This window comes from Camelus bactrianus, chromosome 34, assembly GCF_048773025.1.
Source record: "Camelus bactrianus isolate YW-2024 breed Bactrian camel chromosome 34, ASM4877302v1, whole genome shotgun sequence".
Classification (NCBI taxonomy): domain Eukaryota; kingdom Metazoa; phylum Chordata; class Mammalia; order Artiodactyla; family Camelidae; genus Camelus; species Camelus bactrianus.
In genome coordinates this window covers 19401664-19545842 of record NC_133572.1, presented here as the reverse complement: position 1 = coordinate 19545842, position 144179 = coordinate 19401664, and the positions used below count along the sequence as shown (strand labels likewise).

The 144179-nt window shown below is 39.3% G+C and overlaps 2 protein-coding genes, 1 long non-coding RNA gene and 2 other non-coding genes across 18 annotated transcripts; 2 read left to right on the top strand and 3 right to left on the bottom strand.

The window, feature by feature from the left end:
• The first annotated feature begins 23886 nt into the window (after window positions 1–23886).
• On the top strand, window positions 23887–62460 carry CAPRIN2 (caprin family member 2). 14 transcript variants are annotated; one of them, XM_074357634.1, is made up of 19 exons: window positions 23887–24099; window positions 25189–25454; window positions 27450–27512; window positions 35551–35637; window positions 37977–38215; window positions 39411–39493; window positions 41542–41709; window positions 42734–42777; window positions 43687–44364; window positions 46950–47072; window positions 48303–48384; window positions 49465–49520; window positions 52283–52387; window positions 53699–53845; window positions 55945–56113; window positions 57460–57642; window positions 58378–58478; window positions 60364–60427; window positions 61492–61702. In XM_074357634.1, exons 2-19 carry the CDS (start codon window positions 25203–25205, stop codon window positions 61560–61562), a joined length of 2715 nt encoding a protein of 904 aa, XP_074213735.1. In that variant the 5' UTR covers window positions 23887–24099; window positions 25189–25202; the 3' UTR covers window positions 61563–61702. The 14 variants fall into 14 exon arrangements, with proteins under 14 accessions (XP_074213735.1, XP_074213736.1, XP_074213729.1 ...); XM_074357628.1 differs by having other exon boundaries at window positions 23890–24099; window positions 57520–57642; window positions 61536–62460; XM_074357627.1 differs by having other exon boundaries at window positions 23890–24099; window positions 61536–62460.
• An 829-nt stretch (window positions 62461–63289) lies between these two features.
• Window positions 63290–73796, bottom strand: LOC123616610 (uncharacterized). The gene is made up of 3 exons (XR_006724617.2): window positions 73130–73796; window positions 66410–66541; window positions 63290–64272 (listed from the first exon to the last, which is right to left on the bottom strand). It is a non-coding gene; the product is annotated as an uncharacterized LOC123616610 (long non-coding RNA).
• On the top strand, window positions 72594–132497 carry IPO8 (importin 8). Its single transcript, XM_074357636.1, has 25 exons — window positions 72594–72913; window positions 78426–78507; window positions 81516–81672; window positions 84288–84446; window positions 85431–85587; window positions 90127–90216; window positions 91711–91805; window positions 92232–92316; window positions 94019–94153; window positions 95832–95931; window positions 98064–98140; window positions 98433–98549; window positions 99001–99090; window positions 100383–100548; window positions 101478–101638; window positions 102442–102567; window positions 105931–105997; window positions 109125–109250; window positions 109933–110030; window positions 112461–112556; window positions 119851–120071; window positions 122061–122266; window positions 127403–127606; window positions 129216–129332; window positions 130500–132497. The coding sequence occupies exons 1-25, from the start codon at window positions 72830–72832 to the stop codon at window positions 130595–130597; spliced, it is 3114 nt and encodes a 1037-aa protein (XP_074213737.1). The 5' UTR covers window positions 72594–72829; the 3' UTR covers window positions 130598–132497.
• On the bottom strand, window positions 74954–75026 carry TRNAA-UGC (transfer RNA alanine (anticodon UGC)). Its single transcript has one exon. It is a non-coding gene; the product is annotated as a tRNA-Ala (tRNA).
• A 7653-nt stretch (window positions 132498–140150) lies between the features above and the next one.
• TRNAA-GGC (transfer RNA alanine (anticodon GGC)) lies at window positions 140151–140222 on the bottom strand. The gene has a single exon. It is a non-coding gene; the product is annotated as a tRNA-Ala (tRNA).
• Window positions 140223–144179: the final 3957 nt, after the last annotated feature.

Genomic DNA, 144179 nt, shown 5'->3' with positions numbered 1-144179 from the left:
GTGGTGAAAGGAGCAATCTTGATTTCTAACAAGACATTTTGGACATTTTCCTGCCTCATCTCCCCCTGGGGCTCAAGCTAAACACCTACAAGCCATCTTCTGTTTTCACCATCCAATTGTTCAGTAAATTCCATTGGTCCTGTTAGAGCAGGCAGAGAACTAGACATGAGCAGAGAAAGGGGGACACAGATCAAATGGCAGGAATTGGGCAGAAAGGAGGAGCACAAGCCAAATGCAGGCAAACATACAACATGGAAGCACCAGGGGTCTCTGGGAAGAGAAGGAAAAGCAGGAATCTTTGGGCTGATAAGGGGCCACACCTTTTGGCCTGGAGACCAACAAAGAAAGGTCAGAAAAGGCGGAATTTCCAGTGTCCAAATGTAAGCTTTTGCTCATTATGCCCTCATTTCTAAAAAATTAGCCTTGCAGGTCAGAAGTCCCCATCATGCACGGACGCCATGACACCTCCGATCCAGACTAAATAAGGACAAAAATCCCTCCTCCTTTTGGGAAGGTGGAGTTGGGATGATAATCAGGAAATATGACCCCACGCCCTTCCCTCCCCAGTGAATATTCCGCCCTTTCATTTCTACACCCTGTGTAACCAACTTGCCGAAGAAACTCCGGGCAGCCGCCCACCTGAGCCTGCCCGCTCTCCCCTTGAGAGTGTACTGTCCATCCTTTAATAAATTTTCACTTTACTTTTTTAACCTCTAAGTCTTGTCTCTGAACTCTTTCTGGGACGGGACAAGAACCTGGAACACCAGTTGCATCCACCGGCAACAGTGCTGCCTCCAAAATACTTTCCTGTCATCCGCTTTTCTTCATCATCAGTGCTTCCACCACGTGGTCTAAAGTTTTATATCCCTCACCTGGAATATCAAGAGCATTTCCCTAATTTGTCTTTCTGCTTCACTCTTGTCTTCTTATGATCATTATTCCACCCAACAGCCACAAGGTGTAACTGTGACTAAGATTGGCACAAATGTGGTGAGGGTGCTGGAGCTCTGCTTCATGTCCTCTATTTGCTTCTCATCACACTTGAAATAACAGCTCAAGCTCCTCCAGTGACCTAGGTGATCTGGCCCCTTGCTTTCCTCTCTAATTCTGTTTCGTTATTCTGTATTGTTCTCTCCCTTGCTGGTAGCTCTAACCACACAGGTTTTCAACTCCCCCCTCCCTTGTTTTAAAATAACCCAAGCATATTTTTGCCTAGAGACCTTTAACTTTCTTTCTTTCCTTTTTTTTTTTTAACATTTTTTATTGATTTATAATCATTTTACAATGTTGTGTCAAATTCCAGTGTAGAGCACAATTTTTCAGTTATACATGAACATGTATATATTCATTGTCACATTTTTTTCTCTGTGAGCTACCACAAGATCTTGTATATATTTCCCTGTGCTGTACAGTATAATCTTGTTTATCTGTTCTACAATTTTGAAATCCCCGTCTATCTCTTCCCATCCCCCACCCCCTTGGCAACCACAAGTTTATATTCTATGTCTGTGAGTCTATTTCTGTTTTGTATTTATGCTTTTTTTTGGTTTTTTTTTTTAGATTCCACATATGAGCGATTTCATATGGTATTTTTTCTTTCTCTTTCTGGCTTACTTCACTTAGAATGACATTCTCCAGGAGCATCCATGTTGCTGCAAATGGCATTATGTTGTCGGTTTTTATGGCTGAGTAGTATTCCATTGTATAAATATACCACATCTTCTTTACCCAGTCACCTGTTGATGGACATTTAGGCTGTTTCCATGTCTCGGCTATTGTAAATAATGCTGCTATGAACATTGGGGTGCAGGTGTCATTTTGAAGTAGGGTCCCTTCTGGATATATGCCCAGGAGCGGGATTCCTGGGTCATATGGTAAGTGTATTCCTAGTCTTTTGAGGAATCTCCATACTGTTTTCCACAGTGGCTGCACCAAACTGCACTCCCACCAGCAGTGAAGGAGTGTTCCCTTTTCTCCACAGCCTCTCCAGCATTTGAGACCTTTAACTTTCTATTCCTGAAATACTCGTACTCAGATATTCATGTAGCTAGTTTATTTAGGGGAGGAGGAGTTGAGAAAAAAGAAGAATTAAGGATGATTTTTTTTTTGGTAGGCTTTTGGTTTGACTGAAGTGAATGGATGGTAGTCCCCTTTACTGAGGTATATATACTGGGTAGGGAGGGATAAAAATTTTGAAATATCTATTATTTGCTTATGTTTATAGAGTGCTTGAGTACTGTATTAGTTATCTGTTGCTGTGTAACAAATTATCCCCAAACATAGGGCTTCAAGCAATATTTATTTTCTCGCAGTATCTAGGGGGAGAGGACTCTGTGTCTTCTGATTCTGGGACTCACACAGCTCCAGGTGTCTCAGGACTCAGCCAGGAAGGGTCCTCTTCCCAGGGCTCCCCAGATGGTTCCTGGAAGAGTTCATTTTCTGGCAGGTGGTTGGACTGAATCTTTATTGCCTCGCAGACTCTTAGCCAGAGGCCTCCCTCAGTTCCTTGATGCCAGGCCTCTCCACAGAGCATTTCACAGTGTGGGAGCCGGTTTCATCAGAGAAAGTGCCAGAAAAGAGCACACTAGCAAGACAGACGTCAATCTTTGTAACCTAATCGCAGAAGTGATAGTCCATCATTTTGGCCATATTCTGTTTGTTTCTAGAAGCAAGTCATTAGATCCAGGCCACTTGAGGGGAAGGAATTACCACAAGGGTTGAATACCAAGAGTTGGGGACCATTGGGAGCTATGCGAGAAGCTGCCTACCACAGGCACGTAGGCACCATTGTAAATGCTTTACACATCCCAGTTCATCTAGTCCTTACAACACACCTGAAGCTAGACATGTGATGACTGTCTCCATTTCACAGATGAAGTGCCAAGTAGTCAAGTAACTTGCCGAGGCCACACAGCTGAAATCAGTGGGGTACAGGAGATTGACCCTAGGCTGTCTGGCTTCAGCACCTGTGTTCTCTTTTTTTAATGCTGCTTTTTAAAAAATTGAGATATAATTGACATGTAAAATCACTAGTTTCAGGTGCACAATATAATGATTCAATGTATGTATACACTGCGGAGTGATCTCCACAAGTCTAGCATCCATCATTACATCATCACATAGTTACAGATTTTTTTTTTTCTTGTGGTAAGAATTTTTAAGATCTTTTAGTAACTTTCAAATATACAATACAACGTTGTTAACTATAGTTGCCATGCTGTATATTACATCCCCAGGACTTCTTTATTTTATAACTGGAAGAATGTACCTTTTGACCATCTTCACCCATTTCACCCCCTACTCCTACTCCCCTATTCTGGCAAAAACAAACAAACAAACTCTTGTGTTTTTTTCTTTTATTTTGTTTTTTAGATTCCACCTATAAGTGAAATTTATCTTTCTCTATCTGACTTATTTCACTTAGCACAGTGTCCTCAAGGTCTATCCGTGTTGTCACAAATGGCAGAATTTCTTCCTTTCTTTTCCACATTAAAAGCTCTTTCTTTCTTTTTTATGGCTGAATAATATTCCATTGTATATACATACCACACCAGTGTCTGTATTCTTAACTATTTGGCTATACTGCCTGAAATAGAGGTGTCAAGTAAGAGCTGGCTCCTGGACCTGTTGGGAGAGGGCTGGTTTGGCAAAAGAGATTCAGATGAAATTGACTAATTTGAGGATAAGAAACATAGTTGATTCCCAGTGTGAATGAAAAAAACTGCAGACCATATCAGTAAACAAGGAATGCTGAAACCATGAAGTCATCACTGCCGCCTCCCCCCAGTGAAGACAAGCCCGCAGCCCAGCCTCTGCAGCCACTCACAATGGTGCAACCCTGAGGGACTCAGAATAAGAAAGGACAGGACACTGGCCCTAGGTAGCTAGGTGCTTGTCAAAGGAATAAATTCAATGAGCCCAAATGTTTGCTTCCTCCTATACACAGAAAAGTGCTAAATTCTTTAACTTGAGATGTCTGATTTTCTTTAGATAATGAGTAATCTTTTATTGTTCCTACTACCTGGTCTGTGTTGTAAAGCTCCTTTATATCCTGGCTCCTCCCCTACCTCTTTGGAGCAGTTCCTCAGAGCGATCTGAGGGGCTGTCATCCCGGCTCGAGTTCTCCCACCAAATAAAGCATAACTCTCAACTTTTAGGCTGCGCATTTATTTCAGTCGACACCAGTTTGTTTTTCTATAGTACCCAGACTCCTCCAGTGCCAAAGAGATGAGACAAAATACTTAAAGCTTTTCTCTGTATTTTTTTCTTCCTTTCTCTCTCAGTCCCTTCCTTCCTCCCTTCCTCCCTTCCACAAATACCCAGTCACTGCCAACTATGTGCTGAGGAAAATATTAGATCCTGCAGAATGTATTTTTAGCTTTCTAGATACAAAAGATGTATCACTTTGAGAAGTTTTTGAATAACCTGTAGTCCCTGAAGTCATCTACTTAACTGCCATGTATTTCAACTTGAACTGTCTTCCTATAAAAGGTACCACTATTAAGTGTGACGGTACTAGAAAGTAAGCAATTTGTAAGGCATGTGCACAAATTCTAACCTGGCTTACTCCTTTGGCTTCCTCTATTAATCTAAGCCATTCCTTAATTTAACATATGATGCTGAAAATAATTTTACAATATTTCCAATTAAGTTAATTTTCACATTGCTTTTATGTTCTTTGTCATCACATGTAGAATGATAAAATTCTGTTTTGCATATTATTAATGAATACGGAGCGTGTTTTTCCATTTGGGTCACTAATAGCTCCCTATTATCTAATTTCAGAAATGAGTTCAATACTTAATCTACAAATTATTCAGCAACCAGCTTCTCCCAATGAACCACAATTCAGTTAAGTTCCTAAGCCACGTGTTTCTACATTTGTATCAATCTGTAACAAGCCACAGCTCCATGGTCTACTTCAGCTAAGTAGGTTGGACAAAATTTAGAAGTTGATTAGCAAGAAATTTGACCCAGAACAAAGACAGGCCCTCATATAAATGAAGAAAAGATGAAATTACACAGTTTAGACCCACATTATTCAATCCCTAATTTATGGTTGGAGAAGATCATTTTGAAAAAATATATGTATTTTTTTAAATTGAAGTATGGTCAGTTACCATATGTCAATTTCCAGTGTAGAGCATACTGTTTCAGTCATATATATATTTATATATACATATTATTCATTTTCATATTCTTTTTCATTATAGGTTACTACAGGATATTGAATATAGTTCCCTGGCTATACAGAAGACACTTTTAAAATCTACTTTATATATAGTAGTTAGTATTTGCAAATGTTGAACTCCCAACTTATCCCTTCCCACCCGCTTCTCTCCCGCCCACCCCCACTCCCCGTAACCATAAGTTTCTTCACTATGTCTGTTAGTCTGTTTCTGTTTTGTAGACGAGTTCATTAGCGCGTTCTTTTTTCTTTTTCAGAGTCCGCATTTGAGTGATATCGTACGGTATTTTTGGAGAGGATCATTGAAGTGGCAACCCTGCTTCTTATTTATAAAAGACTTTCAGATAATGGGAACAATAGTTGTTCTTTTTTTTTTTTACTTTCTGCTGAATGTTTAGGTGATTACCAAGAAAAATCTGTTGTAAACAGCAGCCTATAGAGAGTATCAGGAGAGTAGTGCTGCCTGGGAGAATCTAACCAACTTCATTTTGAACAGGGTATGAGCTACGAAGTTGATTACACTGCTAGGAGATTCTGATAAAAGACAACTATTTCCAGGGGATAAATCTGAGAGACGCTCACAATAGCTCCATTTGAGCATTAAAAAAAAGTTGTCCTGTTGTTGCCATGGAAACATTCTGATGATTTGGAGGGCTGTGTGGGAGCTTTCTTGTCTATTAGAATTGTCAGAACTTCCTATACAAAAGTGCTCATTTTTATGTGACTAAAAGGTCAATTCAGATATTCTCCAAAGATACCGTCATCATGAATCAAATAAAATTAGCATACTAAAGGATTCACGTGTAATAGCTGAACGTGCTCTCTGGGTTGAAATCAGTCCATCAGACTGAGTTTATTAAACACTAAGAAGCTTAGCATAAGTCTGGGTACCCTGGGGCTGCGGAACACCACACCCGCTGAACCCCGAGACCTACTGGGGAGCTTTGTCAAATAAACAAATTGGCCCGCGGTCCCAATTCTGAAGAGTCTCATTGGCAGGTTCTGGCACAAGCCTCCCGGGAATCTATTTTTATTTTTATTTTTAACCTCCCAGGTGATTCTAGCAATTAGTCAGAACTAGGAACTGTGCCTGCCGTGGTTGCCAAAGTCTGATCCCCGGACCTACAGCACCGGCATTGCCTGGGAACTACCCAGCTCTCTGAGAAATCGTGGACTCTGGAGATAACAGTCTTGGTTTAACAAGCCCTCCAGGTGATTCTGATGCCTGATAAACTGAGAGGATCTGGGCCTTTTCTCCAGACTAAGATCGATGCCCAAGTTCTTTCTTTGCTGCCGAACTAAGGGACTAGGACTTACCTTCTCTCCTTGGGTCCATGCCCACCACTCTGCCCCCTCTTCACCCTTAGCCCACCTGAAGGGGCACAGAGGGAAACGTGCTTCCTGACCCCACTTCCCTGCTGCTTGGGTAGGGGATAGGCAGAGAGAGGCCCCTTTATTTCCAAGGAAAACAGGAGGAGGATAACAAATAGTAAGCAATACAAGGAAATGGCAGATGTCCTGGGATTTAAAAAAAGCCTTTCTGTCCTGGTCCAGGGCCTTTTACCCTCCGTTTTTATTCCTGAATACGAAGGTCACACTCTCCTTATCTTCTCACTTCACTTTTAGCAAAGCCACATGACTCTTCACAGGAAGGCAAGGTCTAAAAAGAAAATAAAGCCAAGCAATAGACGGCCCCTTTCAGCATGAAAGTTTTCTCTTTACTTTTAATGGAAATCACTGGAAAACAAGTTTTGTTCAGTACGTTCTGGATTTTTCTAGATCACCTACTGTAGTTAGAATGAACATGAATGATCATATCCTACAACAAACTTTTAGGGGACCAAGAGACAGAAGCCAATCAAAGGTATTTCTATTTCCCCCTTTATTCTCTAATTATCTTAAACATTGCTAGAGATTCCTCAAAAAGATATACATAGAATTACCTTATGACACAGCTATTCCCTGTCTAAGTGCGTACTCAAGAGAAATGAAAATATATGTACACACAGAAACTTTCATACAAATGCTAATGGCTGCATTATTCATAATAGCCAAAAGGTGGAAACAACCCAAATGCTTATCAGTGAATACATGCATACACAAATTGTGGTATTTACATACAATGAAATATAATTCAGTCATAAAAAGTGAGGACTTACTGATACATGGTACAACCTAGATAAACCTTGAAAACAGTATGGTAACAAAGAAGCTAGACACAAAAGGTCCCATACTGAACGATGCCTTTAATATGACTGGCTTCTGTCTCTTGGTTCCCTAAGATTTTGGTGCCCTGAAACGTTTTTCTCATTGTCCATTATAAAGAGTTAAAACTAGGTCTAAGATGAAGAGGATTAATGTTACTTTCAAACGATGCACCAAGGTTTGAAGGAGATATATTTAAAAATATGTATTAGGCAAGTAATAAAATTATAGATGAAAAACATTAAGAGATAAAGAAAAACATTTCATAATGATACAGGGAATATTTATCCAAGAAGGTATGATAGTTACGATGTTATGTGGAGCCAACCACAGATCGTCAATATACACAAATCCAAAGCAGGTGAGACCACAAGGGGAACAGACAAATCCACAGTCATAGAACAAGATTGTAAACTTCCTCCTCCCTCTTAGAGACACACATCATATTTGCGGAAAATTATTTTTTTGAGAATTCAATAAATAGAATAACAGGCTTCATCTGGTGGAGATATGGAAGAATCTGAGCCAAATACACTTTTTTCTTATAGGTAGTTCCTAAGCAATTGTTGGACACATTCTTGCAGCTGAAGCAGGTGGCTCAGCTAGTGTTACAGGAGTTGCTGGCCAGTGGGGCCACAGTGCTGGGCTTACTTCTAACTCCATCCACGTGCTGAATGACCGCTAAGGCCCTTGACCTCAGATTCCTCAGATTCCTTAGTAAAATTCACAGTTCTACTGAATTCAATTAATTAAGCAAGTACGCGCTGAGTATGCTTTGTATACATTGAGACTGAGCCAGTGCTGGGGGTAAAATGTTGACCCAGACGTCGTCTCTACCTTCACGGAGCTCAGTTTAATGGCACCGACAGACAGGGAGGGGGGGCTCTCTGCAGGGTCAAGTCCAGGTGCTTTGGAGCCCTCCTAGAAGAGCCTAGAAGACATTGTGGGCTAAGTGATGCCTCAGCTGAGACTTAAGCCTGATTGTGAGTGAGTCAGACAAAAAGGGAGGAGGGGAAAGCCTTCAGGCCAAGGGTCCAAAGTGGGCAAAGTCCCCTAAGTGAGGCGAGCTTAGCCAGTGCAGGGAACGGTTGTTCAGCATGGCTGGAGGACTGCATTCCAGTGAAAGAAAAAAGAGCAGTGAAAGTGCAGAGCGGCCCCCTCTGAAGGGCCCTGTGAGTTTTCTCATGAATTTGGGGCCTTATGCTAAGAGCAGTGGGGCCCTATTGGAAGATTTTAAATAAAGGATGGGGCAAGAGTGAAGACAAGAGAAGTGCGCTCACGGACATAGAAAACAAACTATGGTTACCAGAGGGGAAAGGAGGGGATAGGTTAGGAGTTTTGAGATTAATAGATACACATCACTATATATAAAATAGATAAAGGACAAGCCCTTACTGTATAGCACAGGGAACTATATTCACTTTCTTGTAATGAGCTGTAACAGAAAAGAGTCTGAAAAAAAAAGTATATGTATGTGTAACTGAATTGCTTTGCTGTACACTTGAAATTAACATTGCAAATCAGCTACACTTCAATAAAAAAAAGAATTAAAAAATAGGTAAATAAATATACACACAGACACACACACACACACAAGAATGAAGTTAAGAAGACCGGTCTGAGAGTGTTGCCATAAACTAGGTGAGAGGTGGGAGTGGGAAGGGATAAATTGGGAGTTCAAGATTTGCAAATATTAACTATTACATATAAAAATAGATAAAAAGCAAATTTCTCCTGTATAGCACAGGAACCTATATTCAATATCTTGTAGTAACCTATAATGAACAAGAATATGAAAATGAATATATGTATGTATATATGTGACTGAAACATTATGCTGTACACCAGAAATTGACACATTGTAATGGACTATATTTCAACTAAAAAAAACCAAAAAAACAGGTGAGAGGTGATGATGATGTAAGCTAATGTTGTGTGAGGAGGGAAGTAAAAAAAATGAATGGAATTGAATGATATTAAAGAGACAGGTTTTGGGGCTTTACTCTGTGTGTGTGTGTGTGTGTGTGTGTGTGTGTGTGTGTGTGTGTTAGGGGTGGAGACAATTGATCAAGAGTTGTCAGGGATGACTGGCAGGCTTCCTATCCCTGAGAAAGAAAATTACCCAGAAGAGCAGTGTTGAGTGTGTGCAGAAGTCAAGGTCGAGCATGTTGGGTCTGCAGGTCCTTGTGGCAGCTGTTTAACAGGCATTTGGATTTATGGGTTTGGAGTCAGGTGAGAGGTTTGAGTTTACAAAGCTTCAGGAATCATCCCCCCCAAAATAGTGATTGAGCCCATGGGTTTGGGTACTGTCCTATGTCCTTCCCTTCCGCATCTCAAAGCCTGTCAAAGGACAGAGGAAGAGGGAGTCCCATTTTCCCAAAATTAACCTATACATTCTTCGCCAGACTTCCTTCATTGGTGCCTAAGGTGGCAGGAGTGGCTTTTGAGAAGCATGTTCACATTTGCAGGCAAACCAATACCCACGATCTGGGGCTTCAGAGCCCTCACCGGGCACGTAAGGGGCACAGCTTCTCCCAACGCCTGTGCAGACTTCTTCACTGGAGGTCATGTCAGCAGTTTCTAAAACCAACAAGTCTTCTGAAACCTGTTCATTGTTAGAAGGGCACATAGCCAGGTGCCAAGCTACATCCCTGGAGGAGGGCCATGCCTGTGCCTGAGCGGTAGTGGGTGAGGCTGGGAGCCTGGAGTGAAGATGCAGGGCTGTCAGGGTTGGGAGGCGCTGGATGCAGGGGGCCCAGGGCTCTGGTTGCCTCCCAGGCGAAGGGCGAGGACCTGCGGCTCCCACATGGGCAGAGCAGGAAGGGATGTCTAGAAGGTCTGGGAAAAGGCGTCAGAAGGGCTGTGGGGGCAGAAGTGATGGCAGGAGCGATGTCTCCCGCTCTCTGCAGCAACAGAGCCTGGTGCTGGATTTCTTTTGGGGATGCCAGGTGCTTGTGCTGGTAATTGTCATCCCCTGTCTGCTGCTCAAAGCCCGCAGCCCTGATTTTCATTCTTGGAAGAAACTCCTGCTGCATCTTGTCAGGGATCCCAGAGGCAAGTGAATTCTGATTCTCAGAAGAGTTCAGTTCCAAAGTGCCCATGCTCTCCCAGTGGCAAGTGTCCATGCTCTCCCAGTGGCAAGTGTCCCTTGCAGAATCTTTAACCCTACAATAAACAATGTCCCCTATATCTGAATCAGTTTTGCTACTGTAAATGTGATCTCTGTTGAGGGAGGATTCTCCCGAGGGTGAAGAAAACATAATTGTAAATACAGAGTAGTAAAACAAAACAAAACAAAACAAAACAAAACAAAACAAAACAAAACAAAACAAAACAAAACCCCATGCATTAGCTGGTCCTAGCCATTGCTCAGGCTCCACACAGTTAACTGTACTGAATCAAAGGTGGCAGGAAACACACTTGCTCCTGGATGTAGATACTTACATCCCTTAAATCTCAGCGACCCTCAAACTCGCACTGATGAATGAATGTTGAATGAAGTTTTTACCTGCCTTAGCCTTGCCCAGGGATCACTAGGGCAAGCAGCATGGCATGTTCCCTTCTCCCGTGTGCTAGGCATGGTGGTGGTCGCTGAGATCTGCTGAAGGAAAAGACTACCATTCAATATCTAAACAAAAAGCCAAACTTAATGCTTCCTGCAGCAGTCTCTTCTAGCAAAGCAAAGAGCTAATTTTACACAGGGCATGGGAAACGCGGAGCTGAGGGATTGGTGGAGCTTCAGTGGGAGGAGTGGGTTGATGCTGGCCGTGAAAGCCTGGTTGTTTAGATGAGAATGGTGTGGACTGGCTGCCTTTCAAAAACACCGGGCTGTTTCTGGCTGACTTTCAGGAGTGTGTTCACTTAGGCAAGTTGCCATTGACTCATTAAACCAGTTTACAGCTGGTCCTGGTGGTTACTTGTTGCCATAGTTACAGGACATTTATTCTTTTTCTAGGAGTGTGGGAAATTTTCATTTTCAGGTCTCTGCCTTGAAAAAAATCGTAACCTACATGGAAGTTAGACATGCAGCAGGCTATTCACAGAGGCATCAGAACAGAGAGGTTCGAGGATTCTTGCTCAACCCGGAAGACTGGGTACTTGCATTTACCTCTGCTCCTTCCTGAATCTCCAGCCAGGTGATATTTAAGGAATTAAAAAAGACATAAAGCAAACTACATTTCCACCAATAGTGTAGGATAGGAGGGTTCCCTTTTTCCACACCCTCTCTAGCATTTATCGTTTGTGGACTTTTGAATGAAGAGTGTAGTTTGCTGCAGCCATTATGGAAAACAGTATGGAGATTCCCCAAAAAACTAAAAATAGACTTATCCTATGAACCAGCAATCAGACTCCTGGGCGTACATCTTGAGGGGACTCTAATTTGAAAAGATACGTGCACCCCAGTGTTCATAGCAACACTATATATAATAACCAAGACATGGAAGCAACCTAAATGTCCATCAACAGATGACTGGATAGAGAAGTTGTGTATTTTTGTTTATACAATGGAATACTACTCAGCCATAAAAAAGAATAAAATAATGACATTTGTAGCAACATGGATGGACCTGGGGATTGTCATTCTAAGTGAAGTAAGCCAGAAAGAGAAAGAAAAATATCATATGATATCACTCATACGTGGAATCTAAAAAAAGGAAAAAAGAAGACACTAATGAACTCATCTACAAAACAGAAACAGACTAGCAGACATAGTAAACAATTTCCCCAGGGGAGAAAAGAGGTAGGAAGGGATAAATTTGGGTGTTCAACATTTGCAGACACTACTATATATAAAAACAGATAAAAAACAAATTTCTTCTGTATGGCACAGGGAACTATATTCAATATCTGGCAGCAACCTATCATGAAAAAGAATATGAAAACGTATATACACACACACACACACACACACACACACATGTCTGGGACATTGTACACCAGAAATCAACACATTGTAACTGACTATACTTCAATTTTAAAAAGGCATAAACCTTCGAGGAAGAAGAAAACAGGAGGGGAGACAATAATGGAGTGTAAAAGAATGGCTGAGAGATGTCAATCCAATTTTGGAAGCCAAAAAGCAGATGGGAAATAGCTAACGGATCTAACAGACTAGGGAAAGTGAGCCATACTGCCTAAAGAGAGAGAAGCCAAGAAGGAAAACCCTTCCTTAGAAGCCTGGAACATCTCAGGAGCTGTGGTGCCAATCATTGAGGAAGGTGAGGGGTAGGGCTGAAAACAGAAAAATGGGTTGAAATTCTGATAGATGAAGCAATTTGGCTCTTATACCCCTTTTCATACCCCAGGAAGCCAAGCAACCTGCCCCAACAGAAAACTGAAGGGCACCCCATTCTCAGGCATAGCGGGAAGGCTGGTGACACCCTACAATGTCTCCTGTGAGCTCTGAACCATGCAATTTTGTTTGGCCTTAATCTGGGCTCCCGGGTGCAGAAGAGGGAGTTAATCAGGCAGCTGATTTCAGCACATTATCACCACTAGTCCATGCAAGGCCCTTCCCTTGTTTTCCTTATTCCCTCTTAAACTCATTTCCTGCTTGCATCTGCTTCCCTTCCTCTAGGAAAGAGTCCTAATCCATTTAATGTAGTTCTGTCTGTTGTATTGTTTTCACAAAATATGTATTTTTATATGCACGTATATTTTTGTTTCTGAAAATGCACATCTTACGCATCTCAGTCTTGGGTGCTATGCTTTCAGTCCAGCCCTGGTTCAATGTGTACCTCTGATCTGCTGCATTTTACAAACCAACTCTCCCAGTGATGGACACCCAGATGATCTCCCGCACACCGCAACACATATATTGAACATCTTTGCCTGTGCCCCTTTATGGAGCTGACATCATTTTAGCACTGGATGGAGCTTAAATATTGCCCAAGGCTCATTTAATGGTAAGTATTTATGGAATGCTGCCAGGCACCGTTTTAGGTTCTAGGGGTACAAGATAGACAATGTCCTTGATCTCAAACAGCTCACATTCTAGGGTAAGGAAACTGAAAAAACCAATTTTTACTAGTAGTAAAAAGCTTTTTGCAGAAAACTAAAACAGTATGGTGCACTAATGGCAGGGTGGCTAGTTAGATGAGCTAGATAAAAGTGACCACTAGAAGGGGGTGAGTATAGCTCAAGTGGTAGAGCGCATGCTTAGCATGCAGGAGGTCCTGGGTTCAATTCCCAGTGCCTCCTCGAAATATAAATAATAATTACTTGCCTCCCCCAAAAGATAAAAATTAAAAAAAACAAAACTAAAAGAATAAACACTAGAGTTAAGGCCTGAATGACAAGATAAAGTCAACATGGGTTAATGGGTTAAGAGTCTTCTAGGCAGAGCATGGCCAGTGTAAGGGTCCTTAAGGGGGAATAACCTTGACATATGGGGCCAGCACCAAGAGGGCAGTCAAGGAGTTGGTGAGGGCTGGGCTCTCATCTGAGGGTCCTCTGCAGATTTACTTCCAAGCTCATGAAGTTGTTGGCAGGACTCTGCCCCTTGCAGGCTGTCAGACCGAGGGCTCCATCTCTTGCTGGCTGTCAATCTTGGAGGCTGCCCTCAGCTCCTGGCCGCGTGGGCTTTCCTAGTGGCTGCTTGCTTCATCAAAGCCACCGTGAGGGAGACAGTCTCCCAGCAAGACAGGTCACAATCTTACGTAACATTATTAGGGATGTGACATCCCATCACCTTTGCTGTATTTTGTTAAGTAAAAACACATTCAGATCCCACACACTCAGGGGGAGAGGAATGCACAAGGCGTGAACAGCAGGAGACTGTGGTCACGGGGGCCACCTGAGAGTCTGCCAGCCACTAAGATAAGGGAGATTTTGAGGGGTGCTTAATATCATGAGGTCCATTATAAGTAAGGATCTTTTTCTAAGTGAAGTAGAAAGCTATTAAGAGTTTTGAACAGGAGATTATATCAGATTTAAAATTCTTAAAGATTCCTCTGCTTCAGTGTCTAGGATAAACTGTATGGGGCCAGGAGGAAAACCAGAAATTTAGAGCAGGCTGTTGCTATATCCTAGATGGGAAATGATTGTCTGGCTAAGATGCTAGAACATATGGAAAGAAGTGGAAAGAACTGAGATACACTTTGGAGGCGGAGTTGACAGCACCTGCTGATGATTTATAATACGGATATCGACAGACCGGCTAAGTCAGTTCGCCCAAGCTCACGAACTCCACCACTGGAAGAGCCAGAATCCGCACTCTGCCGGAGTGGTTCCTACGCCGGTTCTCGTTCTGCTGTGCCGTTACGTATGCCGTGATGTACACAGCACTCACCCTCTCTGCTGCCTCCCTTTTCCCACCCTTTGCTTCTCACCTCCAAATTTTGCTTTTGACAGACTGCTTTAAAGAAGGGGCGGTGGCGCTGCATCTCTGAAAGACGTTTTTGGCATTTGTAACGTTAGTGTCGCACGTGCAGGGCGAGCAAGAACAGTGGGCTCAGAGCGGAGGATACATCTACTCCAGCGCTGCAAGAGGTCCTGTCTGTTCTTCGATGTGGCAACTCCTGTGATGCCCCCTTTCCAGACAGCCTGAGCAACGCAAAGTACGGGAAAGCAGACCGTGCTGTCTTCCTGATTTGCACTCTGCTGAGATGTTCGTTAAGATGTCTCTTCTGAACGCTTTACGTGGGGCCCTACTTCCCTCCCGCACGCTGTCCTCAGGGTCAAGAACTCTCATGGGATGTGTGCTTCTCGTCTTCCAGAGCAGACAACGCCGTAAGAGTGAAAACTGTTTCACAGGAATGACTGCCAGTGATTGAGTCTTTATGACACGCCAGGCGACGTGCTAAGTGGTTTACAGCTATTCATTCATTTCATCATCAAAACAGCCCTGTGAATTATTATCCCATTTTAAAGGTAATAAATCTAAAATTTTTAAAAACTGACTGACACTTAGCTCGTGATCTTATCTACCTGTGCCTGCATATAAATCTCTTTCCTGGAAAAAAAAATGCATCAATGGAGAAACATTTAAGTAAAGTTCATTTTAGTCTTTTTTCCCCCTATGTTGTTTAACTTGTTATTTTTAGGCATTTTGGAAAAAAAGCTATTAGGAAGGCTTTAAAAATCTACATCCTTTTTTTCTATGTCTTATTAAAATCAACATGCTATTTCCCTTTCGTCTCCACGGCCTAAAATCATTTCATTGCCAACCTACAGGAAAGGAACATGCATTCTCTCCGGATTCCTCCTGAGATTAAGGTAAATATTCTTATTTTTCAAACAGGTAATTTACTGAATTTATTCTGGCACAGACATCTGCTTTAAATGTTTAATTAAAGCTGCGCGGTTTCAAAGAGGTTATTTTCCAAGAGACTGAAAAATACCAACATTGTGATGAGTGTGAAACATGCAGGGGCACACGGACCAAATCTCAAGCAGCAGCTCGAGCGTCTTTGGGGAGGAAGAGCTCGCTCACCCCACTTTTACCTGATTTTAACTCTAAACAAAAAGAACCCCAGGAAAGTACTTCAAACTGGACAACCAGGAGGGGCACTGGAGAGGGAAGCATGGATGTGTTGTGCCCAGAGCTTGTGCTGCATGTGGGGCAGGGCATCCTCTTTGCTCCATGGCTGTCACTGCCCTGTCGGGGGTGGGGTCTGCTCCCCACCTGTTGGAGTAGAAGCCCTGAGGTTTGGGTTCAGTCAGTTTCTGTGGCCCTGGAGTGTGTGTGCCCTTCCCCAAAGGCGGTGACTGCTGACGCACGTGGGGCACGTATGGTCACATCAAACCTATGCGCTGCCCCCGCAGGTGTCTATAGTTACTCCCAGAAGCAGCCCAAGGTCGATTCCGTCTCCCTTGTGATTGTCCCAGATCTAGGGATAGGCTGTGGTGTGGAATGGGCTGGGGCTGGGGGCTGGGGTGCTGTGGCTGCAAGAATCGAGGTGGCTTTGTTACCCCCCTGGCACCTGGGGTGCCTCTGTGGCCGACCTGTCCACCCCAGATCCGGCTCCAAGCTGTGGTGTGGTCTGGGTGGGGCTGGCATGCTCCCACCAGGAAATGAACCACCTTGTACGCCTGCCCGGGGCCTGTCCACATGAGACTCAGCATCCAGCCGCTGTGTGTTCTGGACCCCGCCACACTGACAACGTGCTCCCCTCGACCACATTCCAGGCCCTCTGGGCTGTATCTGCAAAGCTACATTGAGTCCTCTCCCAGGGCCCGTCTGCCCTGGATCCGGCGCTTGGCCACTGCATGTTCCTGTGGGCACTGCCCAGGGCATGTGCTTACAGCGTCTGCCTGGTTTCACCCGCTGCCCCTGTGTGTCCGCCGACAGTGGTCTCCACGGTTTAGCCTAGATCACACCCCAGGCTCCCTGGTCGGTCTGTGAGCGGCTGGACTGCATCTCTGCCCTGATCTCGTGCCAGGCTGTGGTGCTGCGCAAGCAGAGCTGGGGCTTTCGCCCCTTCAGGCTGGGAAGTGCGGCGAGGCAGCAGCCGCCAGCCCAAGCCTCTCTTTGCCCTGGCTGTTAGCAAGCCAGCACCTCGCACACGCCTTGCAAGTAGACTCCATGCTCCTCCAGCCCCTCTGTCTGTCCCCGTGGATCACCCAGCAGGCAAAGGGGCTCCCCAGGGCGAGGGTCTGCCCCAGTGGACCTTGTTTTCTTTCCAGATTCTTCCTAGGGGTGCCAGTCCTGCTCTGACGCCTCCCCCACCCCACCCCAATCCTACCTTTTTACATGGAATCTTTTTTGCAGGTTTGGTTGTACAAGAAATCTTCTGCCAGTTTCCAGTTGGTTTTCTATGAGAGTTGTTCCACATGCAGATGCATTTTTGATGTACTTGCGTAGGAAGGTCAGCTCCACATCCTCCTACTCCACCATATTGGTCTCCCTCCCTCTAGTGGTTTATCAAAATCATGGACCAGATGCTCCAAGGATTTTACCACCCTCATGGCCCCGTGGCTCCGAAAACCTTTGGCTTCCTGACTGCAGCAGGCTCAGGAGATTCCATGACCTTGTGTAGCCAATCCTTTCTTCTTCCACAGTCTGACCTTCTTTCTTGTTTATCCTCCATGTCGTCAAATCTCTTTCTTCTTATAAGGACATCAGTCATAGGAATTAGGGCTCACCCTCACCCAGTATGACCTCATTGTCACTGGATTACATCTGAGGAAACCTACTTCTAAATAAGGTTACATTCACAGGTACTGAGGGTTAGGACTTCAGCGTATCTTTTTGGTGGACACAAATCAACCCACAACACCCAAGCAACTCACCCCACTTAAAGTGTACAATTCAGTGGCTTTTCATATAATCACAGAATTGTGCCACCATCAACAATATTTCATCCCCACAAAGAAACCTTGTATAAATTAGCAGTCAGTCTCCATCTCCCCCCAAAACTTCCCACAAGCTCCAGGCAACCACTAATCTACTCTCCATCTGTAGACATCTGTCTATTCTGGACATTTCATATAAATAGAAAAATACAGTGGGTGGCCTTTCATGTCTGGCTCTTTTCTTGTAGCATAATGTTTTCAAGGTTCATCCATGCTTGTAAGTATCAGTACCTTTGCATGTATCAGTACCTCAATCTTTTTTATGGTTGAATAGTATTCCTTTGTATGGATACACCTCATTTTATTTATCCAGGCATCAGCTGATGGACTGTGGGGAGCTGCCTCAAAGACTGAGGGTCGAGCACTCAGGGGTTAACAACCCTGTTTGCAAGACACAGCCCTGGGAAAGTTGCTCTGCAAGGATTCCCTGTCCCGCCACCCCACCTTAAAGATTGTAGATTAACAGGTGTTTGTCCTGGAAGAGGATCTGGACTTTGTTCCTTGCCCAAGGAAGACAAGATAAGGAAAGCTTGACATCTTAACTTTATGACTACAATAAGTATGTCCAAAACAGCATTGTAAAAGATCTTGAGGCACACTATGTAATCCTCCTTGGTATGCAATGTTTTTTCTCCTTAAGCATTATAAAAAGGATTGCTGAATAAACCACGGCGGCGGTGTCTGGTCTTTGCCTCGGCAGGATGCAAGACCCGTCCCTCTCGATCCCATTCTTTGTGTGTGTGTCTGTTCTTTTTTCCTAGTTGTGGTGACCGCGTCTTCGGACCTGTTCGTTTTGCCGGCTGGCTCCGGCAATGGACATTTGGGTTATTTCTACTTTTTGGCTATTTGGATAATGCTGCTGTGAAAATCTGTGTCCAAATTTTTGTGTGGAGATATGTCTTTATTTCTCTTGAGTATATGCCTTGGGGTATATACTTAGACTTGCTGGGTCATATGGAAACTGTGTTTAACTGTCTGAGGAATTGCCAGACTGTTCTCCAAAGAGGCTACATCATTTTACGTTTTCACCAGCAGAGCGGGAGAGTTCCAACCAACTTCTCCACGTCCTCAGCACCATATGTTATTACCTGTCTTCTTGATTATAGCCATTCTAGTGGGTGTGAAATGGTGATGACTGTTTTGATTTGCTTTTACTAGTGATGTTGACCATCTTTTCATATACTTATTGGCTATCTGTATATCTTCTTTGGAGAAATGACTAATCAGATTCTTTACCCATTTTTAAATTGGTTTATGTATCTTTTTATTATTTTGTCATAGAGTTCTTAGTATATTCTTATATAAAAATGTGTAACACTGTATGTACGTAATACTTATTAATGATGATACAAGTACCTTATCAGATATGTGATTTGCGAATATTTTCTCCAGTTCTGTGGCGTGTCTTTTCATTTTCTTGATGGTGTCCTTCGAAGCACAAAAAGTTTTCAGTTTTGATGAAGTCCAATTTATTTATTTATATTTTTTGCTATGCTCTTGGTGTCACATCTAAGAAACAGAACTCTTTTAAGATATATTTCTTCTTAAAAATAAGTAAATAATTTATGTGATAAATTCTGAGGTAACAATATGATGGCGGATAAGAAGTAGTTTTTTTTTTTTTAAGGGGGGAGGTCATTAGGTTTATTACTTATTCTTAGAGGAGGTACTGGGGATTGAACCCAGGACCTCATGCATGCTAGGCATGCGCTCTACCACTTGAGCTATATTCTCCAAAGAAGTAGTTTTCAAATGACAAAATAACTTGTATTATTTTAGGCTTTCTTTCAGGGTAAACTTTTCATGTCTCTTTTAGGATTCCTATCCTTTTTGGGGGGAAGAATTACACAGATTATTGTTTATTTAAATGTTTACTATTATATATTATTTTTGTGGTTCCTATTTGGACAATTAACATTTCTGTTAAATAATGAAGTGTGTGATACTTTAAGTAAAGTGTTATTTGTTGTTTTTCTAACTTCTAATTTTCTCATGGAAAGATAAAAAGAAGATAATTGAAACATGAAATTCTAGCTCCTAAAGCAAACTCAGAGTTAAAATTTATTTTAATAAAAAGATGTGTACCATATTTCAAGTGAAATGGCAGAACTATCAAATATGTTAAGTACATTCCAATTTTTGTGAAGAGATTACCATATAGATATTTGCTTGGAAATAAGTCTGGAAGGATGCAAGCAAAAAATTAGTAGAGGTAGTCTTCAAATTTGGGGGAAAATTTTTGGTCTCCTTTGCTATCTAAAATACACATATGCTACAAAAATAAAGAGAAAAATATCTTCTGGCCTTTTCCATGCATATTTAAAATTAGATATTTTAAAAACTCTTAACTGTACTAAATAACGTCTTATGTTATGATCCTGTCTTTTTTTTAACTTCATATAATATCACCTCATTAGGTATTATTTTAAAAGATTACTTGTACTAACTGAATCATGATTCATGGGTTAGAGTCTCCTTACTTAGCTATTTCCTTAGATTGAAGGCGTAGGTTTCTGTTTACAATTTTTCATCACTTCAGAAAAGCTATGATTAGCATTTTTATAAATAATTGTCAGCATCTCTGATTATTTCCATAAAGGAGGTTCCTAAAATGAGGGCTATTGGGTCCAAGATATGATTGTCTTAGGATGTCTTATTCAATAAATTCATTTGGAGATACAGTAACACTGAATTGCTTATTCTTGTTGCTTTCAATTCTGTCAGTGTAATTAACTATTTCTACACTCCCTCATTCTCTATGGGAGCAGCAAGGAAAAGGGCTAGAGCAGCTTAGAATGCACTCCGCACAAATGGGCAGGAGACCTAGATTCTTTAGGTCCTCAGAAAACTCCCCAAAGTCCAGAAGTTTACTTACCTTATCTTTAAAATAAAAGTACGGTTTTCACAGCCCTAAAATTCTCCAGTTCCCCTCAGGCTACCAGGAGAAATGCTGGGCTTCACACTGTCACAAAAGCAGCAAATGAGGATACTGCAGAGGAGGAAGTTTTCTTGGCCCGTTATCCAGAGATAACACTTTTTCATAAATGAAATAAAGTCTTTAACAACACCGTTAAGCAGATATTATCTCTCTTAGAGCTGATGGAACTGAAGACCAGAGAATTTAGATAACTTGCTGAAGACCACTGAACTAGTAAGGGGCAGAATTAAGAATCACATCCAGGTGTGTGTGGCTGGCTGCCAAGTCTATGCTGTTGACACTTTACAGTTATTTCCAGGTTGGACAGAAAGAGTATTTTTATGGGTTTGATATCATTAACCACACACACACACACATGCACAAGTTCTGTGGTGAGCATTTCTCCCCTAAGAACTTCTATTTCAAAGGGACCTACTGGTGAAGCACTCTTAATGTATTCATTCTAATACCAGAAAAACAATTTAAACAAAACCACTGGGCAAGTGGTACTATAATTTTGTGAAAAAAATAAGCCTTCAAAAATATTAACCTTAGAAACGATAGGAATTCTCTCAAATGCTTCAAATAATTATGGCAACTTTCTTATTTTTTTTTTTTTTCCTACCTGAAGTCTATCCTGGTCAGTCCTTCACTTATATAAGTCTCTCTCCTTAAGTATTTGAAAAGACTTCCAATGACTCTGAAAATACGTGAACATGCAATATTTTAAAACAACTTTATTATGTGAACTGTTCCCTAGGCATCTTTATCTTTTTTAGCTTTCTAGATATTTTAGGGGTCCTTTATTCTTGTGTGTGTGTGTGTGTGTGTGTCTGCATGTGTGCGTGTGCGCAACACTGCACAAAGCCTTATAGAACCACTGAGAAGCAGTTTTTGATTACCCATAACAAAATATCCAAGAGAACTTTTTAGATCTCTACTCATATGCTACCAGCTTCCTATCCTTTGGTGAATTATTCTTTCTTATTTCAACAAATGAAGCTGCGTAAACTGACTACAGCATAACCATCCCTGCAGGAAGCATGCATTTGCCTGGTAATGCATATTTAAATACTTTCATATTTTTCAAAGAATGTAGAGTTCTGCTATTTTTACAGAAATCAAATGATCCATTATAAGTCTCCAGTATTTTTCTTTTGAGTTGGTTGTTTTTGCTGTTTATTCCTGCACCTTGTACTGAATTCACACTCAGCTCCAGGAGCGCAGGGGCTGTATTTGTGTCACTCACACTGTGTCCCTGTCACCCAACACATATCTGGTGCCTGAGAAATATGTCTCCTCCCAGCTCTGCTGAGGTGTAACTGACACACCAGTGCGTATTTGCTGAATGAATGAATGTATTCTTCCCCCATTGATTAGAAACAACTTTTCATCAAAGTTTGAATACAGTAATACATACACAAGTTGCTAAGCTTAGAGGTGGCCCTTCACAAATACTACCTCACTGTCAGCAAGGTTAAAAAGGTGCCAAACATCGGGAGTAGGGGAGGGGAAAACAAAACCTCTGACAAATAAAAAATTGACGGGGGGTGTGCTTTCAAAATAATTTGGATTCATTGGCTTTAAAGATGTTTTCTAGCAGGAAAGCTCTTTTTTCTGAATCACCTTTTTCATTTTTTTCGGAAGACATCAATGCAAACATTATCTATAAGGCACAATCTCCTACAAATGTTATGCTGTATTTATGCAAGCTGTACCTTACCGGACTTGAAATTTAATAATTTTTGCTTTTGCATTCTTGATTCATTTTTTTTTGAATCCACGTTGGGAAATAAAACCATATGGATTTATTCAGAATTATTCCATTTATTGGAATATTCAGGATCTATGGTCAGATCTATCTGACCCAAGAGATAGTTCATCCTTGAAAGGTTAAAAAGGCAAACATTTCATGATTAATGTGACTGAAATACAATTCTTAGGTTCAGTATTAGTTCAGGCTACAGATATAACCCGTGTTGTAACTTTGTGCCTATTTAATGATCCAAAACTTGCGTCCTTCACACTTTCTTTTCTTTATTTTTACTAAGTCCACTGTTTTTTTGCTTCCTCAACTGGAAATCATAGGCTTCCTCCCCTCATGTTCAGCAGTTTCTGTTTTTCCTCTGGTTATAAACAATGAAACGAATGAACAATCTAATATTTGACCCTCAAGGTCACATATGGGATTCAGAGATTCAAAGCTAAAATGCAACATAAGCTGCATTAGGTTACCAAGGACTGAAAAGAACACAATTAATAACTGGCAAAATACTGTATCAAGAAGTGTTAAAAATCATGATAATTTTTGTGTGGGGTCCGCCAACACTTTTTAAATTGGACTTTTGTTTCCTTGATTATACTTCTGATTTCCCCCCGTTCTTCTCCCGCTAGACTAAATAATTTTTATCAGAGCCCCAGGGACAGGGACCTAAAACAATTCTATTTGGTGTAATACCCGGACACATGTTGGAGGTGAGGTATTCCTGTCCCCCCCCCCCCCCTTTATTTCCTCTTATTCTTTTGGTATGAGAAACACCATCCTTTCCTTCAGGAACACTGACGTATTTCCAGCCTTTTCACTTAATTTGATGCATCTTTATCAAGATTCTCACCAGTTTTTTGTTTTTTGTTTTTCTGAGTGCCAACGAACTAATCTGTTTCAAAGCAACAAATGACAGCCTAATTAAAGAAAATCATATTATTGAAGGTTGCGGAGTCACCCACTCCGTTTTCATGGCAATGCTGGTTTGGAGCTGAGTCTTTTCTGAGGAAACGGTGATTTTCCCCGTCCTACCGTGAGGGATGGAATCTAGGGGGCAAAGGCACCCCTGCATTTTAAGAGTGCCCACCTAAACCACCGGAGGCTCAAGCTCAGTTTAATTGGCAAGGCCACAAAAGGGCGCGCTGCGCTTTTCGACTGATGCAAATCACCTGTTCAAGGTCGCACGCCCGATCCTTACTGGATGCAATCAGCGCGGTCGGGCAGGACTGCGGGGTCTGCGGTCGGCCGCCTCCCCGCGCCTCGGGCGGCCCACCTGGCGTCCCGCAATCTGCGCAACCGCGGGGGGAACGCGCCCTCTGGCGACCGATCCACCGCCGCAGCTGGGCTGGGCGCACACGCGGCCCGGGCGGAGGCCGGCTGCAGCCCGGCCCGGACACCGGAAGGAGGCGGCGGCGGCGGCGGCGGCGGCGGCGGAGGCAGCGGCCGAGGCTGCGCGCGCGGGGGGAGGCGGGGGGAGGCGGGGCGCGCATATATAAGCCCCGCGCGGCGCGGAGGGCGGGCCTGGGCGAGAGCGGCTGAGTCGGCGGAGCGCCCGGCGCCGCAGACGCCGCCCGCGGGGACAGGGAGGGGAGCGGGAGGAGGCGGCGGGGGGAGGAGACGCGAGTGCGGGGTGGCGCCGGTCCACCTCCGCAGCACTCCTGGCTCCCGCCGGCTTTCGAAGGCGGGCCCGGGCTGCGGCAGCGGCAGCGGCCTCGGCGGCCTGCGGAGGTGAAGCCGGGCTGCGGCGGCCTGGGTCGGCGCGGCGGGGGTCGGCGGGGGTGGGCGGCTCGGCCTCTCGGGGCGGCGCCCTGGGGGGGCAGGCGGCCCGTGCGTTTTCCTGCGGGTCAGCCTCCCAGAGGCACCTGCAGAAGTGGCCCCGGCCCTGTGCACGGGCGTCCGGAGGGCTGCGGGGAGGCCGGGGGTCGCTGCCCTCGGGGCGCAGGGCAGAGACGCCTCCGGCGCGGGCCCTGCGGGGACTCGGGGTCGGCGCCGGCCGCGTGGGGCCTGTGGTGCCCTTGCTTTGCGGATGCTCCTCAAGGGGAGAGGGAGGGTACCTCCTCTGTGATGCGCGGGGGTGATGCGGTGCCGAGGGCCGCTGGCCGGGGCCTGTAAGGCCTGCCGGGATGAGCCCTTAAACCGGTTGGGTGTGAGTGGTTACAGGTTAGTCTGAACAGAACGGAACACCAACTCGGGGCGCTCGCAGCCCGAGCGGGTACCTGGATGCAAATGTCCCGTAGTGACGGACTTGCCTGGTAGGCCGCAGGGCAGTCACGGGGCAGTCAGATTTCTTGTTCAAGAAGTTACTCTTGACTTAGTGAACGAGAGCTCTACACGAGTTGTGTGTGTGCGGAATTTTCTTTTAAATGTCTGCTAGTGACTGGGGTTAGGGCTGGTGGTGGGGGATGATGTGAAGAGGTTCGAATGGCTGCCTTAAGGTCCCGGCGTGGAAAGCTGCTTTTTCTGTGTGTCATCACTTGACCGTAGAAATTATCCACCATCTCTCATGGGAAGAGAGGAGCGCAGAAGCCATTGCCTAATTAGCAGTTCTTCCTCCCTGTGTGGGAAATTGAATTTCTGGAAACATCCCCCATGTTGTAGGTTTTGCCTGCGTGAAGGCGCCAGTGCTTGGCACTAATTGCCTTCAAGGGAGTGAAATGGAAGCGCGGTGCTCCGTTGGGCTTTGAGCTCACTTCAGTGGAACAGAATTTTGAGGACGTGGTTTTAGACGTTTCAGTGAATTTAGTGCCTCTGGGCCTAGTTTACTTGTATACTGAACTTTTTTTGTTTGTTTGTTTCTTTTTCCCCTCTCTCCTTCAGCCTCATCTGTTTCAATGGTGCAACTCTCTCCATCTCCTTTTGGTTACCAGTCACCTTCAGGCCGTTCAGAGGAGGGAAAAGAGGGGACTATGAAGTCGGCCAGGCCCCAGGTGAACCACAGCCACCATGGGGAAAGCCAGAGGGCCTTGAGCCCCTTGCAGCCTGCTCTCAGTTCCGCCACCTCTCCTTCCCAAGCATATGAGACGTACATTGATAATGGACTCATATGCCTTAAACACAAAATTAGAAACATCGAGAAAAAGAAGGTAACTTTTTTTTTATTCCCTCCCAGCCGTGTATTTGCACCATCTTCAGTAAGGGTCAAGGAACTGACATTTTGCTTCCATTAGGGCTCAGGTATTCCTTCCTAAAGATTTAAGTAACCTTGAGATTTAGCTGGCTGGAAACAAGACACGTAGGTTAAATCTTGAATGTATTAAACACTTCCTGTTTGATTTGCCAGAATAACGGAATAATATTCTTCCTAGTAAAATTGTTATGCATGCTGCTGTTGAAATAGTGGAAGAGCTAGCTCCTTATCTCGGATTAACTCCTTGAGTGTAGTATTCACGTTTCTTTCCGTAGATGAGCAGCAGCCTGATTTTTAGAGCGTTTTCCTTGTGACTTTCTGCAGCGCTCGATGTTGCAGTCGGGCTGCTGCAGTGCTGAGAAGCTTTAGCAACGAAGAGCCAGCAAATGTTTCAGCTCCCGTTTTTGTGTTGCTAAGTGATCACTGAAGACTGATAGGTGAAAGCATCGTAGAAAGCCTTGTAAAGAAACTCAGGGTTATAATCAGCCTAACGTTACGGTCAATGCTGATGTAAAGATCCACATCACTCCTCATTTCCTGAGTCATGGAGCCTGTGAAAAAGTACGGCACGTTGTTTTGTTGTGTCATTCTCTTTTGCTTGTAGTATTGTGGTGAGTTACTCCCCATCTGGACCTAGGAACTCTTACCTACTGTTATGCCAAAACCTAGTTAAAGCTTAGAAAAGTTGCTTTTAATTATGGAGGAAGGTCAAGAGACTTTTAAGAGTCTGGTTGACTCTGTTTCTTTTCCTTCATGCGTTCCCCACCCCACCCCCCACCTCCCCCGAACACACACTAGGAAGGTGGTGAATCAGGGCCAGCTGCTAGTAGCTTCTCTGTAACCCTAGCTTTCACCAGTTAGCTGTCTTTTGAATGCATGCCGTTGATCACAAGTGTGATAAGGTGAGTGTGCCTGGGTCAGCACGAATTCCCTGCCACTGTGGGAAACTAGTCAAAGCAGGATGTATTCAAAGCAGCATCTATTGAGGGAGACTCATGAGTGGCTTCCCCCAGGTGGAGGAACTACACGTATGTGTATTACTCTTTAGCTTCACTGTAGTATTTCTTTAATTTTGAATACCAGTCTGGTCAGTCCTCATACTTTTGTTGCAAGCTTCTGGGAAAGCATTTTAAAGCTGTAAAGCCAATATGGAAGGAGCCTTAGCATGGCTTTTAGAATACCCATAGAGGGTCATGTCATTATTATGGGGACAGTAAATGCAGTTTATTTGTCATTTGTTTACTTAAATATAAAATTTTATATGAAAAATAGTTTTAAGTTGAGACTACTGTAATTCTAGAGAAGAAGTCTTGTATGTTTCTGTACTTCAGTTGGGAAGTCTCCTATGGGACAAATGCCTACATATTTCAACAGGTAACGGGAGGTTTAAGTTTAAGTGGGAGGTTAGAGCAGGACATCTCAGCCTCAATGCTATTGACATTTAGGGCTGGATAACTCGGGAAGCTGTGGGAAGCTGTCCTCTGCACTGTGGGATGATCAGCATCCCTGGCCTCCACCCACAAGATGCCAGTCTACTCTGTCCCTCCCCCCCACCCCCCAAGTTGTGATAACCAAAAATATCTCCAGACATCGCCATGTATCCTTGGGGGACAAAATTGCCCCTGATTGAGCACCACTGGGTTAAGGGCATATGATTGATTAGTTAAATCCCTGTGTGTTAAATAGTCTAATTATAAATAGAGGCCATTAAGAGAAAAGGGTTTTATTACTGCCTAGCTTTTATCATTCCAGACCAGTGTTGATTATGTGTAATATTTTTTTACCTGGCTGGAATGCATGTCCCGTTGCTGCCTGCCTTTAGCAAAATGGTATTCTTACAGATTGATACTTTGCTTCAAGAACTTTGTTTTCTTAAGAAATGGCCTGGTATTGAGTTTATTTTTTCAGAATTTTGTATCAGACTTACTAGATACCAGTTTGTCTTCTGTAGCTCAAACTGGAAGATTACAAGGATCGCCTGAAAAATGGAGAGCATCTGAATCCAGACCAGCTGGTAAGTGGTTTCTGATCCTTGGTCAGACCTGCTGGTTTTCTTCTCTTACTAAAACTCTAGATGAATTAGGTGAGACCAAAGTTTTGATAGGCTGAAAAAGAAGAGTGAAAAGCACCTAGATTTTTCCAAAGACTTCGTCTTCACTGATTAGCTCGTATAGCTTTGACTGCTTCTTTTGCTCTGGTGGATGGTACGGATGGGGCTGTGTTTTGTTAAATAAGAGTGAAAATGTAGACTATCACTGAGAGTCAAGATGGGTGTAAGTTAAACTTCGGCTAGAATGGACTGAAGAAGAAGAGCAGTGAATACGCTAGCGTTCTTCTGCTTGCTGGTGCATTCTAAACCCAACACCTCTCCGCTCTAAAACGTGAAAGATTATTTATTACAGCTTGCCTTGGTTTGCTCTAGTTGCTTCCTCTTAATAATGCCTTTGATGACTCCCTGCTTTTCTCTCCAGGATTGCCATGTTCCTTCTCAGGAAGCATGTTTATCTGATAGACATCTGGCCTTTAAAAAAAAAAAAAATTTCACTATGAATATTTTACTGTTTATGACATTTACAAATACTGTTTACCTTGCTTGCCCTTGCCAAAACCTGCAAATTTTATCTAATGTGGTGGAGAGTTTTTGCCACATGGAAATTAAAAAAAAAAAAGGTTGTGTTGATATTTGCCTTTTTGACCTGATCAGATCTCCTGTCTAAGAGGGGACAAAATTAATCTAAAAGTTATTTGTTCTAGCTGTAGGTCTGTTGTCTTTTATCTTTTTGAACGAAGAGTTTTGGTTGTGTATCATAGCTACTGGCGTTCAAGGACTTTTCCCTTGCCATATTAGCTCTTCACTGACCTAGAATTTTTGTGATGCAGTAAATTACAGTTCTGCTGAGGCACAGATTTGAATTGTCTGAGCTCCCAGAATGATGTGCTCAGAGAGCTGGGTGAGAGGACTTGGCTGGACATCCAGCATTTCAACATGGCTTTGTTTTTATGTAGTCATGATATGTTAAATAACTTTTTTTTTTTTTGAGGGGGGAGGTAATTAGGTTAATTTAATTTTATTTATTTATTAGAGGTACTGGGCATTGAACCCAGGATCTTGTGCGTACTAAGCATGTGCTCTACCAGTTGAGCTATACCCTCCTCCCATGTTAAATAACTTCTAAAGTGATGAAACTTCTGTTTGTGTAAGTATCCTTGGAGGAAGTGTTCTGTTGTAGTAGTGTTTATGATTTTGGGGAAATAGAGCGGATGGGAGTGGGGAGGTGGGTGGTTCTCATGGCAGCTCTCTAAGACATGTCAGGGGCATGCTGTATTTCAGAGCTCCAGTCAATCTCAATATTTCATTCCTGCCTTTGTAACTGCATGTTGCTTCTGTGGTACCGTAATGTTGTCTCTGTGGTATTAACTTCAATTTCTTGAGTAATATCCTGATGACTGCCAAATTTATCTTGCCAATAGATCAATTGTCTGAACTCTAGATCCTTAGGTCCAGTTGCCTTTGACATCTTCTGATTTCACCCTGCCCCCCAAAACCTGTTCTTCCTTTAATCTTCATTGTGTTAGTTAACAGCTTGATGAACTAGAAGGTGGAGTTGCCCAAAACCTTGGAGAATTATTTTACCCTTATACCTCATATCTAGCCCGTCATCAAGTCTGGTTCTACCTTCGAAGTAAATTCAGAAACTGAGCACTTCCCGTAAATTCTGCTTCTGTCTTCCTGGTCCAAGCCACACCATCTTTCACCTGCGTTATTGCAATGGCTTCTTCACAGGTTTTTCTATTTCCGCTTTTGTCTCCGAATCTGTTCTCAACATAGTAGCCTCAGTAACCCTATTCAGATACAAGTCAGATAATCAATCCTCCGCTCAAAAGTCCGCATTGGTTCCCATCATGGTGGCAGAATGTCCTTACTGTGGCCTATAAGGCCCTGCAAAATATGCTCCCAGTTCCTTTTGCATCTTTATTGCGTTCCATCTGCTTGTCCCACTCGCTAGCTTCATTCCAGCAACACTGGCCCTCTTGCTGGTCCTCAGACATCTCAGGCTCATTTCTACCTCTGGGCTTTTGCACGTGCTGTTCCTTCTGCCTGGGGTGCTTTTTTCCCAGATGTCTATTCTCGGTTCCCAATCTCCTTCAGCTTTTTATTTGAAGCTCATCTCAGTAAGATGTGTCCTGACAGTACCATCCCTCTATTTCCCCATGCACTCTCCTTAGCTCCTTTCCTTGCTTTAATTCCATTAATAGAAGCACTTCTCTGACATACAGTAAGGGTTGGTTTGTCTTTCCTTCCCTTACAATGTAAGTTCCATTAAAGTAGAGATTATGACTGTTCACTGCTGCTTTCCTAGTCATTAGAGTAGCTTATAGTGTATGGCAAGCATTTAAATATTTATCACATATAAATTTACTGAAAGTAAAATGATTGAAGATTAGGTTTTTGGTTGTGATTAATTATATGGTTAGTGGTACTTTTGGGAAATAACATCTCCTCATACAAAGCAATGTATGCTTAAGCTAGAAATTCAGAAAATGCAGATAAGTCAGAAGGAAAAAAAAAAAAGCAAACCTGTAATCTGACCCCACAGAGAAATGTTGTTAGTATAGTGTTTAATTGAAAAGCTCTAAGTTGAGTTTTTTTAATTAGAAATAATTCACATAGTTTAGAAATTAGGAAATATTAAAAATAGGGTTTTTTTCACTTTTTTTCCTCTGTTTAGTTCTCATCTTACAGAGGAATCTAGTAGAATCATCATTTTGTATCTATCTATATAAGACAGTTTGTCTTTATAAGCAAATAAGTTTGTCTATATAAGCAAATGCTTTTCTCCCTGCCTCCTCTGTCTCCATTTCTGTACAACTTAGTTTAATATGGATACTTTTGGGGCCTTTATTTTTGCTCCTTCCTTTTTTTTTTAAGTACTTTTTTAGGGGCCGTTTTAGGTTCACAGTAAAATTGAGCAGAAAATAGAATTCCTATATCCTCCCCGGCCCCACACATGCTCAGCCTTCTCTGTCACCATTCCTTACCAGACTGGTACGTTTGTTGCAATTGAACCCGCATTGACACATCATCATCACTGAAAGGCCATGGTTTACTTTAGGCTTCAGCTCTGTGGCTTTTGACAAGTATATGCTGGCATGTATCCACTATTATGGTAACATACAGAATAGTTTCACTGCCCTAAAAATCCTCTGTGCTCCACCTGTCCATCCTTTTTTAAATATGGTGTTGGTGTTTCCATAATACTCGAAAGTTTGGTTGAAATGTTCTCTGAAACTGTCTGAGCCTGGTTCTTTTTTTGGGTGGGAGAACATTTTGGAAATGTTCTCTTATTTTTTTCTTTGGAAATTGACTTGTTTAGATTTTTTTCTTCTCTTTTTGGAGTCAACTTTTCAAAACTTTTCCTTGAAAATCACTTACATTTCTCCAGTTTTAAAAAATGGTTTGCAAAGTTTGGAGCAAAGTAATGATAAAAGTCTGTTTCTGTTTATTTCTAATTTTGTGTGGTTTTATCTCCTCAGTTTACTCTGAAGTTAGCTATGGTTTTTGTTTTTTTCTTTAAGCCAGCTTTTGGATTTAATTTTTTCTCTTATTCCTTTTATCCTTCTGCTTTCCTTCTGTTTATTTGCTTCATTTTCTGACTTTAAATTGAGTGCTTATTTCATTTGTTTCTTCCCCCCGCCCCCACCGATTTGTATTTAAGGCTGTAAATGTTCCTTCAAGCACTGCTTTAGCTGTATGCTAGAGGTTCGAGTTGATACTGTTTTCAGTATTGTTGGCTGGAAATTTTGTAATTTAGTTTGTATTTCTTTTTTAACTAAACAGATACTTGTAATACTATAAACGAAACTGTCTATGATCTGCATAGCTACTGTAACCTCTTACTGGTAACTCTTCTGTAACCCGTCAAGACTAAGCTACAGACTTCTAAGATTTCACTAAGCTTGCTAACATAAACCTAGGTTTCTCCTTTAAAATAGTAAGAAAAATGTCTTAATGAAGCCCATTTGTAACTTTAGTATCTGTTTTGATTCAGATCTGGATTTGAAATGGAGAAGCGAGATGCGAGTGCTTGAGCAGAAGGCAAGGGTACTTGATGCTTTCAGCTCCACTGAAATTTTTATTGTTAAAGAATTAGGATTTGGTACTTAATCCCTTGTTGCTAAACTCCAACACTGTGCTCTATTTAATGTATAACCGTAAATGCATTAAATGATATGAAATCCTTCCTCCTTTGTCATCGCACTGCAATTGGCCTAGTCAAGGCCAGCCACCTAAATGTTACATCAGCTTCCTAATTAATTAATCTCCTTGTCTTGTGACCTTCCTTTCCAGTTTATCAGTCTTACTCCCTCTAGTGTCATGTTCTTGAAGCAGAATTCTCAGTGTATGATTCTATCAGAAAGTTTTAAATACTGTTCAGGATCTTTAGCATAGTTGAGGCTGAGATCATGTTCTGAACTCACTCAACAGAAATATATATTAAGTACCTGCTCTGGGAGATGCTCAATGCTAGGGTTGAAATACCTAAGGGATAGGTGTGATCTTTGCCCTCATGAATCCTTCCTTGAGAAAGAAGTGCTTTACTTAAGGCCTGAAAAATGAGAAGGACTTGACCCGTAAGAGTGGGAAGGAGGAAGAAGAGTAGGCTAGGCAGATGCTAGCGTGTGTAAAGAGAGAGGAAAAAAAAGAATATTTTTACAAAGAGCGTTCCTAAGAAACTGGAAGGAAAGCCAGCGTGGGAGGAGTCATTGAAGCTGGAAGGAGAAAGGCACATTATGCAGACCTTTGTATGCCTTCTAAAGGCTTTGTGCTTTTCTCCTTAGGGCAAAGGAAGCAGTTGTTTTAAGCAGAGAATAACTACAGATTCTAATTTTAAAACCTCAGCCTTGCACTGTGAGGAATGGTTTGAAGATGGTAAGCGTGGCTGTCGTCTAGGTCAGAGCTTATGGAAACTGGTACCAAGGTAGTGGTGTTGGGTTTGAGTAAAGTAGCTGGATTTGAGAGGTAAAATCAACATAGCTTGGTAGCTGTGTCGGAGTAGAGAGAAGAGCCAAGAGTGGTTTTCCAGGTTTCTGGCTTGAACAGTTGGATGGATGGTGGGACCATTTATTGGGCTCGGAAGCACTGGGAGAAAAGAATGTTTTGGGAGGATGGGATAAAGAGCTCAGTTTTGGACCATTGATTTTAATGTGCTTGTGAAACATTAAGGGGCGATGTCTAATAAGTGTTTAAGGTAAGAGTCTGGAGCATAGAGAAGTTTAGTCTACAGATAATTCACCTGTATGGTTGCTAATTGAAGCTATGAGAAAAAATGAGAGTATCTTGGGTGAGAGTATAGAAAGAATGAAGAGTTAGGATTTGGTGCTTGTGTATAGTGAATTACTGTGTCTGTGATATGTGTGGTTAATTACTGTGTCTGTGATATGTATAGTGACTTTAAAGCCAGGCATCATTCTGAGTGATTTATAAATATGAAATTATTTAAATTGTACAACATCTCTGTGATGTAGGTCCTATTTTTCATAAGTGCATAAAACTGAGGTGAGGAAAGTTAGTGGAAAACTGCTGATAAATAAGCAGCTGGAAAAAAAGGAGAAAGATGAAAGTTTATTGTTATTAAAAAACAAAACAAAACAAAACAAAACAAGAGATGTTTGTAGAGCAGGAGGATGCCTTTATGTTGAGGTCTTCTGATAAGTTAACCAGAAAGAGAGCTTTAAAAGATCCGTAGGCTTAAAGGATGGAATTCACAGCACTGACCTTCCCCAGGACGGTTCTGGTGGAATGGTGGAAACAGTCCAGGCTGATGAGGGCTGAAAAGGAAATGGAGACTGTAGGGACATTTTTGAAATTTGTCTGAGACTGGAAGGAGGTGGTTGCCAGAAAGGCACTTTTTTATTTTTCTTATTTAGATTGAGGGAAGACTTGAACTCATTAAGTGCTGACTTAAGCATCAGCAGAGGGAGAAGCTCAAGACTTTAAGGAGGGAATCATAGATAAAGATTTCCTGTGAAGGCAGAATTGAATAGGGCCCAGGCACAGGTGGAAGGGTATCTACTGTGTAAGGAAATGGAGACAGAAAGGATGGATCCACATTTGGTGATGGGAAGTTGAGGTAGTTCCCATTTGATGTTGCTCTTCTGGAGGCAAAGTTAAAACCATTTGGGAGTAGATGTGAAGGGGTATTCCTTTCTAGTTTTACATCCCTCTGAGGACTGGATACTATGGTTATGTTATCTGTGCATTCTTGGTTCTGTAGTTGGAAAGCCTCTCTTACCTTTTTTATTACAAAATACATAGTGCAAATAAAATACTGCATGTAAGTTACAATGTGTAATAAACCAAGAATCAGAATCCACTACTCGGATAGTATGTACCAACACCATTGAAGCTGCTTGCCAAAACTTTCTGTCCTGTAACCTGACCCTAAACTTTTTTTCCCTCATGCCCTTCCATTTGTTTTAATAGAACTTATTTGTTGTCCTTAAATCTGTTAGGGTTGCATTTTTGAACCTTATAATAAATGTTATCACACTGTATATTTTACAGTTCACCTTTTTCACTCATTATGCTTAGGAGTTTTACGTTGATGCAAGTAGCTGTAATTCATTTGCTTTTCTCTACTCAGTAGTAGTCTGTAAATAGATGGATGTTGGCGTTGCTTGCTATCTTTTGGTATTCTGCTTTGATCAGTCTTACGTGTTACCAAGATGCAGGTGCAAGATTTTTTCAGGGTATATCCCTATCATCAGGCTGTAGGGTGTACCCATAGTTAACTTCATAGGTAAAAATGCCAAACTGTTTTCCAAAATTACTGTACAAATTTATGCAAATACAGATAGTACACAGGAGCTCCTATTGCTCTATATCTTTATAAAGACTTAGTATTATCAGACTATTTAAAAAACAGCTTTATTGAGGTATCATAAACATACCATAATATTAACCAATTTTAAGTGTGCAATTCAATAATTATAGAAAATTTGTAGAGTTATGCAATTATCACAACAATACAGTTTTAGAACATTTTCACAACCCCTTCGAGTGCCCTTCTGTGCCCTTATTTGCTTCCTATCTCTAGAAATTTGTCTTTTCTGGATACTTCGTATGAAGTGAAGTCTTGTTTCTTTGACTTAACCATTATGTTTTTGAGGTTCATCCATGTTATAGCATGTATCAGTAATTCATTTCTTTTTTTTGCTAACTGGAATTCCTTTGTATGGTTATAACAACACATTTTGTTTATCCATTACCAGTTGCTGGATATTTGTATTGTGTTTATTTTGGGCTATAGAATGCATAATGCTGCTGTATAAATTTGCCTGCAAGTCTTTATGTGGGTGTATGTTTTCATTTCTTTCGGATAGATACCAAGAAGTGGAATATTGTACTATTTTAATTATGGAGGCTTTATAATATGTCTTTATCTGGTTGGACAAGTACCCCACATTTCTGTTTCGTATTGTCCCTTTGTTCTTCCGTATAGATTTGACTTAAGGTCCCATAAAATTCCTACCCCTTCTCTAATTACCAACTTGGTTCATGTGTAAAATATCAAAAATTTTTTTTACCCCTTTACATTTACAATATTCCTGTTAAAATACTTAGTTCATTTGTCTGTTATGGATAATTGTTTACAAGTCTTTTCTACCATAGTAAAAATTTCGAGTTTGCTTTGATCGAGTGGTCCTCACTGTGTGACTTGTGTAATGTATTTGTGTGTTTTGTGCATGAATATTGACAGAGGAGTCCTGCTGGTTCAGTGTTCTTAAAACCCACAGGCGTCTCTGACCTTAGACTACACAGATGGGGACTCAGCTTTATTATTATTGTTCAAATTTCTAGTATTAAATTGAATTTTTAAATTTAACTTTGTATAACTTCTACTAAATATCTTTCTTCTTACTTTTTTGAGTTTGTATAGTAAATGGCTAGTTCCTAAAGTCTTAAATGTCTTCTGATTTTGAGGAACTTACTTTGGCATATTTGTACTTAGAAGGTCCCAGAATTGGTGTTTTCTTGCCCTGTTTGGTAGGAAGCAGTTGAGAAATATGAAGAAGTGCTGCATAACTTAGAATTCGCCAAGGAGCTTCAGAAAACCTTTTCTGGACTGAGCCAAGATGTGAGTATGTGTTCTTTGCTTTTCCTAAAACCAATTTAACCACTTACATTGAAGAAAACATCGGTGTCTGACAATGGTGTTGGGTTATCATTCGTCTAATTCCTGCTGACACTTACTGGGGGAGATGGGGGTGAGGACAGCTGCTGAAGAACTAGGATGTCCAGGTTCCTAGAGTCTAAGCACAAATGTTACGTGAACATGAGACATTGTGAATCAAGTGTGAGTTAGCCAATTGTATTATTTCCCTGTGGAATTACAGAAATCATTGAGAAAGGGGATAAGAACTATTTTGACAGATACACTTATTAAAGATACTTCAGAATATAGGCTTGAAAATTTATATAATACAGGCTTGTGAGTTTAGCATCATTTAACATATTAAGAAACATAGACTTGGTCGACTCTTCTTAAGAGCATGGCAATTATTATTACCAGGAAAATTTATGACTCATGTTAAATTTAAATAGAGTCACGTCTGTTCTCACTGCTTGTTAGGTTTCTGTGTTGGCAGTTCGAACTTTTCTCTCCCATACATTTAATCAGTAATTAATATGAAGTCATAAGGCTTCATTAATGAAGCATTCTTCATTGTGTCAGAATCTTAGACAGATAGTCCTTTAAAGATCATATGTTAAGAACTGAGGAAATTTTTTGGTCAGCTCATTTCCAGGGTGGGGAGCATAACTCATGAGACACTTTCTTCTTGTAGAGTGAATTAAATTCTCTTCTCCATTTCTCTGGCGAAGGAAGGAAGGGAGGGAGGGAGGGAGGGAGGGAGGGAGGGAGGAAGGAAGGAAGGAAGGAGGAAGGAAGGAAGGAACCCCCCCCCCCAAACATCATTCTTTGGCTGAAAACATCTTCCGTCTTGATCCTTGTAACATAGTTCTGAGTTGCTCTCTTCTGAATGTCTGACTTAACTAACTTTTAAAAGACAGTGTGAAATCTGAAGTAGCCTGGTGTAGAGACACTACCTAATGTTTTCTGAATAACTTCTATTAATGCAAGTCTGAGATGATCCTAGCATTTTTTGTTATCCATGGCACACTGTAACTCATGTTCACTTATTCATCACTTAATTTTAATACTTTCTGTTAATTCCACAGTTATTAAATATTTCTAGGCTATTTTAGATATAATAATTCTAAGTCATTTTTTTTCTTACGTGCTTGATCTATTCCCTCCTTCCCCCCTATTGTATTAAGTTTATTTAGTTTTGGTCCATTGGTCCATTAAGCTGCTTTCATATCCTGTAGAAAGAAATTAATAATACCACAGTGAATCTTTGTCCTGAGGTTTCCCTGCATCTTAGTTGATCATGGTTTACGAACATCTTTTTTGTAGAGTTTTAAATATTTTTGCTATATCAGAGTACTTTACCTCATCTATAGGATGAGGAAAAGTCTTCTTTTAGTGTTTTTTTTTTTTTTTTTTTTTTTTGTGGTTGTTGTTCTCTTAATCTTCATACCTTGGAAAATATCCAATACGATGGAAACATTATAAACAGAAAGACACCTATGAGGATTGAAGACCTTTTAGGTTACTTAGTGGAAATAGGTGGTACTTTTTACTACTGAAGCTTTATAAATAAGAAGCCACTTGTGGGGTCCGTGCGTTGCATCAGACTTTAAGGTGTTACGGTTGTGAGCTTTAGAGTAGACTCAGGGCTGCTCAGTCTGCACACATACATTTATTTGAGGGAAAACTTACATTCCACTAATTTTTGCATATGCATTTTGTCGCTAACTATTGGAAGATACAGCTCCAAACTCCTATGAATTTTAATTTTGCTTTTAAAAAAAAAATGTTGTAGCTGTTTTCTTGGCATTGCATTTGTATGGCTTTTTATTTCTGTTTGGTTTTAAATTTCTTATGCTTTAGCCAGTCTGGTTGGTTGAAAATTAACCATTTTAGTTTAAATATTTTTCCCCTAGAACATGAGATTAAAAAAAACAAAACCCAAAAACTAAACTTAAGCATTTTCTTAAAATATTTAGCCTCAAAAGGCTTGATACACCTAATATGGGAAAGTAAAACGTTGGGGTTAAATGGGCATTAATGATAGGTCCTTTGCTTCTCATCATGGTGGCAGTAGAGGTCCTAGATTCAGCCTGGAGCTCAGGGTCAGATATTTGGACTGGGACAAAGCAGCTCATCGCTCAGTGACTTTAGCTGAAAAAGCCAGCGAGAGTTAAATGACATTGTCAGCTTCATGGTCAGTGGTAAATATTTGAGATTTGTCATCTAATCTCAGCTCTTTGGGATTAGACTTTTGTAGATGGTGGATTGCTAACCTGGGGTTGTGGAGCGTTGTCAGCCTTAATTAACATTTGTTTTAACAGCTACTTAAAGCGCAGAAGAAGGCCCAGAGAAGGGAGCACATGCTGAAACTCGAGGCTGAGAAGAAAAAGCTTCGCACTGTGCTTCAAGTTCAGTACGTGTTACAGAACTTGACACAGGAGCACGTGCAGAAAGACTTCAGAGGGGGCTTGAATGGTGCAGTGTATTTGCCTTTAAAAGAACTTGACTACCTCATTAAATTTTCAAAACTGACCTGTCCTGAGAGAAATGAAAGTCTGAGGTAAGTTAACAATGTATTTATTTTAGTCATTTAAGAAAATATTAATTTAATTCAACACTGGAAACGTTGGCCCGCCCAGACTCTGACAAGGTTGATAGACTCTCTGGAAGAAAAATGAATTTGAATGCCCTCATTAACCTTCTTTATTGTAACGCTGATTTTAAAAAATAATGTCTGACCATCAAGTTTTTAACCTTATATAGCTATTACCCCTAATACTAGTTATGTGTATTCTTGAAAAAATTTTCCTGTAACTATCTCAGGCCATCGCATTACCTGAGTCTTTGCCTCTCTACTACTGCTGTGCTTAAGCGGAGGTAAATAAAATTCAGCTTGGCTCGTATCATTAAACTAAAGTGAGAATTACTTGGTGTTCTTATGCTGTGAATAAATCCTGAGAAGCAAATCTGATAATTCAGAATATAAAACCAGCAAATTGAGGCAACCGAATCTTTTCTCCTATAGCTACTCCTGTGCTTTTTCCCCGTAGATGGAGCAAGTCAGCTAACGAGCAGGTCTCTGTGCTTCTGGATTGTTAGGTACACAGGCTGTTTCAGTATTGAGTCTGTTAGCCAAGCAGAGTTAGACTTCCCCCGGTACTAGAAATCAGCCTGTACCTGGAAGAAGCCTGGTACAACCCCTAGTTACCTGCATACAGCCACGTGTATGTATGTTCCCATTCTGATGGTCCATCATCATTCCCTATGTGGTTGCTTCCTTTTCCTGCTTCACTTTGGTGGATCCAGGGAGTGTAGCTTACTTAAATATGTGAAATGTAAGTGAAACGTAATTTGAAACATGAGCTGCTCTCTTGAAAGTCAAAGGCAGCTCTTAATATTTCCATCCCACTGTTCTTCCATCTAGGATAAGGAATGATACCACACTGGCAGCTTTAAACTCTCTGTGGTCTATTCCTTAATAGCTGTATTTGGTAACAAAACAAAACAAAACAAAACAAAACAGAACTTTATTTTAGTTGTTTTAAGGAAAAATGCTTACATCTGAAATCCACAAATGGGCATTGAGTCGTATTTTATAAAACTTCAATTTTTCATTTCCAAAGAGTAGAAACACAGAATGAACGTTGACTGTCTTAACTGTTGATGGATTGTATTGTGTAAGTTGTGCTGCTCCATATAAATACATATATGTGCCTCTAAAGCCGCTTTGTTCTGCTGCTGCTTTTCCTTGTCAGTGTTGAAGACCAGATGGAGCAGTCATCCTTGTACTTTTGGGACCTTTTGGAAGGTAGTGAGAAAGCAGTGGTAGGAACGACATGTGAGTCTCCTCTACTCTGGACTTATGCAGTAAATACTAAACTTTATGTCTAGGAGTTTAGTATGGTGTCAAGGGCGGAAACTGTGTCGGTCCATCAGAACTTACATGTCTGACAGTACTGTTTCCATCGGGAGAATGATGTCTTTGTTTAGTTCTGTTAAAAGCAGCTACTCTATAATTACGCTCACTAAAATGGAACCTAGGGAGAGTTTTCAAGTGGCAAGTCACTCTGATTTGGGAACAAGGGACTAGGACTTGACCGTTTTGGGGTTCAGTTCTTTATTCTGCTTGGTAGCACCTGTTCTGTTTAAGCATCTGAAATCCGCACATTGTTAATCTCAAGACTTATCTGCCAGATCTGCTTGAGAAAATAAGAACGGTTTGGCTACACAGCGTATCAAAACATTGCTGTCTATTGGTCTGGAAATGATCTGGAGAGAAAGAGTCCTTTTGGCTTCCTGAATAGGCTTTGGCCAAATGACCAAGTACAAATGGCTGGACTCGAAGTACATAGCTTTGTCTACTAGTTCAGGATAATGAAAGCTCACTGGAAGCTGGTAAACGTTTTTGTTACTACTGGTTGCTTCCTTTTTAAAAATATTTAAGTATGTATAACTATCTCAAAATTTCTAAGTCCTTTCAAGTTTAAATCACAGAAATGTATTTCTTGGCTAGAATACAAAGTGATACAAATACTTTGGAAACTAGTTTGTCAGTTTCTTATAAAATTAAGTGCACGCTTACCGTACAACCAAGCAGTTACCCATCTAGTACCTGAGAGAATTGAAAACGTATGTTCACAGAAGTACTTGTACGTGAATATTCAGATCTGCTTATTCGTAATAGGCCCAGATTAAACACAGCCCAGGTGTCCATCAGCTGATAATTGATAAACAAAATGTGATATATCCATAGAGTGGAATCTACTCAGCAATAAAAAAGGAATGAACCATCGATACTGCCGCAGCATAGGTGAACCTCAAAATAATTGTACTGAGCGAAGGAAGCCAGACAAAAAATGAGTACATATTGTATGATTCCATTTCTGTGAAATTCTAGGAAAGACATAAGTAGAATGATACAGCAGGTCAGTGGTTGCCAGGGAGTGGGTTGGGGGAGGAGATTGATTACAAAAGGGGCACAGGGGAACTTTTTTGAGTTGATGGAAACGTTCTATCTCATGGCTATGGTGGAAGTAACATGACTATACTTATGCTAAAACTGTACACTTTAAATAGGAATTTTATTGTTTGTAAGTTATACTTTAAAGTTGATTAAAAAAAAAAGATAATCTATGTCATAGTATTCCTATGAAGTAAATAATAGACCCAAATCAAGCATGAGAACTCTGCTTAATTTGGGAATTACGTTTCTAGTGGCTATTAAAAAATGAAATAGACTTTAGACCTGTTTATGGTGCAGCAACTTTAACATCATTTTAAGATTTTTCTTGATCATCAACTGGTGATGTGCTGGGAGTGAGAGTAAAATCTTAAACATGGAATTTTGTATTTTAAAAATTCTTTAGAGCTTGTCCAAGATAGAGTTTTCTAAAGATTACGTTTGAGGAACTGAGCTGTTTTACTTCTCTAAAGCCTTAATTCCTTGGGGAAGATAGAGTAGAAGTAGGAAGTAGGAAGTAGGAAGATAGAGTTGTTAGTTGTCGTGTCTTAGGGGCAGGTGGGAGAAGTGACTTCTCCCAGCTTAGGGAACAGATGCGTGTTCTTTGTAACATACTAGAGTCTTTGATTGGAGTCTCTGATTTTTAGTCACTTTTCAAGTGGTGGAAATGGAGGCCCAGAGAAACTTAAGTGACTTGCTGAGTTTTGGGATTCTGATCTTTAAAATTTATATTGATTCAGTATGACACAAAGATGGACTGCATATTTACTTTTCATGGTACGATCAGTTCTTTGAATCCTCCCAATGTAGAATATTGTAATGACATACCACAACTAGGATACAATTATGTTAGGATTTCTATTCCAAATGATTTTTTATGAACTGTGAGTTAATGTGATAACTAAGTCTTAATCACTCTTTCTTAGACAAACACATGAAAGATCTGCTGTCTAAATTGCTGAACTCAGGCTATTTTGAAAGTATCCCAGTTCCAAAAAATGCTAAGGAAAAAGAGGTATCATTGGAGGAAGAAATGCTAATAAAATCAGAGAAGAAAAAACAACTGTTGAAGACTGAATCTGTTAAAGAGTCAGGTTTGTTGTGATCTCTGAAATTCTTTATATAATTGTATCTTTAACACTTAACCATAATGAGTCAAATCACTGTAAGATGATTGCTTTATTTTAAGTTTATTTTTTACATGCATGGAAGTCTTTACTCGCCTCAGGATAAGCCTTAAGTTTTGGAAACATCTCTAGGGTTTATTACTGTGATTTGCAGAGTGAACCTTCATAGAAACATTAGGTTATACTTTGTCACAACAGAGTATGCTGTTAAAATGAGGCATTTACGGAATTTGAATGATTTTGCTAAACTCTTAGGATAAATTCCATTTAAAGCTGTTGTTTAAAATACAAGTTATGGTAGAGTCCAATGTTGTAGTAGAACAAGAATGTAAATAAGCTAAGGTTAACATCGATTTAGGAAAAAATTGCCAAAAATCAATAGAGGAAATATATTTTTCAAAATTCCACTTTTCTTGGGGAAGAAATACTTTGCATAAATGGCACTTTTGCTGTTGATGGTTGAGACTGGATTTATTTAAGAAATACCACTTCTGAGGAGGTAGTCCAGGCAGTGTTCTGGTGGCTACCAGCAAGATTTCACTGTTTCTCATGTTCATTTTGTCTCAGTTCTTAATGCCAAGTCCACTCCCCTACCTCCCTCCCAGCCTTCTGGGCGGCCTTTAAGGGCTCTATTTCAAGCTGATTTTTTTTGTTTTTTTGTTTTTTTTTTTAACCCTGTGGCACCAGAGCTGTAACTCCCACCTGAAAGAAGCTGTGTTTGTGGGTAACAGGAGATAATCCTGTTTTCAGCCAGGAATCAGTTTTTACTGGAACTTGACTTTAGAAAATTCTTACGTAAGGAGAGCCTCAGAGCACATGCTTTTGACCACCATGCAGCAGTGAGAATTACCCTTGATGTGAATGTACCTAATTGCACTGTGCTTTTTCCATTACTCTTCTGAAGTGTGTTGCTAGAATGAATTAGTGTCATCTGTCTCAAAGCTTATAGTTTACCTACTAGTATTTATTTAATATTCTTTGATCTTCCCAGAGTCCCTTATGGAACTTGCACAGCCAGAGATACAACCACAAGAGGTAAGGCACCAAAAGGGAATTTTCAGTTGATTTGGTTTTTGAGACTTCTGGATAATGTGGTTCAGAGCCGAGGCTGGGCTCCTCAAGCTGGGATCCTGGCTCTGCAGCCTGTTAGCCTAGTGACTTTGGGCAGGATGTTTAGCCCAGCTGTGCCTGTTATCCTCATCCATAAAATGGGGATAATAATAATGCCTTTTGAGGATTAAAGGAGTTAACTTAGATTCCAAATTACTTACAGTTTGGCCTGGCGCGCCACAGCTATTCAAGCGTTAGCTGCTGCTGCCGCCCTTGGCCCGTGGGTTGCAATTTAAAGATGGGTGAGATTCAGCTCTTTCCAGAATTTACCCACTTTGGTAATAGTAGAGGGTATTTGTGCGCTCTCTGAGGTGATGTTGGAATTCATGGAGGCTGAAAAGAATGGAAGAAGCTAAATCAGTGTGGTTGGTATATAGTGGAGATAAAGAAAAGGCTGGTAATTCAGGAAACATTAAGGCCTAAGGTTAAAGAGTGTAAGTTTGTGTAGTTAAACTGTCCTCTGCCTTAGCATCTAAGGGAGTCCGGTGGGTAGAGGGGTCCTAAGGCTGGCAGAGGAGGAATAACCTTGGTAAAAGAGCCTGAATCAAGCAAAGGCGGTGCCATGATGGGCATTTCTCACCAGTCTCTGGGGAGTCAGATATAGATCGCTGCTTTTGAATTATCAAAGTTTGTATTTCTGTTAATTGAGGAAAAAGGGATAGATGCAAAAGTAGGCCACTCTTTCTGAGTAGGATAAGGGCAGACGTTTCCTGTTGGCGTGGTGGCTCAGGCCAGTGGACGCAGGAATTCTGACAGAATTCAGGATTCCCCTCAAGGTCTTCTACAAACTTTGTGACTTGAGCACATCCCCCCTCCCCCCCCCCTTTGGTCTAGTTTCTTAACAGACGCTACATGACAGAAGTAGATTATTCAAGCAAACAAGATGAAGAGCAACCTTGGGAAGCAGATTATGCTAGAAAACCAAATCTCCCCAAATGCTGGGATATGCTTACTGAACCAGATGGTCAGGAGAAGAAGCAGGAATCCTTCAAGTCCTGGGAGGCTTCTGTTAAGCACCCTGAGGTATCAAAGCCTGCAGGCTCCTTAGAACAGAGGAAACAGGAGATCCCAAAACTCAGGTCCGCTCTGCAGGAAGAGCAGAGGAAGCAGGACGTCTCGAAAGCCAAGCCGACCCCTAGCCAGTGGAAGCAAGAAGCGCCTAAACCCAAGGCTGGATATAGTCAGGAGGAATCAAAGAAGCAGGAGACATCAAAGCCCTGGCCCGTTCAGCTGCAGAAAGATCAGGATCCAAAGAAGCAAACTCCGAAGTCTTGGGCGCCTTCTGTGCAGAGTGAACAGAATGTCACCAAGTCATGGACCACTCCCGTGTGTGAAGACCAGGATGCAAGACAGCCAGAGACTCCAAAATCCTGGGAAAACAATGCTGAGAGTCAGAAACACCCTTTACCACCACAGTCACAGATTTCTCCAAAGTCCTGGGGGGTAGCTACCGCAAGCCTCATACCAAATGACCAGCTGCTGCCTGGGAAGTTTAATACAGAACCCAAAGATGTGAGTTGATTTCTATCAGTCTGTTACTGTTGAATGTGCATTAGTTGTGGTAATGATACCTTTTTAGTTCTCTTTAAAAAAAAAAAAAATCAATAAAACCCATGTTAATTAACGTATAAAGTATTTCACTTAACTCTTTAATGCATAATTTGTTTTCTCTAGAAAATTGGAAGCAGACCCAGTCTGCCTTTTGAGCCTAACCTGAGATGAAATTTCCGCAGTTAGAAAATACTATTTCACTGCCAAAGTTTTAATGACATAATAATGGCATCAAAATAGTGGATAGTTCAGACAAGACCGTAACGTGAACAAGTGGGAAATGTAAATGCATGTGACAAGATGGGAGACTTGTTACGCCATTATATTTCACATGGGTGACTTTTTCTGACAGAAGTTACATTTTTCTGTATTTTCTTCCTTCTCTTTTACTCATCCGTGGTCACTCAAGTTAGCCTGTCCTCTTAGAAGAAGGTACAAATGGTCAGGAGAAAAAACAGGAATTTTTTTTTTTGAGTTATAGTCAGTTTACAATGTTGTGTCAATTTCCTGTGTAGAGCACAATTTTTCAGTCATAAATGAACGTATGTATATTCATTTTCGCATCCTTTTTCACCAGGAGCAACCATAAGATCTTGTATACATTTCCCTGTGCTATACAGTATAATCTTGTTTATCTATTGGAATCTTTTAAGTCCTGTTTCAGAAGAAGCAGTAGTTGGGAAGGATCTGAATTAGTTCTCTGCTTCTATTTCAAAAGAAGAATTTTCTGGGGAAGAAAACTATAGTTATTAAATGTTCTGTGATTAGATTTTGGAGTATGAGATTTAGTTTGAATATAAGGCCTCACTCTGTTGATGATAAATAACCTATGTCAGGAAGATAAGAAGGCTTATAATGAAGACTCCTTGGATACAATGCTAATGTTGTCCTTTATTCAAGTGTAAGTTATTTAGCACTATTTCAGCACAAACTTGTTACCACCTTGTTTCCTAAGAAATGTGAACTTGCCTCCCAGTGTTCTCCATTTCTATCTTCATCTAAATGTTTATTTAAACATTAAAAAATACCAGCAAACAATGATCTTTGTTTCTACACATTATTTACATAAATATTATTTAAGTAGATAGCTATTTAAGGTTATCACATAAACAAAAAATCTCCTTTTATTCTCCTTTTTTTCCTCTTTTCTTCAAGTGATAATATAATTTTAGCTTGTTCCTGACCCTGCAGAAGACTGATAGCCTCATTTCATCAACCAGATATCACATGACAGTAATTGTAATATGACAACTATTTTCAGAAACTTATATTCAAAAGCCCAATTGAATCCTTCAATAAAGCTATTTAAAAAACCCCCAATTTAAAATTCCACTAGGTAGAGCAATGCCAAGCCATTACTTTACCAGAATATTGGTACCATGCTATTTGTTGAATAGTGTTTCAAATCAAGGGTGTTCATTTGCAAAGATCAAAACTCATTTAATTTGCTTTATGGCACAGACATCAGTATGTTGAAGTTGCAGGGTCTCTCAGTGGCTGAGAGGACCCTTCTCTGTGTAAGGCAGTCTTTGTGTATCTGCATTGCAATCTCCGCTGTCTAGAACATGACTAAGTACAGTCAAGGGCAAAATGGACTTCAAAGCCAAAAGACAGATAACGTGAAATGAATCACCGAAGCTTGTACTTTTCCCCTACAAGAGCCTTTCATATCGTCACTTAGGGCCTTTGATGACACTGTGGACCAGGTTAGCTGTGTGACTTGCAGTGAATTAAGTGGAGAAGAGGAGCTTGTAGGGCCAGGCTTGCTGATATCTGTAAGAAATAACTATAAACTCGGTGGGGAGGGTATAGCTCTGGTGGTGGAGCGTGTGCTTAGCATGCAGGAGGTCCTGGGTTCAATCCCCAGTACCTCCATTAAAATAAATGAATAAATAAATAAATAAATCCAATTACCTCCCCCCTCAGGAAAAAAAAAGAACTTCGAACTCTAGGTCTAATTGAGGATGTGCAGCAGGCTCAAGAAACTTAGCAAGAGGGCTCACTCACCACCTTATAAACCTCAGTAGCTCCCCCCAAAGTATACTTTACAACAAAATATGATGGCATAGTTCCTCAATTGTAGGACATATATGTGTATATTTTTACATCTTAATGTTTCTGAAAGCAGATGCATCTTAAAAATGGGATGTATGTTTGATTGGCAGTAGTGATTTTTTTCCCTGGAAGAAAATAAATCACTGATGTGTCTTACAGTCAGTGGCATCTTAGAGAGGACATGTGGTAACTGATGCCATCATGAGAGAACTTCCCATCAAGGAAGTTCTGCTGTTCTGGGTCTTCCCTTTAAAAAAGATGTTTTAGAAAGATTTCCCGTTAGAGTTGGTCTGAAAGGGGGGAAAGTGTTTAAAGTTTGCTTAAATTACTTAGAAAACACATTTATCTGGAAATTCTTTACCTGAGATAAATCTACAAATGACCATTGTTGTGTGCTTTGATTTATTACGATGCAGTGATGAGCTAAGTTTCCTGAATCAGGCTGTTGGATTTGAATTTTCACGCTTGCACATTATGGGTTTATCTTGTAGGTGCCTAAGCCCATGCATCAGCCTGTAGGTTCTTCCTCTGCCCTTCCCAAGGATCCAGTACTGAGGAAAGAAAAACTGCAGGATCTGATGACCCAGATTCAAGGAACTTGTAACTTTATGCAAGTATGAGTCATTCTTAAATGATCTTAAATGATGTTCACGGGGCTGCTAGCTTCTGATCTGAAGCACTGTGCTGAAGTCGTTGATAAGAGCATAAAATCTGGTGTCCAGAATGAGTGTGAATCCTGGCGCTGCCACTTCCCAGCTCTGAGAATTTAGGCCAGTTACTTAGCTCTCTACCTCAGTTATTTTTTTTTTTTTTGAACAGTGAGGATAATAGTTCCTATTCCTATTTGTTGTGAGTAATAAAATGAATTAAACGTGTAAGAAGCCGAAAGTGCACAAATGGTATTACTGCTGTATGTAGATAATCAGTAGTTTCCACTCCGATTGTCAGACCCTACCCTGTGCTTGGCGTTAGTGTTCTGGTCGGTGCCCTTGTGTCTAGACAATCATAGGACATTCATGGCCTTTAAGGAGTTTATGTTTCAATTGTGTAAGATTGTAAACTTGTGTTAAGTCAGTAGTTAAATGCGAAATTGTCACACAGACTCTTACAGAATTTCAGAGTAGTATCATATTACTGAGGGATGACGTAGGGAAATTAAAGATTTTTGTGTAGTGAAAAGATCCTGAATTGTAGACTTAGACCTGTGTCTAAATCCTCCTCTACTATTTACCAGTTGTATCATCTGTGGCAAGTCAATTAGTCTCCAACCTTCTACGTACTTTGTAAAATGAGGGAGTTGCTTGCTGCTTCAGATTATTTGAAGATAAATAAAAGACCTAAATAAAGTGATCACCACAGGTGTGTAGACTGAGTACTCAAAATGTCAGGAACATTTCTGGGAGGATCAAGGTAGGCAGGTGGGAGGAGAGAATGGCTTCTTGTCGTGAAAGTGTTAAACAGTATGAGCTCAGTGGTTGAGATAAAATTATTAGACCCTCTCTTTGTTTGGGAATAATAAAAATGAGGGTTCAGTCTACACTAGGATTAATGTTTGTGTTTAAGACCTCAGTCTGGAGTTTTCTTTTCCCAACTTGGCCTGAGAATTACTATTACAGTTTAAACACTTGACAGAGTCTTAAGGTTTGACGGTTGCTTTAGATTTTATTTTTAACTCTTAATTTCTTCTCCCTTAAAGACTAAGTTATTAACATCTTGAGATAGTTGTTAGCTAGATTCCTATTGCCGGTAAGCAAGGGGCAACATCATGAATAATTTAATAGTAATAGCTTTGCCAGCACACAGTAATCTTTGTTTCTATTCCTTATTTAAAATCTTGTCTTTAGGAATCTATTCTGGATTTTGACAAACCTTCAAGTGCAATTCCATCGTCACAGCCGCCTTCAGCTACCCCAGGTAGCCCAGTAGGTATGTCGTCCTTCTTAAGACTTGGAACAAACAGCTGTAGGTCTAACAATTATTTCTTTTACAAGCAATTTTACTCTAAGTATCTTAAGGGTTAAATTATGTCTGTGTTTTAATTCTAAACGTGTCCATATGTTATCAGCATTATGTATGGGTAAATTACCATTATTAGGATGTTAGCATACTTAACTGACCTGTTTGCATTTTAGAGAAAATCTCCAGATTGGTGAATGGAAAAGCACAGTAGCTACTTTTTTTTTTTTTTCCTTCTTCTTGGAGTGAATTCTGTCTAGAACTTGTCTGACTCCTTTTGACTCTGTAAATCTAGTGCTGAGGTTTTTGGATCCTATGTATGAGTAAAATGACCTCAGTGGTATTTAGTGCACTGATTAACACAGTAACTAATGATGGAGATTTGAATCTAGTCTGATCCTTCAAACTTTAAGCTTTTTGCTCTATGCTGCTTTATCTCAGGGGAGGAAAGATGTAATCAAAGCCATAGTTGAGCTGTAGTGAACAGTATACACCAACTGGAAGACTGGTACAGTAATTCCTGGGTGAGGTAAGGAGAAGGAAGAGAGAGCAGTTAACAAAAGTGATAGATGCTAATAAGAAGAGACCAAACTGAAACTGTGTAATTGAAAAGTCTGTTAATATACATGATCAAAGAGGAAAAAAAAAAAAAACTGAAGAGATGCATGACCTCTGCTAAGGTTTATTTTGAAACTTGTAACTTAAAGTGTATCAGCTAATTATTACTCATGATAGCTCAGATTTTGTCTTCCAGATTACCCGATCATCAGTTATTTTTTTAAAGCCATAGTTCTCTACTTCTGGAAGCCTTGAAATGCTGCTTTCGCCCATTTAACCTTAAACGTCATTGTGTGTCACGGATGAAACTAGTACCCTGTCCTTCTGTAATCTGTCTTCTTAGAGTTCTAGTGGAAAGTTCATGATGGACTTGAGACCTAGTCTTCCCAGGTTGTGCTATGTTTTATAAAGTATAAACTTTAGTTTCTGCCCAGTTGATATGCATAAACTTTTCTCCCTCAGTAGTTCACTTGTTGACTTCACTCTCTGCAGCATCTACAGAACAAAATCTATCCAATCAAAGTGATTTTCTTCAAGAGCCATTACAGGTAACTTCCCCAGACTAATCTTTCGTTTACTCTTTTTGCTATTCAGGGAAGAAACGCTTTGTCAAGAATGATCAGACTCGCTGGTGCTAACACACCTAACTAAACTACTGAAAATGGTCTAGGGGTATCTGATTGTTTAAAATTAAGTACAACTGGTCATCAAAAGAGTCCCAAATGACCACGGGGAATTTAGAGAAGTTAACGGATTTTGATAAGGAAAGAGCAAATCTGAAGAATTCAGGCTTTGTCTGGGAATCTTACTTGCTATTGTGCTAAGTCACTCCGTATATTGGCATAGTAAAGGGTCTAAAGAAAGAAACTAATTTTGCTTAACTCATGGTTAGCTGGTCCTAGATGCACACATACAATTAGCTAACATTCTGATGAACTAATTTTCACAGAACACACTTAAGAGGTATAAAGGTCATTGATACAAAGATCATCTCTAAATGCCACATTGCATCTCCATCAACAGGAGGTTCAGGGTTTGCTAGTTTTCTGGTCATTACCTTAAAAGAAAAAATTTCTCAGGATTCCCCTGAAAACCTTATGGCAGTTTTCTAGATGTCAGCTGCTTTGACAGGATGTTAAATATTTTGACCAGGTGTTTCAACAGTTGTTGCCTTCCCTTCCAAAACTTCTGAGTAAATACCATTTGTTTACAGTGGTTTATATTTAGTTTGATAAGCATGTGGCTCAGTTTTCAAAACGTGTTCGTTGAACAGGGTCCCTCACCTTCCTCGCTGCTTTGACTGAGGAGTTCCATTTTGTGTGTTCCAGCTGTGAGGTTCCACATGAGGCTTTCAGTTGACAAGTTAAAATTTTTTTGATAAACCACTAATCTAGTTTGGTAGTTCTCGGGGGCAGGCCTATGGAATGGCTGCATCAGAATCACTTGGGCACTTGAATAAAAGTACCTACAACTGACCCTTGAACAACACAGGCTGGAACTGCTCTGGTCCACTTACATGTGGATTTTTTCCCACTAAATATAGCCAGTACTACACGATCTGAGGTCGGTTTAATCTGAAGTTGTGGAGCTGTGGGTACGGAGGGCCGACTGAGGGACCTGAGCATCTGTGCATTTTGGTGTCCATGCCGGGTCCTGGGCCAGTCCCCTGCGGATACTGAGGACAACTCTGTTGTTAGGTATCACCTGAGACCTGCTGGATCAGAATTTCCAGGGGTGTTGTTTAGTCCTCTGCACTTTTAATCTGCTCCCCGGGTGGATCTGCACATCCATTTTTCAGAACCCCTGGCCTCCAACATGTTTACTCACCAACACTTAGAACAAACTCTAGCTGATTTACTTAAAGAGCAAAAATTTGGAAGCAAGAACTGCCATAATTAATGGAAAGAATGCTTATTTTTTTATGATGACCTTTTAACTAAAATTCAAGTCTCTTAAGGCTTAACTGTCAAGTGGCCTAGGTTGCCTTAACTTCATGTCTGTGAGTCTTTCTGTGGTGACAGAGTTAGTCACGTCCCCACAGCAGCTGGTCCACTTATGTGGGGCAGTTGTCTCGTTGTAATGAGAAGGCCAGAGGAAAGGCCTACTTTTAGAAACACTCCAGTTTTATAATAGTTCTAATAATTTGGTCAGATCTAAATTTTACCTTTTTTTTTTTTTTTTAGGTGTATAAAATATTCTAAAGGATCTCAAATTTTTTTTCATGAGACCTTTTAAAAGTTTGTCCCCATCTCCTTCCCAAGAAGTGGCATATCATGATGGACACTTCTGGAAGGTCCCTGAAACATAACTGCTCTGCTGTTTGGTCACCATTAATTAGTTTCCAGTTTATCCATTTTATTACTTGGGCTTCTGAGAACCGCAGTGCAGCATTTAGATAAAAGGAGTGGATTCATTGACACTTCAGACCTTGCGACTGCTCGCATTTTATGGCTCTCTTACTGAATCCCTGTTGTACCATAGAGTTCCTTCCTGGCTACTCTGAGTTTTTTTTATTGGTTACAGTTGTTACAGCTTTAGTTCCTACTGTGCTTTCTCCCAGTTTTTATTTTATACATACTATTAGCTTTAATTTTTTTCAGAGGTTCTCTTTTTGGCAGGGGAGGTAATTAGGTTATTCATTCATTTATTTAATGGCGGTACTGGGATTGAACCCAGAACCTCGTGCATGCTAAGCACATGCTCTGCCACTGAGCTACATCCTCCCCGCCTAGCTCTAAGTTTTTGTTAGAATGTTGGTGCCGTTGTGATTGATGTAGAGCTTAGCTTTTCTGCTTCTGCCTACATCTTTAAGACACTGAGGGCACTTAGAGTAAAAGCATAGCTGTCATGGTCCCTGGCAGACCTGTGCCTAGAGCGTTCATGTGCCCTGGGCTCCTCTCCCATTGAACTGCTGACGAGAGCCTGATGGAAAGTCTAGCCCCAGGTTTCCAGGGCCAAGCATCTTGGTAAGTGAGAATGAGATTAGATGTGTAGCTCTGGAGATCAGACCTGGAAAGGCGAAGTCGCTGACTGCTTGGGTTTGAATCTCAGCTCTACCACTAAATTTTAGTGTCATTGTGGGTAAATTACTTAATTTTCTTTGCCTCTGCCTGGTTATCAATGAAATGGGAATAGTTGTACCTACTGCACAGGGTCATTGTTAGGATTAAACATATGAATATGTGTGAAGTGTTTAGCATAGCGTTTGATACTAGTGGTCAGGAGTAACATACTAGGAAGCCCAGGGCCCAAGAGATACAAAGTGAACCAGATGTGCCTTTTACAATGTTTTATATCTTCCTGTGTCTAGGCTGCTTCTTCTCCAGTTACTTGTAGCTCAAATGCTTGCTTGGTTACTACCGATCAGGCTTCTTCGGGATCTGAAACAGAGTTTATGACCTCAGAGGCTCCTGAGGTAATAAGAGACCAATTGTCCTAATTTCTTTTCTGCTTGATGAATGGCAGCTTCGGCGTTTCTTGTGAATTACAGGCATGATCGGTTTACTGATTTAATGCTGATACTTGACTAATGTGTTGCTTTCTATAGCTCTTGTAGTCCTGGAACTTACACAGGTAACTCCATTGTGACTTTGCCATGTAAATAAGACTCAGTAGTGAATGGCTTTTTCAGATACACTCAATATGTCTAAATTGCTAATGGCAAAAAAGATGAAAACTTCTAGGTAGGATTAAGTATCTCACTATATTTATACCAAAGGACTCCTTAGGAGAAAAGTCTTTTCATCTTATAACTGAAGATTCGATAACTTGATAGTGTTTATATTAGCACTGACTCAGTTGGAATGAGTTATGTTCTCTTTTGGCTAATTCTGCCAAAAGAATTTTGACAGTATTATGTTTCTATTTCTGGTTCTAAAGTGGTAGTTATTGCTGAGTTTGAGCAAATCCTTGAGATAGATATAGCATGATGGGGTGCTTTTTTTGGATTAATTTAGCAACTCTTATTTTTTATTACTATTTTTTGGGATAACTATGATACAAGAATATGTATCCATTGTACAGTATAAGAAAATAAAGATAAGCATTTCGCTTTTCTGATGTTGACTTGGTCCAAATGGAAATTACTTGGCTCCATATTTTCTGAGAGGAGGTGTTTGCTACCAAGTAAACCACAGCTGTCTGCTTTGTAATCTCATTTGGATTGTTGTTTTTTTTTTTTTTTTTTTCCATATCTTTTTAAGGATCTGGCTTTATAATCTGTCATATTAAGGACTTGCTTATTATCTTAGATAAGCATTATTTCAATTAGCTCAGGTTTGGTTTTCTTTTTTTTTTTAGGTAACTGGCTTAGGAATCCATTAGCAAGACTTTAAAATAGAGAAAAATTAACACTGACTAAGTAACTAACCCAAGGTTTTCCTTAAACCTAATTCTTCTGTATAAATTTGGAAGGATATTAGATCCGGAACCGGCAAATGCCACCACAGGGTTTGAAAAGGGCTAGATGCTGAAAAAGCTCAGCTCCTCGTCCGTGAGACTGATTAATGGCGAGGCTCACTTAGTCAGCAGGCTGTGCAAAGCGCATGCTGGTGTGCACCCTCAGCAGCTGAGATTTGAAATTGTAAGCAAAAGCTGTTCTTTTGCATTCCTGTGTCCAAATGTCATCCTATGGAACTTGCTGACTGGCGCCGGTCGGGGGTTTAGTGTAAGGGAACTGCTTGTTTCGTGGCAGCTGATTGGCTGATACTGCATTTCTCCTCCCCAGGCAGCGGTTCCCCCAAGCAAGCAGCCGCCTTCTCTAGCTTCTCCAAATCCTCCCATGTCAAAGGGCTCTGAACAGGGCTTCCAGTCACCTCCAGCAAGTAGTAGTTCAGTAACCATTAACACAGCGCCCTTTCAAGCCATGCAGACAGTGAGTATGGAATGTCGACGATCACCGTTCATTATTCCTGTTAAAAAGCCATTGTTTCTCTTACATCTAATACTGGGTACTATGTGAAAAAATTCGCCTTTCCTGTTACTCTTATTTGGGCTGGTAGAATTTGCATTTGTCCAGTGGAAATACTGTTGGTGATGGAAAAATACTAAATCCAAAGCCTCAAGACTTTTGAATGGGTATTTTATCAGAGCTTTTTCTCCTCTGAAAATTAGTAGTAAACAAAGCTGAGAATCCATGTTAAAGAAAGGAAAATGTGGGTGAAAAACATAATTTTTTATAAATCGCTTAATAATACTAACCACTACTAATCTCACAGTAGTAGCGATGGTCCGTGGCAGCAATAATGTGAAGTGCAGGACACACACCTGGGTGTTCTGTCACTGTTGAAGCTTTCATTTGGTTTCTTCATGGTCTCATGCTGGCTTTTAGAGAATTGTTCAGATGTGTGTGGTATTTTGAATCACATATTCCTCTACAAATTGTATTTTAAAACTTTTTAAAAACATAACATACAAACCTAGTTGTGACATTTATTCTCTAAACCCAGAATACTGTAAAAAAACAGTTCTTTAGAAAAAAGCAAAAAAGTTTTAGCCAGTAAGCACTTTTCCTGTTGGTGCCTAACGTCCCACTGCAGGGACTTTGGGGCGATGGGGGTGGGGAGGGGCCAGTGGAGAGGCCGTGGAGAGCAGGCATGGTGCAGGGAGATGGGCTGGTGGATATAGACCCCTGAATTCGCTAATCTTGTCACTTCCTGCCTGGCCACCTGGAACAGCGTAGTGTCCTTGTTCCCTGTCTCTCCCCGTCAATCCTTCCTACCCAGTGTTGCCGCATTGGTTTTACTAACTTTTTCTTATTCCTAATTAAAAGCAAACAGTGTCCTATTACAGAAGGAAATAGAAAGCCCTTTGCCTGACACTCGGTAGCTTTCTGAAGTCTGGTATGACTTGCCAGACTGGTCCTCTGGGTCTGCGTTGGGCATTCTTGTCGCAGTACGTGTTTTGCTCACGCCAGTCTGTCTTCTCTGCCTGTTTGAATCCCGTCAAGTGCAGATTGGTTCTCATTTGTTTGCTCACTCATTTATTCAAGAAACAGGGATTTATGAAGCCAGGCACTGTTCTCAGGGGTTGTAGCAACGGAGAATAAACAAGTCTTTGTGCTTAAGAAGCTGACATTTTGTTATGGGGGTGGGACGGCTAGAGAGAAGATTATTCCTGTATATATTAAATCAGGTGCTGCGTGTTGTGTGGAAAAATGGAGCAAGGTAAGCGGTCTAGAGAGTAATGGAAGTGCTGTTTTATAGCTGATGACCAGTCTGGACAGATCATTGCCTGCCACGTGGTTGAAATTCAGAAATGGCAGAGTTTTTCATTCATCTTTTCTGAAAAAGTACCCCCTTCCTCTGTATCGCTCTCATTCTCAGGAATGATATAATGGTAATGTAAGAGCTGGAGGGTTTACCTTTTGTACGCGTTACATTCCATTGTATGTATGTACCACATTCTGTTGATCCGTTCACCTGCTGATGGACGCTTGGGCTGTTTCCACCTTTTGGCCGTTATGAATAATGCTGTGAACACTGGTGTACAGATATCTCTGTGAGTGTCTGTGTACTCAGTGGTCTCTGCTCTCAGTTCCTTTGGGTGTATGCCTAGAAGTGGGGTTGCTGATGGTCATTCTATTATTTAACTTTTTGAAGAACGACCATACTATTTTCTTCAATGGCTGCACCATTTTACATTCCCATCAGCAGTGCGCAAGGGTTGCAATTTCACCACAACCTCACCGACACTCAGATTTTCTGTTTGTTTTTTTTTTTAATACAGCCGTCCTAATGGGTATGAAGTGGTATCTCATTGTGGTTTTGATTTATATTTCTCTAATGCCTCATGATGTGAAGCATCTTTTTGTGTGCTCATTGGCCGTTTATCTTCTTTGGAGAAATGGCTGTTCCAGTTGACTCTTTGCCGATCAAATAGAAGTTTTTGAATGTTTCAGATTTCTACTGAATGTCACTCTTGATCCTTGTCTGTGAAACCTCCCGGATGACTCGGTGTGTCCTGTTGTTTAAGGTATTTAATGTTAACGCTCCTCTGCCTCCACGGAAAGAACAAGAAATCAAAGAACCCCCGTATTCATCTGGCTACAATCAGAGCTTTACTACAGCCAGTACACAGACACCACCCCAGTGCCAACTGCCAGCTATACACGTAGAGCAAACTGTCCTTTCTCAAGAGACTGGTAAGATCTTTGCACGTGCTGCTTTGAAGACCTAGATGGCGGCTAACTGAATGGGAAGCAAGTCTGTAGTGACGCTTGAAAGGCTCTTTCCTGACTAGCCAGCGTTACCGCTTCACACGTTACAAGTGTTGAGAAGCACTTAACGCCTTTTCCTCTGTTGGGTTAAGTTCACCTATCACTTCTAGCTGTTGTAGAGGTAGACCTTCGATGGTGGTTTAACCTCGAAGTAGACTCTTATTTTTAAGTCTAGTTGCTTTGATTACCTTTGACGGTGACAGAGGCACCCAGGGCACTGTCCAGATGCTTTTATGAAGGGTTTGGAACCATTCTGTTCACTGTGTTAGCACCGACGGCTGGCTGCCTGGCCTCTTCTCTTTTCTTCCCTCATTTGATAAAGCACTGATTAATGGGAAGATGTAGCTCAGTTTCCTTAGAGATGGGGGACCCTTTTGATCTTACGTGCTAGTCTAATACGTACGTGGAACAATAGGCAACTTTGTAATTATCTCCCAATTTAAGAAGCACCTGGAAATTTTTAGTGTTGGGATTTCAGGCCCCTGTTGAGTTTTCTAAAACCTAAGTCTGAGCAAATAAATTGAACATTCTGGGTACTTGGTTAATCACAAGAGGTAGTAAGTGTAAATGCCTGGACCCAGTCACAGATGGCCCCATTCTGTTCTTACCTGTCCTGTGGAAACATGCGGCAGGTGATTTACATAAAGGGTATTTTTGTCATATGCCTTTTCAGTGACAGTATTAATAAAAATTCATTTTCTTTTGCTCCTTGATCTGGAATATTTAGCCTGTTTTTTCTTTAATTTTGGTGAAATATGCATAACATAAAATTCACCATCTTAACCATTTTTAAGTGAGCAGGTTTATGGCATTAAGTATACCCAGACTGTTGTGCAGCCATCAGCACCGTCCATCTCTGGGCCTGTTTCCTGTTCCCCGTTTAACGCTGACTCCCCACCCCCGCCCCCAAGCCCTGGCACCCCCTCTGCTCCATGAATTTGACTGCTCTAGATAACAACCTTGTAGTAAGTGGAGTCATACAGTGCTTGCCCTTTTGTAACTGACCTGGTCCGTTCCGCATACTGTTCGCAAGGTTCATCCGTGTTGTGTTGTAGCATGTGTCAGAATTTTCTTCCTTTTTAAGGCTGAGTAACATTTTATTACTTAAGTAGCTAGAGATGTATCTATCTCTGTATACACATACGTATATACAACACCTGTTTTTTAAAAAGGGAGAAAATTGTATTAAAGGTTTTGATGACTTTTAAATATAAAGAATATTCAGTTTTTATGACCATTTAACTCTTGGACTCTAAAACTGTTTCCTTAAGCAGCAAGTTATCCTGATGGAACTATTCAAGTAAGCAATGGTAGCCTTGCCTTTTACCCAGCACAGACGAATGTGTTACCCAGACCCTCTCAACCATTTGTCAGTAGCCGGGGATCTGTTAGAGGATGTTCTCGTGGTGGGAGATTACTAACCAATTCGTATCGGTCCCCTGGTGGTTATAAAGGTATGCTCTGAATAACATTTAATTATACTCAATTATTTTGTCTATTTATTTACGTGACTCAAACTATTTTTACTTCACCTTGTTCCTTTCTGTATTTGCCGTTTGTAATGTCTAGTAGAGAATTTCCTCTTTCTGTAAAATACAGTATTTCTAATACATCCAGTGTCTGTAACCGAGGAACTTTTTGTGTGAAAAGCAGATTGATCGTGTGACTGCAGTGAAAGGTTGAGCATTTTATAATTTTTTGTTCCGGGGTGAATTTTTGGTTTCTTATTTGAATAATTTCTTTTGTTAATTGACTTGACGGGCTTAAAACCTGTCATAGTTAGACAGTGCCCGCTTCACCTCTGTTTCTCAGAGTGTACCGCAGATAAAAACACGGACTTGGAGACTATGATAGTGATAGTCCCCAGTTAGACGTGGTTCCAAGCATCCTGGTCGCTGCTTGCTTGGTATTAGCAGAAGTGCTCTGGACGGAGGCCTTGCCCATCCTTTCCCAGCCGCACCTGCACCCCAGCAATAGTAAATTTCTACAGTTGGCTTATTTGAAGCCTGTGATACTTTCTAAATGAGTATTTTACTGTGGAAACAATATTATAGCGTTCGCTTAGAGAAGGCATGAATCTAATGATGGCATTATAGGATCAGCTTAACTTTTAAAGTGGCGTAGAACAGGTTATGTAAACGTTTAGAGTAATTTTGCCCATAATTTTATGTAAGTTGTTTATTTATTAGGTTTTGATACTTATAGAGGACCTCCTTCGATTTCCAACGGAAACTATAGCCAGCTGCAGTTCCAGGCTAGAGAGTATCCCGGAACACCGTACACCCAAAGGGTAAGAGTAAGTGTGATAATTGAGCAGCGGCACAGCTGTTGATGTTAAGCCGATGATTAAATTACAGCAGAGTCGTAATTTGCTTTGTAAAGACACTCTTAGTTTTAGAACCACTTGTAAGTACCCTGAAGAGTGGAGTTGGAAGCTTGCCTGATAACCCAAGGAGGATGAATGACAACTGCCTGTCACAGGGAACTTGGGAGCTCTGAAGGACTTTGTTAAGTTTGCGTTAACTCGTTTACTCCTAGGGGTTCAGAAACAAGCTAAATAACTTGTCCAAGGTCCCTCAGCAGACAGATGGTAGAGCGAAGAGTCAATTGCATGTTTCTTATCTCCAGAGCCCGTGGTCTCCGCTTATAGTGCCTTCCGTTGAACTTTCCTAGATGTCACATATAGGAAAATCCTTTCTGATAAGTTCAGTTTTGGGGGTTTATTCTTGACTTGAATAGCTCAGCAGGTTTTCTTTACTATCTGCGGTTAAAGACTGACAGGAGGATGTCAGACTTCCCACCTACACTTTGGGAACGTCCTGTCAGTGATGGTATCAATATATACTATCAGCATGTTCAGTTGTGAAGCTTTACCAGTCTTTAAGTATATATATATATATATATGAATATATATGAATATGTGTATGGTGTTTTACTGAGTTCTGTTGGTAATGTGTAAATCACCTACACTCGAAGAGCTTCCCGTCCCGTGAGGTGGGGCAGCTGTCCGTGCGGGGGCAGTATTGCAGAACACAGCCTGGAGAACACAGCAGGCCCCCTCAGTGCCCTGGGTCTGACCCCCGGCCTCACCACTCCCTGCCCGTGCTGCGTGCCCCTCCCTGGGCGTGTTACTGACACTTTCCAAACTCGAGTTCCTTATCCGTTAGAGGAAGACTTACCTGTGTGAACCACTCATCTTACCCTAAGGTGTTGAGGATTACTCTGTGGGATACTCTGCGGATTAAATGGACCGAAGTACCTACGTGCTTAGCTCCGCAGTGCCAGGCATGCAGCGCTGTTAGCGCCCGATCGTCGGGCGTGGTGTGCGGAGGGAGCGCGCTGATCAATACAGACTTCAGTAGTGGAACTGTCCGTTCATATTACCAGTATTCTAGTACTTTTGTGTGCTGCTTTAAATTTCTTTCTGAGAAAACATAAGCTATTAGTGACAGTGGAGCTGTTGGGAGGAGGACTAGGAGCCTGCGGTGGGAGACTTTTTATTATTATTTTTATTGTATGCTTTCTTGTTTTGTTTAAATTTTTATTACATGTATTAATCTAATTACACCATGAATTATTCTTTTCATGAGTTGTGCGGAGGCTGACTTTCACCATACTTGGGAGTCAAATTGAAATGTTGCCTCTTAAACATTTTTTTCTTAAAGATTCCAGGCAGTAAGACATTCATATGTTATAATTCGTACCAATTTCCCTGTCAAAACAGAACAGAACCCTAGCATAATTTGTAATTATCTTCACAGTTTGGTTTATAAATAGAGCAAGATTGAAATAGTCTGTGTTCTGGCTTTATTTTCTCCTTTTATATTGAGATGAGGGGCAGAGGGCACGGCCATATTTCTGAATTTCCCTCATTACCTAGCATTGTATCTTTTACATAGTGTTCTTTAAGTGCTGTATTATTTTTGCAAATATTAACATATCTAATTTGTCAGCTTAATTAACAAATGAAGCAAGTATTGGCCATTGTGGGCCTTGCTTTATTTGTTTATCTTGGTGTTGAGAGACATCTGAGCCCCTTCTGGCTGCTGGAGAAGGCCAGATAAAGGGCTAAGAGGACCTTAATCTCACAAAGTTATCTGCCAGTGATCCACCGTAATAACTAATTATCATCTTGCATTTTTGGTGCTCAGGTAAATATTCTGTATTCATTTTAGGATAATTTCCAGCAGTGTTACAAGCGAGGAGGGACATCTGGTGGTCCTCGGGCAAATTCAAGAGGTAAGGATAATTAACTGAGGAGTTCTTCAGCCTCTTTCAAGTTCTCTGCAAAGTACATCGTTTTTAGCATTTATCTTTTGAGGTTTTCAGCTTAAGTGTAGTACTGAACACCTAAGGGAGATATTAGCAAGGCTGTGGAGATCAGTGGTCAGTTTAATCAAAAGTGCGTGTGTGTGCATGTTTTAAATTTGCTTGACACCACAGCACAACTTAACCTTAGACGTGCACTCCCTGTGCTGACCTGAAAGAGTTTTGTGTGATGCTTCAGGGTGTGGATCTGCAATGATGGGCACTTGTAGATACTCCAGTGTTACTACGTTGATAGATAGGAATAAACAACAGTTAAGACACAGTGCCTTGAAATAAAAACAGGATACTTTTAATACTTCTTAAAATGTGAAGGTACTATTAAAAGATTCACTGTAACTGAGAAAGTCAAGAATGACTGAGGATTAACTTTGTCACAAGCAAAGAGCATCTTTTCCTTATAAGGAAAGTAGTCATGTTACTTCTGCCTTCTATCTGAGCAGTGTTTTTGAACAATACCGAAAACGTTAAAATTTTGTGACATCACATTAACTTAGAAATAAAGAACAAGCATTTAGCATGGGGCTTGGTGCCGTAACAAAACGTTTGAGCAGCTAGTGGCTAGTAGTTCTAAAAGTTCGTTCTTTTATATAATCTGTTTTCTCGAGTCCTTCTGCATTAGATGCTGGGAGTAGATTTGTCACCGAGGAATTAAGAATTCAGAATTACGGGAGAAAGATAAAGCAGTAAAAAAGAGTGTTCACACCTGGGTTTTAGACTTTGCTGACTGTAATTCATGTTAAGTTATCCAACCTTCTGGGAGCCTCATTTTCTTAATATTAAAAAAAAATGAGGCTACTGGACAAAATCATCTCATTCCCTCCTGGCTTTAGAGTAATAGTATGAAAGCCAGTTGCCAGAGAAACCTAGGAAAGTATACTGTAGCTATACTTTATTGCTTTTAAAAAAAAATTTACTATGAAATGTATTTTTATCTTGTTTCAGTAGCCGACTAATGTTAAATATTGTGTTCAAAGCTAACTGCTTCATTATGAGAAACTCACTGTTGCTAATAAAACAGCAGGGTGGAGTGATTCTTCTCAGGTGAGCAGCCCCGAAAGAGACAACGAAACCTTTAACAGTGGTGACTCTGGACAAGGAGACTCCCGCAGCATGACGCCTGTGGACGTGCCGGCGACAAACCCCGCAGCCACCATACTGCCGGTGCACGTGTATCCGCTGCCTCAGCAGATGCGGGTGGCCTTCTCGGCGGCCAGAACCTCTAACCTCGCCCCTGGAACTTTAGACCAACCCATCGTGTTCGATCTTCTTCTGAACAACTTGGGAGAAACTTTTGACCTTCAGCTCGGTAGATTTAATTGCCCGGTGAATGGCACTTACGTTTTCATCTTTCACATGCTAAAGCTGGCCGTGAATGTGCCCCTGTACGTCAACCTCATGAAGAACGAAGAGGTCTTGGTATCTGCCTATGCCAACGATGGTGCTCCAGACCACGAAACTGCTAGCAATCACGCCATTCTCCAGCTCTTCCAGGGAGACCAGATATGGTTGCGTTTGCACAGGGGAGCGATTTACGGAAGTAGCTGGAAATACTCTACGTTTTCAGGCTATCTTCTTTACCAAGATTGAGAGTCAGTACAGAGTCGACACTAAAAGGGTCTGGTGTTCTAATTAGTGGGAAGCAAGGAAGAGTGGCCCTCGCCCTTGTGACTGGCTGGCTTAGGAGGATGGTTTCATTCCTAGAGGAAGGAGGAGGTCCTTACGTCTTTGTTTTCCTCCCCAAGGTGAAAAATTTCAAGCTGAATGACAATTAGCACTAATCTGGCACTTTATAAGTTGTGATGTAGCCTCGCTAGTCAAGCTGTGAATGTATATTGTTTGCACTTAACCCTTAACTGTATTAACGTTCAGCTTACTAACCTAACTGCCTCAAGTTCAGGCGAGTTACAATGCCTTGTTGTGCCTCAATAAAAAAGTTACCTGCACCTTCAGTGTTCTTATTTGATTAAACATGCGGTTGAGAGGTAAAATGCTTAATTTTTAGTATTCATCACTGATAACTCTTGAATGGGAATTTATTCTTGGGTTCATACTATTATCTTAAAATAAGCCTTTTGTATATAGCAGCTCCTTTTGAGAGTGACTTTTCTCTGTCATGTATCATTCATCAAAAGGTTTGATCTGTTTGCCGCTGGCCAAATACTCTCCTTGAAGCTGTTCTGCAGCAGGGCGTGTTACCCTGTAGTTAGCTCTCTTCAGGTACCGACCATGTGAATAATAATACGAGGTACAGTGGGAGGGACACGGATCGTACTGCCGGTTCACCATCAGTTAGTTTGAGTAGCAAAATACATGGTCGTCAAAAAGCTTAGGTCCGTGGTCAGGCCACGCTGTGTTTGCTAATTTTGCCGCTTCTAGTAACTGATCTTGGGCAAGAAGTTACTATACTGCTCAGATTTTTTTCTTTAATAAAAGACCATTTCCTCAGATGTAAAATGGGCAACTTCATAGGGCAATTGTGAAATTTAACTAAGAAATTATCTAAAAGACTTAACACAGTGCCTGGCACATTAGCATTTACTAAACGGTAAATGCACTAATTGTTTTTTTCTCATTCCGAAAATGTCAGGGTTCTGTGTGTGTGTGTATATTGTCTTACATGCAGTGAAGCGGGCGCTACCAGAGTTTAGTTTCTATTCTAGACATACATCCTCACACGCCTCAATTTAAGCTTGTTTAGGTTTCTCACTAATAAGAATTTAATAAATATTTTGTTTCTCAAATACTTAATAGCTTTTAAAAGTGAACATTTTGGTTGCCATATCGGCAGTCATTTTAAGGGTTGGAGAAGGGCATTCTTACGCTGCAACCAACGAAGTCACCTGCTGAGGAAGAAAGTTCTTGTTTTGGTCCTCCACACACTCTGAGGTGTTAAATAATCTCAGGAAGATGGTATAAGAGCATTAAATTATTATGGTTAACATTTTTAAGCTAGGTGTGGGCTCAGCAGGTAAACCTTGAAGCCGTGTGTGACTCTGTAGTGTTAGATGTTAGTATAATGTTATCTGGATAGAGGATATAATGTGATTCACTATTTCACAGAAATTTTTCAACTCATGGTAGTTATTTTGAGGGTTAGGGATGTTAGTATTCCAGTTAAGTAAATTAGTTCATGGCTTTTATGTCCAGAACACAAGCTAAAAAGTATACAGACAAGCAGAAATGTGACTAAACAATTGAGGGGAAAACTTGATGTTTGAGAACAGTTGTTGAGAAATTCCACAAGGCCTGGCCCTTTTTTTAGCCACAATGTTTTCTGCTGCATTAGGGTCTTCAGTTTAGTCTTTTATCCTGCACCCAATCAACACTTATTTAAAATATTGTGAGCAACTCTTTGTATTTTTTAAGGTAAGTGTCCAACAAGACGAGACTCATTAACCAAGGTATTGCCTCTTGATAATACTCGCGTTTTAGGAGAGTAGTTTAAATGAAATGCTGTTTTCCTAAGTGTAAAGACAATGAACTAGAAGTTAACTGTTCTCAGACTTACGAGAAAAAATGGACAAGAGCTTTCATCCTGAAGCAATGTAACTTTTGAACACACAGTTCTTCTGGAAGCTTTTAGTGCAAGTCCAGATGTCTTTACAGAAAGGTGTACGTATGCACAGATTTGATACCTTTGCAAGAGATGCAGGGGGATCCACCGATGTGTCAGGCTCTTTAGAGGATCTTGTCAGTGACAGGGCCCTCCGTAAATTACTGTGCATCTCCGGATATACAGCTGCTTGGTTGTGTCACTGGAGGTGGAGATGGGGGAGAGAAAGTTTTCCTGTCTACTAAATAATCCTAGTCTTCTTTCACTCTGAATCTTTTAGTCTTTTGTTAAATGAATTCTCCCTTAGGAATTGGGATCTGCTGACTGCTACCTCCTCTAAAATTATTTAGTGAGTAAAAAAGCATGTAGTTAAAACAGGAGATGTTTTTTAAGAGGTTCGCTCGCTTACCTCCTGTACCAAGTATCCGTCAGTCATCCCATTTTTAAATTTAAACTTTCTAAACTCCATAATAGCTATACCTTTACGGTGCTATGACATCACCCACTGTGTTTTTATACTTTAATCTTTCCTGTTTGCAAAGTTTAATTCCTTATCTTTAACGACATGTTCTGTTGTGATCCTTGTGGTAACCAGGATGAAATGATGGTTGGCATAAGGACATTAAAGTTTTTCCATACGAGTTCTACTCTGTTCCCCTGCCAAACACTTTATTTTGATGGAAAAAAAAGTGATTTGTTCTCCACTTGCTGCTGGATCTCAGGAGTATTTTTAATCGCCACCTTAATGGTTAGCCCAATATCTCGCCTTCATTTTTCAGCCTCTGGGCAAGTGTTGACAGCTGACACAGCCCACCCGCTACCAGTGCAAGATGCTGAATACCAGATGATAAAACATATTATTGCCCATTATGAGTATTAAGAGGCCTTAGGCTCACTAATTCTAGGTTTCTCAAGCATTATTCCTTTATTCATTTTATTTCAAGGGGCCTTATACGTTGAAATAAATGATTAGGCTTTCATGTGGGTTATCTGGTTTGCGCCTGGGTCAAGGGCTACAAGATGAATACTCAGACACGACAGGTATTACGAATTTTATCCATTTCATCTGCTGAGAGCAAAAATTGAGTTCTTTCTCTGATTTCTATAACACCTCTTTTTTTTTCCTGCTCTTTATCTGGAACTCTTACTATTCAGAAGCTAAACCCCTTCGGACTAGTTATTTGATCTGAAGCTTTCTCTTGTTTCTAAGTTTCACTTTCTGGAAGATCTCCTTAATTTGATCTTCCTAGCATTTTTACAGAATTTCAAATTTCTGCTACATTTAAAATTTATACGTACACTTCTCTTGAGTGTTCCTTACATATGTATTCTGTTCATGTTTCGTGAGTGCATTATTGTCTAATTCTAAGAGTTGCCTTTTAAAAGTCTTCTTCCCTCTGTAGTCCATTTCTTACATTTTGTTCTAGTCTCTTATCTGTGTTGATATATTTGCTCAGAATCTTGTGATTTGGGGTTGACTGTTCATATTTAAGAATGAAGAATGTGGCATCTAAAAATGGCTGGGCACTTTGAAAGCAGATGTGGCACTTGCTGACTTCGGGCTCTGTAGCAGCATGAGTTTTGTGGGGAGAACACCTGGAAGAGCTCTTTCCAAGTGGGACACAAAGCCCAGAAGCCATAAAGGATGGATACACTTGATGCATAGAAATTATCCCCCTAAAACTCCTGTCAGGGGAAATAATGTCAAAAGAAAAACGACTGCCTGCAGTGGGAGGAAACCAAGAAAAGGATGGCCAAAAAAAAAAAAAAAGACAGCTGTGAAGGGGCAGTTCATACATACATACAAAAAACTGATCAGTAAGCATATGTGAAGGTTTACAGTGCAGATTTTGGCAAGCATGTGGGAAGACGGGCACTCATACTGTAGACGGGAGTAAAATTGGTCCTTTTTGGAGACAGAATGTAGACGCTTTTGACACAGAAATTTCACTGCCAGGAATTTAGACATTTCTGGAATTATGCCAAGATACCTGCACGGAGATACTGTGTGTAGCATTAATTGCAACAGCAAAAACTGGGGAAATAACCTAGATGCTGATCAGTAGGAAATTGGTAATATAAGTGAGAAGAGAAGATAGAGCAGAGTGTGTAGTATCATTTGTGTAAAAATTTCTAAAAGCATGTACATGTGATTACCTGAACCATTTTTCCCCCTGGTAGCATGTACAAGAGATTTAGTAGTATTGGCTTTAAGGAAAGAGGGTTGCAGTAGGTAATTTTTATCCTGTATATGATTGTAGAATTTGAAATGTACATATCACTTTTTTGTTAAAAAATTTAAAGTAAAGGAGAAAATGGTAAGTTGCGCTGGTACTTACCTGGCCATATCTTGGATAGAGCTTGAGGGTCTGTTTTAATTATCATTAAGCCTTTCAGTAACATTTGCATTTCATCTCGTAACTCACAGAGCACTCTCATCTATGGAATCCGACTTGATCTTCACGATGGTCCTGGTGAGGTAGATACGGTTTTAGGGGATCAGAAAATTGAGACTCTTGGAGACTGACTTCCTAAAGCCACTAACAGAAGTGCCCAAGCCAGGCTTGGCTCTTCTGAGTCCAATTACAGTGTAGCATTCTCCACCATGACTTCTGCCCTCTAGTTTTCAGGTGTGGTCACCTTCACCATATTTTCCGTCTCTGTTTTGTTCACACAGGTGTTTTGCAGGTGCCACTCAGCTTTTCTAGGGCAAACTCAACACTCAGAGCAGGACAAACTGGATTCAGCTGAGGCTGTCCTAAGTTACAATTTCTCGTACGCCCTGAATTTGAACGGGGTGACTCCTTTTCCAATGTGAAACGTGGAAAGCCCGAGGAAATGAAGAAACAGAACATTCTGAGGAAAAGCTGATTTGAAAATGAATGTTTCATCTTTACTCCTAGTTAATACCACAGCCTTTCATTTCTATGCCTCTCCACCACCACATTTTAGTCTCTTGAGATGGAAGTTTCTGGCTTCTGTTTAGAAATCCCCCAACCCCCTATTTAGCTTATATATACTGATTTTTTTTTTTAAAGAAAAATTCCTCTTTAACTGAGAGATCTGCCACATTTCTTTTCGAAAAGTCTACTCAGGGCTTTTGATTACATGTGATAGTTGAGAGGAGATTACCACTGACGTTATTATAGCCACAAAATACTGAAGATTTTATGCTTACAAGATGTATGTATATACTTCTGCATGTATTTCAAGTGCTATGGAGAAGAGACACTTCTGAAGCAGAGGCAGTTCATCTACACACTTCACAGTGTTCACTTACAGATTGTTCAGGATGGTTGAAGAGCTATGTTATTAAACTTAGAGATAGGGATTTTCCTTCACTGGGTTTTAACTCCCGCTTTGCCTTCATCGTATGGACTAGATTCAAGCTGGCTATCGTGGAGCAGCAGATGAGCTGCTGCCAGCAGATGGGGAAGACAGCTGTGTGCCGTTCCATTTAGACGACTAAAGTGTGAAATCTCAAAAAAGGCCACTTGGAGTAAAAATGACTTTCTGTCATTTGAGCGGTAACCACGCCAGTTACTCTCTCTGCTGTATTTCTAGGGTAATGTCACCCACTTCTGCGGTGCCAACTAGCCTACATGCACCGCTGACTCAGAGTCCTCCAAGCCCCGGCCAGGGCTTCCTCCTCCTCACCCAGCTCTCCTGTGAGAACCAGATGTGAATTTCCGATGGTCACTCTAGCTCTGTTACCCATGAGCACCTCTAGTTCAACATGCCCCAAAGCGAACTCATCTTCCCCCCAAAGTCTTATACTCCTTCCGTGTCCCATAGGTCATCAAAGCTACATACTCTAGAATCATTTTTTTTTACATATAAACGTTTTTTATTGAGGTATAGTCTTTTTACAATGCTGTGTCAAATTCCAATGTAGAGCACAATTTTTCAGTTATACATGAACATACATACATTCATTGTCACAATCTCTTTTGCTGTGAGCCACCACAAGATCCTGTATATATTTCCCTGTGCTACACAGTACAATCTTGTTTATCTATTCTACATTTTGAAATCCCAGTTCCTTCCCACCCCCCATCCCCCTGGTAACCACAAGTTTGTATTCTATGTCTATGAGTCTGTTTCTGTTTTGTATTTTTGTTTTTTGTTTTTGTTTTTGTTTTAGATTCCACATGTAAGCGATCTCATATGGTATTTTTCTTTCTCTTTCTGGTTACTTCACTTAGAATGACATTCTCCAGGAGCATCCATGTTGCTGCAAATGGCATTATGTTGTCGGTTTTTTATGGCTGAGTAGTATTCCATTGTATAAATGTACCACATTTTCTTTATCCAGTCATCTGTTGATGGACATTTAGGCTGTTTCCATGTCTTGGCTATTGTAAATAATGTTGCTATGAACATTGGGTGTAGGTGTCATTTTGAAGTAGGGTCCCTTCTGGATACATGCCCAGGAGCTGAATTCGTGGGTCATATGGTGAGTCTATTCCTAGTCTTTTGAGGAATCTCCATACTGTTTTCCACAGTGGCTGCACCAAACTGCATTCCCACCAGCAGTGTAGGAGGGTTCCCTTTTCTCCACAGCCTCTCCAGCATTTGTCATTTGTGGACTTTTGAACGATGGCCATTCTGACTGGTGTGAGGTGATACCTCATTGTACTTTTGATTTGCATTTCTCTGATAATTAGTGATACTGAGCATTTTTTTCATGTACCTATTGATCATTTGTATGTCTTCCTTGGAGAACTGCTTGTTTAGGTCTTCTGCCCATTTTTGGATTGGGTTGTTCTCTAGAATCATTTTTGACGTCTCTTTGTGACCTTGTATATCTGATCAGTGACAAATTTCTGTTAAGTCAACCTGTGGAATGTCTCATATCTGTCCTACCTTCTGTATTCCTATTGTGGTTATCCTGTTTCAGACCCCTTATCTCTCACATGCTTTCACGTAATCATTCAACCAATACTTATGGATTGCTTATGATGTACCAGGCATAGTGTGAGACTGGGTCTCACTGTGTCTCATTTATCAAAGTTTGGATAAGGTCCCTTCTTTCTCCTAAGTAGAATACAGTGATGACAGTTAATATTGAGCATATGCCATGGGCACTGTGCTGATCTCATTTAATCTTCACAATAGCTTTTGGAAGCAGAGGAGGAAATGGACAGATAGGTGAGGCATATGCAAACCATGATAATACAAGACAATATAACTCACTCAAATTCTCCCTCATACAAGGTGAAGGTGTTAATATAGATGCCCTCTCGTATTGTACACAGTAATAAAAAAAAGGGGGGACTCAAACAATGAGCCATATATAAGTTAAAGATACAGTTAAGGGAGAGCTACTTTAAAACACTTGCAAAGAAATCTGAGAGCAGAATTAGAGATGCCCATGTTTTTTCCTGTTGTCTCAGACAACACTAATTTGACATCACTATCTTTTAGTGACTTGTGTTCACCGAGTCTTTTCAAAACATACAAATTTTTCATGCAAACATCATCCCTTTTTAAATTATGTATTTTGTTAGTTAATTTTTTTTAATTTTAAGATAGTTGTAGATTCTCACGTAGTGGTACGAAATAATACAGATGGATCCCATGTACCCTTTATCCAATTTACTTCAATGGTTAACATCTTGCAAAACTAGGGTACAATACCACAACCAGGATATTGAGATGCCATCAAGATAGAGAATATTTCCACCGTATAAGAGTCCCTCATGTGCCCTTTCATAGTAATACCCATTTTCCTCTTGTCCCCATCCCCACTTTAACTCCTGGCAACCACCTCTCTGTTCTTTTTATAATTTATTATTTTAAGAATGTTACATTTTAAAAATTATATAAATGGTATCAGACAGTAAGTGACATTTGGGGACTGGCTTTTTTTTTTTTCACTTGGCATAATTCTCATCCAGGATTTATCCAGGTTGTTTCATGTATTTCCTTCTATTGCTCAGTAGCGTTCCACGGCATAGATGTGCCTGTTTGTTTAACCACTGTTTCCCAGGGAGGCTGCACCATTTTAAACTCCCGCCAACAACATATGAGTGATCCAGGTTCTCTGCATCCTCACCAGCATTTGGTGATGTTGCTATTTTAAAATTTTCTTCTCTCATTTTACATTACTGGAATGACTGCGTCAGGTCTGTCCCTGCTCTAAACCATCTTTAGTGCTACCAGGGTTCAGTTTAGACATGTGTCTTGAAGGATTTGGGTGCATCCAGGTAGAAACATCTAGTTGAAGAAAAGAGATCTTGGTTAGAAGCAGTGGTGTAAGTTGTCCCACTTGAGTGGATGGTTAAAGTTACATAAGGGATTGAAATGACTAAAGCAGAATGGGTGGAAGGGAAAGAGAAGAGTTCTGAGAAGTGCCACTATTTAAGAGTTGAGTGATCAAAGCGTTAGAAATACGTTCTTTTAAGAGGAAACAAGGAAAGGTTATATATGTAAACAGTGTCAGATACCAGAGAGGTTTTAAGATGAGAATTAAAGCTGTCTCGTGCAGATACCAAGTGCATATGTTTTAGATATCAACTGAGGTATCAGTATTCATTTTTGTTGGCAGTTTCAGTGGGGGGGGGGGAATTAAGGCAGACGCCTGTGAATAGCTGACTGAAGCATGAATAGGAGGTCAGAAAGTAGAGACAAGGAAGGAGTGAAAAAAATGAACAATAGTCAGAGAGCATTACTGAACAGAGATTGTTTTTAACTGGAGGAAATGTTTTTAAGCTGAGGTTGAAACAGTACAGAGAAAGAGGTTGAAAATGTATGAAAAAGTTTTACAAATTGTCAACAATGTGTGTAATAACACTCAAAATTTATTTTAATGAAAAATATGTGGAATAGAGAGAGATTAATGGAGCTAGGTCCCAGAGGGGATGGAAGAAGATTGGGTTCAGACTGGAAGCAAGGAGATGAAGAGGGGTGAACAGAGATTAATTTGTGTTTGCATGAGTCAAGGCTAATGGTTTTGTTCATCTTTGCAGGACTCTGTGAAAAGGGAGGGAGTTTGAGAAGGGTCTTGAGGGTTGGAACAGTTGCTGAGGGAATGGAAGATGGTGCTGATCAAAGGAAAGGAATAGGATGGTTGAGCCTGAGAAAGAATAAACATTTGTAGCGGTATCAATTTGAGCAGTGGGTCAAGGGTAGACTTGAGAAGTTAAATTGGGAGTTTAAGAGCAAAGAAGGATGCGTAGTCAGGAATGGATAGACTAAGGAGACTGAAAAGTGATTGATTTGGAAAACAGGTATAGCATTATTGAGGGAGAGAGAGAGATGAAAGAGTAGGTTCTATTTTGAGAAGAAGATTTTGGAGTTAAGATTTCAGGGGTCAGAGTTTAGATTACTGGGAGGGCCAAGAGAGTGGGTTAAGGAAATAATGTGGAGGTGAAAGGCACTATGTTTTATAGAAACTCGGAGCGTTAAGGAGTTTGTATTGTATCTTGAAATTGATGGTAAATCATCAAGGAAGGGACATGACAGTATTAACCAGTAGGAAGCATTACTCTGATGGAAGCGTAGAGTGGGCAAAACTGGAAGCCACCAGAGAGACGTTGCTAGGCACTTCTGCACCCAGCTGAAGGCCGTGGTCCCATTTACACCCTCTGCAAAGGGGAGAGCTTTCAGGCAGCTAAGTTTTCCTACACATATTTTCTACCGTCTTGAATGAACCCATTGGTCTCAATTATCTGCTCCTGGAAAGATGACGACCCTTCAGATGTATTTTGCCCAGTCATCTTCTTTACAAACATAATTAGAACTCTCTTTTCTGAGTTAGCCTCAGGGAAAAGTAGCTCCTTCATATTTTCATGCCGTTGAAATTGTGGCGCCAGATATGGCCACAGTGGGTGAAAACAGTATAACTTTTTCTGCCTTTCACTACTTTTCTGAGAAGATGCGGAAAATTTTCAGAAACCCCCAGGCATGTGGTTTCTCTGATCTCCGCATTTCCACAGGTACTTTGTAAGTATATTTTACCCGTTTACATTTGCGTCTTCTATCACATCGTAACCTGCACCGAATTCATTTTGTTATAACGTGGTACCTAGATATCTCAGTCCTTGGCTCAAAACTACATGTTTAAGAAACGTTCAGCGAATGAGTGTGAGTGAGTGAGTGAGTGAATGAGTGCATGTTGGCTCCCACAGACCGAGAGAACCCTGCCCTCCTATGGTTTAGATAATCCCGAGGTCCCCACAAGTCTGCCCTGGAACAGGTTCAGTTGTGACGCTCAAACAGTTCTCAGACTAACAGAAAGTGCCACTCCATCTGTATATGTTTAATTTGGAAGCAGCTGTAAAGAGACCCCCAGGCAGCTTGTTTCCCCATCTGGGAAGAGGCGCGAGGCTTTTCGTCCGTACGGCAGCATGGCGGCCGCCTGCCGGAGCTCGTGAGCGCGGCTTCCCTCCGGGGAGGCGGCCGGGACCGCTTTCCGCACAGCAGCATGGTGGCCGCCAGAGGGCGCGGCCATCGCGTCGCGCCCGGGGGAAGAGGCCGCCGTAAAGGAGGCGCCGCTTCCTCTTCTGACTTCTCCCGCCTCCCACCGGCTGTCGTAAAAGGGTGAATGGAGAGCGAGTTGTGGGGGGTAGGAAGGGAGGACAGGGGGCGCGGAGTCAGAGTGGCGCAGCAAGTGGCTGCAGGTGGCGACGGTGGCGGGGGGTGGGGAGTGAGGTGGTGCGGGGATCGCAGAGGAGGAGGCTGAGGGCGTCCAAAGGAAAACTCAAGCTGCAGTCTGGCCTACTGGTCCGGGGGCCGCGGAGCCCCCGCCCGGGGAGATGGACCTCAACCGGATCATCCAGGCGCTGAAGGGCACCATCGACCCGAAGCTGCGGATCGCCGCTGAGAACGAGCTCAACCAGGTGAGGCGCGGGCCCGCGGCGCCCCGCCGCCGCCGGAGCGGCGCCCCCCGCCGGCCGGCGCGGCGCCCCCCGGTCTGCGCCCCCGGCCGCCGCCCCCACGCGGGCTCCGGACCCCGCCGCGCCTCCCGGCCTGTCCCGCCCGCGCCCGCGCCCGCGCCGCGGGGTCTGGGGGAGCCGCGCGCCCCGGGATCTTTCCTCGGCGGCTCGCTCACGCACCTGTTGGCCACCTTTGCATCCTTTCCTGTCGAATTCCTCCTCCCGTGCAGTTTGTTCAGCCCGCTTGGTTCGCAGAAAGCAGCTCTGGCGAGCTTTGCTGGTGTTTTCAGGGCGTGATTTCTCTTAAGTACGCCGGCTTGGTGGGAAAATTCACTTAAAATTCAAATCTGAGTTCAGCTTTTGTGCCGACCCAGCCCTTTTTAGGTGTTGCTGTGGGAAACCCTGCCCATCGCCTGCTTCTGTGGGGCTGGCAGGACCGTGTACACACTGATTGGCAGAGTTTTGCTGGGGCGCTGGGAAATGCTGTCGGGAGAGAGCTCTGGGCAGAACAGGCAATTTTCACAGCGGTTCTGCTTTACAAAGACACGCCGAGTAGTGAGTGTCTGTAGGGATTTCTCATAAACGGTAAAAGGTGGAGGACTTTCTTTACCCCCCCATCCTCTGGCCTTACTAACTAGCCTCGACCTTGTTCCCGCGATACCACTCACGTTTCCAAATTTAATGATCCCAAACTCAAGCTTCTGTTTTCCTCCGCACCTGTAAGAATGAATCGTAGACCTTTCACAAAAGAAAGTACGATAGAGTGACGGCTGTTTGAGGTTGCAGTAGTCCTTAAAATGTAAAGGAATATTCCTAAATTAGTGGTTCTCCAAGTGCTGACCGGGGTGAGCAGCGTCAACCTCATTTGGGAACGTGTTGGAAATGCAAACTATGAGGCTTCCCTCTAGACTTAAAGAATTAGAAACTGTGGGGATGGGGCCCAGTTATGTTTTAATTAGTTAGCCAGGTGATTCTGTGCTTCTTAAAGTGTGAGAAAACTGTCCTAAGTATACGTTCCCGTAGAAATCCATTTAGGTTTTCCCTGGTTGGAGTTGACTGTAAAGTGCAGATCTGCGTTGTGAACCTTTGAAAGGGATTATTTTAATGGGCAAAGTAAGTGTGAATCCAGGATTCCCAAGAGATGAAAGGGAGGGGGGAAAACATTGACTCTGGAGAGCAGGTTGAGTTGAAGGGCAGCCCAAAGGGAATGTATTGCTGCTGCAAAAAGAAAGGGACTCTTACTCAGAACAGGGGAGAGTTAAAGTCAGTACCTGCCCCAGGCTTTGCAGAGTAAAAGTACTGTATGTTGCTTGGCTGGAAAAGCAGTAATCCAGGCGTTGGTTCCGAGGAACAAAGCAAGAGCTGAACTTGCAGTCCGGTAGTATGAACGGGGGAGGTGGCCTGCTTGTGACCCCCTTCTCATCACAGCGAGGCCGCATGTTATTTTGATAGTGCCCACAGGGATCATGTCATTGCTGTCGTGTTGTACCACCCTGCCTCTGTTAGCCTGCCCTTGCTTTGTTTCTGATTCATCAGCAAATAAGCGCAGTTGACTTCATGGGAGTGGGAAAGGTAGGTGGGAAAGCCTGCAGAACGAGAAGAGACAGTTAGGACCCAATTCCACCCTTTTCTTTGTGGCATTTCAATCCAAATCCATTTCAGCCTCACTCTGCTCTACCCCATATCTGCCCAGCTCTTCGCAGAGCACGAATCCCTCAGCAACTTCTAAACGTAGCTTATTGCTAAGTCACTCATTTAGGATTTATATTCTGTATAATACTTTGGATTGTAATATGCTCTACGTATTTTTTTAAATTGCTTGTAAGTACAAGACCAAAGTATGTCACATAACCTTTAATAATGTTTATATATATGTTTTATATATAGGTTATATATATACAGGTTATATATATATAGGTTTTATATATATGTTTAATTTTTTTTTTATTTTTAGGTTTTTTTGGTGGGGGGAGGTAATTAGGTTTATTTAGTTATACTTTTTGAGGGAGGTATTGGGGATTGAACCCAGGACCTCATGCATGCAAGGCACGCACTCTACCACTGAGCTATACCCTCCCCCCTGTATGTTTTATATATATAGGTTTTATGTATATGTTTTATATATAGGTTATATATATATAAAGGTTACATGGTTATATAATAAAATAAGTTTTGTATGCTGTAACATCCTTCTTTGTTGGATAAACAGGTGGGTAATCTTACCATTAGTGATGAGGGTCCAGTTAATTTATTTTAGTTTAGGTCCCCCCTCAGCAGATACCCTCTGAGTAGGAAGAGGGGGCAGTTTCTACAGTGTCCTGGTTGATTTGTCAATTGCCATTTAGAAGAGTAGGCAGCTTCAAAACGTAACAGCCTGTGTTCCAAAGGATACATTTTTTTTCTTTCAGAATTGTTTTTATTTTTTATTTTTATTTTTTAATCTATTTCTATATATAGCGGCTAACATTTGTCCAAAGGATAAATTCTTATTTGGAACTATATTTTTTCTGTAGCCAGCATCTTTCTGTTTCCAGTGACTGGCTCCTTGACTGCTATATGAGATACTGTTTCTCAGGGAAAATGCATTTTCAGTTTTATCGGAGGATGTTAAGAATGCACCCTGTGTACATTTGTCATTGTCTTTAAGCTTTGAAGTCCCTTTAACAATAGCATGGGGAAGTAGGAATGGGTAGATGTCTCTTTCCAGTAAGTCATCCAGAAAAGTGTCTTCTTTGAATAAATCAAATCATTCTCCATCCACATGGCCTCAGTAGGGGAATCAAGATATTTACTTTCATTGCCAAGCTTTGAAATCTGTGCTTTTCTAGCCCTTTAAGAGTGTTTGCTTATATGATATATTTATCAAGTTATTTGCAGGCACTAGTGTAAGACTCTGCTCTCATAGAGCTTGCCTTCTAGTGGAAGACAAGTAAATAATATAATTTTGTAAGTGCTGTGGAGGGTAAAGCCCTAGAGAGCGTGTTGAGATATATCAGTAGGTGGTCTTTTTCTGAAGAATGACACTGAGCAGAGGCTTAGATGTTGTGACAAAGTGAACCAGATGAAGAACTGGGAGAGGAGCAGAGGGAAGATCAAGTTCAGTAAAGGCCCTCAACTTGGCACATTGGAGGATAAGAAGAGTGAATGTCAAGGGAGCAGCGAGGCCGAGAATGAGAAAACATAGGGTCTTTGCTTTAAAGAAGTTCTGATAAAGTGCAGAATTTAGCTATGCAAGGAAACTCTTTATTTTCAGAATACTTCACTAAGTAAGTATCTTCAAGAATTTGAGAGATGTCTTTTTCTTCTTCTTTTCTTAGGAACTTAAAGCCCAAGGTGGAAAAGGAAGTTGGATAAATATTCATAAGGAAAATAGTGTGAGAATATATCTGAATTTACCACTGAATGTTTTAGCTGGTCAGATTAACATTGATCGAACCAAGACTGAAAGGAGGAGACAAAAAGTTGTATAAGTTCTTTGAAATGGCAACCAGTTGTGAAGAGAGAGTTCCAAAATGTGTACACTGGCAACAATGTTGAAATAAAAGGAGTCCCTACTCTAACGGCTTTCAAATAAGTAGTATTATTCTAAGTGTAAAGGTTATTTTGTGTTTAGGTGAATAAGTAACTAAGCTATGTAGATTAGAACTAAACTATATAGATGTCTTAATGTTTGATTCACTAGAGGATTTTCCAGTATCTCAAGTTATAAACATGAGTTATTTATAATAATGTAAATGTGGAAGGTATAGAAGATTGGGCTAAATCTATGTTAATTTCTTTCTTTTTTTCAACTGAAGTATAGTCAGTTTACAATGTTGTGTCAATTTCTGCTGTAGAACATAATGTTTCAGTCATACATACACATTATGTATTTGTTTTCAGATTCTTTTTCATTATAGGTTATTACAAGATATTAAATATAGTTCCCTCTTTTATATATATATATATATAATTTTTTTTTTAAATTGAAGTACAGTGAATTCCTGTTCTATACTAATTTTGGCTCCTGTAAACTGCTGTTAAAAGAAATCCATATTTTAAAAAACTACTTTAAAATTCTGGTGGTTTCAATTATGGATAAAGAATTTACTTCATACACAACAAATTTAAGATTTTGAGGTTTATACAGGGTGAAAGGAAGAACAGTCATAAAATAATTCACCATTTTACTCAGGATATAGAAAGATTTGGGAAGCATAATTTCTTGGATGGAAAGGATCAATATTTTAAAGATGCCCATTTTTCCAATTTTTTTGGTCAACCATTTATCTTAATAAATGCTGTTGTAAATAAATGAACAGGAAAGGTGGTAAATTAAAACACGGAGTGGTATGCAGAAACCTCGCGGTGTACCAGAACGGATGCCACCGTAGGGCCTGGCTCCTGGGAGGAGGGAGGCAGAACAGATGCTGCATCGTTGTCTGGCTTTGGCCGCACTGAGAGTTTGAGTCTTTTCTGGAAATATCAGCAGGCAAGGCTAAGTGTAAGCTCTGGGAATGTGGCAGGCCTGTAATATGGTCCAGGTACTAGACATCTAAATATGGTCAGAAAGAATGGGCTGCGCCCTCTCCTTCTTTTTTTTTTTTTTTTTTTTTTTGCTTCTAAAGTCATCATGGCCAAACTCAGGATTAGGTCAAAGTAGAACTTGTCTGTAGGGAGAAACAACCCAGCAGCAGGCAATTCATCAGCATGGGCTCACTTGGGCATCGTTAAGTTTAAAAGATGCTCTGGCATCAGAGGGCGGCTGGTGATGACAGCTCTCCACACCGTCTTGTGAGGCACACTGTCCAGTCTGGACTGATGCCGCTCTGTAGCACACGAACAGCTATTGTCCATTTTCCTGTGTTGGATTTCCTGTTTTCTGTTTGTCAAAAATACCATAAACAAAATTGAAGGCCACATAAGCTGGAAAGAAACAGTTGCTATGTATAAGTCAAATAAATAGTTGAGATTTTAAATTCATAAATAGCTCCCAGAATTTATTAAGAATAAAACAAATACTCCGTTTACAGAAGGGTAAGAGAAATAAAGAAAGTGTAGAAGAAAACAGCCAACAAACAGGAAAAAAATTCAAGCTAGAAGAAATGTAATATAAAATATGAATAAAGTTTAAAAGTTTCAAAGGAACGATAGTGCTAGCCGCTATACTGGATAGAGGGACACACTCACATACTGCTGTTGGAAGTGTAAATTGCTACACCCTTTCTGGGAAGCATTTTGACGACATACATCCAAAAAAACAAAACAAAACAAAACAAAACCCCACCATACAAATGTTCATACTCCTTTATTCATGAGTTTAGTCTAAATACATTTTTTTGACATGAAGTGTTTTGGTAATCTTTATTTTGCTGAGAGTTTCTCTCACTTTAAACGTTTTTATTTTATTTGCACAGTAATGTGTTCAGTAACAGGTGCTAATAGTTATTCATTTATATTGCCCTATTTTTTATAAAATATTTCTTTGTAATTTCAGTCTTACAAGATTATCAATTTTGCCCCCAGTTTACTTCGGATTATAGTCTCTGATCATGTGGAATTTCCAGTACGCCAGGCAGGTGAGTTGGTTTTCTATCTTTTGTAAATTTATTTATGAGTAAAAGAACTAGAATTTTATTTTAACTCTAAATATCTGCTTTCTTTGAAAACATTGGACGCACACATGAAGTATTTCTAACAGCTTAAAAACCCTCTTTTTTCCAGGAAATTTAGAGCCTTTAAATCTTCCCCAGCCTTTTCTTTCCTCCCCTCCCTTCCAGCTACAATTCCTTACCTCTGTAACTCTGTCACCTTTCCCCTTAGCTTTCCCAATTTTAATGGCTTTCTCTCCCTAATTGTTTATGATTCCTGGTGGCCTTGCCTTTGGGCCCACAGACTGAGACCATGAACTTGTTTATGTGAGTTCCGCTCCATTCATGCCTCAGATCACGGAGGTAATGTACCACACAGGTGTTCCTAACCACGTGACTGGGGAGCAGGACTGTAGTTATAAACATGAAACTTACTTTTGAGTCTTAGGGTAGTTCCCTGATGTTGTGTATTGTTCTTCTTTTGCTTTTTTTTTTATAAGCTCATCATTAAAACCCAGAAGGTGAAAAAATGGAGAAAGCTTTGGAGCATCTTGAGTCCTAAAAAGAGAATAATTTCAGGATAAAGGGGGTAAAATGACACTAGCTAATTTAAAAATATATAATTAAAGAGACTTTAAAAAATTATGTGACAAGTATTCATAAATAATTTTGACAATACTAGAGAATACAAAGAAAAAAGGAAAAAAAATTACCTGGCATTTATCACTCAGAAATGACCATCATTAACAATAGAGGAATTAGTCTTTCCATGTGTTCAGGTAGAAAAATAGATGAACAATTTTATAGAAATTTTATACTCAACACACTGATAAAAGTGTGTAGTTTTACTTGAATAGAATACAACGTAAGAAATCATTGAGCTTTGGAAAAATATTTATAGCAATGTGTATGTTTCCTAAATGATTCCTTTGTGGTTAAAATAAGGAAAACCCATGGAAAAACATTAATGTTGGAATTATTTTTTACTTTAATAAGATTTATAAGACTTCTGTGTAAGTTTTTTGAAACCACAACTCTCAATTTAATCTTTGCTTTATAAAATAGTGCTGTTTTGAAACTGCATTTTGCTAAAGTGAGCCTGCTTTAATAACCTAAGTGTTTATAGGGCTGTTGTGAAATTCCTGTAAAGCTTTGTGGACATAGTATTTTTTAAAGATTTTACAGCAATTTTTAAATTAATACATCTTCTTTATATGACATGTAAACGTTATAGAAAACCAAAATTTGTACTGTTAGATTGCTCTTAATCTCACCCCCAGAGATAGCTGCTGTCAACTTTGGTTCATGGTTCCCTAATTCTTTTTTTTTTTTTTTTCTGTAGATATACTGGTTTTAAAAAGTAACAAAAGTCTGTTTGTGTTATAATTTCTTTTTTTTTTTTTTCATTTAACCATGTGCCTTTGGGGGATTTTTCTGTCAGTGTACGTACATATACTTCATTCTTTGAAACAATTATTCGGTATTTCTTTGTATGAGAACTACCAATGTTTATTTAAGCAATCTGATATTGATGGACATTTCTTTTATTGTCCCTTTATTTGTTCTTTTCTTTTTTTTTTGAAGTTTATTTATTTTTAATGGAGGGACTGAGGATTGAACCCAAGATCTCATGCTTGCTAAGCACACACTCCACCACTGAGCTGTACCCTCCCCCGGTTCATCAGTTGTAACGCTTTCTTTGGTTGTTCTTGATAAAGGCAATACAAAAATGAACATCCTTGAACATCTCTCTCTAGATACTTGTGGGACTATTTTCATAGAGTAAACTATAACAAATGGAAATGCTAGGTCAGTGATATTAACCATATTAACATTTAGAATTTTGAATCTTATCACCAAGGAACATTTGCTTGCTTTTTCTATTAACAGTACATTAGAATGCTGTGTTCTCCATGTCCTCACCAACCCTATACAACTTTGAAAGTTAATACTTTTGGTAATTAAGTTTTGATATAAAATGTAAATAGCGCTTAAAGGCAATTTTTTTCTTCGTAATTTATGTAGATTTCAAATCTGTTAGCCATAGGACAGAGTGTGTTTGGCAGTTGATCATTTCCTAATTTATTAGGACCTGCGTGTTTTAGAGCATCCATTTTATCATACAGTCTGAGATACACTGTGCAGAGTTCTACATTATAACTACCCTAAATTCAGATGCCATTTATACATTTTCTATTTAATCTATTATTAAAATACAAAGATGCCCCAGGAATCTGACATTATAAGTGAGTATTTACATTCAGTGTTCCGCTGGGATGGTTAGAAAGCTTCACATTCCCTGTCAAAACCCTGTAGCAGTATGTCAGCTTGTTTCTTTCAGAAGTCTTTTGGTAAATGATGAAGATGATTAAAAAGAATAGGAACGAAATCATTGACTATGTATTTTGATAGAAATAAACAGATACGAAATTTCCCGAGATTTTTCCAGGAATATTTGAAGACTGATGTCTTTTCCCTATTATTTATATTTAGAAGTGGTAAATATTTCAAAAGGGTTAGATAAAAATTTCAAAATGATAGTATAGTAGCCAGTGAAAGAAAAACAAAACAGGCAGTCTGCATGAAGGACAGTAGAAATTCACCTGTTAACAGTTCAGTATTAGGCATTACGAACAGCATTTGTTTTAAGATCTCAAAGTACATTTAGTAGAGTTTCATTTAGACTCTTCATTCATTCATTGTGTTTAGTCTAACAATACATACTTGAGTTCCTAGACCATTTTTCTGTCCTGTAAACTCTGGAGCTGGATTTAATGAAACATTTTCTGCTTAGACTTGCTTCTGCATTAGCTAAAGAGAAACTTTAAGTTCTCATCCCTTTTCCCTTCGTCACTTGGCTATTTATAACTAAAAGTTTCCATTTTTGCTGGGTATCCTCTTTGGCATTGAAGGGTTTAGTCTTTCATGCTCTGTAAAGCTGCATGAAAGCTGTCTTTTCGATACTGCTACAATCAGCATTTTTTCCTCTAACTTAGCTGCCATTTACTTGAAGAATATGGTGACACAGTACTGGCCGGACCGGGAACCTCCACCGGGAGAAGCAATATTTCCATTCAACATTCATGAAAACGATCGCCAGCAAATACGTGATAATATTGTGGAAGGAATAATTCGATCTCCAGATCTAGTGAGGTACACTATACTGTATCTACGTGATAAGTCGGAAGCACAAAATATATGGTTACGGGAGGTTGGATTTAATCATTAGCCTCAAGTTTGTTTTTTTAAATGAGATGAAGTAAGGAAGGTAGGCACTCAAAGAAAATAGTTTTAGCTATTTGTTTTTGCATTTGTAATTCTTTGCCTCAAAATGTTTTGGAAAATATTTAGTTGCTATTGGTTGTCACAAAAAGTTAAAGCAAAAATCATAACTTAACTAAAATTGTTGTGTAAACCCCCGCTACGTAAATAACCTACGTTCTTGGTTACGATCTCCTGACTTTTTACTATCTGCTTTTCATTTCCCTGATACAGGGAAGTTGACTTCTGGGAGTTTTTAATCTACCACTTTTTGTAACACTTTACCTATCGTTTTATTCATTTTTATGAGCTGAGCGTTTTTTCCTTTGAAGAGGACAGGATAGAGTAAGTATAAACTAGAAGAGCTGTCCCTGGTTTTTCAAATTTAGATTGGACACTGTGGAGCAGCACTGTCCAATGTAACTTTCTGCAGTGACAGCAATCTTCTAAATCAGCACTGTCCAGCATGTAGCCACGTGGCATAGATGGCTACTGAGTACTTGAGATGTGGCGATTGTGACTGAGGAGCTGAATTTTTACTTTAACTTTGGTTAAATTCCAGTGTGCACCTGCCCCTATCGGACGGCACAGCTGGAGAGTCATAAAAATTCTGCAGTCTTAAAATAGGAGAAACACATTTTTTTTCAACATGAGCAAGTGATCAGGTTTCTTTTGAAAGTGGAGGAGGGGAGTAGACGAAACTAAGGTAGGGGAACGAAATTGTTTAACTTCAAGAGACTGGGTATAAGTTTATCCCTGAGTGTACAGTGTCCATGTGACATAAGCAGTAGAAAGGGAAGGGTGTGAGGGGAACAGAGAGGAAGGAGGACAAACATTTAACTGTTTGTGCAGCTGTTTTGCAAAGAGGAGAGAATAGGTGTACTGATGAAAGAAAATCGTCATTATTCTCTTTGCCCAAATGCCAGTCTGCCACTGGCTTCCCTCTGGTACCATCACGTATCCATTTCTTGTCAAAATCTTTACATTTTCGGATCCCTCTGAATCTTGCAAGCAAAGCAATGTCTTTTGATAGTCGTCCCTTGCTTAGCTTGGGATGGGAAAGGATTAAGAGGGTCAACCTGAAGATGAGTTAAAAAAATGAAAAGCTTCAGTTTTATTGAATACAAATAAGACCTATGTGTTGTTTAGGCACAGCTGCTGGTGGCACAAGATCTCTGTCTTTATCTTTATTATGAGGCAATTCTTTGTGGCTTTGTTCCTTTTATGTCCTGAAGGCTTAACTGTAACCACTCTTGAAGAAATAGTCTCGAAGCTTATTTAAGAGTATTGCAAAGGATCTTTTGCAAATAGATTTGGTAACATAGGAAAAGGCATTATTTTTTTTCCTCTTTTTTTCTTTATGGGGTGGGGAATTGGGTTTATTTATTTGTATTTGGAGGAGGTACTGGGGATTAAACCCAGGACCTCATGCGTGCTAAGCGTGCACTCTGCCGCTTGAGCTATACCCTCCCCCACCCCCCAACCCCACCAGGCATTATTTTTAAGTTTGTTTCATTTCAGTGAATTTAAGTTATTGGTTGTTTAATTGACACATACTTTTTTTTTTTTTTTGGCACTGTGGAATCCTAATTTAGCAGGATTCACTTTCTAACCACTGGCAGGTGACCATGTCAGGACACACTGATAGTTTATAGAAGAGGCATTTTTTTTCCCTCACTTAATTTTTCTCTCCCAATATAGTTGGGATCCAGTTGAGGAAATTATTACGGACCTAGGTGTTATGAGATCATATCTTTTATCACTTAACTTTGTGGTTTTATTAAAGGCATTTCTTTCTCTTTTCTTTTTTTTTTTTTTCCTGCTGTAGTCTTTCCTGTTGCTTTTTTCTTTATTTCTTTGGAAATAGCTCTTAGCTTTCCTCTTCAGGAATTGCCAATTAATGCTTGTTCCTTATACCTCGAAGTACAAAAATTAGGATCTCAGGAAGCTTTGATAAGTGCAAAATAACTGTGTGGCTGGGAACTGAGCGGTTCAAGCCTTTGGTTCACAGAGGCACTTCCTGGTGTTTTGTATGCCTCCATTTTACTTTTTTTGACCATTTTTAGGCTAAGTCTGTCCAGTTGAAATTGCTAAAATACTTTTTTGGTTTTCTGTCCTCCTTAGCATGTGATAACCAAAATACAAAATACAGCAAGTTGGAAAATTTTATAGTGCTGGGGTGGATTCATTGTCTTTTTTTTTTTTTTTAATTTTATGAATTTATGTTTAAATTCATTTTTTTTGACAAACAAAGCTTTATTTAGGATAAGACCATTTGAGAGGTTTCATTTATTTTAGGCAATTACCCATTTTGTTTGTTTTCAGTAAGTTTGAGCTATTGAGGAGGTTTTTCTTTATAGGACTGCTCCTTTCCCCCAACCCCAGATAAATAACTATATAATGTAGGTAAATAGGAATCAGAGTGCTTTTGTGTAAAATATTGGAGGTCTCTGAAACCTGGTATTTATAACTACTTAGATTTTGGACTTTTTTCCCCCACTTTATAGAGTCCAGTTAACAATGTGTCTCCGTGCCATCATTAAATACGATTTCCCTGGTCACTGGCCAGCGGTAGTGGACAAGATAGACTATTACTTGCAGTCACAGAGCAGTGGAAGCTGGCTTGGCAGTTTATTATGTCTGTATCAACTGGTGAAGACATATGAGTAAGTTGATTTCTACTGGCTGAAGATACCAGCCTCGTGTTACTTAGAAAAAAATTACATTGCATTGAGGGATCTGTTATGGGTGTTACAAAATCAGATTAGTCTGGGAAATGTTGGGTTAAACTTAGTTAAACATGTTTATTTACTACAGTTTTTCAGAGAATCTTGAATCTGCTAATGTACGTTACGAATCTCTAAGGCACTGACATGATCTGCAGTGTTTCTCAAACTTATTAGTTTATTAGTTTCAGAGGACCATTTATTAACACCTTGCCTCGGAAACTCTGTTGTAGAGGTACCTTAACATTTGTCTTCAAGTGAGCACATTATTAAGTAAACTTGCCGTTTGGGCGCAAGATAGAAAATGTTCGCGTTTCTTTGCTAGTGACTTTCTCTTCCATGTAAGTTGCTTGGGGGGTGTGGGACTAGCGTCACATTTAATAACATTGTTTTTTAGTTTCTAAGGGTACTCCTTCTCCTGCATGCAAAGTCCTGTAGCATTCTTCTAAAAATAATTTTTAGAGACTGTTACAGACTTATTAAAGTGATCTGAGAGCTCATAACTTTGTAAACTATTTTAAAATGTAGGATAGTAGATGAAGAAATTTTTTTTCCTGCGTTAATTACATAGTAGGAATGTCTATTTAAACTGGTATATCAACTTGTATTTTATAGGAAGGATTGCGGTGTGATGAAGATTAATTTAAGTTCTAGAGAAATTCGTGTAGGAAAATTGCAAAACTGCCTTGGATTCTTTTAAACTAGTCTAAGTCTTTGTAGAAAGATTTTAGGTATTCTGCTTAAAACATGGATATGCTCTTTCAAAGTTTCTTTCAACTGTATTCTCACAGTCCAAACAGAAAATGTAAGCCAGTGTTTAGAATGTTATCATTTTAGTATAAAAAAATAGATTTTTCAGTCATTGTTTAAGCTGTTTTGTGGGGCAGAAATTATTTTTCTCTCTTTTTGTCTTTGCTCACATAGATATAAGAAAGCAGAGGAAAGAGAACCTCTTATAGCAGCAATGCAAATATTTCTGCCTCGTATTCAGCAACAAATCATGCAGCTTCTTCCTGATTCCTCACATTATTCTGTATTACTACAGAAACAGATTCTGAAAATCTTCTATGCACTTGTTCAGGTAAGTTTCTATAGCAAAAGACAAACAGGGTGGCTTGTATCTCTGCCTGACACATAGAAAGTATTCAGAGGTAAGTGTCAGTCATTGTTAAAAATCACATGTTATATAATCTCACATATATTTCTTCTAAAAACTCCTTATGAGAGATCAGGCTAACAGAAGTCAGCTTAACTGTCAGGTTACTGAAGTGGCAGGGCTGAGATTCAGTGTCCACAGGCCGCTCCACTGTCTGAAGCCTGGTATGGAAGAAACGGGGTAGTTAACTGCCCTAAAACCTGATGATTTGACTAATGTTTCCACAGCACTCTGCCTGTAGATTAGGTACGATTAAGGAGAGGAGGATGGAAAAGAAGGGAGTTCCTTTTTTAATTGGGTAATTAATTATACTGATGGTAGTTTCTTTGCATTTGATCCACTTTAAAGCTGAAAACTAAGATTCAGTGCCTCATTTACCTTTATTTAAAATACTTCTTATTATCTGAAAGCTATAAAGGACATTAATATGGGAATCTAAAAAATAATTAGAGAAGATACAGATGGAATTTTTAAATATACAAATCTTTAAAATTTAATCCTTGAAAGGCTTGGGTAAATTATTTAGCTCGGGGTGAAGAAAGAATAATTGTTGTCAGTTTAAACTCTTTGATGATGAATTAAAGCCCCATTTCTTGCTTTCCAGTTAAATTCTTCATGGCAAGAGGGTAGTTTTGTCAAGCTAGGGAGCCACAATTGTCTGGTTTTGTTCTTGGCTTCCGTCTGTCCTAAGTACCTTTGTACTTTGTACTTTCAGAATATTTCACTTTAATAAAGATTTATATTTTTAGCCTCATCTTTTAAACTTTTAGTAGTGACAGTCCAAGGAAGACTTTATTTTTTTCAGTTCAGCCTTTTTTGGGAGATGGGGAAGCAGGAAGGAAGCACATCCAAGAAAAGATGTGTTTTTGTTTTTCTGTTCAGACGTCCTCCTCAGGAGAATCACTTTGACGCAAACATTTTTTATTCAGTGAGATATTTTGCCATTGGATGTAGTAATGCCTCATTTATTCGGAGGCCAGACTTTCTCTTCCATTGTGAGAAGCATAGCCAGGAATCAGGAAGTTAAACAGAGGCTGATGAAACAGTCTTCCTAAAGCCTCTACCTTGATTTGCTAAGGGGGCAAAATCTAAAATTTTTTGTTTTCTCAACATGTATTAAAAGCCTGAAAAAAACAGTGAAAAAACCCTCAACATTTTAGACCATTTTGGTAATTACATGCTACTGTAGTAATACTCTTCAGCTGGGAATCCTGGAAGCAGAAATTGAGAAGGTTTTAAGAGGCACAGATACAGTGATAATGTAAGTAAAAGTGATTGACAATTTGGGAAGAGGCAGAAAAATGTATGTTTTGAAAAGTATGCTGTAATTGACTTTGTCTAGGCATTTATTAGATATTTATTGTGTACAGGGCACTTGAACGTGCCATACATACTTCAGAACTGTTTTGTCGAAAAAGAAACTGATTGTCACTTTCTCCTAGCCCTGAGTCTGCTCCTCCTCTGTTCCCCAGCTTAAGGCTGACTGACCCCCCACCGCCCTTAGAACAAAGTGTGAACTTCTTCGCGTGGGCTATAGACTCCTTCGTCTCCCGCCTCTTCTTATGCCATACTTAGCTTTGTACCTTACACATCAGTCATGCAGGAAAGCCTTGATGGTCCCGTGTTTTAGCCTGAGACTCTCCTTCCCCTTTATGCCCCGGTCGCTGTGTGCTTTCTCTAGGACTTGGCTTGCATAACACTTCGTCTGGGAAGTTGTCTCTGATATTACCAGGCTGTATTAGGTGGTCCTCCTGGGTGCCTTTATCAACACGGTGCTGCTTTTATTTGTACTGTTCATCACACCATATTGTAATTCCTTGTTTAAATGTGTGTTTCCCCAGCTAGAGTGTAGGCTTTGTGAAGACAGGGACTATGTCTCTTACTTCCATTAGGTCCTCAGCATGTAGCAGGTTTTGGAATGCAGGGATGCAGAGGCACTGTGCCTCATCTCCCGTAGCTCACGGTGTAGTGTGGGGTGGAATCCGCACTGTGTGATACAGTGGACCGTGATATCGTGCCACAGTGTAGAGGAAAGTGCTGGGAAGAAATGTTTCTTGAGTGTTTCATGAAGTAGAGATTTTCATTAAAGGCATTAAAAGGAGTTCCCACCACAAAAAAAGATAATGATGAAAAGAGAAATTAAGGAGACAGTCCCATTTACAATTGCATCCAAAGAATAAAATATATAGGAATAAACTTAACCAAGGAGGTGAAAGACACATACTCTGAAAACTGTAAAACACTGATGAAGGGATTTGAAAGCAATACAAAGAAATGGAAAGATAACCCATGTTCTTGGATTGGAAGAGTTAATATTGTTAAAATGTCCATATTGCCCAAAGCAGTCTGTAGATTTAATGCAATCCCTATCAAAATACAAATGACATTTTTCACAGAACTAGAACAAATAATCCTAAAATTTACATGGAACCACAAAAGACCCTGAATTGCCAAAGCAGTCTAGAGAAAAAAGAACAAAGCTGCAGGCATCATCATGCTCCCTGACTTCAGACTATACTACAAAGCTTTAGTAATTAAAACAGTATGGTACTGGCACAAAAGCAGGCACATAGATCAATGGAACACGATAGAGAGTCCAGAAATAAACCCACACACTTATGGTCAATTAATCTTTGACAAAGGAAGCAAGAATATACAATGGAGAAAAGACAGTCTCTTTGATAAGTGGTGCTGGGAAAACTGGATAGCTGCATGTGAACAAATGAGATGAGAGCATTTCCTCACACCATATACAAAAATAAACTCAAAATGGATTAAAGACCTCAATGTAAGACCAGAAACCATAAAACTCCTAGGAAAATAAGCAGAACACTCTGTGACATATATCATAGCAGTATTTTTTTGGATCTGTCTCCTTAAGACAAGGAAATAAAAGCAAAAATAAACAAATGGGATTTAATTAACCTTAAGAGCTTTTAGACAAACAAGGGAACCATTGGCAAAACAAAAAAGGAACCTACTAAATGGGAGAAAATATTTGCGAATGATATAACAGATAAGAGGTTAATATGCAAAGTATATAAACAGCTCATACAAGTCAATATCTAAAAAACAAACAACCCAATTAAAAAATGGGCAGAAGATGTGAATAGACATTTTTCCAAAAGACGATGTACAGATCGCCAACAGGCACGTGAAAAAATGCTCAACATCACTAATTATCAGAGAAATGCAAATCAAAACTGCAATGAGATATCACCACACACCTGCCGGGGATGGCTATCATCAAAAAGTCTACAAACAATAAATGTTGGTGAGGATGCAGAGAAAAGGGAACTGTTATACACTGTTGGTGGAAAAGTAAGTTGGTGCAACCACTATGGAAAACAGTACGGAGATTTCTCAAAAACCTAAAAATAGAACTGCCATATGATCCAGCAATTACACTGCTGGGTATATTCTGGAAAAACAAAAATACTAAATTGAAAAGATACATGCACCCCAGTGTTAATAACAGTGTTATTTACAATAACCAAGACCTGGAGGCAACCTAAGTGCCTGTCAATAGATGAATGAAGAAAGAAGATGTAGTATATATATACAACGGAATATTACTCAGTCATAAAAAATGAAAACCTGCCATTTGCAGCAGTAGATGAACCTAGAGTGTATTATGCTTAGTGAAGTAAGTCAGACAGAGAAAGACAAATACTCTGTATCATTACTTATATGTGGAATCTAAAAAAATAAAACGAATATATATAACAAAACAGAAATAGATTAATGGATATAGAGAACAAACTAGTGGTTAACAATTGGGAGAAGGAAGAGGGGAAGGTCAAGATAGGGGTATGGGATTAAAAGATACTACTATGTATGAAATAAATAAGTAAAAGATATATTGTACAGCACAGGGAAATTAGCTATTTTGTAATAACTTTAAATGGAATATAACTTGTAAAAATATTAAATCGCTATGTTGTACACCTGAAACTGATAGAATATTGTAAATGAACTATATCTTGAAAAAAGATAATTATATGAGGTAATATGTTACCTTATCATAATAATTTCATAATGTGTATCAAATCATCATGTATACATTAACCTTACATAATGGTATATAGCAATTATATCTCAATAAAGCTGGCAAAATGAAAAGTTTGACACACAAAGGGGTAAATGATAAAAAAAAATTGCTTATCTAGAGTCTCCTGCTGAATAAATGATTCCTTACTGTATTATTATTATTACTTTTACTTAAAAAAATCAGCCCAGAGAAATAATTTGTGGCATGTATGTCTAGGTTTTAAACATTTAATTTATATACATAGGCTTATAGACCTATTTTAAGTTAGAGTTTAGGCTGAACCATCTGATATTACTATTTTCATGGTCAAATGTTAGCCATTTCATATATTTCAACTTTTCAATGTAGGTAAATTTACTGAGTTTTTGGAGGGGAGAAATTATTGTCTGATATTGTTATTCTTTTATTTTCAGTATGCATTGCCTCTTCAGCTGGTCAATAACCAGACCATGACAGCGTGGATGGAGATCTTCCGAACTATTATTGACAGGACTGTTCCTCCTGTAAGAAAGGGCTTCTGTTCCTAAGAATGGGGAAAACTTGGGTTTGGGACATTTGTGGTAGACTGATGTATTATCCCAGCCTGCTACTTGGGAAAAAAAAATTATGACTGTAATAAAGATAATTAATCAAATATATTCATTTTTAGAAAGTTCATATAAGCAAACTTAATAAAATAATTACTATATTTAATCCTAGTAAAAATGATAAGCATTTTTAAAACTTAGTATTTATTCCTCTTGTCTTTTTTCTCTGTGTTTATATACAACCATGTTTTTTTCTTTATACAAGAAATATTACAAAATCTTTATAGGAAGAAGTGATTTAAAAAGGTATGCTGACATAATCTTATTAAAATGATTTTAAAGGGTTTGCAGAAAAAGGAGCATTAATGAAATTTGTCAAGAGGAACAACCATATTTTGTTTGTAAAAATGGTAGAGATAGGTACTATCTAGGAATTGATTTTCCCCTTAAAATCTAAGTATTTTTAATGACTACAAATGCTTTTTATATTCTGTCATTTTTGTTGACTACTTCATTTGTTGGATATTTAAGTTGTTTTAAGTTTTGTATATTTTAGCTATAAGGATGTAGTTAAATTTTTATGCACATGATTATTTTCTTTGGATAACCTCCTAGCAGTGTGTGTAAGGCTTTGACAGGTCTTTAATTAATTAATTAATTGGTGTAGTTGATTTCCAATATTTTATTAGTTTCAGATGTCCTGCATAGTGATTCAGTGTTCTTATAGATTATACCCTATTTACAGTTATTACAAAGTAATGGGTATAATTTCCTGTGCAAGGCTTTGACAGATCTCGCAGACTGCTCTCCAGAAACAGTGCCCTGGCTTACACCTTAATAAGCAGTGACTGAGAATGTCTTATGTTAAATTCTAAGTTGGCCAGTTTGATAGGTAAAAGATAGTGTCTCATTTTTATCTGCAATAACAGTGATACTGTATTTCATCTATCAAATTAACTCAATAACTAATCGAATTAACTAAATGAAAATACATCAGATATTTAAAATTGAAGCTTGTCTCCTAAACGTGCAGTCTTCTTTCCTTTGTCCATATCTTGGGACAAACTATGTTGAAGTTCACTTCATGCACATAAACGCACAGAATTTAGCAGTTCCTGGATTTTGACAAACACACGCTTGTGTTCCTGTGACCCCAGTCACGATATAGATCTTTTCTATCATCCCAGAGAGTTTCCTCAAAGGATATGGTGTTTTGTATTTTGTTCTCTACTTACTTGGCCCTTTTGAAGATAGGAGATAAGTGTGAACAACGGCATTGGTTAGTTGAAATTTGCCTGCTCATTTAACTGCCGCCTAGCAGTCTGCAAAGTAAGAATTTGCATATGTGCGGCAGTCTGAAATTCACATGTAATCTTACCTAATTTATATCAGCATCTATTCCACCTTTGTTAGTCACAAAAACCTCTTTCATCGTGTGAGAATTTTATCTGGGTGCTTTTGTCTTCCTAGGAGACTCTGCAAATTGATGAGGACGACAGACCTGAGCTGGTCTGGTGGAAGTGTAAGAAGTGGGCGCTACACATTGTAGCTCGTCTCTTTGAGCGGTAATTCTGTTTATTAGATTTACAATCTGTGGTTAGTATCTAAGTGTTGGATATAAGAAAATCAAGTAGGTCCCTTGATGTTCTGCTGTATATGATTATTTTTCTTTAGAGCCACAGAGGTCAAAAAGTCACCCTCTGTTTTAAAGCAGGCTTCACTGTGATCATAATGAAGTAGACAGTCTTCTCTGGATCATTCTATTCTTCTGTAAAAAGAATGGAGAAATGACATTTCTGCCTGAAATTTTAAGTATGGTCCAGAGTCTTGAGTACAGCTTATCATGATTTCAATTTGGGGCTTGTGGAAAAAAGGGAAAGTGTTAGTTTTCTGTGCCCAAAGAATGCATCTTTCAACAAGTATTTAAACCTGTGAGCATGCTTTGCTTTTAAAATTCACAGTATTTAAACATTTTCTCTTTGTATTTTAAGATATGGAAGCCCAGGAAATGTCACAAAAGAATACTTTGAATTTTCTGAATTCTTTTTGAAAACTTACGCGGTGGGAATTCAGCAGGTAATAAACTTATAACTTTTTAAGTAGAAGGATGGTTACTACTGAAAGTAGTTAAGTCATTTCTGTCCATTTAAAAGTAGGTTGCAAGCATATTAATTAATTCATTACATATTTATAAGGGATGAGGTGGCAGCTCTGGGGGTCTTACAGAGTGTCGTCAGGGTTAGAACCACATGTCCCAGGGCATACTTGGCACTGTTGCTGTGGGAGACAGTCTAGGAATGGAGTCTCTCTCTGCAACCCTTGTGAACTCCTGTGAATTCCATCTTTCATCCAGGACTGAGATGCAAATGCCATAGTAATGCAAGCAAAGTGTCCAAGTGAAACACAACTGCAGTCGACCTTGTTCAGGTTCAGGGTGCTTACCACAAGAACCGCCCTTCCAGACCCCTTCCTAGACCCGGGCTCAGACCTCTCAAGTTTATTGGTACTTGTGTAGCAGTCAGCAGTGCTAGACTGGGTTCTTCTGTGATCTCTCTGCCTCGTATGAGTTTCTTATCCTCTGTTTCTTTGAACCTCACCTCTTTGTTCTAAGCTTTTGTATCAGAAGACTTAGATAAATGAACTTATTTACAAAACAGAAGCAGACTCACATACGTAGAAAACAAACTTACGGTTACCAGTGGGGGAAGGGAGTGGGAAGGGACAAACTGGGAGTTCGAGATTTGTAGATACTGACTAATATATATAAAATAGATAAACAACAAGTTTATACTGTATAGCACAGGGAACTATATTCAATATCTTGTTGTAACTTATGGTGAAGAAGAATATGAGAATGAATTCCATAAACCTGAATTTTATGTAACTTGAACTGACTTCATGTTTAGAATTTATAAATTCTGTTCATGTTTTGAAAGAACCCTTCTTATTTATTCAGCAGTTCAGTTAGAAGCTTGCTGTAGTGACGGGCTCTGGAGACCAGGAACTGGAGGAGTTGGACTTTGTTATGCTGCCTCTGACTGAGGGTCCTTGGGCCAGTCACAGCTGCTTTGGGCATGGTTCCTTCCTTATAAACAACTTAAAAAAAATCAATTTAAAAAAAAATAACTCCTCAGTTTATATTATTTTTACAAAGACTTTCCATGGTCTGAGATTATAAAATAAAATTTTTCCACTTTTTTTTTTAAGTTTTTCTATGGTTTCATTTTTTATTGTTGTTGAAATATTCCCCCATGTGGGGAATATTATTTTGGTACGAAGTTTAGTTAGGGAGCCAACTGAATTTTTTTCAGAGGGTTAATCAGTTGTCCCAGTATTATTTTTTGGATAACTTACTCTCTTCCAGTTGAAATGCACCTTGATCAAATATTAAAATCTGTTTACAGTGTCTCCTGCTTGTATGGGTGTTTTCAGTATTCATTCAGTCAAGTCTGTTATAATTTCTTTTGACAGGAGTCTTAATTTATTTGATGAGCTCGTATGTGGAAGAGAGTGTAGACTTATTTTGAGTCGTTCTGCCAGTTAGAAGTAGGATAGATGGCTGGAAATCACAGTGAGACATTCTTCAGTTCAATATAACAAGGACCTACCTAAGAATTAAAACAGCCCGTGTGCCTTCTTACAAAATACTCATTTCTCGAAAAATCTGTTCATTTTGATCTCAGTGGATTCTGGGTTTATGTTGTGCCTAAAATGCCCCTCCCCTTAGCCTTAAAATTATTTATGTTCTCCTGTGTTTTCTGTCCCTGTTTTCCTATAGGTACTGCTAAAGATTTTAGACCAATTTAGGCAGAAAGAGTATGTAGCTCCCCGTGTGCTTCAGCAAGCATTTAACTATCTCAACCAAGGGATTGTTCACTCTGTGACCTGGAAGCAGATGAAGCCACACATACAGGTTAGTGTCAGGGAACAGCTCTCCAAAATTCTTCTCTCATTAAATTAACTTTTCTAGACAAAGTAAATGTCATTAATCCCTTGTTTAATTTTTGATGTGTTTTTGTTTCCATTAATAATTTCAGAGGAGCGCGGTCTTATATGTGATCAGGGCTCGAAAGTAAGTATCTGAGAGGAGGGAGGCCTTCAAGTTTTATGAGTTGGAAGACTTGGATTTAGCTGATCTTACTTGAAATCTCATTTACCCTCAGCTTCTCCTCTGTTAAGTCAGATAATATTTTTCTACCCTTCTTATCCAAGGTGGCTAGGATCACATGAGGCATTTTGTGTGATAGCATTTGGGAAACAGTCTCCAGGACTCTACCGAGCTAGTGTTTCCAGGAACTGAAGCCTGATACGTGACTGCTTTCTTCTGCAGTTATGAGCAAACAAGGCTGTTATTTCTCATTTTGGATCATTAAGTTCTACAACAGAGGCTAAAGGTTTCCATTTTCATGTCAATTGTTTACTTAAAGGTAGAACTCAGCATGGTTGTTTAATTAAAGAATAATTGAGAATGAAAAATTATGGACCGTTAATAAATTAATTCTTATTTGAATACCTAAAATTTTGGGTAAGTCAAAGATGTTAGGAACTGAATTTTTTTCCTTTCAGACTATGAATTCTTAAATTCTCTGTCTCTAAGATGATTAAAAGGTAAAACAGATTCTTCTGGCTTTGTCTTTTGTGTCCAGGATAGAATTTGTTTAGTGTTCTCTTACTGTAGGTCTCACAGACACTGTATCTTTTGCATTGTTCTCTGTGATATCGTAATAATATCTGTCTAATCCCCTTGCTTGAATAGTGACTCTGCTTCTTTGTAATTAATAAAGATACAGATTTCGTCTTATCTACTGTGTTCCTGTAAAGTAAGGATGAGTTGTGATAGCATTTTTTTCCCCTGCTCGATGCCTTCTGCCTTATTTTTACATCGCTGTGACGTAGAAATAAGAAAGCTCCTGATTATTAGGGCTGAATTTTTTTCTCTTAGAATTACTTACTTTGGAAGAAGTGATAGGAGATGATTTTGCTTTTACATACATAACGGTCAGAACACAGAAGGGCTTAGTAGAGCGTTAGCGGTAATGTACATAGAGGTGATTAAATGTGATTCCCCCCCCCCCCCCATGAAACCTGCATTTGTATGGTAGGAAATTACGTTTTTGAAAATGGAAAAAGGAGAATAAAATTTTAATATTGTTGAAGCATCAACATTTAGGATCAAAATGGAAATGTAAAAATGTTCACAATAAGTAATAATATTAGTAAAGATAACCTTGGCTTGATGTTTATTTCTCTTCCTTGAAGAATCACGGTATGTTTAAGTGTTTTCCATGTTGATAGTAAAACTCTATTATTCCTGCTGTTGCTTCAAAGAATAGCGTCTCCATCCAACTCTTTCCCTATACCTTCAATCAATTGTTATTTTAAAGTAATTTTATGTTTAATGCTACACCCACGCCCCCACCCCCCGCCGTCCAGGCTCTCACTTTCCCGCTTTCACTCTGGCCAGCGCAGGCCTAACAGGAGGATGAATGTGACGGTTCGGAAAACTAACTTCATGAAGGCCTTCTTATTGCTGTTCCCCAAATGCCGATGCTCGACACCCACTTGTTGTTTTGCTTTTTTTCTCTCCTTAGAATATCTCTGAAGATGTGATATTTTCTGTGATGTGCTACAAAGATGAGGACGAAGAGCTGTGGCAGGAGGACCCGTACGAGTATATAAGGATGAAATTTGGTAATCGAGATGATTTTATTCCTCGTCAGTTCCTGGATACGTAAAGTAACAACTGAATTTCTATTTTTGAGCAGATTTCCTTTGTTAAGTTCCTGAAGTTCTGCTTTGCGTGGTAAACTCTGAAGCTCCTGAGAGCTCGATGTCCCGTTGGACCAGCAGACTTGAGGCCTTTGTTGTGGGAGGTGAATCGCTGCTCCGTGCATCCCTCTCGTGGGTGCGGAAGCAGTCCTGGCGAGTCTGTAACTTTCCGCGGTGATGCTCGTCTGTAGGGACCATTCCTTTCCGAGCCTTTTGGGTGCCCATTTGTGGATTGGATTGTTCTCAGTCTGGGAGATCCTTTGGATTTCCGCATATTTTAGGGGCACCTCACTTTAGTTTGCCTCCTTATCCTAGGGGCTGAGTATTCCACAGGGGACTGAAATTACCTACGGTGACCCCACTTGTGTGGCCCAGTTCTATGGGGGTCCGTTAGCCGTGGATCTTCCTGGAAGCTGTTGAATTGCGTGGGTCGTTCAAGTTCATTCCCTTTTATCCCCAGTTTGAATTTCATCACTTCATGGAACTTAGCACAGCAAGATGCTATTTGTGTACCTCTGTTTCTTCCATACCAAGGAAGCTACGTGAGGGCAGAGACTTCAACTTGCTTGCTTTATTTTGCATTCTCCATCCCTTCCACGTCCCTACGTTCCTCTGCAAGTTTGTGGCTCTAGCTTGCCTTCCATGAATATTGAAATCAATAGTTGACAAGACTAGCTCTGTCCAGGGCACGCCGAAGTGCCTTCCCTTTGTCAGGCCATGTGTCTCTAGTTCCTTGAGTTAAGCCAACTGGTAGAGATGCTAGATTATTGGGTTATGTTGTTTTCACAATGCTTGGTGTTTGGTATTATTTGATTCAGTAAGGGAGGAAGTGCCTCTTCCCTTGGTGACAAAGCACAGGAAAAGCAAGTGAATGAGAAACAGTGTTTACCACTGCCGTATCCTCCATTCTACCGTTTCTTTTTGAAAGTCACTAAACATATGCCTGACTTATTAACTCCCCTTCCTCATGCTTTTGTTTTCCTGGTTTGCTTTGATAGAGCGGAATGACTAGCCACTCTTCTATCTTCTTTAAGGCATTCTTTCAGTGTTTAGCTTTCCTGTGGTACCTGTGAGTTTTGATAATGTGCAGTGTATTTGTGCAACTTCCAGAAAGTTACCATTATTTCACTTATTCTTCATATCAAATAAGAAAGTATCTCAGTTTTTAGAAAATGCAGTAGTTAATAGCTGTAGGTGTCTATTGATAGAATTTACATTTTATTGTGTAAAGGAGACTGGATAATTCAAGGCTCACTGAAGTACCTTTTTTCCTTAATCATTTCCTTCTGTGGACTAGAATGCAGTGACTATTATTTGATATGTGGATTTTACTTTTAGACAATTATTGGGGAGAACCATTATGGTATTACTTTTCTTTTTATATTTTTGTCATGTGCAGTTATTTATAAGAACAAAATGCTCCTTCTAAATGTATTGACTGATATTAATAATGATGTTTTTAGATTTGGTAAAAACTGAAGGAGCTCAGGCTTTGATATTAAGACAGCCTAGATATGAATGCTAGCTTGGTCACTTACTCGCTGTGTGACAGTGGGCAAGTTACTTAACCTCTCTGAGATGCTATAACATCGTTTGTGTGTATGTGTGTTTTCAGCTATAACATCGTTTGTGTGTATGTGTGTGTATGTGTATAATCTTTTTCTTTCTCTTACTATCGTAAGTTCCATGAGAAACTTTTTTATTTCATATTTGTGTTCCCAGAGCCTAGAACAGTGCCTGGCATATAGTAAGCACTAAATAAATTTTTGTGGACTTTTTTTTTTATAAAGTACTTTTCCTGTCCTCGGTGAAACAGATATGCCTCGTATGCATTGTTTTATTTTATATGATTGTTTAAAAGGACAACCTGTAGAGTCTGCTAAATATTGTGCATGAGGGCACAGACGATAAAGCTTCAGCTTTTTTATGCTGTGAACCGGTGTTACCTGTGGACTGTTTTACTTCTTGGTTTTGGAATAGTGATCAATCAGGTTTAAAATCTATAGTAAGTAATTGTATTTTTACTAACATGGTTTAAACCCTTACAATCTTAGATATTTTCGAAGATTATGCTTCTCCCACCACAGCAGCTCAGACTCTGTTGTACACGGCTGCAAAGAAAAGAAAAGAGGTGTGTAGTTATTCTTTTTAAATAGAAACTGAAAGGTGGCCTGGGTTGATTTGACACCCTTAATGAATGCCCCTGGTATTTGAAAAATTATCATAGTGGTTATAATCTATTACTTTAGAAATATTTTTTCTGTCCTCCTAAGGGAAAAGGGATATTTGGTTTTCTTAATTATAATTGCTTGATAAAAAACAATAAAATGTCCTCATTTTTGAACATTTGTGCATCATATTTAATACAGCAGCAAGACAGTGAAGTCTCATGGAGATTAAAATGCATTCTTCTGATTCTCTAGGTGTTACCAAAAATGATGGCATTCTGTTACCAAATCCTGACAGACCCGAACTTTGACCCTAGGAAGAAAGATGGAGCCCTGCATGTGATTGGTTCCCTCGCTGATATTTTATTGAAGGTTAAGCTACTCAGATTTAATTTTACTTAATAATACTGTGAAGCACAGGCAAATGAGAGAATATGAAAGTTAATAGATTGTTTAAAACTGGTGACTTTCTGCATGATTGGGTTGACTGTAAATAGTTTTCTTTCCGTCATCTGTTTGTTTAATTTGAAAAAATAACTTCTTTATTTGTCAGTTGTTCAGTATGAAACTGTTGCTGTGTAAAAAAAAGAGATATGAAATTATTTTAGTGTTGTTTCTAGAAGGACCAATCAGTATCAAATTATGTCCACGGTACTATTTCTGTGTTGTTTTAGAATATAAAATATGTAGGTCAAATAATGCTACAAAGTTGTAAGTAGAAGTATACAAAGTGTAACTTACAATAAGCATACTTTATTAGGAAGTGATTTTTACATATGAAAAAGGGATCAATAAGTGAAACTGAACTTCTGTTTCCTAACAGAAGAGTTTATTCAAGGACCAAATGGAGCTGTTGCTGCAGAACCATGTGTTTCCATTGTTGCTGTCTAACCTGGGATACCTTCGAGCTAGAGTAAGCTTCCCGTGTTTCCGTTATGTATCTCTAAATTTTCATTTGTAAGCCAATTATTGAACTAAATATTTTTGGATACATTGACCTTTGACCACCTATTGAGGCAAAATGAAGTTGATTTGCATGTTTCTCTTATAATCAAGCAAACTGAATAAAGAACAAACTAGTAAACAAAGGGATTTATGGACCTTAATTCCAGCTCTTTCTCACCCTCGCCTTACTGGCTGCAGTGAGAGGCTGATGTTACGGAAATGGTACGGTGTTAATTCATAAGATGATTAATTTCCAGTGTCCAAAACAGCAGGGCAATTCTAGTTTGGCTAAAAAGTTGATTATGATTTCCAAGAGAAGAGTTAGAGATGCCTTAGTAAAATGGAGAAAGTAATAATCCGTGTACATTTATTTGTGTTCTAAGTGTATGTTATTTCTAGAAACAATGTATTTTATAGAGAAATAAAAATAGACCTTTAATTCAAGAGCCTAGTACTTATTTTTATAACTACATCAACACAATAAAATATCTTGCTAAAAGCAACATATGTTAACAATGCTTTGTACACTCTAAAACATTTATAAACAAAAGATAATAGTCACTAGAGAAATATTTGGACGAATGTAGATTAGAGATGTTGAGAGCATGCAAATGTTTTTATAAGGAGGCTGCCACCTTTCACAGACTCTGAATTGTAATTCTCTATCAAGTCTTTAGTAATTCAATTTAATTAGTGTTGATTGTGTTTTATGCACACAGAGAATTAAAAGAGTGATAATATGATTCTGTGGTTTAATATATATGTTTGATAATCTATATAAGGTTTATAATTTTTCGTATCTTATGTGAGTGAAAAAATAAAGTTTATTAAGCCAGTTAGCATAAGGAAAACTAATGTTTCATTCATTTGCTCTGAAGAACAGTAAATGAATGTCCACATTAGTTGGTATCGCTTTTGCATATAAATAATAAATTAGATATACTCATAATAATTATTAAAAGCATTAACAGGGTTTCTTTTTTTCAGAGACACTTAAATTTGGCTCTGTTTTCTTTTTTCCTCTGAATGATGTTACTGCATATAGGCAATTTAAAAGTAATAAAACTGTCTTTCTTCTAAGAAGACTGGGAAATCCGGAAGTTAGCAACTAAGGCTAACATGCTATTCTCCAGAAACAAAGAAATAAACAAATGGTGCTTGGTAGAATTAATGATATTTTATGTAGCGAGAAGTTCTTCTGTGTGTGACAGCATTATATCATGCCACAGTCCTAATAGTTCCCTTTTTCTTATAACACAGTCCTGCTGGGTACTTCATGCGTTCAGTTCTTTGAAATTTCATAATGAGCTCAACCTAAGAAATGCGGTTGACCTGGCGAAGAAGAGCCTGATTGAAGATAAGGAGATGCCCGTCAAGGTTGAAGCTGCCCTTGCTCTTCAGTCATTAATTTCTAACCAGGCACAAGGTAAAGCCAAAAAGTTAAAATTCAAAATAAAAATACACCGTTTAGAAGGTGTATTTTGTTTGCTTTTTGGACATGGCCTTCCTAAATACTTCTGTGCACTTCCCTAACAAAGATGAATCCCTAAGTCTTAAGGCTCAGGGTTTGGAGTTTTGAGCTTTTGCCCCCTCAGAGTTTTATAGGAGTTTATTCTTGTCATTTTGAGGAGTTTCTATGGACTGTGGTTTCCAGAAAAATTTTAGATTAGGAAACAAGTTGATAACTGTTGGACTCTAGGCAGACTTGCAATCCAGAGACCTGGGGGTCTAGTTTTGATTGTGCCACTAACTTGCCATGTAAACCTGGGCAAGGCACATGATCTGTCAAGGCTTAGATTTCCGTGTATCTAAATTTAAGGGGTTTGGACTAGATGGCTTCAAGATTTCCTTTCATCTCAAGGATTCTATGATTCTGCTAGTTCCAAAAGTACTAAGGAGTATTTCTAGTGAGTGATAACACAGATACCTTGTTTAGAAGAATTCTCTTTTCTAAGTTCAAATAAACCTTTGCCCTTTACTTCTGTTCAGCAACGTTTAAATGGAAGGACTGATTATTATATAAGCATATGTTGGGAGGAAGGTGGTTAGAGATGGGGTGGGGCAGGGAATGGGCACCGTTAGTGTTGGTCATAGTCTTTATTATGTACGTGGCTTTTAATACTTGTATTCTGATGTCACATTCATGTTGACTAGTCATGCTGATGACAGAGCATATGTATAATTAAAATTTGTCAGTGGGGCTATTGGGACTTTGGGCAGGACAGTTCTTTCCTGTGCGGGACTAACCATCCCTGGAACCTACTACGCTGTGTAACTTTCCCTTGTGACCAAGTGAATTTCCTTCGCCACTTGTGAATGCTAACTTTTTACTGAGTTTGTTTTTTATTGCATTAGCCAAGGAATATATGAAACCACACGTGAGGCCTATCATGCAGGAGCTGTTGCACATTGTTAGAGAGACAGAGAATGACGATGTCACTAATGTCATCCAGAAGATGATATGTGAATACAGTCAAGAGGTCGCCTCCATTGCTGTTGACATGACTCAGCACTTGGTGAGACTGGGCAAAGCTGCATGTCAGTTTGGTGTAAAATCCATGAATAACATAAATAAATTAAACTCCAAAATTTGGACTTCAGTTATAAGTAACTGAAATGCTACTATAAAAATATTTGCTCTAATAATTCTGACAGTTAATAATTTCTATAGTTAATTAGGCTTAAATCTACTAACATTTAGGATCACCTTTTTCATCTGTAATATTCTGAGATTTCCTAATGATGTGTCTTGAAGTGAGCCTCCTAAATTTTCACTTTCTGGACTTCGATTCTAGAAACTTATTTCCTTTAGTTTGGGGCAACTTCTTGTACCACTTCTTTGATGAATTTCTCCTACCATCCATTCAGTTCTATAGTTCTGATGTGGAATACTGGGCCAGGACTAAGTCTCTGATTTCCTCACCTTTTCTCCCCAGTCTTCCATGTCCGCTCTTTTGTTTCATTTTCTAGGCGATTCCTTCATGTTGTCTCCTAAACCTTCTCTTGAACTTTTCGTTTTAGTATTATTTTTTTAGTTTTCCTAGATTTTGGGTTTCTTAATTTGATGACAACCAGAATTTAAATATTTGCTATCTGCTTGTCATAGCTAATATATATTCCGCTTTTGTGCCTAGATAGGGAATAAATGGCTGTATCCAGAACATGAGAGGTTCTAGCACTGATTCACTTGGCAAAGGACATATGGTACAGTTTGTGCAGTGCTGGCCTCTAGATGTGTGACCTGCCCTTTTGCTGACTTACCGCAGTGGAGGGCGGGTATGGCAGTACCAATTGTGGAATGTGCTTGCTGTTTTCACAGGCTGAGATATTTGGCAAAGTTCTTCAAAGTGACGAGTATGAGGAAGTCGAAGACAAAACAGTGATGGCTATGGGAATTCTACACACCATTGACACCATCCTGACCGTCGTAGAAGATCATAAAGAGGTGAGATTTCTTTGTGTTTTATTAATGTCATTATAGTAATGTTAACTGAAATTCACGTGGTCATTGGGCATGAATTTTAAAGTCTTGACCTTTAAATTGCCATTTATGTTGCTAGATTTTAAAAATTACCCTCAGATTTTAAAGGACAGTGTTAAAATGATTGGGGGGAAATATTGCATGTGGTTGTAAAGTAAATAGTTATCTCTTTGTGCTAAGCTGAGTTCGGTTCATCACGTCTGCTGTGTGCCAGGCTAGGATTTTGGGGAATATCAACTGGAATAAGACATGAGCCCTGCTATTTGAAATCCATAGTCCGGTCTTCTTGGTAGAGAGAGGTGGCCATTCAGGCACAGTGGCAAATTTTAAGTAATGGAATGATATTCTGATGTAACGAATATCTGAGAATGGAAAGGAAGAAGAGCTTCAAGCATCATTTTTCCTAAACTGAATCCCAGAACAATATTGGGATAAGAATTTGTGCGGACATTTGTCATGTATTCTCGTATTCATCAGCTGATAGAATCTTGCTCTGTCACCATGAGGTGGACAGAGCAGGCAGAGGTAGTGTCCCTTTGTGGAAAACAAGGCTCAGGTAGTAACAAGAGTCTGACTCATGTTCACAGAGCCAGTAGGTTATAGACTTGGGGTTGCAGTCGGATTACCCTGGTATGTATCAGTTAACCCCTCCCTAAAGCCCTCTGCTCTCCTCCTCCGGCCTTACATAGCCTCTGCTTAAACTGGGTTTGAGTTCATTGCTCCTGTGAGCACAGTTGACTCGTTTGGCAGCTCCCGTTTTATACAGTGGGTCTTAAAAGGCAGGTGCTGGTTCTTTAAATAGCATTGTTAAACCCAGTGGCTGTCGACTTGTCTGTGTTTATCACATACCAATGGATGCCTACTGGCTTCTTAAAACTGGTTTGATATTCTTCTCCTGGGCAGGTTTCCCATCACCTTAAAGTCTTAATGTTAATGTTTATTTCCATATTCATTATTGTATTTTTGTGTCCTTGTCGAAACGGCATGGGCCTCTCAGTAACGATGAGATTTCCAAGTTAAATTACATGTACATTTAAGGGTTATTTTGTTATCTTGTATGTAGGACTTGTATTTTAAATATGAAGAGACTTAGAAATCGCTGAGTAGAATTTTTCCAAGTATGGGTGTGTGGAGGATGGGCAGCAGGGTTAGTTTGGAAATGAAACAGCATTTTGTCTTTTTGTATTAATTCTTTTACTCTTGATATTAATTTTGAATTTCAAATAAAGTTAAAGGTGATATTGTGATTACCAGGGGAGGCATGGGTTAAATTGAGACACACTAATCAAATCTAGCTTCCTTATCTACAGATGAAAAAAACTGAAAGCCTTCAGCTAAATGGCTTTACCAAGGTCCCAGGTAACTAGACGCAAAAAAACTAGAAGACTGGAATCTTGACCTCCTGACTGCCAGTCTTCTGAGTTTGAACTTTGACTTACTAAAAGCAAACTTTGAAAACACCGTTTCCTTTAAAGGAAAATTTATACATATATGAATCCATGTACAGATGCATAATGTATGAAGAGTGAAATTAGAAATCTAACAGATGCCTAGCATATTCAGTTTTGCTTAATGATTTTAAACATATTGACAAATTTTTAAACTGGGAAATTTTTGATCATTTGAACTTTTAAGACAATAGTGTAAGCTGCATGCTGAAAGAATATGCTTGAAAGTTGAAATAGGATACTTGGATGAGAAGTGTAACCCATCATGGATTTTAATTTTTACTTATTTAAGAAATACTTAGTATAAGCATATGTTGAAAAATTCAAAAGGTGTAAAAAGGATTCAGTGAAAGTTCACCTTCTCACTCAGCTCCTCCGTCTTCTAAATCCCTTTTCAAGAGATGGCTCTTTTACCAGGTGTTTTTTTTCCTTCCAGAGATTTTTATATTATATCCTAGCAAAAAATGAGTGTGTGTATTTTTCCTTTAGGAGAAAGATACACAGTTTTTATCTGCCATTTTTCGAATAATATATCTTGGTGATCTTTCCATATTAGTCAATAAAGTTGCAGATTTTTATTTTATTTATTTATTTTTTCTCTTTATTTTATTTTGTTTATTTATTTATTTATGTTTAACATTTTTTATTGAGTTATAGTCATTTTACAATGTTGTGTCAAATTCCAGCATAGAGCACAATTTTTCAGTTATACATGAACATACATGTATTCGTTGTCGCATTCTTTTTTTGCTGTGAGCTACCACAAGATCTTGTATGTATTTCCCTGTGCTATATAGTATAATCTTGTTTATCTATTCTATAAAGTTACAGATTTTTAATAGTTACATAATATCCCTATGTATGATGTGTCAGATTTATTTAATTAATGGATTAATATCCCTCATTAATGGATATAATTTAATTGCCTCTTGTTAAATGGACATTGGTTGTTGCTAATCACAAACATTGCTGCAGTGAATGGCCTTTTACACGCCATCTTGCACACATAATAATATGTTTGGAGGGCAGATTCCTTGAAGTGAAGTTGCTGGGTCAAAGGACATATGTATGAGTAAGCTGAAGAATAGTAAATATTGCTAACTTATCCTTCATGGTATGTGCCAGTCTACATTCTCCAAATTATGTACAATAGTGTCTCTCTTCCCAACCCCATTCTTTTTGATCATTTCCGGTCTGATAGTTGAAAAGTGGTAATTTTGTGCTTAGAATTTGTACTCTAATCATCTGTTCAAATGAACATCTTGTTATAAGCTTAAGGTCTGTTTATATTTGTTTTTCATAACTGTTGCCTTTTTTTGTTGTTGATTTAACTTCATGTAAGGGGGATTTGCTCTTTGTGACATCATTTGAAAGTATTTCACTCAATTTTTCATTTGTCTTTGACTTTCATCTGCCCTATATAGAAATTTTTACTTTGTGAAATCAAATGGCTTAATTACTTACTTCTGATTTCTAGGCTTTGAGTTATTTTCCCTTTTCAGGATTATACACAAATTCTTACTATTTCTTGTAGGCCAGGTTTTTTGTTTTTTTGTTTTTGTGTTTTTGGCTTATGTCTTCACACTGCAATTTTTGACGTATTAGGAATTTATTTTGGTATAAATAGCAGATAAGGAATTAACTTAATGTGTAATTTTATTATAGATTTAACTCCCACTTCCATCATTAGTCTGTTTTTCAGAATTTCCTGGTTATTCTCGCATGTTTAATTTTTCACATGAAGTTTAGAATTAACTTCTCAATGTCTCCTCTCAAAAAGAGCCCTGTTGCTATTTTTATTGGAATAATATTAAATTTATAGGTTAAATTAGGATTATCATGATGAATTTTAAACTAAATGTTTAAAATTCGTCTCTAGGTGACTCAGCAGCTGGAGAGTATCTGTCTGCGGATCATTGATCTTGTTTTACAGAAACACGTAATCGGTAAGTTCAAAGAGAGAATAAAGGTAAATTGAGAATATTTTAAAATTTGATGAAAAATACTTTTTTTAGCTCTTCGAATTCAACAAGATGGACAATTAAGAGAAACAGAAGCTTACACTCTCTTTAATTTTTAGATACACTTTCTAATATTAGCTGTCTATATTTTCGTTTAGAGGTGATCTTAACATAGCCAATTAAGAATTTTTGGTCTTGGAATTTTTAAAGGACCGGATTTAAAGTTTCTGAGAAAACTGGGATGAGGTTCAGGTGAGGTTACTTTAATCTGAGACTGAAAAATGTGAAATGTAGGCATATGTCAATATCAGAACAGAAGTGGGAATGAACGTTCTGCTGTGTGCATTATGGTGCCTGACTTCTGAGTGGGATCAGTTGCTAATGCTGGATGTTATAAACTGACTGGAGTTTTCCATAGTATCCAAGCATTTTGATGATGTCAGCCCCGGTCACGTGGGCATGAGGGAGACGCAGCCTGTAGGGTGTGTACACAGAAAGATGGAACAAAAGCACGTTATGCCTAAGAGCAGTTGTCTTCAAACTCCTTATCCGTCACACCATTAGTAAAAAATTGGACATGTACTTGTAATATATATGAATAACATTTGAATACTTATTTATAGGCAATATACATGTCACTATACTTCATTTGCATACATAAAAGTAGAAATGTAAAAGCATGAAATTAAAAGTGTATGTGTGTATATGAAGTGTTCCAACACATTCTCCTCCCATCTCAGTGGAGTATGCGGCACCCTGCCTAGAATATGCACTCCTTACTTTTGCAATTGTTGCTGTAAAGCAGGAGTTCTCAAACTTTGGTATCTAGTTAGAATGAAGATTCCTGGACCATAACTCCAGAGATTCTGATACGCTCAAAAAGAATATATTCACTTATGTCCTGATTGATGGAAGAGATTATAATTGGAAATTCTCCAGACAAAAAGTTTTAAAGACTTCACATGTGAAGTTTTTTGTCGACTTATGAATATTATATTACTGTCAAGTGTACAACATAGTAATTCGATATTTTTATAGAATATACTCCATGCAAAATTATTAGAAAATATTGACTATATCCCCAGTGCTGCTTGTAGTTTATTTATTTCAGGTGAAGGGTATTAAGAGGTATAAATTACCAAGTATAAAATAAATATATTACAAATCTATAATCTCCATTTACATTTAAAGTAAAGTAATCTTGAGGAGAGAAACTGTGAAGTCAAGCAAAGGGAAATAGGCTATACCAACCTTCTTTACTCTGCCTGTACCAGATATTTAATTGGAGCAATTACAACATGAGGATGTTAAGAAAAGGAAAGAGGCCTATTTCTTGGATGCGCTGGGCAGAGGAGAAAGCCATGGTTTCAACTGCGTGTCTCCTCTAACCTCCTCTCCCATACTCCAACGTGATGGAAGATCTCTCTTATGTTTTTAGCTGTGATGCATGTAATTTTAAGGGCCCTTTTTGAGCCAATATTTGGCCATACAAGATCTCAGATTAAACTCCTGTTAATCCAGGACCCCCACCACAGCAGTCTGACCACGTGTATGTCCACGGTCCGGTCTCTTTCCATTGTCCCCCTTTTCCCTCCCTCCTCTGCCTGTTTTCATTGCTTCATTTTCTCATGAAGTTGACTTATTATTAGAAGCCAGGCTTAGCTCTCACTGACTTAGCTGCTTTATCTTATGCAGGAAGTCAAAGGTAGTAAAACCTTCCTACCCTAATAGTCTTCTTGGTTAAGAATAACTGAAATAATTCCTGGTCAGTTTAAGCTTAAATGGAACTTAGCAGAAGAATATTTGGTAGCTCAGCAAATCAGTGGGAAGGCTGAGGTTGGCCAGAGCCAGCCAGGATTCTGCCATGAAAGTGTTCTGCTTAGACACAAGGCTGGTGACGCCTTTCTCCATGCTGAGTCCTGGGCTGCTGCCCACTATAGTCCAGACCCCAACACAGACAGCCAAGACCAAAACCAAAAAACAAAATAAAAAACCTGGAGCAGCTTCGTGCCTTCTAGTTTCTCCTCCAAGATTCAGAGTCTTGGTCTTGAGCATCTGGGTGGCCAGGTCATGCACACGATGCTGTAGCTGTCAAGATTCCTCACCTTAGGAAAGGCGTTTGCTTTCCTTTCCTCATCTTCCAAGGTGAGGTAATAATGAAGAGGACTTTCAGAAATTTCATATCCAGACGACTGGTGTTTTTTCAAGTGATTGCCTTGTAGAACAATTTCCCAATATCTGGGGTTTCCATTTTATTTTGCTTTTGGTAAAGCAAATAAATATCTGTATTACTAGCTTTTGAATATATTAAAAGTTATAAATAAATACTGTTACAGAAAAAAAATTTTGTTCAAGCTTCCAGGGTAAATATTAGTTCCTTTTCATAAGAGGGGAAAAAAAAAAAACCTTTGAAGTTAGACTTTTTTTGCTCAGCGACATGGTAGAAATTATTTGAAATTTTTGTATTGAGGTTTGTGTTTTTTGATTGTATATTTAGATATAATTTCCTTTTGACTGAGGGTAATAATAATAAATATATGTACAAATACAAGTCCCCTTGGACTCTTCTCCTTTATAGTGAGTATACATGTCTTGAGATAAATTTAAAAATACTGTCTAAATTTTACAAGCTTTGTAAATTGACAAAATACTGTCTAGCATATAGTCCGTAGAAGTATGTGAGACAGGCAGATACTTTTGCCTAGGTTAACTAAGCTCTCTGAAAAATACTTGTATTTTGTAATTTTGTATTTGTAAATTTAAACTCCTGTGCGTAAGAGATGCACTATAATCTGTTCCTTATACCCATTTCTAGTACAGTTTTATAAGTATAAAATATTTTCTATATTATAACATAAAAATATGGTTTTTCAGTATTATAAGTAACTTGAGTGAAAACAGTCCTTTGCCTCATTGAGTAGGGGGCAGATCTTGGTAAGAAATGGAAGGTGGCAAATAGATGTAGCTGAAGATGTGAATGCTAAGAAACGGATGCTGAAAATTTCGTGGAGGAATATGCGTGAGCGAGCAGCTGAGATCCTCCTCTGTGTGGTCTTTGTGTTTAGCTCTTGCTGTTTCCTACCATTCTAACCAGAGATTTTCTTTTGCCTAGAATTCTATGAAGAAATTCTTTCACTGGCATATAGTCTAACCTGCCGTGTTATTTCCCCTCAAATGTGGCAGCTTCTAGGTATATTATATGAGGTTTTTCAACAGGATTGTTTTGAATACTTTACAGGTACGATTTCAATCATGTAATGTTTTTGCTCTTCTGTGTCTGCATAGATACTATTTTCTTTGACACTTCACACAAAGACATATATAATTCCAGTGCCAATCAGAAAACAGTTGTTCTTTCCCTGTGGAGAAAAGGGTGGTGCTAGCATCGGAGTGTTTTCCAGCCCTTAGGAATAGAGGCAGAAGGAGGGAGACTGTTTCCTTTTGTACCTTAAATTATCTTATATTACTTTGCAGTCAGAACGTATGTCCATACCTTAATTCAGTTAATATTTTCTGAATACTGACTGTATTCCAAGCACTGCCGTAAGTTTAGCAAAATAGCAGTGAACAGAATAGACAGCCCTTGTCCTTCTGACACATCCATTCTAGTAAGAGGGAGGTGGGGGGTGGGATACACACAGGCAAGCAAGCAAATACAGTGTGTCAGACGGCGATGAGTGCTCTGGGGAGGAAAGAACACTCAGAACAATCAGCATAATAAATGATGAGCATTTTAATCTTTCTGTCTCACGCTTTTCTCACCTATAAATAGGGCAGATTTATCACTGTCGTTTCCGGCATTTTGTAGTTGCAAGGGAAGGTGATAATGTGGGGGTGCTACAGAAGTGTGGTTTCAGGGGGATAGTTTATTTCTACCTCGGTTGCTCAAGTCTCATTGGAATTTTGAAATTGTTTTCCAGACATGATGCCTCTTCTGCATAATTATGTGACAATAGATACAAATACTTTACTATCAAATCCAAAGCATTTAGAAATACTTTTTACAATGTGTAGAAAGGTAAGCATGTCCTAATCATTTGTCATAGTGGTTCTCACTAATGTTTACTTGCTAATGTTTTGTTTTACTTCAGACACTCCTTCAGTTTGTTTCTTACGCATTTAGTTCTGTATTGCCTTCATCAACATACATTTGTCATTTTGTATTTTCAAGTGGAGTTTGGAATTATAATTTGAACATTTCGTATGGTACGTTGTACTTAAGAATGCTTGCCACTTTTATAGCTGTGTACTTTATAATGCTTAGGGTAAATAATTTTCTTCTTTCAACAATGCATACCTGCTACTTAATTAAAGAAAAGTGCTATGGAAACACCACAGTTTGTCAATTTATTGTCATTTATTGTTAATTTATTGATTTTTCTTTTAATTGAATATGTATGTTGGAAGCCACTAGATATAGGTAATTTGAACATAAACAAGAGCAAAAATCAGAATAGTTGGAAAAACAGCATTGTTTAGCTCAATACAGAATAATTTGTAAGCCACATAATGGCTACTGTTATATTTGTGCACAAGCATGATTGTCTGCTATGTAATCTTTGTCACAGGTTAGATTTGGCCTTCTTGGTTATATCTTAGAATCATTGATGACTAATATTTTCCCCCTCTTTTAGGTAAATTATGTATTATTCATAATAAATATAAGTCTGTTGCATGGAGCTGGCAGATTCTAGAAAGCTCAAATAGCCAGAAATCTAAGTTTCGCTTTGGAGCTGGGAGTACAGTGGCTAGTGTACACCTGTCTCCCTCATGAGCAGAGACGAGCACCAGAATCTGTTAAGAGTGCTGAACTGATAGTTTATGTGATTAGATTTCAGTTCAGTTACAGAGAGCCTGGGAGATTTGGGGAAGTCACTAAGTTTCCCCACATATAAACTGCAGGAAAAGAATCATGATTTTTGAAGACTTATTTAGCTCGGTAATAACCCAGCGTGTTAAGTCATGGTCACATGGCTGCCTTCAGTTTTTTCCTAAGTTACAGGGACAGCTGCTGGGGAGGGAACGGGGAGGAGAAAGCAGCGAGCAGGAAGCGTAACAGCCGTACAGAGTCCTGCAGTAACTCACAGCTGCTCTGTGTTACAGCACGCAGAGTAAAAGTGATATTCACAGTGATGTCCTTCTACCTAAAGTATATTTCTTATTTCTGTTTTTGTTTAATTGAAGTATAGTCAGTTACAGTGTGTCAGTTTATGGTGTACAGCACAATGTCCCAGTCATGCACAGATGTACATATATTCGATTTCATATTATTTTTCATTAAAGGTTATTACAAGGTACTGAATATAGTTCCCTGTGCTCTACAGGAGAAATTTCTTTTTTATCTCCTGATTTTAATAATAGCTAACACTTACCAAACTCTTACTGTATATCAGGTATTTCCTAAGCACTTTATACACATTAACTTTTTCAATCTTTTTGGCAGTATGAGGATGGTATCACCTGGGGGAGACAGGTATTTTGCGTTGTGCCTAACGTTAAGTAAATTGACCCAAGTCATACAGCTATTATGTGCTGGAACCAGATTTGAACCCAAGCAGTCTGGCTCCAGAGCCCATTTTTAAAACTACTGAAATATACTTAGTTTCTGTTTCAACCAAACCAGCAAAGAAGCCAAGTAAATTCGATTTGGGGAAGAGGGGCTGATTTTTTTCTTTCTGTATCATTTAATCCCATGACGAGTCTATTGTTACATTCCTTTTACAGATGGAGACAGTAAGTTACAGAGGTTAAGTAGCTTTTCTAAAATCACAGCTCATAAGTGGCAGAGCTGGGATTCAAACCAAGGCATTCTGGGTCCAGAGCCTAGTCACGCTTAGACTCTAGATCTAGAAACACTGCCCTGGAGGTAGAATTTTAAGTTTATGTAAATTGGGTTGATTCTTGGCTTTGCTCACTACCTGCTTATGTTTCACCTCACTGATCCATCTCTCTTCCAGTTTCTACAGTTTTATAGCTGTCTCTTTCCTTTTCTCTGTCTTTGTGAATGTATGCCTCTAGAAATATCTTTACCTTCATTTTAATGGTCTTTTGAGGAGAAACAAAATTCAATGGAAATGTTCAATGTGTCATCTTTACCTGGAATATCTTTTCAATTCAGTTTTCTTAAATTGTATTTGCTTAGAAAACAATTCATGTAAGTTTTCAGATATATTAAGGAATACAGTATTCTTCATAGTATTCTCATTCTTACTCTTTCTTTTATCTATAGTTACGTCTCTTCATTCCTTGTATTTTAGAGCAGGAATGTAGATTAGGTAAGGAAGATAGATGGACTTTATTTTGAACTTTCTTCTTTGGGTTGGCAAGGTGAATGCAAGCAAAGCTATGATTGTAATGGCTGATTTTTTAAGGGATATTTATGTCACATGGACTTGATTAAATTCTTTGCATTGCCATTCACTGCTGAGTGAAACTGTAATTACTGTAGGTACTATGTGGAGATGCAGGAGAAGATGCAGAATGCCATGCCGCCAAACTTCTTGAAGTAATCATTCTTCAGTGCAAAGGAAGGGGAATTGATCAGGTAATTTATGTATGGAAAGCATCCCACGTGATGTTTACATTTAAAATTTACATGCCGGATTGACACTTTATTTATATTATGATGGAAAATTATAAAGAGAGTCTCTTGTTTGTGCTTACTGGTACAAATTCAATGACAAAAATGCCCATGCAATTTGGAAATCATATCTTACATTCTAGATATACAGAAAAATGTATATCAAGCTACAAAGCAAATCATGAAGGAGATAAATGTGCAAATTCTACTCAGTTGAATTCCCAAAGACTTGCATTTTCCCTTTGTTTTTGTGTATGCTATTGAAATATTCCCAGATACCTTTTTAAACCAGAAATGAAGGTATTGTGCAAAAAGAAAAGTTTTTTCTCTACTTATATAGAAGGTATTATATATTTTTAACAAGATTAACTCAATTTTTGATACAATTGTGGTATGATACTCAATTTCGGAGAAAAAAGTGTTGAAGTGTTTAAGTATAACCGTGGAGCTGTCTTTTTTTTGTTGTTGTTCTGCAATATTTGCTCTATGTAATTTTAAATAACAGCTTTACTGGGATATAATTTATATACCATGCAGTTCACCTATTTAAAGTGTATACTTCAATGGTATTTAATGTAGTCACAGAATTGTGCAACTGTTATCACAATCAGTTTTAGGACATTTCAGCAATACCCCCAAAAAACTCTGTACTCATAGGAGTCATTCCTCGTTTCCCCTTAACACACCCCCAGCCCTAGGCAACCATCATTCTACTTGCTTTCCCTATATAGATTTGCCTATTTTAGACATTTCATATAATGGAATCATATGTAGTCCTTGGTGAATGACTTGTCTACTTAACATAATGTTTTAAAGGTTCATCCATGTTGTACCATGTGTCAGTACTTTATTTTTTCCATTGGTAAAAATTGGTATCCATCACATGGATATATCACATTTATTTTAACCATTCATCGGATGTTGGACATTTGTACTATTTCCACATTTTGGCTATTATGAACAAATGAACATTTGTATGCAAGTTTTTGTACAATTATGTTTTCATTTCTCTTGATATATATCTAGAAGTGGTAATTCTGTGTTTAACCATTTGAGGAACTGCCAAACTTTTCCAAAGCAGCTGCATCATTTCACATTCCTACTGGCAGTGAATGAGGGTTCCAGTCTCTCCATATCCTCACCGACACTTGTTTTGTCTTTTTGTTACAGTCATCCTAACAGGTTGTGAAATGGTCTCTCATGGTTTTGGTTTGCATTTTCCTGATGGCTAATGATGTTGAGCATCTTTTCATGTGGCCGTTTGTATATATATATTTTGAGAAATGTTTATTTGTTTATTGAGATCCTTTGCCCATTCTTAATTGGGTTGTTTGTCTATTTATTATTGATTTATAGGCATTGTGCTGAATCTGTAAATCACTTTAGGAAATATTGTCACTTTGAGAATGTTTAGTCTTTCAGTCCCTGAACATGAGATGTCTTTCCTTTTATTTAGGTCATCTTTAATTTTTTTCAAAAATGTTTTTTAGTTTTCAGAGTCTAAGTTTTGCAGTTCTTTTTGTTAAAATGTTCCTAAGTATTTTATTCTTCTTAATGCTATTGTAAGTGGCATTGTTTCCTTTATTTTATTTTGAAGTTGTTTATTGCTTGTGTTTAGAAATACACTTTTGGGGGGGTATATTTATCTTGTTTCCTGCAACGTTGCTGAACGTGTTTACTAGTTTTAATAGCATTTCAGAGGATTTCTTAGGATTTTCTGTATACAAGTTCATCTCATCTGCAAGTAGAGTTTCACCTTTCCAATCTGGGTGCTTTTTATTTTATTTTTCTTGCCTAATTGCCTTGGCTAGAACCTTCAGTGCAATGTTGAGTAGATGTGATGAGAGGAGACGTCTTGGCAGGGGGAAAGCATTCTTTTCACCATTAAGTCTGATGTTAGCTGTGGATTTTTCATAGATGTCTTTTGTCAGGTTGAGTGTATTCCTGTCTATTCCTGGTTTTTTAAGTGTCTTGAAGGTGTTGTGTATTGTTATATGCTTTTCCTGCATCTATTGAGGTGATCAAGTATCTTTGATCCTTTATTCTATGGATATGGTGTAGTGCATTAATTGATTTTTCAGATGTTAAACCAACCTTGCATTCCTGGTATAAATCCTACTTGGTCATGGAATATGACCCTCCTTTTTATGTATTTCCAGATTCAGTTAGGTGGTATTTTTTTTAAGTATTTTTGTGTCTATATTTATAAGAGATATTGATCTATAATTTTTTTCTTGTGATATCTTTGTCTGGTTTTGGAATCTGTTATGCTGGCCTCATGGAATGAGTTGGGAAGTGCTCCATCCTCTTCTGTTTTTTGGAAGAGTTTGTGAAAATTGGTGTTTTTTAAATGTTAGAACTTAGCAGTGAAGCCATCTTTGCCTGAGCTTTTCTTGGCAGGTAATTTTTAAATCACCAATTCAGTCTCTTTGTTATAAGTCAACTTGTATTTCTATTTCTTTTCAAGTCAGTTTAGTAGTTTGCATCTTTCTAGGAATTTGTCCATTTCATCTAAGTTAACTAATTGTTGGCATGCAGTTCGTAATATTTCCTTATATTTCTTTTTGTTTCTGTAGGTTGGTAATAATGACCCTGTTTTGTTCCTGATTTTAGTAATTAGCATCTTTTCTTTCTCTCTCTCCCTTTTTCTCTTTTGTCATTTGGGATAAAGATTTGTCAATTTTGTTGATCTTTTTAAAGAACCAAGTTATGATTTTGTTCTCTGTTTTTCTGTTTACTATTTCATTCATTTTTGTTCTAGTCTTCAAAATTTATTCCCTTAAATTGCTTTGAACTTAGCTTGCTCTTCGTTTTCCAGTGTCTTAAGGTGGAAGATTAGGTTATTTGATTTGAGACCTTTCTTCTTTTTTAATATAGATATCGATAGCTATAAATTTCCCTCTAAGCACTTCTTTAGCTATGTTCGTAAGTTTTGATATGTGTTCATATTCATCTCAAAATATATTCTTATTTCCCTTGTGATTTATTCTGGACCCATTGGTTACTTAGGAGTGTGTTGTTTTATTTCCATATGTTTGTGAATTTCCTAAAATTCTTTGTTAATGATTTCTAACTTTTTACTCCATCGTGAATGGAGAACATACTTTGTGTGATTTCATTCCTTTTAAGTTTATTGAGGCTTGTTTTATGGCCCCACGTATAGTGTGTCCTGGAGATTGTTCCATGTGTACTTGAGAATAATATATATTCTGGGCCAGATGTTCTGTAGAGGTTTGTTAGATCTAGTTGGTCCATAATGTTGATTAAATCTTTTATTTATTTATTTTTTTTTTTGCTGATCTTCTACCTAATTGTTCTATTATTGAAAATGAAGTATTGAAGTCTCTGTTATTGAATTGTTTAGTTCTCCACTTATTTTTGTAAGTTTCTGTTTCATGTATTTTGGGTTTGTGTTAGGTGCACATATGTTAATAATGGTTTTATCTTCCTGGTAAATTGACTCTTTTATTGATAAAAATGTCTCTCTTTATCTCTAGTAACAGTTTTTTTTTGTTTTGAGGTAGTTTTGTTCTAATATTAGTGTATCCATTTCAACTTTCTTATGGTTGCTCTTTCATGAAATATCTTTTTCCATCCTTTTACTTTCAGTCTGTTTGTATCTTTGAATTGAACCATTCACATTTACTGTTATTGCTGTTACACATAGATTCAATCTGTTATTTTAATTTTATTTGTGTCTCTCATGGTCCCCCCCCCCCCATTCTTTCTTTACTGCTTTCTTTTGGATTAAGTAAATATTTTCTTTCTTTCTTCTTCTTCTCCTCCTCCCTCCCCTCCCCTTCTCCTTTTTTAAAAAAATTTAGTTATAGTCAGTTTACAATGTTGTGTCAATGTCCGCTGTAGAGCTCAATTTTTCAGTCACACATGAAAATACATATATTCATTTTCACATTCTTTTTTCACCATGAGCTACCACAAGATCTTGTATATATTTCCCTGTGCTATACAGTAGAAACTTGTTTATCTATGCTATATATAACTGTCAGTATCTACAAATTTCAAGCTCCCAGTCTGTCCCTTCCCACTCCCCTCCCCGCTGGCAACGACAAGTTTGTATTCTATGTCTATGAGTCTGTTTCTGTTTTAAGGATTAAGTAAATATTTTATAATGAAATTCCTTTAATGCCTTTTTTCTTCCACTATTTTAAACGTTTTTCTTAGTGGTCGCTGTAGGGCTTACTATATACATGTTACCTTATCAGAGTTTTCCTCAGATTTAGATTGACTTAATTTTAGTGACATACGGATACATTACTCCCACTCTATTCCTTTTCCCCACTTTTTGTACTATTATTGTTATATATGTTACATCTATATGTTGTTACAAACCCAACAATACACTGTTTATAATTATTGCTATTTGTAATTCTATTTTAAAGAAGCTAAGAAAAGAAAGACAAAAAAAAAGAAAGAAAGAAAGAAAGAAAGACAACCAAGTGTATATTTATAGAGTTTGTTGTATTAGCCTTCTTATTTGCCATTTCTCAGTTCTCTTTATTTATTGCTATGGACTGCAGTTACCACCTGGTGTCATTTCCTTATTCCAGTAGAATCTTGCTTCTACCTCCTTTGTATTGTCAATGTTGAATATATTACATTTCTATATTTTGTAGTCTCAACAATACAATTATAACATGTTATTTTATGTGATTACTTAAAATTATTTATTTATTTTTTGGGGGGAGGGAGGTAATTAGGTTTATTTATTTATTTATTTATCTTTAGAGGAGGTGCTGGGGATTGAACCCAGGACCTTATGCATGCTAAGCATGAGCTCTACCACTTGAGCTCTACCCTCCTCACCCTGTGATTGCTTTTCAAAACAATTAAGAAAGTCAAAGAAATACCATTTTTACTGTTTTTTATAATTACCTAATTACTTTTACTGGAGTGTGTGTGTGTGTGTGTGTGTGTGTGTGTGTCTATGTCTATGAATTACCCTCTGGGTCACTTGCTTTCAGCCTGAAGAACTTTGTTTAGTATTTCTTGTAGGTCTACTGGCAGTGAATTCTCTGTTTTTGTCTTCTGAGAATGTTTATTTCACTTTTATTTCTGAAAGACTGTTTTGCTGAATTGGTTGAACACTTCTTTATCCAGTCATCTGTTGATGGAAATTTAGGTTGCTTCCCTATCTAGTTGTTGTAAATAGTGCTGCTGTGAACACCGGAGTGCGTGGGTCTTTTCAAATGACTGTTTTCTCCAGATACATGCCCAGGAGTGGGATTGCTGTATCATATGGTAACTCTGTTTTAGTTGTTTAAGGAACCTCCATACTGTCCTCCATAGTGGCTGCACCAATTTACATTCCCACCAACAGTGTAGGAGGACTCCTTTTTCTTAACACCCTCTCCAGCATTTATTATTTGTTGAATGATGGCCATTCTGACAGGTGTGAGGTGATATCTCATTGTAGTTTTGATTTGCATTTCTCTAATAGTTAGTGATGTTGAGCATCTTTTAATGTGTCTGTTGGTCATTTGTATATCTGGAGAAATGTTTATTTAAGTGTTCTGTCCATTTTTAAAATTTTATTTCTTAATTTTTTTGGTAATGAGCTGTGTGAGCTGTTTATATATTTTGGAAATTAATCCCTTGTTGGTCTTATAATTTGCAAATATTTTCTCATTCCATAGGTTGTCTTTTCATTTTGTTTGTGATTTCCTTTGGTGTGCAAAAGCCTTTAAGTTTAATTATTTTTTTGCTTATTGTTGCTTTTATTCCCATTAATCGAGGAGATAGATTGAGAAAATATTGCTGCAATTTCTGTCTAAGTGTTCCGCCTGTGTTTTCCTCAAGGAGTTTTAGAGTATCTGGTCTTACATTTGGTCTTTAATCCATTTTGAATTTATTTTTGTATATGGTGTTAGAGAATGTTCTAATTTTGTTCTCATACGTGTAGCTGTCCAGTTTTCCCAGCACCACTTACTGAATGTCTTTTTTCAATTGTGTATTCTTACCTCCTTCGTTGTAGACTAGTTGACCATAACGTGCACAGGGTTTTTTTAGGCATGGGTGTATCCTGTTTCATTGATCTATGTGTCTGTTTTTGTGCCAGTACCATACTATTTTGATTATTGTAGCTTTGTGCCTGCAATCTGTTTTTGTATGGCCTGGGAACTAAGAATGGTTTTCACATTTTTGAAGTTTTTTTTTTTTTTTTTTTTTTTCAAGAAGAATATGTAACAGGGACTCTATATGACCTGCAAAGTTGAAAATGTCTATGAAAAGTTGACCAAACCTTGCTGAAAGCAATTGAACAGAGAACCTATTGAGCAGAGAAATGACATAATCAGAGAGAGGGGTTTAGAGTGATACATCTGCTAGCAGTGTCTTTAAAGAGGCCTTCTGCATACACTGAGATGTAAAGATGAGCAAGAAGGTTTAAAGATATTGGTTCTGCTTTAGGTTAGTAGCGTTTGGAGTGGGAATATAGAACAAGTTTCATAGTGGGAGTCATTGCAGACATTGTATAGAAAACACCAGGAAAAAAACAAGATGTTAGATGAGGAGGGCAGGGAAAGGCCCACCAGCACAGGTTTTCCTTGCAAAATATGAAGATGGTCTCTTTCACAGATCCAGAAAGTGTAGGTACCAGTAGATGAGAATAGAGTGATATTACTTAAATGATGACATTCTAATGGTGTTAGTAGGTATACATAAAAAAGACTATTCAATGGTCCAGTAAGTCTGGGAAAAATTGGATAAGACAATTTATTTCATTATTGACTGACTTCTTAGTGCCTTTATCTGGAAATGTATCTAAAGGAGTGTTAGAATTCTGTGTTTTCCAAATTAATTTAACTATGGAATCTTTATTAATAGAGTTAATTAAATCGATTTAATTATTAATTATATCGACTTAATTAAATCTTTCCAATTTGATTTATCAAAGACAAATGTCACCCTAGTCATTTTAACTTAAACATGGACGTGACTGAGTCTGCGTTTGGATTATGCCATCATTTGAGTGTGGACTCTTGTAGGACAATCTTCAGCTAAATGTCATCTTCACTTAAAAGGGAAGGAGATGCTTTGGCGCTCCTCTAGGACCTCTTTTTGGCCATTTAATCTCTCTGAGTTTTTAGGAGAATATAAATTTGTTTAATAACTCTAAAAGTGATTTAAACAAGCAAAACTCTTTATTGTCATGAAGAGTGTTTTATGTATTGATCACACTTTAGCAACAGTTGGCTTCCTGTAAAAGTTACTTGGTTTCTCTTTTTCTTTTTCTCTCTAGTGCATTCCTCTCTTTGTGCAACTTGTTTTGGAGAGATTAACCCGAGGGGTCAAGACCAGTGAGCTTCGTACCATGTGTCTTCAAGTTGCAATCGCTGCCTTGTACTACAAGCCTGACTTGCTGCTACACACTTTAGAACGAATTCAGTTGCCTCACAACCCTGGACCTGTAACTGTACAATTTATAAATCAGTGGATGAATGATACAGATTGTTTTCTTGGGTATGTGTCTTTTGGATTTTACACTGCATTTCTCTTTCTGGAAAGTTGACTTTTTAACATGTACACATAAATGCATATAGAAAGATAATTTTCATATCTTAAGAATTGTTTTCCATGTTATTGTTAACATAATATTAAATTTTTAGAGAATTAAGAATGTGTTCCAGCACTATAATCTAGTGGAAAGAACGCAGGCTCTGAGAACTCGGTATAGCCCTTCCCCACTTGGTTTTGACTTACGTGTACTGTTACATCTCTAGGCAACAAGAATTAAGTGCCCATCTGGGTTCCATGGCTATTAGGTGTTTGTGGGTAACAACATTCTAAATGGAGCTGTGTTTATAAGGAAAGTCCCAGTCTGGTAAAGATTGTGCTGTCCCAGGACATTGGACTCTTTGCGGATCTCACAGGATCCTGTTCTCAAATGTGAGGTTGAAGGACTGTAGGTTGTAGCCCAGGTCCTGCCCTGGCGAAGAATTTGGCTTCATGTAAAGCACTCTCCTAGCTTTCCACCATAGGAAAAGTGAGGTCTCCAGTAGTAGTTATATGCCCACCTCAAGTGGCCCAACACATATAAGTCACCCTGTTGTACTAGAATTTGAGCTAGATTGCTGATTAATTTGTTTAAAACATTAGAAATAACTAGTGTCCTTTTTAAGTTTTGTAAGATATCATTTAGAAAATTTTGCTGAGGGGAAAAGAATTCCAGCAGGAGTAGCTGGGGTGCTGCTGAGTGGTGGGGAGATGATGGAGGCCTGAATTAGGAAGGTAGATAAGGAATGGGGGGGAACATAGTTACAAACTGCTGTGTGTCTTCTAATTTTTCTAGGAGACTGGAGTTTGTCACTGATTCAGATTCCTTATTAAAGCTTTAAAAAGAAGAACATACTTTGAAAACCAATTGTGCTTAAAGTTACCTCTGACAAAGATTTAGGGAGTAGAGATTTAGTCATTCACAGTTACACAGTTGGTATGCTGATCGCTATTAGCACCTGTAAGCAATTTTCCAAAAATAGAAAGTCTGTGTCAGCTATTGCATAGATCGGGCATGGCTGGGCTGTGCTCCCTGAGAATCTTTAGAGCCCCACTCGATAATCATCTTTCCGGTGTGCGCTGCTAGTTAGGGGCTACATGGATGAGAAAGTCCTCGGGTCAAGTGTGGTTCCTGCTGTAGTATACCGCTTTGGCATTACTAATTCGAATCAGTCAAGCAATGGAAATGATGAAGGATAACAGAAGCTAGTAATATATTCATCTTTGAGTCTGTTGTATGTTACTCTCAGTTTTAATCATTGCCAATGAATTTTTGTTCATGCTTGCAATCTTAAGGGTGTTAATACAGTAATCTTTTCATTCTTAATATTTTTAGTTTTAAACAATTTAGAAGAAACAGATAGTAGAAAAATGTGTGTGATATGTATTGGTCAAATTTTTTTTTCCTTCAGAATTAGATTTTTCTTATCCTGTTTTAGAGCAGAGAGTATTTAATGGATTTACTTACAGCTATTAAGTTCAGCTTATTAGGTGCTGAGGTTTTGAAAGAGCTGTTGGCATATGGGGTTAGTGTACAGTATGTGCCAAGAAGCCTTAGAGACCAGTCCAATGAAGACATAGTCTAAGGAACTCCTCATTTTTTCCATTGGATAGGAATTTTGTGTTGTCAAATACAGATATTCCTGCTTTAGTAAAACTTGTAATGCTAAGGTTCAGATATAGCATTTATATTAACCATAACCTGATTAATCAAGATTCACCATATTAACTGTAGATTCACCATATTAATTGTAGACTCCCATTGGTCTTTGATGATAACTGGTTTACAAAACTTGATTTACAAAGGATTTTGTATAGTACAAAATGGGGGATACCCCTGTATGATTTCAGTGAATGAACCTCATGGTACATGTTGGACATTCCTTTTTGTAAGGTCTGCAGAATTTGTCCTCATTTTTCACGTGCACATTTTTTTTCTTCCTTTGTAATTTGTAGGCATCATGACCGGAAGATGTGTATAATAGGACTGAGTATCCTTTTGGAATTGCAAAATCGACCTCCTGCAGTGGATGCTGTGGTGGGACAGATTGTACCCTCAATTCTTTTCCTTTTCCTTGGCCTAAAGCAGGTCTGTGCTACCAGACAACTGGTAAACCGGGAAGACCGCTCAAAAGCAGAGAAAACTGATGTGGAAGAAAACGGTAAAGTGTTGTAATTACAATGAATGCTAGAACTGATTTTGATTTGGGCATGCGTTTTCCTTGAATTTCAGTCTATTTCAATCATTAAACAGATTTACCTTCTTGGCCTGTTACATGGCTAATAGGTATTTTAGGTTTGATTGGCTCAATTATAATAGTCCTCCCTTACCACAGTTTTGGTTTCACAATTTTGGTTACCTGTAGTCAACCAAGGTCTGAAAATATTAAATAGAAAATTCTAGAAGTAAACAATTCATAACTTTATTTATTGAAGTATAGTTGATTTACAATATTATGTTAGTTTCAGGTGTACAACACAGTGATTCAATATTTGTATAGATTATATACTCCATTGAACGTTATTATAACATGTCAGCTGTATTCTCTGTGCTGTACAATATACCCTTGTAATTTATTTATTTTATACTTAGTAGTTTGTACTTTTTAATTCCTACACTATCTTGGCCCTCCCCACTTCCCTTTCCCAACTGGTAACCACTAGTTTGTTCTCTATATCTGTATGTTTCTGTTTTGTTATATTCATTTGTTGCTTTTATTTTTTTGGATTCCACATATAAGTGTGACATACAGTAATTGTCTTTCTCTGTCTGACTTATTTCACTAAGATAATATCCTCCAGGTTTATCTATGTTGTTGCAAATGGCAAGATTTCATTCTTTTTTATGGCTGAGTAGTATTCCATTGTATATATTACCTCATCTTCCTTATTTGTTCATTTGTTAATGAACACTTGAGTTGCTTTCTTATCTTGGCTATTGTAAACAATGCTGCTGGGAACATTGGGGTGCATGTATCTCTTTGAATTAGTGTTTTCATTTTCTTTGAATATGTACCCAGGAATGGAATTGCTGGATCATATTTTTAGTTTTTTGAGGAACTTCCATGTTGTTTTCCACAGTGGCTGCACCAATTTACATTTCTGGCAGCAGTGCACCAGTGTTCCCTTTTTTCCACATCCTCACCAGCATTCATTATTTGTTCATAGCCATTCATACAGAGAGGGGCGAGATGATATCTCACTGTGGTTTTGATTTGCATTTTTCTGATGACTAGCGATGTTGAACATCTTTTCATGTGCCTGTTGGCCATCTTGTTTATATACTTTGGAAATTAACCCCTTATCAGTTATATCATTTGCAAATATTTTCTCTTATTTAGTAGGTTGTCTTTTAGTAGGTTGTTGCTGGCTTCCTTTGCTGTGCAAAAGCTTTTCAGTTTAGCTAGGCCCCATTTGTTTATTTTTGCTTTTGTTTCTTTTCCCTCAGGCAATATAGGCCTCCCAAAATATTGCTACAATTTATGTCGAAGAGTTTTCTGCCTATCTTTTCTTCTAGGAATTCTATGGTTTCCGGTCTTACATTTTGGTCTTTAATGCATCTTGAGTTTATTTTTGTATGTGGTGTGAGAAAATGTTCTCATCTCATTTGTTTACATGTAGCTGTCCAGTTTTCTCAGCACAACTTATTGAAGAGATTATCCCCCCCCCCACTGTATATTCTTGCCTCTTTTGTCATCAGTGAATTGACCATAAATACATGGGTTTATTTCTGAGCTCTCTGTTCTGTTCCATTGATCTGTATGGTTTTTTGTTTTTCGTGGTTTTTTTTTTTTTTTGGTGCCAGTACTGTACTGTTTAGATTATTGTAGTTTTGCAGCATACTCTGAAGTCAAGGAGTGTGATGCCTCCAGCTTTGTTCTTTCTTCTCAAGATTGCTTTGGCAATTCAGGTTCTTTTTCAGTTCCATATAAATTTTAGGATGGTTTATTCTAGTTCTGTGAAAAATGTCATAGGTATTTTGATAAGGTTTGCATTAAATCTGTAGATTGCTTTGGGTAGTATGGATATTTTAACAATATTAATTCTTCTAATCCTTGAATATGGGATATCTTTCCATTACTTTGTATCATCTTCAGTTTCCTTCATCAGTGTTTTACAGTTTTCAGAGTATAAGTCATTCACCTCCTTGGTTAAGTTTATTCCTAGGTATTTTATTCTTTTTGATGATATTTTAAATGGGATTGTTTTCTTGCTTTCTCTTTCTGCAACTTTTCTGAATTCATTTGTTAATTCTAATAGCTTTTTGATGGAGACTTTAGGGTTTTCTGTGTATAGTATCATGTCATCTGCAAATGGTGACAGTTTTACCTCTTTTCTTTCAATGTGGTTGCCTTTAATTTCTTTTTCTTGTCTGATTGCTGTGACTAGGACTTATGACAACAGAATTATGTTGAATAGAAGTGGTAAGAATGGGCATCCTTGTCTTGTTTCTGAATTTAGAGGAGAAGCTTTTGGCTTTCACCATTGCATATGATATTAGCTGTGGGTTTGTCATAAATGGGCCTTTATTATGTTGAGATATGTTCCCTCTATACTCACTTTGATGAGAGTTTTTATCATGATGTATGTAAAATTTTCTCAAATGCCTTTTCTGTATCTATTGAGATGATCATGTGATTTTTATCCCTCTTTTTTTTTTTTTAATGTGATGTATCACATTGAATAATTTGTGGATATTGAACCATCTCTGCATCCCTAGAATAAATGCCACTGGATTGTGGTGTACAATCATTTTTTATATATTGTTGAATTTGATTTGCTTATATTTTGTTGAGGTTTTTGCATCTGTATTCATCAGAAATATTGGCGTGTAGTTTTCTTTTTTTAATAATGTCTTCGTCTGCTTTTGGTGGCCTTGTAGAATGAATTCGGGAGTGTTCCCTCCTCTTCAGTTTTTTTGGGATGGTTTGAGAAGGACAGGTATTATTTCTTATTTATACATTTGACAGAGGTCCTATGTTAAATCATTCAGTCCGGGACTTTTGTTTCCTGAGAGTTTTTTGATTATGAATTCAGTTTCACTACTTGGGATCTGTCTGTTCAGATTGTTTCTTTCTTCCTGATTCAGTTTTGGAAAATTGTATGTTTCTAGAAATGTTTCCATTCCTTCTAGGTTGTCCAGTTTATTGGCATATACCTGTTCATAGTATTCGCTCATGATTTTGTGTGTGTGTGTTTCTGTGATATCAGTTGTAATTTCTCTTCTTTCACTTTTTGTTTTATTTGAGACTTCTCTTTTTTTCTTAATGAGCCTGGCTAATGGCTTATCAATTTTGTTTATTTTTTAAAAAACTAGCTCTTGGCTTTATTGATCTTTTTTTTTGGTCTACTTCATTTATTTCCTCTCTGAACTTTATTACTTCCTTTCTTATGCTGACTTTGGGCTTTGTTTTTCTTGTCTAATTTCTTTAGATTGTAGGTTAGATTGTTTGAGATTTTTTTCTTGTTTCTTGAGGAAGGCCTGTATCACTGTTAACTTCTTTCTTGGAACTGCTTTTGCTGTGTCCCATAGATTTTGGAAAGTAGTGTTTTTACTTTTATTTGTCTTGAGGTATTCTCTGATTTACTCTTTGATTTCTTCATTGAACCATTGGTTTTTTAATGGCTTGTTCTGTAGTCTCTATGTGTTTATGTTTTTCCCATTTTTCTACCTTTAACTGACTTCTAGTTTCTTACTGTTGTGGTCAGATAAAGTGCTTAATATAATTTCTGTCCTTAAATTTGTTGAAGCTTGTTTTGTGACCTAGAATTGTTCTATTTTAGAGACTGTTACATGTGCGCTTGAAAAGAATGTGTATTTTGCTGTTTGGGGATGGAATGTCTTGTAGATATCTACTAAGTCCAGCTGGTCATTTAAAACTACTCGTTCCTTATTGATTTTCTATCTGGATAATCTGTCCATTGGTGTAAGTGGGCTGTTAAAGTCCCCTACTATTATTGTGTTGTTGTCAGTTTCTCCCTTTGTGTCTGTTAATATTTGTTTTGTATAGTTAGGTGCATATATGTTAAAAAATGTTATATATCCTCTTCTTGTATTGAAGCCTTTATCATTATGTAATGCCCTTCTTTGTCTTTTGGTATAGCCTTTGTTTTAAAGTCTATGTTATCTGATATAAATATTGCTACCCCTGCTTTCTTGTCACTTCCATGGTATGAAATATCCTTTCCCATCCTCTTACTTTCATTCTGTGTGTGTGCTTAGTTCTGAAGTGAGTCTCGTGTAATTGTGTGTTTTGCTAAGTATTTGCCAACAATCACAGGATCTTTTTTTTTTTCAGTATGTTGTATTCGAATTCTTTGATTTGCTCTCTTTTGGCTTCTATTATGACTTGAAGGAAAATTTTCTAGTTATAATCCCCAGACTTTCTTGTTGACTTTCCTACTGAAGTATAAGTAGGATTATTAACCAGCGAAGGTATCTCTTGCTGTCTTTTTAATTATATCTTTATACCTTTATATACTTATACAAATTTTTTTTTCTTGTATGTAGTCAAAACTATGGTTTCTTGCTTTATCCCTAAAAGTATCTTGCAGTTTAATCCAAGTGCTTCAGTATGGTGTGTTTTATAGAACTAGTTTTAAGATTAATATTGCCTGGTTTGAGTTTACTCAAGGATTTTCCTCTTAGGTTGATTTTGTTCTGCATTTATTATCTTCTGGTTGTTTACAATACTGAATTAACTGCTTGGAAGAGACCAGCCCTGAAAATAGAAACAGAAACCATGGTGATATACAATTCAGCTTTTTTTTTTTTCAACCCACATATAGCTAATTATCTTTCCTTTATATTTCTATATTTTTCTGTTTCTGTTACCAGAAATGACCTCATCATTTGAGTACTTCTGAGCAGTTCATAATCATCTTAGTTAATTGCTAAGAGACCCAATTTTCAATAGGAAGTCATTGTTATTTAAAACACATACACTGACTACACTATCATTTTATGTCTTTTTTGACAAAAAAATTATTTTGGGAATTCATTGCCAAATAGTGTTTTACGTTAATGAATATGATGCAGCTGTAGTGAAACAGTATTATATTCAGCTGGACCACATATTTAGGGATACTTAGAAATTGTTTTCAGTGAAGAGGATAAAGTCATTTTCAATTTAGCAAACTATAGTAAAGAGAAGATTTATTTTTATAATTTTACATAAAATTATTTGGTAGTTTTTCCATTTCCAGAATGAAATTTTATATTGTTTTGTTTTCTTTATGGAATTTATCTTTTATCCTTATGTGGTTTGATTCCTTTTAAATAAATAATGGATTCACAGAGGAGATTTCAAGCGATGAAGAGGAGACGAATGTAACTGCTCAAGCAATGCAGTCAAATAATGGAAGAGGTGAAGATGAGGAGGAAGATGATGATGACTGGGATGAAGAGGTGTTGGAAGAAACTGCCCTTGAGGGATTCAGCACTCCACTGGACCTTGACAATAGTGTGGATGAATATCAGTTTTTTACACAAGCTCTCCTAAGTATGTTGGTACTTGCTGAATCTTTTAGATTTTTTTCCCAAACTCTTTCTTCATTTCCTCCTATTAGAAGTTATTTTGGGAAAAAAAAAAAAAAAAAAAAAAGAAGAAGTTGTTTTGGGGTCTGCCTCAAATTGGTTTAGATTCCTTTTAAAATTTTTATTTATTTTTATTATAGAAATCCCCAAACACATAATGAAACATCCATCACCCAATCCCAGCAACCTTTGTTATTAAAAAGTGACAGGGTGAGACTGCAGGTTATGCTCACAAAAGTCTGATTTCAGGCAAGAGTATCTGCATATGTTGTTCATCTCCTAGCTATAAAGAGACAAGGATTTTTTTTTTACAGAAAAGAATGAAGTATCTCGCATATGTTGCTTAAAAATTGTGGCCATAAACTTATTAGCAATTCACAATCCCCATGTGAAGGAGCAGAGTCCATAAGAGTAAATTTTTTAGTATAGCAACAATTTACCAACTTTGTACAGCAGAGGACAGTATAAATACAGTTAAAGCACTCATAAAAGATTTCAAGAAAACATTTTTCACATACATATCAGAGGCTTAAGATCCACAGATTACAATGGCCTTCTACAAATGAATAAGACCAATAGCCCAGTATAAAAATGTGAATATACAAATGAAAACTCACAGAATTAAAAAATAAACCAATGAAAGTATTTACAAAATTATTACAAAGAAATTGTAACTTAAAAAAATCCCAATATATATATAGATCATTTGTTTTATAGTGACATTGTATTTCATGGTATTCCTATAATTTAGCTTATTTCCACTGATGGACACATATTTCCAGTTTTTAGGGTTTTTTTTTTTTTTGCTATTAAAGTGAACATCTTTGTGTAAAAATATTGTTACTAAAAAGGCAATGCTAGTGTAATATATTGACATTATTTTGTGTTTTGGGAATTTAGGGATAATAGGGCCCTGGAGGGGGAGGATGACATCTGATGGAAAGCGTTTATGTGAAAGACTTCAAGAAAGCAGCAGAGAATTGGACGTGGAGAAGGCGTGATTAAAGGTGTTAGGGATTTGCAGCGGTTGACCAGGAGGCTGATAGAACTAGTGATGGAAACGGGGAGGGCTGGGAGGTAAAATACTAAATTTGGCTTTAGTTGTGCCGAGTTTGAGGTGAACTATTCAATGGAAAAGTGGCAGGCTCAGGGAACAGTTTTTCCTAAAGGTACAAATTTGAGTTTTTGGTGCGGAAGTGGTGCCGAAGTTGCAGGTAGCATGAGAATTCCTGGGGAAAATGGTAACAAGCGAATAAGGTGTTTCCCAAGATCTGGATTTTAGGGAGCATTCATAGTTAGTAAAACGTTAGGGAGAAGAGGAGATGACGAAGGACCCAGAGAACTCGGCAAAGCAGAGACTCGGGGTGTCCCAGCCTGCCTTTGTAGCCCCGCGTGGGTTCACTACTGAAGTGGGTACTCAGGAGTGGTCTTTTGTTGGAATAACTTTCATTACCTGTTATCTGTGAGCATGTCATTGCAATCTGATTCTGTCACTAGTTATTCTCTGAAATAATAATTGTCACTGGACTCCCTAATCTTTCCTTCTCCCTCTCCACACCCCCAAAACACAATAGCTGTGCAGAATCGAGATGCTGCCTGGTACCAACTGCTGATGGCGCCGCTCAGTGAGGATCAGAGGAGGGCGCTGCAGGAGGTGTACACCCTGGCCGAGCACCGGAGGACGGTGGCAGGTCAGCCAGCATGATTTCCAGACCAGACTGCGTGTGTCACAATGCCAGTGGGCAGCCTTTATTTTAAGATCCTGGTATCTAAATACTTAGAGGCCACCCTTTGAAGATAATAAGGAATTATTATTGTATGATCTTGTTTTTGGATGGTCTTTTTAGTCACTCATGATATCTTAGCTCAGCAAAACACTATTAATTAATATGTGTCTTTTAGTGGTGTTCTTAATCCCATCCTTATCCTATATGGGAGCCAAAGGTAAAGATGTAAATCTTGCTGAGGGAGAGTTAATCAGCTCGATCACCCAACCTAAACATCTAAAACACAGATGGAGCAAAGATGAGTTCTTAAAAGGAGCTTGTATTCCTGGAAATGAAATACTCTCTGTTTCTGTTAATTGGGCTTTAGGTATTGGTGATTCTTGTATTTTTGAGCTGGAGAAATTATTTTATGCAAAGGTTATTATGGTCTCCCCTTGAAAATTAATGGAAAAGATTTTGTGATGACAAAAATATTTTAGTGGGAAACATCATGGAATAGGAATCTAGAGTTTAGAACCCAGGTTCTTCTGCATAGGCTTAGACTTTTCAGTCCTGCCCGGATTCCATGTCCGCCCTCCTGATGTGAGAAGTCAGTGCCCCCTTTCAGCAGTGGTCACTATAGCTTTGAGCCTTGTTTTCATTTTTCTCAGTTTTAGCAAACAGTTTTTCCAAGATAGAAAATATAACTACAGTCATCCCTAGGTATGTGCCGGGGGAGATTGGTTCATGAACTCCCCTCGGATATCAAAATCCAAGAATGCGCAAGTCCCATGTTAAAATGGTGTAGTGCCGTCGGCCCTCCGCATCCTTCCTGCATCCGCGGATATCCGCATCCTTCCTGCATCCGCGGATATCCGCATCCTTCCTGCATCCGCGGATATCCGTATCCTTCCTGCATCCGCAGATATCCGCATCCGTGGATTCCCGCGTCCGCGGGGACATGAGATCCACGGTGCTTACTGATGCGGGTTTGTAAAAGGCCCATGTTCAATTGGGCAGAATAATGAATACCACGAATCACATTCCTTCACAGTGCTAACTCTAAAGAATCTGACTCCTTGGAGGTTATTTCCAACTCTGTCACCTTAAATACTTTTCTCTTTCCCCCCCATTTCTCGTGGCCAATGCTAGAGGCAAAGAAGAAGATTGAACAACAGGGAGGCTTTACCTTTGAAAACAAAGGAGTCCTCTCGGCATTTAACTTTGGGACTATGCCCAGTGACAACTGAAAGACGACCATCAGCGGACCACATGCCATCGCTACGTTGTATGTCAGCCCCGAGGGGAGGCTCAAGGTGAGGCAGCGAGGGCCTGCTTTTTGCCCCACCTACCGCTGCCTGGCATCCGGCAGCACCTTCGTCCGCCCCTGCTTCCCCTTGGACCTTTCTCACCATGAAATACGTATTTTAAGCAGCTACTGTAAGGTATGAAATTAAAAACAAAATCATTGGACTGAAAAGGACAGACCGTATGTTCCTAAGGATGAACGACCACGGTGGTTTTAGAGGATTGGGTGGACTCGCACGTCTCAGGTTTTGCCATGCAGAATCAATGGATTTATGCGGATAACAGTGCCTTCTGTTGTACATGAATTATCTGAAAAAAAAATTTTTTTGGAGTGCATTGCAATTTTTTTTAAAGCATAAAGCATATTTCTAGATATAATGTAAACCTTGGCTGTATGTTGACCTCTGCATTTTACTATGTGAATTTACTGTTAGGCAGTTAGCTACGAGTCAGTCTGGTTTCAAAATCATCACTGCTCCCCTTCCACCCCCCTGCTGCTGGGGGCTTTCTTCAGGGGTTGTACGGTATGCACTGGCTATGGTTTTCCATGAGATGTTTTTTCCTAACGATGTGGCTTTCCTAAGAAGTGTCTTATTCTCTCTCTTCCATCATATTTCTCAATCCTGAATAGGGGTGGTATTTCTTTTGGAATCAACTTATATATGAGTATCAATTTCATTCATAACCTGGTAAGTTCAGGACTCAAAAAATTTCTCGCAGCAAGTGGCAGGGACTCTAGTCACTGGAACTAACAGTAAGTCTGAGTATATTCTGAATCATGTACTTAATTATGCAATGAATTGATAATTACACTAAAGCACATTGAACTTTGAAGAGAAAGGGGCTACGTAAGCTCGCTGTCTTTCTGGATGGGGGCTTGCATTTTCAATAACTTAGCATTCCAGCTGTGTTGGACCTGGGTCCAAAACATTTTCTAACAACATTTTTTTTTTAATCTAGTAAGAAGACCCAAATGAATTTAACTTCTTGCTTTCTCACACATCTGAATGTTCTCCTTTCTGATTTGTTCTAGTTTTTATTATGGCTCAGTTTGACCTCATATTTCTCAAGGGTTGGGGATATTGGTCAGCTGCACTCTTAGATAATAGTGATGCAATGTGGCCAACGGGAAATACTGCCGATGGAGGTTACAGCTGTTTTTCTGAACTGATTCTACACCAGAACATGGGTCCGAGTGTTTTCATTCAGTCAAGTGAAAGTGTATTTTCAGGACTTAATATATTACTGGATGTGATATAGTTGTCCATTTTCGTGAAGTGTTTGCAGCTTATATATTCCATCAGTGACTGGAGGAATTCTCTCCAGGTGCTTTCTATATTACCATCCCTTGTTAATATGAACTCTTTTTAGAATTTTAGGTTATTTAAGTAGTTTTTACAGACTAGCCCAAGAAGCCATGAGTTTCAGAGTTAAATGGTCCCCCACTTTCCTCTGTCCCTCTCTTCCCAAGGCATTGATGCTGAACGTACCAGCTGGTGGTTAGAAGAGAAAGATGGCATTGGGGGAAATTTTAGACATTTTAAGCTTTGGAGCTCTTCTTATTCTCATGTCTCAAATGGTTCGATTTTAACATGAGTAGGACGCCTTCACACTGGATTGTAAAAGGCATGTGATTTTATTTTTGTGCTGTATTGTCCTCTACAGTATTAAAGGGAAAGAAGCATTCATGCGTATCATCCTATCTTGTTTTCGAAGCCAGGGTGGTTGTGTAATTTTGTTACCAGCAGTGCTAACCTGAATGTGATCTGATTACCTTGGAAATGCAGGAACTCACATGAATGTACTGTAAAATAAAATGCGGGCTGACTCCCAGGATCCTGAGCTCCTCTGTGCGAAATGCTTTATGAAGTCGAGGTGCTTCGGGCAGGTGGTAGAACCCTCCCTGTGTGTTTTCCTGCCTCCTGGGGACCTGGAGCCCGGTGGCTGCGGGTCTGGGAGGGTAGCAGGGGCTCATCAGGAGTTGCTACGGGCGGGGGGTGGTTGGCGGCTGGAGCCCATCCCGTAAACCAGGGTGTCCAAGTGAGAGCTGCTGGCGCTCCGAAAAAGCAAAGGTCATCCAGCCACATCAGGACCCTGAAGGAAAGGAAAAGATGCCAGAAACGGAGCCACTTTTTGAGGGGCTGCTGTCAAATTAGGAGCAGTCAGGCCTGAGTGCAGTGGTAAATGCTGGCTTTGTGTGTGTGTATGAATCTTTTTTTTTTCTTTTTCACTGTTGTTGTTATTTGGGGGGGGGGGTGATTAGGTTTATTCATTTATTTATATTTAGAGGAGGTACTGGGGATTGAACCCAGGACCTCGTGCATGCTAAGCATGTGCTCTACCACTGAGCTCTACCCTCCTCCCAAATGCTGGCTTTCTGATTCTCAAATAGTTACCTAGCATGACAGTAAGCTCCTTCTTCCCACCTCTAATTTATGTGAAGACCACACTGAACCAGCAATGCGTTAATCAGTGGAAAGAAAACAAATCACGTCATTTATTTAAATAGTGAATTGCAGTCCAGTTTTCTATTCATCAGGGGAGACTGAAAACTAATAAATTCAAGGAGGAAATCAAGGGGAAGTTGGCCATGTGATCAGAGACCACCAGTGCTTGTGTGTGTGTATGTGTGTGTACATGGGTGCACATACATGTTTCACGTGTAAAAGAAAATCAGATAAGCCTTAAATGGTAATCCTGCCTATCCCTGTTTCACCCTCTCTGTTGAGATTTGTGTACAAGTGCTGACTCTGAGAGGGCTGGAAACTTCACAGGCAGTCTGCTAGTAAGGCCACAAAATCAATGGGCAAAGGGTTGGAATATGTTTTTAGGAAGAAGCACAAACACGGGCACAACCGTGGCTGATCCTGTAGCCGGGAGAGAGGCGTGCATGCAACAGAAGGTGAGTGGCTGGGCAGCAGGAGAGTCCGGGAGAGGGAGGAGAGGGATGTGTTGTGACAAAGAGGGTGTGGGAAGCTCTGCCGTCAAGGGAGGATGTGAGCGAATTCACCTGCTCCCTGCAGGGCATGTGAGGGGAAGTTCACCCAACTTGGAGATCACCCAACTTGAAAAATATTTCACAAGTACACGGATGCCTTACGAGAGCTAGGACTTGGAGGCCTCCCAAAGGTTTGGAATATGCCTCGGGCTAAGAGCCCCTCAGCCAGGAGTGACCTTCTGGAGGTCTCTCCGGCTACACCTTGACCTTCCTCCCCGACCTCTACTCTTGTGCCCACCTCTCTGCCCTCACATAGACACACAATAGGCAGCATGTTTTTTTTTTTCCAAAATGCAAATCTTGATTATATCAGTGACCTGAGAGATAGAGATCTCTCTGCGGCTTTTAGGATATAGATAAAATCATGAATGTGGCCCCAAATCCCCGAGTGACTTGCCCTCCCGCGACTCTCGTATCCGCTCCTCTCTGCCTTCTGCCTCCTGGTCACTGGCTGCTTCTCCCTCCAGCATCTCTGATGCTGTTTTCTCTTCTTCCCCTCTGTCCTTTACCTGATAAAGTCCTCTTCATATTCACTCTGGAACATAAATATTATTTCCTTCCTGCTCTAACAACCCTTTAGTCAACTTTGAACCGTGTATCCCACTTGAAATCAAATAATGTGCAGTATGGGCTGCTTGAGCCAAATCTCTGTCCTACTTACCACTGAAACCCTAGCGCCTGGCCCAGCGTTTTGCCTCCAGTGAGTTTATCTCTGGTAGACAATGTGTTCCAAGTCCCTCCACCCCCAAAGAAGACTCCAATAGCTGATTGGAGAATTCAGCGGGACTTAAGTACCCCACCTAAAATTGAATTATTTACTGCTTAGTTTCACAGAATCATTTTAAAAAGGTCAATAATTTGATTCACCCCTTTAATCTAGTAATGTTTAAATATTTGATCAATATTTGGTGGAGTTGGGGAGAAAATGATTTTTTTAACTAATAAAAGTCCTGTACTACTGTTTTCAAAATAAGCAACGTGTATGCATTTATTACCTAGTTTTCCAAACCAGATAACCCAATAGTGGTCTTTCCCAATAGCCAAAACTACAGATTCAATTTCCTGATTTTTCGTTCCCTGCAGCTGCTGATGGTCAGACAAGCCTCAGCTAGGTGGTGCCAGGGTTGGGGGCATTTTCACACAAAACAGAGCGTTCGCCCATCAGTAGATACCAGCGAGAAGCGTTTGCATCTTCATGAGGGTTTTGTCTACTTTGGTGGTGCGAAGAAAGAAGACCAATTTTCATTTCACTCATTAAGTGAGTTGTATGTGGAAACCTGTGTTGCCTGGCACCATGTTTCCCGTGTGTCCCAGTGAGGTGTCAGCACTGCTTGAGGCAGGTGCTCCCAGCCACTGCCCACTGGCCACCCCTCCATGACCTCGCCTTTCAGCCCCGGTTTGAGGAACGTGGTGCAGCCTCAACCGGCTCGCAGCAGCCAGCTGGGGCCCTTCTCCTTCCTGCTCTTTCGTGTCCTATCACCTTGTGTCCATCTTCACCAGCGGTGTCTTTGGTTGGCTGCTCCGCTGCGGGTGGTGGTAAGCAGCACAGGGAACGCCCACCACCCCGCCCAGAGAGCTCTAAGTCCTAGTCCCCAGAACTCATGCGTGTGTGACGTTACACGGCAACGGGGCATTGCAATCGCAGCCGGAATTCAGTTCAGTCATCGGCTGGCCTTTAAGAGGGAGTGTATCCTGGGTTATCCAGGTGTGCCCGAGGTAATCACAAGTTCCTTAAAAACAGAAGAGGGAGGCTGATGTGCAGGTGCGAGTGATGAGACCTGAGAAGGCCTGAACCCATTGTCACTGGCTTTGAAGTTGGAAGGAAGGGGACATGTGGCAATGGATCAGTGGCCCCTAGAAGCTGGAAATGGCAAGGAACTGGGTTCTTCTAGAGCCTCCAGAAGGAGGGCAGCCCCGCCAACACCTTGACTTTCGCCCAGATGAGACCCAACTGGGACTCATGACCTCTGCAACTGTAAGATAATAAATCTGTATGTTTTGAGCCATTCAGTTTGGGGTAATTTGTTATAGCAGCAACAGAAAACAAATCTACAAGCCCTGGTTGGGGGCAGGTGCAGGAAAAGTCTCAAGGTCGAAGAATGTAGTCTTGATTGATACTGTGGGCTGGACATTTTAATTTCTAAATGAAGATCATATTTTGTGGTATGAAGTGATCGTAGAGCCTTTTATTACCTAAGCGTGACCAGACGGTCATTGGACCTGTGGGACATTGTCATTTAAAAACAGGGAAAAACTTCCTCCAGTGGATAAAACTTAAAGGTCTAGTGGAAGGTAAAAAGAAATACCCATTTTGATTATATTCCATAGGCTGTGTTGTTTAACATACCTTTTAGTATAATATCGAAGCTCATGTAAAATGCATTTCAAATTTAATATATTCATTCAGCAAATGTCTCTTGGTTCCTGACATTTTCTGAGCCTCCTTTGTGAGCATCTTTTCAGTTCTGTGAGAAACTAAGATTTTGCAATAAATTCCTTTTCCACTTTTAACCAGCCCTGGTTCTTGTTGCTTGCAACTAGGAAGAGTAACTGATGCAGGAAACAGAAGAATCACTTTGGGTCTAGTTGTGTGACTCCAGATGGGTTATTCGTCTTTGCTCGGGGTGGCCAGCCTCCAAGATGGCGCCCGGTGAGCTTTGATGCCCCTTGGGTCGTTCCCTCTCAGATTGGTGCGTGGTTGGACGGTGACACCAACAGCATATAGAAGTGATGGTAAGTCACTTCCAAGCCACTTTCGAGGTTAGGTTATAAAAATCTGTGGCTTACAGCTTGGGTGTGTTTTCTCTCCCCCCAGCCCCTCTCCACATGCTTTGGTGGAAGCTATGTTGTGAACAGCCCTACAGTGAGGCCCCCATGGGGAGGAACCGAAGCCTCCTGCCAGTACGCATGTGAGTGAATCAGGAAGTAGATACTTCAAACTTTCAAGTCTTTCAGAGCCTGCAGGCTGGGCTGCCAGCTTGACTCCAGCCTCATGAGGAGACCTGAAATCCTAGTCACCCAACCACGCCACTCCTGGATTCCTGACCCTCAGGAGCTATGAGATAGTAAACAATGGCTGTTTTTAGCTGCTGAGTTTGGTGACAATTTGTTATGCTGCTGTAGGTAGCTAATACACACTTCACAAAAACTCTCCTACATTTTGCACTATGAATAAAGATAATACACCCTGAATTGCTAGGAAAATACACCTTGAAATGCCAGAAAAACTGTCAGATGTTTCCCATAGGGAGAGAACGCTGGAGAGAGAATGCTAACATCTGGTATGAGGCAGAACAGGTGATCTGCAAGAGTCCTCCCCATCCCAAGATCCTGCAATAGATTGAAACTGAATAGTGACTATGAGAACTGAATTTCCATGAAATAGTCCAGATTTTCTACTTTCAGACTAAGCTATACCTAAAAGCAGATAGGGCAAAATCTGCAGCTTAGATTCAGTTTACTTCTTGTTTACAGATGTTAGGCATTTGTTTTCAGGTGTTGTTTATTTTTATTTTTAGTCAGCTTTATTTTTTAATATGCAAACCTTTCTACACATGAAAAGGCATGATCTAATTTATAGGCTATATTTTAATTGGCATAAAACACTATTTGCAACCATGGCTGAATTAATTTTTGACATATTCAGGCATCATCTTGAGTTACACTGACTCCGTGGGTCAGCTCTGCTAACTCGTGCAATCAGAACAGTTCATCAGTTGATCAGTGTGATGGGCATGACGAGCTTGCATTGCCGTAAAGCTATTTCTCAGTCTGTTTCAAAAAGATTCGCAACCCCGGTCATGCGTCTCTGCCCTTGGGCTCTATTTTTACCATCTCATGTTTATATTCAACTTGCAAATCTGATTTTCAGAGATGTCTGAGTTTAGAATTGACTGTGGGGTTTAAATAGAAGAACAGAATTGCTCTTGTAGTGTAAAAACACAGGCGGTTGCCTCCCTGGATCTTTTGTTGAGCTGTCACTTGGCGATGGTTATTTGGTGACATTGTTATTTTATTCTGCCATGTGGAGATTCACTAAATTAGGGTAATGGGTTATGCTGTCAATCAAATTTGACAAAACCTCTATGAGATTTTGTAATGCAATGAAATCAACATGGTCCAGTTGTACTGACCATGATGAGCAGTATACCTTAATAATTGAAGGGCTATATCTTTTTTAAATGCTGTAAAGTGTATTTATTTACGATGGATCTAGGTTCCCACTGCATTGGGAAGTGTGGTCCTCAGGGTAACTGTTTTTGGGTTTTTTGTATATATATTTTTTGATTGACGTATAGTCAATTTACAATGTTGTGCCAACTTCTGGTGTACAGCACAGTGCTTCAGTCATACATGAACATACATATATTTGTTTTCATATTCTTTCACCATAAGTTACTATAAGATATTGAATATAGTTCCCAGCATTATACAGCATTAATCTGTTGTTTATCTATTCTATATATATCAGTTAGTATCTGCAAATCTCTAACTCCCATTTTATCCTCCCCACCCCTCCCCAGTAACCACAAGTTTGTTCTCTGTGTCTGAAAGTCTGTTTCTGTTTTGCAAATAAGTTTTGTTGTTTTTTTAGATTCCACATATAAGTGATATCATATGGTATTTTTCTTTCTCTTTCGGGCTTATTTCACTTAGAATGACAATCTCCAGGTCCATCCATGTTGCTGCAAATGGCATTATTTTATTAAGTAGTATTCCATTGTATAAATATACCACAACTTCTTGATCCAGTCATCTGTCAATGGACATTTAGGTTGCTTCCATGTTTTGGCTATCATAAATAGTGCTGCTATGAATATTGGGGTGCATATATCTTTTTGAATTAAAGTTCCCTCTGGATATGTGCCCAGGAGTAGGATTGCTGGATCATATAATAAGTCTATTTTTAATCTTTTGGGGAATCTCTATACTGTTTTCTGTAATGCTGCACCAAACTACATTCCCACCAACAGTGTGGAAGGGTTCCCTTTTCTCCACACCCTCTCCAGCATTTATCATTTTGAATGATGGCCATTCTGGCTGGTGTGACATGATACCTCATTGTAGTTTTGATTTGCATTTCTCTGATAATTAGTGATATTGAGCATTTTTTCATGTGCCTATTGGCCATTCCTATGTCTTCATTGGAAAATTGCTTGCTTAGCTCTTCTGCCCACTTTTGGATTGGGTTGTTTGTTTGCTTTCTTATTAAATTGTATGAGCTGTTTATATATTCTGGGAATTAAGCCCTTGTCAGACTAATCTTTTGCAAATATTTTCTCCCACTCCATAGGTTGTCATTTTGTTTTGCTTATGGTTTCCTCTGCTGTGCAAAAGCTTTTAAGTTTAATTAGGTTCCATTTGTTTATATTTGTTTTTATTTCTATTGCCTGGGTAGACTGCCCTAGGAGAACATTGCTGAGATTTATGTCAGATAATGTTTTGCCTATGTTTTCTTCCAAAAGGTTTATAGTGTCTTGTCTTATGTTTAACCCTTTAAGCCATTTTGAGTTTATTTTTGTGTATGCTGTGAGGGAGTAGTCTAACTTCACTGATTTACATGCTGCTGTCCAGTTGTCCTTACACCATTTGCTGAAGAGACTGTTTTACTCCATTGTATGTTCTTGCCCCCTTTGTCAAAGATTAATTGACCAAAATTTTGTGGATTTATTTCTGGGCTCTCTATTCTGTTCCATTGATCCATATGTCTGTTTTTGTATCAATACCATGCTGTTTTGATTGCTGTAGCTCTATAGTATTGTCTGAAGTCTGGGAGGGTTAGTCCTCCAGCTTCGTTCTTTTTCTTCAGTAATGCTTTGGCAATTCTGGGCCTTTTGTGAGTCCATATAAATTTTAGGATTATTTGTTCTAGTTATGTGAAGAATGTTCTCAGGGTAACTTTTTAACTTCTGACACTCTCAAGGCAAAGTTTAAGTATGGCATTTAAAAACATTTGATTATATACATGTATATGGGTATATATATAATGATGTGTGTGTATGTATATAAATGTCATTGGAACGACATTTATGGAGAACAGAGTGTGTTGAGGAAGAAAATCTTTTCCTCTATTCTCTTAGTTTCAATAACTGGGGTCTTGAGAATTAAACTAAGAAAAGATAATTAGTGGGAGAAAAGATATACAATTTTTATTAATACTCACATGCGTGAGAGTTCACAGAAGTGAAACTCAAAAAACTGGCTAGAAATTTTGAATAACTTCTAAAAGTCGACAACTAAGAGTATGGGAGTGAGCTGGACTACGGCCCTCCTCTGCTTTGTCCACACACACTGGCGCAGCAGGGGAGACGCCATCAAGGTGGTCACCTTCTGCCTGGGGCCACTTTCGGTCTCTATAACCAATACCAGCCAGAGGAAGGGGCGACTTCCTGTCCCCAGAGTTTTATTTACTTAATTTTTAGTTTTTATCTTTTTTTGGTTGTTTTTTTTTGGGGGGGGGGAGTAATTAGATTTATTTATTTATTCATTAATTTTAGTGGTGGTACTGGGGATTGAACCCAGGACCTCATACATGCCAGGCACACACTCCACCACTGAGCTATACCACCTCACTGTTCCCAGAGTTTTAACAGCGATTTTTTTGCCCACACAAATTTTGAGAGCACGTTCCTCTGTATAGGTATGAAGATTAATCTGCTAAAATAAGGGTCAATAGTGGCAAATGATGAGCCACAAGGAGGTAATTCTGATAAGTTTGCAGCAAATGGGGAAGCCCCTTCACTGGTGTAGTGTTCAGTGATATCCTTTCCCCCTACTTAGAGAAACAAACAGAATTTATAGTCGATTTTCATTTTTCTCACTTGTTTCCCTCATGTCCACTGAATAACGTCTTTAATCAAGCAGCTGCCACACTGCCAGCCAGCTTCCAGGCTGAGCTACTCCAGACGCAGCCGGTGCCACCTCGCCGGGGTCTGCGGAGAAGCTTTAGACCCGTCAGGACACAGCGGCTGCCTTGTAAGTCATCTGGCCGCTGGCTCGTGCTCCCGCCACCTGCCGGTTAGAAGGCGGGCTGCTCTTTCCCCGCAGCCACTGGAACCGCACTCCTGTTCCAGGGGTGTCTCGGGAACCACGTGACCGAGAAACCAGGTGATGCTGACAGCCAGCGTTTGTCATCAACCTGGACCTCAAATGGCCTTGGCAAAACCTATTTGTAGAAAATTATTTTCAGATGAAGAAATAGAAAATGTAAACATTTTACAAAATGAAGAAAGAGCCAGTTTTACGTCGTGACTTTGAAGGGGAAATAATAAAGATTTTATTAAAGAAAAACAAGTTTCTATGCATTCTAAATGCTGCATTAGCACTCTGATGTTCTTTTCTCTCTAACTTAATGACACAGCTTCGCATTATCCTTCATGTCTAATACCAAAAATTGAAATGCAATGCTCTAGGGTCTTAGTGTCATTGCTTTAGCTCAAGATGTAAACAGCAAATGGCACTATATTTCTAGCGTCGCTATAATGAAGTGAAGAGAGCTGAACAGTTGGAATAGACATGGGAGATATTCAGGGATCTGGGGCCTGGAGGCAGAAACTTAAAGAGCTGCTGGAGTTCTGAACATGCTCAAAATACTCAGAGTCACTGTACAAAGCAGCTCTCTTCCTGCCAGCTTGTGTCTGGGAAGTTTTTTTGAGAGCTACTGTCCAGAAGAACACGGATTTCCCCTCAAACAAATCCTATGTGGAAAAGAACCCCCCAGTTAACCAGCCTGCCCACCTCGGAGACTTCCTCTCACATGGGGTGGACGTGCAAAAAGCCAATCAGACGTGCAAAGCCTCTTTTATGTAAAGACAGTCATTAAATACTCAGGTATTCAGATGGGTTAACATCTCAAAAAAAAAAAGTGCCCAACATGTGCCCAGTTTTAATGAGGATTATTCTTATTTCCTCTTGTTAACTAATGTGCCTTTGCCAAGGCACCGAACCCCAATGGGGACCAGAGCAAAAACTCAGGCTGGCAGGTGTTGGATGGGATGTCTTCCTGATTCACATAGTCAGAGAGAACAGAGAACCCTTGGGAATGTTCCCTATCCCTGAGCGTCCTGATGAGTGGTGCCATCCAGGTGTCGTTCTGTTTCTCTCTCCCCGCTCCCTCCCATTAGCCACTGTGCCCACTGTGTAAAGAAAGGCACACTGATCTTGAATTCAACCATGATCTCCTATCCTGGAGGGTGACAGCCTCCCAGAGTGACAGACAACATACAGTTCAAAATATTGGCGCTGTCAGGTCAGCGTATAGTTAACAGGGACCAGATTTATCTTCCACTTGAAATAACCTCCCAAAAGGCAAAATCCACAAAACAACAGTTTTTGGAACACTGGACATTGGGCAGTGAAGGGCAGTGGTGTCTGAGAGTTGGGAAACAGGCAATATGAGCCTTCTGTTGCCCCAGCCTACCGCCTAAAAGAGTTTCTAAGCTGTGGTGCAGGGAGGGGTAAGACTCCCCAAGTTGGGGAGATACAGCTGAGCATCCAGGGAGACCAAGGCAGCTGGAGTTGACAGGCAGAGCACCAGAGAGGAGAGAGCTGCACAGAGAGAAAACCCTGGGTTGGACAGAGGGTTCCCCTTGAGTGTTTAGCACGCATGTAAGGAAAAGAAAGAGAAATCTCTTTCCTTCGAGGTTTGAGAAAGTACCATCAGAAGATTTAGAGGTTCTAATGAACCCAAACCAGAACCCAGTGACTAGTTCTCGTGCAGGACTGGAGTCCACGTCTGTTCCCACCAGCCAGACTGGAAAAACTCATATTCCCTGGGACTTGGGGTAAAACACAGGGAGATCTTGCCACAGGAGAGAGGAATAATTAGCCTGGACTAGGCAGACCTCATTCCAGACCTACTAACGAATCATAAAAGTAAGTGACTTGAAATTGATTTCTCCTTTTGGGTCTTAACTACATGGCAGCAACAGGCATACAAGAATTTCCATCGCCCAGCGTGGGTACATTCATACTCTGGCATCTGATCCAGATCACCAAGTTTGCGAAGAGGCAAGAAAACACTCCCGTGATGAGAGACTAATCGGTCAAAGGAAACCAGCCCAGAACTGACCCTAAAGTTCGAATCAGCAGAGGAGGGTATTCAAACACTTACGGTCCATCAAAAGCTCATACAGAATGTTCCTAGTAACTTTATTCATAATAGGTAAAACCGGAAGCAATCCAGATGTCCATCAATAGGAATGTGGCTAATGCAGACTCCTGAGCAACAGGAAAGAACCATTTTCTAAGGGGCGCAACAGCACGAATGAATCTCAAGGATGTTTTGCCCTGTGAAGAAAGCCAAGAATTAAAAGGTACCAGGGGGGAGGGGGGTGGGAAGGGACAGACTAGGAGTTCGAAATTTGTAGATACTGACAGGCGTATGTAGAATAGACAAACAAGATTATACTGCATAGCACAGGGAAATGTATACAAGATCTTGTGGTAGCTCACGGTGAAAAAGTATGCAACAATGAATATATGTATGTTCATGTATAACTGAAAAATAACCCCCCCCAAAAAAAACCAAGTAATCTTTTAATGTTTCAACTACCTGATCTTTGTTGTAAAAGTCATATATATATCCTGGCTCCTCCCCTATCTCTTCAGAGCAGTTTCTCAGAGCGATCTGAGAGGCTGTCATCCTGGGCTGAGTCCTCCCGCCAAATAAAACATAACTCTCAAAGAAAAAAAAAAAGTACATACAATAGAATGATTCCACTTATTTGAAAGTTTCAAATTAAAGGAAAATCTGTGATGATAGAAATCAGACGACTGGTTGCTTCTGTGATGGGGGATAACCGGGAAGGAAGACAGGGACCGTTTCAGGGTGATGAAATGTTCCCTGCCTGACGGTGGTATGAGTTATGGGAGTGCATGCTCTGCAAAAATGAATCGAACTGCATAAACTGCATTTCACACGGTAAAAATTCTTGTTAAAAATTTCAATAATCCAATAGAAAAGCAGGCACTTCATTTTTAAAGGCACATAAAATGGCCAATAAGTGAAAATATGCTTAGTGTCATTGAGATTCAGGGAAAAATAAGTTAGAACCACAGTGAGATGCCATTTCGTGCCTGTGAAATTGGTGCTATTCAGACGTTCGATAGTTTTTGACACCATTTGATCACATCTCTGCTGATGCCAAATATATTGGTACAACCACCTCGGGAACCATTTTGGTTTGCCTCGTAATGTTGAAGACATGCATTTCCTGGGCCCTGAAATGCCACTCGTAGGAAGATTTCTGAAAAAAAGTCTTTAGCATCGGAGACTTGCAAATTTTGTTCGTGACAGTACTGTCTGTGATACCAAAAAGCTTGAAACCTGGATGTTTAGTTGTAGGACTATAGATAAATACTGGGCTAGCCACACATTTCTTGAGTCCCACATTCCCACAGAAGTGGAATTTTATTTAACACATTTCCGTTACATGAATAACGTAGGTGAACTGCAGTGGTGCAGTGCTGAGCAAGGGAAACAAGTCTCTGAAGAAAACCTGCAGTGTGATTCCACCAGACAGGTT

Bases quoted from the DNA above. Each gene is read 5' to 3' on its own strand.
- IPO8 (XM_074357636.1), top strand. From the start codon at position 72,830: ATGGACCTCAACCGGATCATCCAGGCGCTGAAGGGCACCATCGACCCG. The intron at 95,932-98,063 runs GTAATCGAGATG...TTACAATCTTAG, and splicing joins GTATATAAGGATGAAATTTG to ATATTTTCGAAGATTATGCT. The intron at 99,091-100,382 runs GTAAGCTTCCCG...CTTATAACACAG, and splicing joins TGGGATACCTTCGAGCTAGA to TCCTGCTGGGTACTTCATGC.
- CAPRIN2 (XM_074357627.1), top strand. From the start codon at position 25,203: ATGGTGCAACTCTCTCCATCTCCTTTTGGTTACCAGTCACCTTCAGGC. The intron at 38,216-39,410 runs GTAAGTTAACAA...TTTCCTTGTCAG, and splicing joins GAGAGAAATGAAAGTCTGAG to TGTTGAAGACCAGATGGAGC. The intron at 52,388-53,698 runs GTAATAAGAGAC...TCTCCTCCCCAG, and splicing joins TGACCTCAGAGGCTCCTGAG to GCAGCGGTTCCCCCAAGCAA.